The following is a 144,179-nucleotide window of genomic DNA, read 5'->3' on the forward strand; positions in this document are numbered from 1 at the left end:
CTTCCCCCACTCTCGCCTCCCTTCGCCCAACACTCTGACTTGACTTCATATCTTGATGATATATCTCTACAGCTACACCTTCTCTCCTCTGAACTACACAAGCTGAAAGCCCTATCAACAGATCTCGTCCCTAGGATTATTTCTCTTCTCTCTTCTACGAGCAGGCCTAGAGAGGCCTCTCGGACTACGGATCACATGGTCCAGACTTTAGGTCCCCACACGTCCGAATCAATCCCCCTAGTCAACACTAATGCCTGTTACATAGGAGATGAGGTCCAACCTTCGACCACTGATCCACATGACTCGCTCAACAGCTAACGGCTGTCACAGTGGATTTGAGTCCCACTTCGACCGTTGATCCAGATGTGATTCGAACAACCTTGTCCGAATCTAACCTTGACCCTCCGAGACAAATTCCATCCATTCCATCTAACCCGTGCAGAGAACCCCATCGCAATCTTAGTTGCAGTAACACTAACAACCTCCGTCAGAAGCGGTCGCTCCCCTCTCTCCCCTCGCTCCCTGGCTCCTGCTGGTATCGTAGCGCTTCATTTCAAACATTCCCTTGTGCTTTAATTTTGACTGCCCTCCGTCTTGATCATCTAAAATTGCTGCATTGCCTAATTATAGCGTAACGCTATTTAGCACAGCCCACATCGAGTTGTTCAGATTGTGTTTGCATATTGTAGCGCTTGTGTGCCAGCGTAACGCTTTTACAGGCTCGCATTGTGTTTCTCTGTTTTATCCGTGCCTGATTGTGCCTGCGCCTCTGCCCACCCCAGTCTCGTCCTGTTTCCTTTCGTTTTGCTGCCATCTTGTTGTTGTTGTGCCTTCCAGCCCGCCCCTCCACCCTGCTCCCGCCTCCCAGCTGACCCTCCCTCGCCCCTCCCCCTCCACTATCCACTTATGTCAGATGCATTTGCGTGCAGCGTTGACGCGCAGCGGTCGCGCCCCATGCGTGCCGAAGGTGCGCCAAAGGTAAGCCTGTCTACGCCTGTCCGCGCCTGGACCGCGCTCAGCGCCAGACCCCCTGGTCCTCGCAAAACCCACTCCACCCGCATAACGTATGACGCCACTACCCTCTTTGCCCTTAACCCCGGACGCACACCACAATGCTGCGAAGCTACCCCAGGACACACCCATGGACCATTCGCCTGCCACTCCTGCAAGTTCGCCTGCATCAGGACCCACACCAAATCCACCTCCTCCAAACACTGCTCCGACTCTAACCACCTGAAGTGCATCCTGCTGAACACCCGATCGGTCCACAGACACGCCACTGAACTCTGGGACCTACTCGACACTACATCGCCGGACGTCGCCTTCCTTACAGAAACCTGGATGAACGCCTCATCAGCGCCCACATCGCCATAGCCATCCCGGACGCTTACAAGATCATCCGAAAAGACCGCACCAACCAAACAGGAGGAGGCATCGCCATCGCCCATAAGAACACCATCCGCATCACGACCAGCTCCGACGATAACCTCGCAGCCGCCGAACACCTTCACTTCCAGATCCACACCGACCCCAGGACCACACTTAGAGGCACCCTCATCTACAGCCCACCAGGAACCCGCACACAATTCAACGAAGACATCACTGACTTCATCAGCCCACATGCCCTCACCTCCGAGAACTACATTCTATTGGGAGACCTCAACTTCCACCTGGAAAAGAAAAACGACAGCAACACCAACACCCTTCTGGACAACCTGGCCAATCTCGGACTCAGACAATTTGTTGGCACCCCCACCCACTTAGCCGGACACACGCTCGACCCTATCTTCACCTCCAGCAAACACATCGCCTTCGATCACACCACAGCTCTCCATTGGACGGACCACAGCTGCGTTCACTTCAGCTACAAAAAGACCACGACCCACATCCCCCCACAACCTATTCCTCGAAGAAACTGGAACAAAATCACCACTGACCAACTCTTCACATCGCTTAACCAAAACCCTCCTTCCATATCATCGGACCCAAACCACTCACACAATGGATCACCCACAGCGCTGACGAATTAGCACCCTTGAAAAACCACCAGATCAAACAAGGTAGCAAAAAGGCCCTCTGGTTCAACGATGACCATAAGAAATCCAAGAAGTTATGTCGTACCCTCGAGAAAACTTGGAGAAAAAACCCAACCACTAACAACCTGACCACCTTCAAGGACGCCACCCACAAACACCACCAATTGATCCGATCCACCAAGAAATCAGCATTCAAGGACCGACTCGACAACAACGCCCACAAAAGCAAGGAACTATTCAACATCGTCAAAGAATTTACCAACCCCACCGCCGGCACCAACGACATCACTCCCTCCCAAGATCTCTGCGACTCTTTATCCTCTTTTTTCCACAACAAAATCGCCGACATACATAACAGCTTTGAAAACCAGTCCGAAGAACAGTCCACTCCACCCACCTCCGAACCAAAACAGCACTCTCACAACCTTTGCGCCTGGAACCCAATCACTACTGAAGACACCATCCGCCTGATGAACTCCATCCACTCAGGTTCACCAACCGACCCATGCCCCCAACACATCTTCAACAAAGCAGACTCCATCATCGCACCCCATCTCCGCGATGTCATCAACTGCTCCTTCAACTCTGCTACCTTCCCAGAAAGCTGGAAACATGCCGAACTCAGCGCCCTTTTGAAGAAACCCACAGCAGATCCCTCTGAACTTAAGAACTACCGCCCCATCTCACTCCTCCCCTTCCCGGCCAAAGTCATTGAGAAAGCTGTCAATAGTCAGCTCGCCGCCTTCCTTGATTTCAACAATTCCCTCGACCCCTCACAGTCCAGCTTCCAAGCCAAACACAGCACCGAAACCGCCCTCATCGCTGCTACAGACGACATCCGAACGCTACTGGACAACGGAGAAACAGTTGCCCTCATCCTACTTGACCTCTCCGCCGCCTTCGACACAGTCTGTCATAACACCCTCATACAATGCCTCAGCAACGTCGGAATACAAGGAAAAGCTTTGGACTGGATCATCTCGTTCCTCGCCGGAAGAACACAGAGAGTCCGCCTCCCCCCATTCAAATCAGAGGCCACCGAAGTCATCTGCGGCGTACCACAGGGATCATCACTCAGTCCCACCCTCTTCAACGTTTACATGAGTCCCCTCACATCCATCGCACGACAACACAACCTCAACATCATCTCCTACGCAGACGACACCCAGCTGATCCTCTCCCTCACCAAAGACCCTAACACCGCCAAAACCAATCTACACGAAGGAATGAAAGAAGTAGCCGAATGGATGAAGAACAGCCGTTTAAAACTAAACTCAGACAAAACGGAAGTCCTCATCTTAGGATCATCCCCCTCTGCCTGGGACGACTCATGGTGGCCACCGGCCCTGGGTACAGCACCCTTCCCTACAGATCACGCACGTAACCTGGGTTTCATCCTAGACTCCTCCCTCTCGATGACCAGACAAGTCAACGCCGTCTCATCTTCATGCTTCAACATCCTACGCATGCTCAAAAAAATCTTCCGTTGGATCCCCACCGACACAAGAAAGACAGTCACCCACGCACTGGTCACTAGGCGACTAGATTATGGAAATACCCTTCACACCGGAACCACAGCCAAACTACAGAAAAAACTCCAACGCATCCAAAACGCCTCAGCCAGACTCATACTGGACATCCCCCGGCAAGCTCACATTTCCGGTCACCTGAAAGATCTCCACTGGCTTCCCGTCAACAAGAGAATAACGTTCTGTCTCCTCACCCACGCACACAAGGCCCTCCACGATAGGACCCGAATGCCTCAACAAACGACTGTCCTTCTACACACCCACCCGCCAACTACGTTCATCCAATCAAGCCCTCGCCGCAATTCCGCGCATCCATAGATCCACCATGGGAGGAAGATCCTTCTCCTACTTAGCGGCCAAAACCTGGAATTCTCTCCCCACTCACCGCCGCCTTACACAGAACCACCTCTCCTTCAGAAAGCAGCTAAAAACCTGGCTATTCGATAAGTAATGCACCCACCCTCCCTCAAGCACCTTGAGACCCTCTGGGTGAGTAGTGCGCTATACAAATCACTGAACTTGAACTTAAACTTATCTCCCAGTCGTCTCCCTCCCCAAATCAACCCCGTCTTAAATGTGTACTACTTAACTGCAGGTACGCCAGTAAACATGCCACCGATATCTTCGACCTCATCCAACACAACGATTTAGACATTATCATCCTTACTGAAACTTGGTTAAATTTAGCTTCCACTCCCATCTTAAACCTCCTAGTACCCCCCACTCATGATATAATTGGGCTTGACAGAGATCTGAAACTGGGTGGGGGACTAGCATGTATTCAGAGAAACACACTTTCAGTTTCTCAATCAGACTGCCTAAAGCGAACCTCTTGGGAATACTTCTGTCTCACTATATCAAATATGAACCTACCTGTCTGCAAACTTCACACCTTTTATCAACCCCCGGGCGACAATCTCCCTTTCACTGAGCAACTAATGGAAATCATCTCTAGTAATGTCGACTCAGCGGTATCACAAATCTTCCTTGGTGATTTCAACCTTCATTGATCTAACACCAACGACCTGCTGTATCCTGCATTAAATCTTTCTTAACTGATCAAGATCTTTCTCAGCACTGTATCCAACCTACTCATAACAAAGGAGAGACGTTAGACCTCATTATCTCAAAAGAGCAGTCTAACTCCATTGAGTCCACCAACCCCTGTGACTGGTCCGACCACCACTACATCCTCTTCTATATCAACAGGGAAGTATTGATGAGAAAGGTTCAACCTCTAAAATCTAAGATCTGGTAAAGGAACTTAAGAGCTATAATCTCTGACGATCTATCTGCCCACTGTAAATTTGCCATCTCTTCTCAAGCGGATATATTTGAGGTACAATCACTCACTGACGCCTACAACTCAACCATCTCCAACATCATGGAGAACATTGCTCCACTCCAACTAAAAAATGCCTCAACAAAAATATCCAAACCTTGGTATAATGAAAACCTAAACTCAGAATGCCGCAATCTTAGGGTATTTCAACGGTCATGGCGAGTCAATCCCTCCTCGGATCAACTAAAACTCCTTAGAGATGCCAGGAGCTGATACAACAAGCAAATCAAGAGTGATAAGGCGACCTACTTCAGACACCAATTGAATCAAGCTGCAAACCATCCCAAGAAACTCTCCAAACTGGTCAAACAACAATCTGTCGTTGGGTCTAACCAATCTGATCCTGGTGGCAACCTACCTTCCTGCGATGATCTTGCCGCTTTCTTCACTGAGAAATCTCGAACCATCTCCATTGACCTAGCCACTAAGAAGGCTTTACTTCCATCTCCTATTACTACCTCACCCATTGACTCCTCTTTAAACCGACCTCCACAAATCCCAAGAACAATGCATCATGGTGCACCTTTACCACCTTTAGCAAATATGATATCTTCAAGATTCTTCAGAATATCAACCCTTCTAACCACTTCAGAGACCCATTGCCCCCTTCTATTTTCAAAGAAATCAAGAATGCTCTTATCCCCACAAGGACTAGGATTGTTAATGCTTCCCTAGCACACGGCATGATTCCTGAATGCCTCAAAGCAGCTCAGGTAACACCCATACTAAAAAAAACTAACACTGACAAATCTCATCTCAATAACTTCCACCCTATTTCCAACATCCCCACCTTAGCGGAACTATTAGAAAAATGTGTACAATCTCAACTCTGTGCCCACATTGAGAACTACCAACTCCTAGACCAGCACCAATCAGGCTTTAGGAAGTGGCACAGAACTGAATCGGCTCTCACTCATGTTTTTGATGACATCTCAATTATGCTCGACCAAAATTAATCCAGCCTCCTGATCCTCCTCGACCTTTCCTCCACATTTGACACGGTTAATCATGACAACTTGCTATCTATCCTGCAAAATAGAATGGGTTTTTCTGATCTGGTGTTACTATGGTTCTCATCCTGCTTCAGCACAGAACTCAAAGAGTCAAGGCAAACCACTCTCTCTCCCAGCCCTCTCCCGTATTCATGGGGGTCCCCCATGGATCCGTTCTATCTCCTATCCTCGTCAATCTTTTCTTGGAACCACTTGCTCACTCCCTAAATTCCATGAACATTCTCTTCCACCTGTATGCGGATGACACACAATTATTTTTGAAAATCTCATATTTGGAAAACATCATCTCACTTAACACTATCTTAATGTTTACTCAAAACTAGTTAACGGAGAATCATCTACTGCTCAACACCTCAAAAACAGAATTGCTGCTCATCTCCCCCCTGAATCGCATCTCCAAGGTAGACCTCTGGCTGAGCCACCTCACCGCTTTCAACTGTACGCCTCTTCGTAGACGCTGCCAAATCTCTCGGTATCACTATGTAAAAGCAACTGAACATGAAAGGTCACATTATCAATGTTTGCAAAGGTGCCAACCATTGATGAGAACTCTAAGAAATATCAAATATTTCCTTCCCCAAAATGATTTCAAGCAAGTGGTTCAAGTGCTTGTCCTGCCGAGGCTAGACTACAACAAATAACACCACTGGGTTTGGGCTCCCAACATTAAGGCCAAGCCACTGACCAATATAGAACTGAACAACTGCCAATACTGTTACATCAGATACTTTTATGTTAACACCATCATATTGGAATTGAACACAACATGAGTCTAAGACTTATAATTCAGTCTGAATTAATCTTTTTGTTTTATTTCTATTTCTCAACACATTACTTTGATTTGATTTCACCAAATTTTCATTTTAAACATCTACATCACAAATACAAAAAATCTTACATTTAATAAAACAATCAGCTTATATATTCATAATCAATCCATACACACTGTCACTCACCCTGGTCAAACATTCCGACACATCACTCTCACAATCACAGCACCTAATATTTATTTACAAATCATTACTAGTTTCACTTTTTACAATCTTTACAAAAACCATAGCAATCAATTAAACAATTGTATTCTCTGGTTTCATAATTTGGAGCAATATTTTTTAATTTCACGTTCTTATGGCTCAACACAGAATGGTCCTACTTGCTGTGGAGTTCTCATCAGGACCCAAAGGCTCTTACAATGAGAGCCTGACTTTATATACCCGACGTTCAACATTCAAACACACCCATACACGCTCTTCAATTTCTCCAAATGATGCAGGAAACTTGTTTTATTTCCAATTTTCCTTTTCGACAAACAGTTAACGCGGATGCTCGGGCAAACCACTTTTAGGACGGATTGATTTGAACGGCGTCTCCTTCAATAGCGTTCCAATATGATGGTGTTAACATAAAAGTATCTGATGTAACAGTATTGGCAGTTGTTCAGTTCTATAGAGGCTAGACTACGGCAGTGCTACCCTACGTTCTGGATCCACCAAGGGCTGCACTCAACTCATCTGCTAGACTGGTTATGGATTCTAAGCGAAAAGATCATATATCACCAGTCCTTAAATCCCTCAATTGGCTGCCCTTCGAAGCATGAATTCAATTATAGATTGCTGTTGTCACTCACAAAGCCCTTCACCTAAATACTCCTACGTACCTTGCAGAAAAACATACTTTATCCTGTGGAGTGAGAGCCTCGAGAAGTGCCTCCACCCTCCTCCTGAAACATCCTATCCTTAAAAAAAGGAGAAGCTGCAAACAAGCTTCCTCCAGTGCACGCCCCTAAAATTTGGAACTCTCTCCCACTGGAAATTCGCTGAATCTCCTCATTGACAGCGTTCAAAGTGGAAGCCAAAAGATTCCTAATGAACAAATTCATACCCTAATAGGGTTAGTTGCACAGGCCCGTTGACATTTCTCCTGCTGACTTTGTTCTTATTTTGTTACAGCTCCCCCCTGAACATTGTGTTTCACCCTTGTTTACCCCCTACATTTGTTTTATTGTATTACCCTCCTATTTGTATTATATAATGTATTCTCTTTCTCTCCCGTACTCTTCTGGATATTGCCTCTGATATTTGTTGTCTTCCTCCCTTTATATTGTAAAGCGCTCTGTTATGCCTCTCGATCTTGTTTGCGCTATAAAAAACGTTATGAATGAATACAATAAAATACAAATAAAACCCAAAGTACCTACCCACCACCCTCACCAGGTATAGAAAACCTAATGAATCTTTACGAAACCAAAACATCAAACAGAAACCCCAACATTTCAAAATGCAGAATCATCATTGGGGGCTAGCATCGCATCAGAAACCAGCACCCATTATGGCAAGTGATGGCTAATGATGGATTCATGAAAATGAGGGTTACTTGTGAGGAGAAGCTGAAAATAGAGGTAAAGTGGGTTAATTACAGTATTATATTGCAGTTGAAGCATTCGATAAAACAGCATAAATAATTCAGATGTTATTGGAGCAGCACAGCCAGGATGGAAAAGGTCTGCGCTAGCCAAAACTTTAAGGTCTGGTGAGGAGCACTCCGGGGAGGTGCGAGCCAAAGAGTTTGAGCTCCATTGTTTACGGAAAACGATGACATCTGCGGGCTGTCAAAGAACCACAGGTCCTCATTTTTAATGGCAACTGTCTTCAGGAGGTGTTCCGTCCTCTCCAGTTTATGGGTCAGTAAGGATGTACTATCTTCCAAACCTGTGACGCGTTTTTCAGTGGCATCAGGGTGGGTGTCATGTCATTACAAGGGGTCTCCATGTGGTTGACCCAGGATACGAGGGTATCGAAGCATGCATCAATGGCGTGAAAGACAGCTTGCAGTTTCGCCATGATCTCTGCCCCACTCTAGGGGGGTCAGGAACCTAGTCGCCTCATGGTCGTCCACAACATCTGATGGGGGATCAGGTAACCCAGCCGATTTGGGATGATTAAAGGTGATCAAGCATTGTTTGGGGTCCCCCCGACACATGATGAGAAAGTTCTCATGTTGAGTATAAAACTATGGGAAAGTGGGCCAAATCGTGATTAAAGATTCTGCCAAGGTAAGGTATATTAGCATGCCGTGGGGAGAGAACACCCCTAGTTCCACTGGTAAAGGGATAGGGCCCTTAAGGCATCGTCGGTGGGCTGCGCCAATGATGAGGCATAAGTGAGAAATCACACTAGCTGCGGTGAGCAAAGAAGACCATGTAGGGGAACAGGTGAGTAGTATTCCTGTCCTCCAGCACCTCCCTCATTCAAGGAGCACAGCGGGCAGGTGCTTACAGGTGTGATGGTGCCGGCCCCTGGGGGGCAATGTAGGGATTGACGTTAGGCTGCAGGTAGCAGCATGGAGGGAAGTTGCCAGTAGATGCAAGTGTGGTCAGCCGGCTGCTGAGTAGTATTCCGCCTGTTGTAGCAAGTAGGGGCCAGTTTGTGTGCCACCTCTGCAGTCCCTGGTGAGCTGTGATGGATATGGGAAGGGTTTGCTGGCCATTTAGAGTTGAGTGGCTGGTCATAGCAGGTATGGGCGTGGGCCCGATGCGGCAGCAAAAGGTGGCCTGTGGAGGGGGCCCAGAGAGGCACCGCAGCCTTAGGCTCACCTACAACCCCTGTCTCCATAGGGCCTCTGAGGTGGTTGGGATATACCATCCCAAACCAGGAACAGGAGAGGTTAGAAGTCAGAGTGCCAGACATTGAAGGTTGGGGGGCCCAGCAAGCGTCCGCAGCCTCAGACTCACCCACGGCCCTTGTCACTGCAGGGGTTCTGAGGCAGACTAGGCCATGTCCTCCCACCAGGTGATTCAGTAGCCATAGGGGGGCTTTGGTGCTGTTTACTGTTTAGTTTTTACTGCTGCCATTAAGGAAGACTGTGTTTTCAGACACAAGGCATTTACCTAAAAACTTTCTCCAACGATGGGGGGTAGTTGCAGAGTTAAAGAATTGCACTTCTGCCCACCTGACGTTTGGGACATCCATTGTTATTATGAATATGTTTGCCTTTTCTTAAACATCCCCCTTTTGGCATACAGTATTTAACGTAATGTTACAACTGTTCTATAAATAAATTGGTTTGGGAATTATTTCTGTATAATGTCCTGACCCTAATGCTGTTTTGGAACTGCAAAAATACTTTGTACATTTTCTCTGAGACAAACCTGTTACGTGCCAACACAGCTCTCCAGAATGAGCCCATGATTCAATATTAAAACTGCTCTTTCCTGTTTAGGTACATATACATTTTAGCAATTACAATTTCTTAATTGTGATATTATGTGAATTGCAATTTTTAAATTGCAATTCCTAATGAATGAAACCCGTTGGGTTTCATTTAGGATTCCTAAGAGGGTCTCAATTGACCTACCTTATGAATATTAATGAGGTTGGTCACAATTTGGGACCCATTAAGAATTGCTGACTTTACAGGGATGTTGGCCTGCAGAAGTCAGCAGACAACCATGTCTGTGATTATTTTTAATAAAGCAATCTTTTTTTTGTTGAAATGAATCCTGTTTTCCTTAAACAAAAAAGGGATGCGTTTTGGAAGACAAAACATGTTCGCGTTTTTTTTTTTACACTAGGCTGTGGTCTATGGCACCACAGTCTGATCTTAAAAAAATTATTGTTTTAACATTCACAAAGGGGAAGGAGGTCACTTAGCACCCCTTCCCTTTTGCAAATGAGATGTTGGTAAAAAAGGAATGTTCAGCGACTGTAATTCGGTCGCTAAATATTCCTACATACCACTGCTATTCAGTAGTAGGAAAGGATGCCCTAAATGCACTTCTTCAAAATAATAAGGGGCTTATTACCAACAACTAGCGATAATTATCGCTATGTTGGTTTAGCGGCGATATTTTTATCGTCGAGCTGCGGCGATTTTTATCGCTTAGCTTACTTGCTATTATCAAGGTTTATCTCCTAAGCGATACAAATCGGCCGAAATGCATGAATATCGCTGTAAAGTCAGCGATATTCATGCATTACCGAGCAAATGCTCTTAGCCATGTTATCCACCTACCATTGGATAACATGGCTAAGAACTGCTCAGGGGCAGGTGTTAGCTTATGGTGATAATTGCGCTTAGCGCGAATATCTCCAAAAGTTGGTAATAGGAGATAGCGATGTTAACATCTTGGCACGCCCACTTTGCATGTCATTAGTGATAAATATCACTGACATGCAAAGCAGGGCCCAAGATGGTCGCTATCTCCTACTAGCTGTCGCTAACTGGTGTTAGCGACAGCTAGGTAATAGGGAGATAATTTTATCTCCGCTTTCTTGGCTTTTAAAGCCAAAAAAGCGGATATAAACCCCCTTGATAATATGCCCCTCAATTGCTAAACATAAAGTGCGATATGGTAACATATCAAAAAGCATCTTTGCGATCAGAAACGGCCCGATTACCGACTGTAAAATGCTTTTATGCATATGCCGCTCGATCACTTAACTTTGTGGAAGTTCATTCTCTGCTGCCTTCCCTATTTATTAATCCAGCTTCTCACAGGTCCCATTGTGGGTGGGCCTAGCAACGATCTCAGAAAGATTTGACAATGAGCTAAAACGCCTTTTGCTATCAGGACACACTTTCGTTATGAAAGACTGTGTTGTGGAGGAGGAGGATGCAGATGATTGGCAAGCAAGGTAGCCATGGGTCATTTAGGGGTCACTAGAGGTTGTAGTGGGGACCTCTCATCACCAGCTTCTGCCTCGTCCCTGGATTACCTGAATGTTGGCACTGGATGGAGATTCATTACACACTTCTGGCATTGTCAAGTTCAGTATGCAGAAAAGGGAGACTCGTCCAATATCGGTATATTGATTAGTGGAATTAAAAGTAGTGCGTTGACTGGGAATTTGTTAGACCTGCAAGTAACATATGAAGATCGAGGCTTGTTCGAAAAATTTAATTTGTAAGCAGTTCGTGACTTTCCCTGATACATAATAAATGCATCAACGTGGCTATTGCAAACGAAAATACATGATTGTGTAGTTCAAAATGAGTTATAAATGGTTCTGAAAATGTAAAATGAGCCCCAGATCTCAATTTGCAGCGTGCACTTTGCAAACCTGTATTGGCAGCTGAAGAATCATTACCGCCTCTAATGTCTTAACATAAATGCAAAATATTGCTTTGGCTATGATAATTAGTCCACTTACTTCGCTTTAAGACACCACTGTATACCTCAATCCCACTCTCCATAGAGTCTTCCTGCTGACGGAATTATCATACATATATTTTATGGTGATTTACTACTTTGCTGCTGATGCATGAAGAGTGGTTCGAGTTCCCTGCGTCTGAAACAAGTGAAAAGTTCTGTTTTCTCCTGGCTAATTATTACAGTCAGCTGGGGATTTAAGGAATTTGTTTCACAGCTCAGACTCACTATTACCCACTGACTGATTTTAGTTTCTTGTCGGAGTTGCACAGGGAACAGGAGACTGTGTCAAACCTTAACTGGGACAGGAAAGAAGTTAAAGTAAACAGCCATCAATTAGACATAGAGAAATGATTTGCCGTTCGAATAATACATGGCCTTCAATATTTTGAAAAACTCTGCATAGTGTTATGTTAGATTTCATTTACAGAGCGCAACAACCCCCGAAAGTCTCCTGACACTAGATAGAAATGAGTAAACAAAATGTCATTTATGTGGAGAAAAGGTGAGTTTTGAGTCTTTTCCTGAATATCAAATAGATATCAGATTTTTTGTTTTTTACAGAAATAGGGTTTGCCAGCATGAGTGGACTTATAAAAACCTGGAACAACCAGAAGATTGGCAGTGGAGGGCCACAATGACCTGATGGTTATATTTATGAAATCTAGAACTAAGAAAGTAAACGGCTAATGCTTTCAGTCATTTGTACTCCATTCAAAGAGCTTTAAAATAAATTATTACTGAATTCGTAACCAATGTAGCCTATGTATAGCAGGACTTGGCTGATGAGGACCAGTTGCAATAGTCATGCCCTCAGTCTATCAATATTTACAACAAGGGGTGGTGAGGGACAGAGTCTCTGAATTAAACAGAATACTCTCACCCAGTCAAGAGATCAGGGCTAGATCCAACACCGTTTTTTAGCTCACTGCACCATCCCAGTTTCAGAACAGGGTATACTCAGACATGAGTCCCTTTCTCACTGCTCCATCAGGATTCAAGCAAGCCGGGCCGAAGAGGCTGAAATGCCAGAAACCGGTCCCCGGTAGCTTGTCTCCTTTCTGGTAAAGAATTGGCTTGGTAGTTTAGTCTGCCCTGTTCCCATGATGCACTGGGCCAGGGACAGACTGATTTGCATATAGCCAGGTTCTGAGCTGGGATGGGGCAGTGAGATAAATAACGGTGATGGATCAAGCCCTGATCTTTGGACTGGGTAAGAGTGGTCTGCTCAATTCAGACACTCTGTTCATCACCACCCCCTTTTGTAAATCGATTTTGGCCACTATAGGCGTGGCAGGGTATACTCAGACATGAGTCCCTTTCTCACTGCTCCATCAGGATTCAAGCAAGCCGGGCCGAAGAGGCTGAACTGCCAGAAACCGGTCCCCGGTAGCTTGTCTCCTTTCTGGTAAAGAATTGGCTTGGTAGTTTAGTCTGCCCTGTTCCCATGATGCACTGGGCCAGGGACAGACTGATTTGCATATAGCCAGGTTCTGAGCTGGGATGGGGCAGTGAGATAAATAACGGTGATGGATCAAGCCCTGATCTTTGGACTGGGTAAGAGTGGTCTGCTCAATTCAGACACTCTGTTCATCACCACCCCCTTTTGTAAATCGATTTTGGCCACTATAGGTGTGGCAGGGTATACTCAGACATGAGTCCCTTTCTCACTGCTCCATCAGGATTCAAGCAAGCCGGGCCGAAGAGGCTGAAATGCCAGAAACCGGTCCCCGGTAGCTTGTCTCCTTTCTGGTAAAGAATTGGCTTGGTAGTTTAGTCTGCCCTGTTCCCATGATGCACTGGGCCAGGGACAGACTGATTTGCATATAGCCAGGTTCTGAGCTGGGATGGGGCAGTGAGATAAATAACGGTGATGGATCAAGCCCTGATCTTTGGACTGGGTAAGAGTGGTCTGCTCAATTCAGACACTCTGTTCATCACCACCCCCTTTTGTAAATCGATTTTGGCCACTATAGGTGTGGCAGGGTATACTCAGACATGAGTCCCTTTCTCACTGCTCCATCAGGATTCAAGCAAGCCGGGCCGAAGAGGCTGAAATGCCAGAAACCGGTCCCCGGTAGCTTGTCTCCTTTCTGGTAAAGAATTGGCTTGGTAGTTTAGTCTGCCCTGTTCCCATGATGCACTGGGCCAGGGACAGACTGATTTGCATATAGCCAGGTTCTGAGCTGGGATGGGGCAGTGAGATAAATAACGGTGATGGATCAAGCCCTGATCTTTGGACTGGGTAAGAGTGGTCTGCTCAATTCAGACACTCTGTTCATCACCACCCCCTTTTGTAAATCGATTTTGGCCACTATAGGCGTGGCAGGGTATACTCAGACATGAGTCCCTTTCTCACTGCTCCATCAGGATTCAAGCAAGCCGGGCCGAAGAGGCTGAAATGCCAGAAACCGGTCCCCGGTAGCTTGTCTCCTTTCTGGTAAAGAATTGGCTTGGTAGTTTAGTCTGCCCTGTTCCCATGATGCACTGGGCCAGGGACAGACTGATTTGCATATAGCCAGGTTCTGAGCTGGGATGGGGCAGTGAGATAAATAACGGTGATGGATCAAGCCCTGATCTTTGGACTGGGTAAGAGTGGTCTGCTCAATTCAGACACTCTGTTCATCACCACCCCCTTTTGTAACTCAGTCTATCAAGACAGTGGTTACAGGATGCCTAGCTTTTTCTGGCAGAAGTGGAAGAATAGACCTTAACGTGTGAAAGGTTTAAGCACAAGGAGAAGAAACAACTGCAAAATTATCAGAATAAAGTTTAGGATGGTCATCCAATTTCACTACTGTTGATTTAAACATTGTCTTAATTAGAACGAGGCCCAGAAATCAGACTGGGTGGAGACCAAACCAGTGAGGTATTGCCCAAAATAAGGTCTTCCGTTTTGGCAATGTTTATGCTCAATGTTCAAATAAATGATGGCATGCACAACAGTTTTTCTTCGATTTCGCCAAGGGATCAAATGCTCAAGGCAATGTTTTTGTGTGCAAGCTTGATGTGCTCTGTCCCAGAAGCGCGAGTCACATTCATGAAAATAATGGGTGCATCGCCATACACCAATCAAGCTGCACTGCATGTCCCGCAAATCAGCCAATACCTGCATAAACGAATCCAGGTAAATCGTGTTTTATCCACTTGTATTCTGTAACTTTCTGGAAATGTATCAAGTTCACAACAGAGGCAATGTATTTCCAAGCTGCAGATGCCAAAAGACACGCTCATGCAAGCTTTAACGATTAGACGATGGAACACCCAGTCAGTCAGTGGTGTCTTTCGGGTTGCACCTGTGGGGACTCAATTAGATTTAAAATGAGTGGTGTATCACAAGCACGTTTTGGGTTTATCTCACGAATGCCGATTGAAGTGCCGAACTTGGGGGCATATTATCAACAACTAGCGATATTTATCGGTAAATAGGCTTAGCAATTTTTTTTTATCGCCGTTGGATTTTATCACAGAGATAATGTGTTATTAGCAACGTTTATCTCCAAAGCGATAAAATATCCTGCGATAGCGGCGAAATGCGTGAATATCGCTGGAAATTCAGCGCTATTCAGACATTATCACTAATAGGGACTTAACCTGAATATCCACCTCCCATTGGATATACAGGCTAAGAAGTGGTCTGAGCAGGCGTTAGGATTTGGCGATATTCGGGCTTAGCGCGAATATTTTAATCGCTACACCTGTGTTGATAATAGGCCATAGCGATTTTAGCGACTGCTTTCAGTTGCTAACAGGTTGGGTATGCCCACTTTGCATGTCATTAGATATAAATATTGCTAAAATGCAAAGAGGGCCCCAAACCGCTCGCTATCACCTAAAAGCTGTCGCTCACTGATGTTAGCAACAGCTTGCTAATAGGGCGATGGAATTATCCCCGCTGTGCGGCCGAAAACGGCTGCAAAAGCGGTGATAATTTCATTTTACCTGCCTTGGTAATATGCCCCTTGGTGAGTAGATATGAATGCTTAAATTGTACATCTGTAGGAACAAGAGTAAACATTTTTGGTTTGCAAAAGGCTTTTGGCACAATACCTTTAGTGCAAAATTCACACAATAGATGGTTTCTTTTATTTTTTCAGTTTGATTTTTCAGCAGAATAGCACACACAATTTGGTGTAATTGTTGATATGCTTTGGTTACTATTTAGGCATTCAATTCATGGTGGTTTTGAATGAGGGTTGGACACACAAGTTAAAGTCCGCACGTTTATAACCAATTCATATATGATTACAGGTATGCTGTTTATGATTCTTTTGTTGATACTGATGAGATTACTCTTACATTCTAGTTAACCCTGAATAAGGGCTTTACAGTCCGAAATGCATTGTGTGGATTTTCATCTGGTTGCCCAGGACATATTGTAAATTTCCATTGTGCTAATCGATAAAGCTGCGGACGAGCATGTCTTTGGCATCTGAAGCTTGGAAATACATTGCCTCTGTTGTGAACTTGGAACAGTCCCAAAAAGTTATGGAATAAAAGTGGATTAAACACGGTTTACCTGGATTAGTTTATGCAGTTATTTGCTGATTTGCATGACCTGCAGTGCAGCCGATTGGTGTATGATTGACGATGTGCGCCATTATTTCATCCACTTTTTAGGTACTATTTGCAGCGTCTGGTTGTACAAATTTACAGCATTCATTTATATGACATTTTTTCTTTTAGCACATATTTTCATCATTTTTGACAGCTGTATGTTTGATTAACATTGGTTTTTCATCCTTATTTTACCTATTCACACCATAGCTGCACCAATTTCTAACTTCCATAGCAGGTACATGTTTTGTTTACTATACTTCTACCCCATTTACTTAATATCCTAACTTTATAATTACACCAGCAACAACACAATATATTGCCTTTATTAAAAATAAAAATAAACACCTACAAAGACTTTCAGTAACTTATATTGCACAACTATTGACCAAGCTACAACTTACGACAAAATAAATATTATTAATCACATAGGGGAAACCTAATGCATTTACCAATACTTGTTGACAATCCAGAGACAATTCAAAAGATTATCAGGTGGAGAGCTAGGCTAACTAAGATTAAAATCATCTGTGTATTGTATGCATAAATATAAAAAAGAACAACTGCATTTCTTAATTAACAGTGTCAAATGAAGAACATAACTATTAAAAACAAGAGTTGAAAGAACTGATTACTGTGGTAGTGAAAACTGTGCGTGAAGAAAAACTATTAAAAATGATCTTTTGGGACCTTCCACTTAGGAGGAAAGCAAACCACTCTAAGGTTGTGTTTTTGACACCAGAATATTTAAATCTAGCAATGAATATGTTATGGTCAACTGTGACAAAAACAGTTGTAGAGATCTATCAAAATTAGAAAGAGGTGACATTTCTATCAAGTGACTTTTTAAGGTCTTCTAACAGGGCTAACAAGGAAATTTCCATCCCGCGATTATCTTTGAAACCACTGAGAATCGTCTAGTTAGTAGATGGAAAGCATCCATTCAAAGGACATTTTTTGGGAAACACTTGACTCCAAAATTTTAACAGTGGCCGGGACAAGAGTGATGGGCTGAGTGAGCAGCTTGAAGGTCACTCTCTTTTTGACGGGGAGCCAATGGAGGTCTCGTAGGTGCTGGGTGATGTGGTCTTGTCGTGGGATGCAGAGGACGAGTCTGGCAGTGGTGTTCTGGATGGTCTGGAATTTGTGGAGTAGAGCATTGTTGATCTCTGTTTAGAGGGCCTTTACCTGGTCCAGTCTGCAGGTTATGAGTGCATGGGTGACAACCTGTCTGGATTCAGGGGGATCCATTTGAAGGTGTTGCGGAGGATGCTGTTGGTGTTGAAGCATGTGGAGGACACGGTGCTGATCTGTCAGGTCATGGTGAGGGAGGAGTCGAGTACGATGCTGAGATTGCGGGTGTAGTCTGTGGGTGTCGGGGTGTTGCCGAGGGCAGTGGGCAACCAGGTGTTGTCCCATGCGGAGGGGGTAGATCTTAGGATGATGACTTCTGTTTTCTCTGAGTTGAGCTACAAGCAGCTGCTGTTCATCCAGGTTGCAATGCCTTTCATCCTTCTGTGACGTCTTTCATTCCATTGATTCCTACCAACTAATATCTCAGTGATATCTTTGTTGTGCAGCCTTTATTTTGCTATCTCCATAAACCACCTTACTATGAAGTGCATAGACAGTTCCTGGTGCTGACCTGAACAAAGTTAGATTGCTGCCACAAATCAAGCTGCATGGAGAGTATGTCTGCATGAAAAGGTCATCCAGGCAATACACTCAAATATTCCATAGGTCATAACATTTCATTTTTCTGGTTGGTTTGGTCGAGAACCTGTGAAATGATCTCAAAATTAACACTCAAACAACAATTGCTGAGTGGCATACTCAATTTCTTTTTCATGCACTCACTAGAGAGCATGCACAAAGGCTAGAGACAAATAAATATATGTCTACTTTACCACTAAAGCTATTGTGATAGTCAGATCTGACATAGCAGGCTGCATTCTCGCAAACTGATGCATGTATCCAAAATCCCACTTAGTGCATTTATGCCACCAATAACAAGGTACTACTTTACTGTGGCATTTCTTTCTACGTTATGATGTATGTGGAATGTTGTCTGCTAAGAGATCTATGCTTGAGCACATCTGACTGCAGGTTTCATTAGTAGTCTGAGATGAGCAGCGATGACCTGCAGGCTGTGGCTGAGGTGCTCTGAATAAAGAAAGTTTACTTCATTGTCAGGGCCCCGATTTTTCATCATCACAATAATAATAATAACCTTGATGTTTATTTCTTTTTGGGACTGGGTATCTACAACTTTCCAAATGGTTTTGCAGCTGTTTTTTTTGCTCTAATTAAGGTGGTGTCCAAATAGTGACTTCATGAGACAAGAACAGGATTACATGAGCCTGTGTGAGGAACCACCCTTTGTGCCCTTTATGGATCCACTTTAATATGTACATACCTGGGCTCCCTAACTTGGACTATGCTTCTATAACAGGCTGTGCACTATATCTGGGATAGGGCCAGTCAGTTGAACAGTGATCTGAAGTCCGTCATAGAATCTAACTAAGTCACTGGACTTGGTAGCCCTAACAATGATGACCCTCCACTGGCTGCCCACTTGCTGAGTTGCATGATGTTATGTTATGTTATATTAATTTATTATGCGCACAGATACTCCAGCCAAGGAGCGTCCCGGCGCAGAGACAAGCTAGAACATAACACAGCAGAAAAAATAGAAAAGCATAAAAGCAGCTAAAACAGGAATGTTTTTATAGCCCTCCGGAAAGTCAAGAGGTCCTCCAGCAGGCGAATTTCAACAGGAAGGGAGTTCCATGCTGACGCAGCTTTTACACTAAACGAGCGGCCTCCCATGCGACTGAGCCTGAATCTGGGGACTACAGCAAGGGCCAATCCCTGGGAACGAAGGGTACGGGAGGGAACTTCAGGAAGACTTGAATTCTACCAACATCTTTTCGGTGACATCACAGGCTGTAGATGTAGTTGTACACAAGGAATGTCACAATTAATCTGCTCATCAGTGTCTCAAACCTACACAGTTTTGAACAATCCAGACATTGAGTGCCTAATTGTTAGAAACAAGGGTCTCTTGTTGACAGTGTTCTGCAACCTGTCCAAGTAGGGGACCCTATTCTAGTCAAGGTAAGGGGATTACAGAGCTAAAATAACCCCTGCTGACCCCCATGGTAACTTGGCACAAGCAGTCAGGCTTATCTCAGAGGCAATGTAAAAATCATTTGTACACACACAGTAACACAGTGAAAACACTGCAAAAGGACACCACACCAGTTTAGAAAAATACTCAATCTTTATCTGAATCACACAAGACTAAAACCACAAGAATCCAAGAAATATGTATGAAAGGTGTGTCAATGTAGACACATGTGAGTTACAATACAAAGCTATCAGAAACAACACAAATAATTCTTTTTTTATGTGTCAACAGGTCAGTCTCTTTAATCACTCAAGCAAGCCAGCCGACATGTGTTTTCGTCGCAATGGAAGGGTATTTCCTTGACTCCTCAGGGCTGGGAAAGATACAAAGGACAACAATGGTACATATGGCTTGATTCAAAAGACTTTGTTATACATTGCAACCAGTTTCATGTGGAAACTGTAATTAGTGGAGACCAAGAATGAGAAAGGACCGTTGATATTTTCTAGTGCAACATTCCCAGTGCACGGGTAATTTGTTTGGTTTAACTCGTGAAAAAGGTTTTGTGACGGAGATGAGACAGAGGGTAGAAAAAAGGGTGTAATTTAAGAAAGGAGAAATGTGTCGAAAAGGAAACAGAAAAAGTGACGCGGTCACGCAAGTTCTATAAAGATCTAGGTGAAGACGTCGGTGACAGACGATTCCAAAACATGCTGGTGCTTAGTGTGAGATAAAGCTAACTGTATTAAAAGGGTAACTATTGAAATAGTCATACCTGTGTGGGAATTAGGACACAAATGGGTATTTTGTAAGAGAGGGGAGATAATTCCGACCGGGCAGGGCTCGAGACTCTAGTATTCGAGTTCCAGTAGGGTGTTGACTGCAGGGGGGACGAGAAGAATGAAAAAGGAGCCAATATGAACTTAAAGTTAAAGTACCGAGGGTTTGTGGGGGTGTAACGCTATTTTTGGTAAAGGCGTCAGAGAGAGTGATGGGAAGAGAATAATCTCACCGGTTATGAGAAAATCCTTTTGTGAGATCCTAGATTTCCTATTGAGTTGTAGACACTCGAAGGATTACATCTGAGGTGAGCTGATAGTGGCTCATTACTGTGCCGACGCTATGAAAATAAAAAAAATCATTAGAGCGGGTTTTAGTTAGAGGAGATCCTGAACATGGTCTGCCCTTGATGGTGGAACATACTAAAATAAACGGATGGTCCAATTACCGGTTTGTGTGTTCAAAGAACGATGAGCCCCGCAGGATGTGTGTAAAGAACAAAGGGGGAGCAGATAACTCCTAGTTAGCAGGCAAACTGAAATAGAGAAATAAGGGCTCGGTGTGAAAACCGATACGGCTATAGAAGAATGGCACAAAATACTGCTAGTTAAACAAAAGCTAGTTTAAACAAAAGGGAGGTTGAGCGTCTTACTTGTTCTCCACTTGGCTAACACTACACAACCTTGGATTCTATAAGTGTGGTTTCTGTTCAGTATGTAGATGGGCCAAGCATGGTACTAAACAATTCCCCAGTGCGAATGGCGACAAGTACGATATCAAAACAAACCTTAACTGCACAACAAGATTTGTGATATACATTATTGAGTGCATGTGTGGCAAATTTTATGTGTGAAGCAGTGTGTGCCATGGACGTCAGCGACACGGGGCTCATTTAGCTGCACATAAGGTGCTGATAGTTGATGCGTGGATTTTCCTATTCTGTTACCAGATTCTTTATCCAAGGGCCCTTGATATTGATTTGGCACTACTCAGCAAGTCAGGACCATCAGCAGAAAAGCCTGCGCACTAGTAGGTGAAGTCTTTTATGACCCTGAGACTTTGTAACAGGAGGTAAGCATGCACAAGCCCTTGGAGAACCTTGGAAAGCAGGATGTAGAAAGCAAAGTCCAGTTATTTAACTCCCAGGACAGAAACAGCAAGCAGCAGGCCACCACAACAAAGCAACAATCAGAGCATCAGTCCCTCCTACAGCATCCAGCTCTTCTTCATGGTGGAATGTCCTCTTCGTCACGAAGTGGTCTGAAGTTATGGTGTCATAGCTCCAGTACATATTACAGTTTCAACCTTTGAAGTAGGCAAACGTCATAGTAAAGTCTTTTTTGTAGTGCACAAGACCCTACCTTTCCTTGACCTGGTTCCAGACACGCAACAGGGGGTGGAAACTGCTTTGTGTGAGGACAGGCATAGCCCTACTCAGGAATTAGTGACAACATCTCCTACCACTCTAGTTCAGGAAGACCCATCAGGATGGTGATGAACCATCAGGATGGGCAGGGCACACATCAGTTCCCTTTGTGTGACTGTATAGAGTGAATGCACAAACAGCCCAACTGTCACCCTCCCTCAGGCATGAATTCCACGGTCAGGCAGAGGCAAAGAAGGGTAAAGCAAGAAAATTCACCCTTTAAAAACCAACCTCACTAAAAGCATGTATTTATAAATTGTGAGGTCGACATGGTAGTTCAAACCTGCCCACACAGACACTGTATTGGCAGGTCTGAGACATGTTTGCCCTCTGGTAGCATTTGATTTACAGGCCCTGGCCACACACAGTGCATTAAACTAGGGACCTATCAGTAAATCAAATACGCAAATCATGGATAAACAATTACAGATACAAAATACACAGGAAGCTCTTGCACTTTAGCACTGGGCAGTGGTGGTAATTTGCCCAGAGTCCTAGAACTGTAGTGTAGTTCCTATATTCCCAATAGGCTCAGCGTATTGCAATAATATACACTATAGATTTGACATAGGACTGAGGTCAGTATGTCTCTATCGAGTATACTAAACTTAATTGTGTGTGCCAGCTAACTCAGAGGTCACTAGAAACTTTCTTGAGTAAACAAGAAGGGATTCGTTTCTGACAACCGCATAAACATGACAACTTTGTTTCCCCTAGAATTGAAACATATCTTCAGAGTCACGGAAACAATAGATAACAATTTCACTCAGTCAATCGTGCATGCTTCCTTTCTACAAAGTTGGCACAGAAATAGAGAGATGGGTGTTTCAATAAAAAGGTTTATTGAACAGTCTTCTTTCTCATGAAAGAGATATTAACTGCTACAATCATTAGACAAAATGCGAAGTATAATGCGTACAGCATAAACAATAAAATAAAATAATACTGTAATAGCCTTGTCTGTTGCTATGTCATATACAAATAAATACATAAATAACACAGGCTAAAATACTCAACTGGTGCTTCTAAAATATGCCTACCTCAGTGTACCTAACCTAAGTCTAATAAGAGTGAAGCAGTAGGTGTTTGTCTTTTAGCATAGGTTTAGTTTTGCCAAGAATTGCCAAAGGTTTCTCTAGGTTCTAATCAGCTCCATACATTAGAATGAGAGAGGTTGGTATCTCTGTCTCGGGACTCGATTTCCCAACACCCCGCAAGGGGAGCCGGAAGCCCTGGAGCTGGATTTCTCGGCAGCAGGATGACAGCTTCTTGGTCAGTGTGTCAGCTGGAGAGTTGGCTTCCTCCGGCACTTGCTGTAGCGAGCTGCGTCATGCAAGTAGGTAGTCGAACTACACTGAACCACACGGTGCTTTGCCATAGCAAGTGAAGGTATATTTATACATTGAAGGTGTTTAGGAATGCCAGCTTTGACCTAGCGTCGGGCATATGACCATCATGAATGAACCCCTAAGGAATAGATGTTCATGCATAATAAAGAGTTCTTGGAGAAATCAATATTCAAGCAAGGGGAAGTCCCTAACGGCTTAAGAGACTGGTTTTCCAAGAAATCGTTGTGACGTTGATGAATGGTTGGAAGTAGCCATGCCTGTGTTTGGGTAGCATGAACTATGCCTAAATAAGGAGTGGATATCTATGCCTATATAAGGGTAATGTGAAATATACCTATATAAGGGCTTGTATTGGGAAATACATATAGAATCTAAAAGAACACAACATCCACTCCACTTTCTTATGTATGACATTACTAAGCTTCTAAACACGTTAAACATATCTGACCATGAAGTGTCAAAAACCCACTAAAAATACACATAAATAATGAATTAGAATTGGTTGTACTAACTGAATGAATCGCGAAAACAAACATTTATGAAATGGCTCCTAAATACAGAAGAAAAAGGTGCCGAAACCATTACATATCAGATTTCATAAAACTGTTTGTATGTGGACAAGGTCATATATTGTCTCTGGAAGTACTCAAAGAAATCTTGTTCTCTATGACTAGTTCTACCATAGGCAGATTACTTGTGCCAAAGAATGAAAAATACTAATTTGGAAGAAAAAAAAATTAATCATTGAAAAAACAATTCAAAAGATAGTACCGTATTTTGAAAAATGAAAGTCAAATTTAAGAGTCTCTCAGAACACTGTGTGCCAAAATCAAGAGTCAGTGTTAGGGCTTGGAGAAAACATGAAACCTTCTATGTCTGTTGACAAAAAAGTCATCTACTATTGTAGGTAAAAGTTGGATTACCTCGTTTAAAAGATTAACCGCACATAGTGGTCGATTAGGATGGCGTCCATCCGCCACCCCCGAGGTGGAGGGACCGACCGCAGGGGCAGCAGCGTTCCCTCCGTAGCAATTAGGATGTGACCACTACCCTGGCGGTCACATCCCGTATATTTTACATTGCGACGGGTGCTGCTTTGAACAGCACCCGCCGCAATGTAAAATATGCATGTTTAACTTTGGCATGCACAACTTGACTGGCACCACGTGGTGCCTGTCAACTTGTGCATACAAAAGCAGGGGGGTACCATAGGTACCCCCATGTGCACCCCGACCCGCCCAACACCCTGGAGGCTTGCAATGGGTCCCCAAACACAAAAGACCACATGCTTTTCCACGGCAGAAAAGCCGCTGTGGAAAAGCATGCTTCGGCCTTCATCATAATATGGCTGGCAGTGTCTTGCAGACACCGCCACCATATTTGGGTACACACACAACGGATCAGCGGCGGACGGACTTGACGGCTGCCGCTGATCCCACCGCCATCTTAATGTGGCTGGTGGTGTTGTCGCAGTCCAAGGTGGTGAATCCGCTTCCTCCAGGCCCGGTGTAAGTTTATACCCTGACAAAGGAGAGAACCACTCAGTGTGTTTTCACAACTGAATTTCGCTCAGGATGGAATGGTCTAGAGTACCGCAATGCAACGCCCAAATTGGCCATAGCCTCTTTGTAAGCTTGAGAGCTAAATGCAAGACCCTGATCAGAATGTAGAGTTCTGACTGCGAATGTGCTGATAAAGACTGGCAATTCATTTATAACAGTTCGAGCGCCAGCTGAGCTCTGAGGCCACATCCAAAGGAACCATGTCTGCTTGTAGATAGTATAATTCTGTCTAACAATGGTGTCTGTACTGGACTGGCTACGCCTTAGTCACATATCTGGCGGCGTTCTGTGCTGCGATCTCTACTGCAGTCTATGCAGTCAATGACAAACATATGAATGTAAGCATTCACTCCAGGCCACCGGTATGTCTCCTTTACAGTTAATATTGTTTTAGAGATTCCTTGATGTTTCATACCCTCTCCCAAATGTGCTTTGTATATCAAAGCTACTCTACGTTTCCTGTTTGGAATTATCCTATCCCCCACTCCAGGGATTCAAGCAAAAGGAACTCTGTTTGCATCAAATATATATGAGTATTTGAGTGGAAACGTACAAGGTAACACTGCCCCGCTGCCTTTTCATGTAACACTGACAGCCAGCATTATTTCGCTGTCTATTTTCATTTTTGAACGAGTGATTGCAGCTATGGACGCCGTTTGCACAGCTGCCTTTGCGGCTTCATCAGCCAATGAATTCCCTTCAGTGTGAATGTCATCACGTTGATGACTCAGCGTGTGTATCACATGAGTGTTTCGTAGTCCTTCTCGTAAGTGAACTACTTGTTCCCAAAGCATTTTATGCTTGATTGTGCCATCTTTTGCATCTTTGAAACCATTTTGAAGCCAGTTTTGCAAGTATTCATTGAAAGATTGTACACAATAATACCAATCGCACACTATGAGTGTGGGGAATTTGCTCTCCGTATTCTCAAGTGCCATCTTGAATGCTTGTAGTTCAGCTCGCTGAGCTGTACAATCTCCAAAGGATTGAGTTTTAGTGACCATTGGTCTAAATTTTCCATCACGCAAACGACCTTCAACCATTGTGCATGCCGCACTATATGCTTGTTTATTCCCCCTTAGCGGGTTGAGCTGATCCTTCAGTATAAATTATACATTCATACTGGTCAAGAGGGAGAATTTCAGTAGGCAGAGGACATTCTAGTTTGTATTGTAGAAATGCTTGTGTTTTTAAATAAGGATCAAAAACGTATTCAACATCTGTTGCAGTAAGAGAATTAACCCTTTGTATCCATCTTGGATGTAAAGCTTTAGCATTAGGAATGCTTGCTTTTGTCACTGCTTCTAAGGCAGGTACAGGTGTCACGACCATAATGCGCTTTCCCTGTGCGAGAGCTCTTTCTTTTGCTACAGCAGTTTGAACGGCTGTCAGAATTTTTTCTGTAGAAGTGGTGAAGTAGAAGTGAATTTCATTTCTGCTTGTGTGTACAAGTGTGATTTGTATGCTATTGGTACTTTTTCACCTGGGTCAAAATTTAAGTATGTGAATCTGCATTTTCCTGGAATGATTCGGATCACTTAGTTGCGTATGTTTGCGCGAGTTTGCAAATGTTTAGTTGCCAACATGTCTGTTTGCAATGAACTCAAAATTTCTGTGTGTTCTTGTGTCCAATTTACTGTTTTAAAATCAGGTTTGATTAATTTGTAGGGAGGTTTAACCCTTTCTGCGTAATTTAGAATGTAAGTCCTTCCAAAATTCAGGAAACCTAGAATCAATTGTAAGTTTTTCAGCGTTTTTGGAGGCTGGAGCAGCGCACACTTTTCTAAAAAGTTGGCTGCCATGCTTTTGCCTTCACTTGATAATTCATAACCTAGGAAAAGGACGTTGAGGTGGGCAGTTGTTGATTTCATGAAATTGAATTTGTCACCCTCGGAGTCGAATCCAAGTATAATGGTGTTCACCCTGTTCAAGTGCCTATCCAAGTCATCGTCTGTCAGATAGATGTCATCGACATATGACAATGCCTCGTCATCATAAGTTTGTAGTAACTCTGTTACCCTTGCTGAGAATAACCCAGGACTATTCTTGAATTCCTGAGGGAGACAACAGAAGTGACGCTGTGTCCCCATTATTGAGAAAGCAGTCTATGACCTACTTTTTGGTAATATGTTTTGAAAGAAGAACCCATTTGAAAAATCTAATGTCGTTTTAAATTTTTTATGCACACTGTTATTCATTAAAGCGGTACTGTGTGCATTCTGCACTGCAAATGGTTTGCAACAAGAGTTTAGATGTCTGTAAACCAATACTAGATGAAATGTATTGTATTGTTTGGAGACAGGAAACAAAGTATTGTTCATTGATGAGGTGCATGTTTCAATCACCCCTTGGTATTCAAGTTGAACTAAGATCTCCCTGACCTGTTTTTTAGCTTTTTTTTTTGAAAAACCTTTATTTACAGTTGCAGTATTACATTTGCTGGCCTACAACCTCAGGGGCCGGCCGTCGCTAAAACAAGACTGTAGCATAATATACACTGATACACAGCTCTTCAGCCGACAACCCGGGGGTCCGGCAGCGATTCAGCATACTGTTTTGAAAGCATATGATATTGCACAGGATAAATTGAGGTTTTGCATTTTAAACATATATAAATTAACCAAAAACAAAAAAAACAAAAAAACAGCAAGGCAAAAAAGACTATACGGTGAGGTTCCTTCTCAAGAGGGGAAGAGCCATATCAAGAGAAATATACACGAATGTAAGTAGATGAAGCCATGGGAAGGGGGGGAAGGGGGACCGGAAGCAGGCTATCACAGCATCAACGAGAATTTACATGGTACAAGGAATGTCAGGCTATGGGGACTGCGACATTTCCGGGAGATCTACAAAGGGAGGAGTACAGATCTCTCCATGATATAGGTTCCACTGATTCCAAATTCTCCCCCACTTCTTGGCTCTATACACAGTTTTTTCTCTAAACATGCACCAGCCCATGTTTTCTTTCCAAGCTGAGACCATAGGTGCTCTTTGGGACCCCCAGAGTTGCGCTATGTCTCTCTTAGCCACCATATTCCCAAGGGTAGCCCATTTCATCTGTGCCACAGTATAATCGTTTGGCTCCCACACATTCAGTAAACAACGTCGGGCTTCAGGCAACAGCGAGACTCCCGTAACTTCCTTCATGAGAGCATGCACACGATTCCAAAATAACACCACATCAGGGCACTCCCATATGATATGGAGGAAGGTACCCATCCTACCACACCCACGCTTACGCAACCCGTCCACAGAATAACCCATACGCAGCAGCCGGGTACCTGTTATATAGATACGGTGTAGAATCTTCAATTGCACCAGCCGGAGACGGGCCGGAATCGCGACCTCTTTAGGAGAAGATATAGCAGCCTGCCAATCCTCATCATCCAGCTCCAGTCCATCCCCGGTCCAAGCCTCCCGAAGCTGCAGGAGTAGATCCGTTCGATCATTATTTATATATTATGGAAATAGTGCTATCCGGGACATGTCCGTCAAGCACCCTATTTTCAAGAGGAGAAGATTCCGGGATCAAAGTTCCGGCCGGGAAAACCGAACCAAGTGCGTGTCGGATCTGCATGTAACGGAAAAACTCCCTATCGCTCAGCGCATGTTCCTCAAAGGTCTTGATCCGATCTTTGACCCAAAGATCCCCAACCTTGCTGATGCCGATGAGGTCCCACTTCTCGAAGCCCTTAGTTGTCCACAAACTACCCAATTTTTCAGAGACGTATAGCGGAGTCTCTCGAGTCAATCTGTCCGACCACCCCATAGCTGCGTTCGCGCTACACCACACCCGCACCCCAACCCCGGTGGGTCCAGTTAAGCTCCTGCCAGTCGATTTGGAGTATAGCGCCCTGTTGTAGTTCCCTCCTGGGAGCAGCCATTTATCCATTTCGAATGCAGGGTTTGGCATAGGGCCGTACATGGCATGGTTGATTGCACTCAATTGGGATGCCCAGTAATAACGTTTGATGTCCGGCAACGCGATGCCCCCATCGTACCAGGGCAGTGTCAATTTCGCCAGGGCGATGCGAGGGCGCCCGCTCCATATCAGTTGCCTCTGTAGGCTCTCTATCTCGAGAAAATAGCTGGCAGGTACGAGATCGAGCGTATTTTGGAGGACATATAAAAATCGGGGCAGGGACATCATTTTGAATAAAGCTGCCCTCCCAACCAGGGATAACGGCAGGCCGCACCAAGCCGCTAGTCGGATTTAAGCCGGAGAAGCGCAGGCAGCAGGTTGCATTCATATCGAACCGCAGGGTCCAGCGATATGTAAATCCCCAAATATTTAAAGCCGGTTTGCGATATCTGTATCGGGCAGATACGCAGCAAAGGTGGTACCGCCCCCGTAAGCGAATAAACACTAGATTTAGCCCAGTTAATCACAAGGCCGGAGTTCTTACCGAATGAGCTAAGTACATCAAACAGTACCCCCAATGACATCTGAGGGGAAGTGTGGTACAAGAGGATATCGTCCGCATATAGTGATATGCGGTCTTCAAAGTCGGGGGCCCATCTAATGCCTTTGAGCGACGGTTCCCATCGCAGCCAAGCAGCTAGGGGTTCTAAGGCAAGCGCAAAGAGCAGTGGTGATAAAGGGCATCCCTGTCGCGTGCCCCCCCAGAGAATAAAGGATTCCGAGACCCTGCCATTAACAACAACCTGGGCCAGCGGATCCTCATAAAGGAGTTTGACCCAACCGATGAACCCTGGGCCAAAATCGAACTTCGCGAGAGCCACCCACAAGTCGAAGGCCATTGTGGCATCCAAGGAGACCAAGATGGCCGGCTCCCGTAACGACTCTGCTCTCGCGAGGACGCCATGAAGGCGACGCAGGTTCAGCGCGGTATTGCGATAAGGAATGAATCCGGACTGGTCCGGGTGTATCAGGTCACCAATCACCTTAATTAGCCGGTTTGCTAGCAGTTTCGCCAAGATCTTAGGTTCGGCATTCAAAAGTGATATCGGTCTGTAAGACGCACATAGGTCCCGGGGTTTCCCGTCTTTATGAATTACGACAATGGACGCAAGTCTCTGGTCTCGGGGAAGGGACCCGACATCTTGTGACTCCAGAAACATCTCATGAAGATACGGCGCCATTTCGTCCGGACACAGCTTATACAATTCAATGGGGATGCCGTACGGGCCTGTAGCTTTTCCCGAGTGGATGGAGCAAATAGCGAGGGCTATTTCATGGTTGGAAAATTCCGCCTCCATAAGCTCTCTGTCAGAATCATCAGACAAGCAAGGCAATGCGATATCCCTAAGCAATAAATGTGAATCCTCCTCCGGTCTGTCTGGGACTGGCGCATACACCGTTTGGAAATGATGTGCGAAACCCTCCACTATCTCCCCAGGATCAACCATACGCATTACATCCGCTCTCTATATAACAGGCACAACGCGGTTCAGTCTTTCCTTCTTGTCCAACCAGGCAATCAACTTTCCCGCTTTATCTCCCACATCATACAGTCGCCCCTGTTGCTCACGACTCAAGGCCTTGGCAGCGTCAGTCACCAGGGCTCTATAGTCAAACTGTTTAAGGTTTAAAGCATGCAGCTTATCCTGCGTGACCCCAGATTCCAACTCTACCTCCAAGGCAGTGATTTCAGCCTCCAGTCGTACAACCTCCTCATTCTTACTTTTCTTAGAACAGGCAATCAATGACAGAGTTTGACCCCGGATTACCGTTTTGAAGGCTTCCCATAGCGAAATGGAGGAGGACACCGATCCAACATTTTCAGCAAAATAATGATCAATGGACCTGACCATGCCCGCCCGGGTTTTAGGATTACGGAGATGCCAGGGATTAATCGGGGCCACTCGACCCCCGGCTCCCAGCTGAACATCAATAGAAAGCCATAGTGGGGAGTAGTCCGAAATACCCCTGGCCAGGTGTCTAACCTCTCTCACTGAGACGGTCTGCGCGGCCGCATAAGGACATAATGGAGCCTAGCAAGGCTCCCGTGTGCCCCCGAATGAAAAGTGTACTGTGCCTGTCCAGGGTGCGTCAGCCTCCAACAATCAACCAGACCCAGTGTATCCAGGAAGTTACCTAGCCAAGATTGCGACCTCGCAAGATCCCTAGGGGGGCTGCGATCCTCTCTCCCACAGACAACAGAGTTGAAATCTCCACCCACAAGCAAAATCCCTACCCACAAGCAAAATCCCTTCGGGGAACCCCAACACCACCTTCCCCAAATCAGCAAATGTTGTAGTTTGAAAACCTGGCGGAACATACACGGAGAGTATGGAAATTGTCTTCCCCTCCCATCTGACAATAATAGCGGCATACCGTCCCCTTTCATCTAGGATAGTATCATCCACTTCCAAGGGGAGGGAGTTCCTAACAAGGACACCAGCCCCCCTCGACCCAGTGGTGAACCCCGAGTGTGCGACTAGACGATAACCTCGCCTATTCATTGCGTGGCATGTGTTCCCTATCAAGTGCGTTTCCTGTAACAACACTATATCAGGGGAAAGACATTTAAAAAACTGTAGCACTATCCCCCGTTTTATCCTGTCTCCCAAGCCATTGACATTCCAACTTAGTACCCTCAACCCCCTACCCCCATCCCAGGAATGAAGGCGGATTCCCCCTAACAGCAAAAAGGACACGAAAGCCAAAATATGCAAAGATACATTGCCTCTAAAACAATGCAAAACAGAAAAAAGTTCCCCCCACACCCCCCAAGAAAACCCGGGAACACATTCCCCCACCCTGCACCCCTGCGATATTCCAAAAAACCACCCCAACTTGCAGTGTGCCTGTCGCCCTAACCTGAAACTAGTCTACAAAAAGAGAAAAAAACACCCCAGTAGGAGGAAGAGTCACGTCTTCCCTGCCGCCTCTGGGTATATGCCATTATATTTACAAACAGAAAAAGTCAACAAACCACTGCTGCAAAGTCCATGTACTGCACGCGCCGGTCATCACTCTCTCCTCTTGTTCCAATGGGCCACCATCTGCACCTCCAGATTGCTTCGTGTGGTCTCGATGCGTCGGTAGAGTATCCAGCCAGTCACTAACGACCTCAGGCCGATCAAAAAAGAGCGCTCGTTCATTGTATTCAATGCGTAGTCGGGCAGGGAAGAGCATAGCGTATTTCAAGCCCATGTCTCTCAATCTCCGTTTCACCCCCATAAATCCCATACTCTGCTTCTGTACAGATTGGGTGAAGTCTGGGTAGAAGCTGACAGTCACATTCTCGAATTTCGTGGGGCCATTGGCCCTCGATGCTTGTAGAATGGCGTCTCTATCCCTGAAATTGGAAATTCTGGCTATTATGGGCCGTGGCGGGACGCCTGGTTTGTGTTTCCCGCCTGGAACTCTGTGGGCATGCTCCACCGCAAAAAAGTTACTGAGGCCCTTAGGGGCGAGATGATTCAGTATCAGGTCCTCCACAAGGAGATCCGTCGTCAATTCAGTGGACTTCTCCGGAACCCCGATGATACGTACATTGTTGCGCCTCGATCGACTTTCGAAGTTATCCAGCCGGTGGGCAAAGAAATAATTCGAAGTTCTTAGATTACGAACCTCGGTTTGGAGGTCGGACATGTCGGTTGTAAGACTGGCGGTCTTGATATCCAGAGACTTGACCCGTTCATTGGTCTTCGCCAGATCAGTTCTGATCAAGTTGACATCAATGGCCATTGTGTCAAGCTTTAAGGCCAATGTCTCGTATTGCTGGCCCATGGATGTTTTCATGCTCGCAATGGTGCCCATTACGTCTCTTAAAGTCAACTCCTCCGTCACTGGGGAGCCATCTCCAAGCTCGTCTGAGGTTTTACCAATACCACTGGGGGATCCTTTAGGGCGAGTGTAGCGATCCATGATATTGGATTGAATGGCACCCCATCGGTGCGTGGTCTTGGTCATCCGTCTTTCACTTTCAGGCTTGTTCGCCATGTTGAGCGACGCGCCCCGAATGGGCCTTTGGGACCTGGTGTAAATGGCTCCTCGCGAATCAAACTGAGAAAAGTCAGAAGACGAGGTGCATCGTACAATCGTACAATCCAATTAGACCATGGGCCAACAAAGTCAGAGGGCAGCCGGTTTCAGTAAACAAGAACCAGAAAACGGAACCGAAGTACGTTAGGGGCATCAGTCGACTTCCACTAGCGGTTGTTGTTCAATTGCCTCCAGGTTATCTCGGGGACTCGAGTCCCGGGCTGCTCCTCGGTGTAGGCCTTCAACTGTCAGAGTAGAGTAAGTCTGGTTCACGGCATCCAAATCGATTCCTGAAAAAAGCTTTTATGTCAGCAGGGTCATGTTCGTAATAACCCGTCGTCTGTATCAGGATTCGTGGCAGGATATATGCGGGAGGCGGCGAGGGTCCCGGGAGCCCTTTGCTCACGTGACCATCTTGGATGCGTGCTTAGCTCCTCCTCCGTTTTTTAGTTTCTTGCTTAACTGGGTACTGTTTTTGTGCAGTTGGTTGATTTTTTAACTGGATTTAATGGTGAGGAGAATCCTCATCCCATCCTACATGCTTTTTGTATAATGCAGGAGCTTGGGCAACTGCTCATTTCCAGGCATAAGTATATTTTAAATGAATTGGAATACGATTAGAGAAGGCTGGCATTATGATGTCTTCGCCATGTGGGCACTCCCTGACAAATTCTGGTGGCCAGTCTTGTTCAGCTAGAAGAATGTCATAACCCTTAAAAAGTTGCTCCCAAAAGAGTCCTCTCACATTTCTTGGTATGGCTCTCTCCATCCGGAGTGTTAATTCAAATAACTTATGTAGAGGACTAACCCTGGTATCTGCAGTTTCAACTTGAATGAATATATTCAAGTCCACTGTCTTCAGAAGATCCTTCAGGTTCTGGTGAGCTATTGTGACTTCTGCCGCTCTGCCCAACATTGTCTGAGCCCTTTCTCCGGTCTTGAGTTGTGTCCTTAAGATCCTCGGCATGTCTGATTTTTAGACCTGCTACCTTTTTTTTCGGTGAATTGAGCTTTCTTGCTTTTCTGAAAGTGTTGATCATCTTTGGACTTCACATGTTCTGGCTTGTTTTCTGGCCATCCTCTTCTTTCGGATTTCTGTGACGAAGTCTGAAAGGTACGAGAGGAACGTGTATCAGTATCTTGATACCTATCAAGTTTTCTCACATCATCCTATTCCTGAGGTTATACCTCCTTTCAGAGGGCTCCTTTTGAGGAGACCTACCTCTAGAATGAGAACGCTTCTCTTTAGAAGTATGTTTGCTATTTTCCTACTTCTTTTTAAAAGAAGTAGAAGTGTTTTTAGTAAAGACCTTTTCAGGACTTTCAGACAGTTGCGGTTTCACTGGTTTCCCACCCAAACTGTCTCTGCCTAATTCTTCATAGGATTTTTCAATTATTCTGGCTAAATCTATGGTTGCTCAGTTACATCAAATTCCCTTAATTTTTGGTGGATCGCCACTGATAATATTATTGTCGAGACCTGTTTGAAATCTTTCAGTAGTTTCATACCTAAATTTAAAGCAGGCTCTGCCCCGTATTAGTTTTGAATCTGTTTCAGGACGTCTGGTATTACAGTCATGGATGTAACAGCATGCGTTTTCATGTATATAGCAGCAAAGACTGTACCCCAAGTGGTGCAGTCCTATAGATGTCGTGGGATCCCCATTGGTAAACAGATTGTTAAAATCCTGTGTTTAGGCTAGTATTAGGAAATACTGCTTCGATTTGAGTAATTTTTTGAGCATTCCAAAATGGAATTTGTTCACAATTTGCAGGTAATTTACCTATGACTGAGTGTAAAGTCTGTGGTGTAATTCTTACTGTATTCCCTTAGTGAGACTTTTGTTGGGAAATAACTTTTGTAGGTTGGACTGTGAGAGTCTGCATGACATATTGAACCAATTGTCTATAGATTTTGATTAACGCTTTTAGTTGAGCTAGTAAGTTTATATCTGACATTTTATTAATGCCAGGATGTGGTGTATAGCTGGCTAAAACCGTCCATGTTGCTCCTGGTCTACCTAGTGGACCGAGCCTGGTAATGTGATTTAAATGTTTTAGGGCGCCTTTAAACCAGAGCTTATGCTCCTGGTATGTGAGTGGAATTTCAATATCCGCTAAAGGAATGTATTCCTCCGCTGGATCCTCTTCTTTGTAGAAGTGAAACACATATGTAATTGATTTGCTTCAGGGAAGACTATCCATGAATAGAATACCTCTGTCTGGTGATAATCATGTGCCTCTATCACAAAAACTGCCCTACCACCTCTTGATGTTAGGCCATGTTGTATACGTTTTATAGTGATGGCTTTCCTTAAATTTAGAGGAATGGCTATAGCATCCTCGTCTGTTTCTTGGAAACCTGTAAAATTAAAAACTGCATCAGCTGGATCAGCCACAGCTCCACCGGTTTTGGTGTTGTTGCCCTTATTTGACATTGTTTAATAAAATATGCAGAGCAAGTTTTAAGGAAACAAAGATAATGTGCACAACATTTTGGAACACTGTATCCTTCAACTTTGAACAAACCAAAAAGCTAATACATAGGATGTTTTGTCCTACTCAGCTATGGCGGATATTATCCCTTTACCCACTCCAGACGTCTATTGGAGTATTACGGAAAAAAGAGGTCTCTGAGAAAAGCACCACTGAGTTACTCCAGTGTCTAGCGTTAAATTAGTGCCTTACATTGGGCGCCATGTAGTGTAGTTCCTATATTCCCAATAGGCACTGCACATTGGAATAATATACACTATAGAGTTGACATAGGACTGAGGTCACTATGTCTCTATCAAGTATACTTAATTGTGTGTGCTAGCTAACTCAGAGGTCACTAGAAACTTTCTTGAGTAAAGAAGAAGGGATTAGTTTCTGAAAAACGCATAAACATGACTACTTTGTTTCCCCTAGAATCGAAACACATCTTCAGAGTTGTGGAAACAATAGATAATTATTTCACTCAGTCAATCGTGCATGCTTCATTTCTACAGAGTTTGCACAGAAATAGACAGACGGGTGTTTCATTAAAAAGGTTTATTGAACAGTCTTCTTTCTCATACAAGAGATATGAACTGCTACAATCGTTAGGCAGAATGAGAAGTATAATGCGAACAGTGTAAACAGTAATATAAAATAATACTGTAATAGCATTGTCTATTGCTACGTCATATAAAAATACATACATAAATAACACAGGCTAAAATACTTAACTGGTGCTTCTAAAATACACCTACCCCAGTGTACCTAACTTATGTCTAGTGCGAGGGAAGAAGTGTTTGTCTTTTAGCATAGGTTTAGTTTTGCCAAGAATTGCCAAAGGTTTCTATAGGTTCTTATAATCTCCATACCTTAGAATGAGAGAAGTTGGTATCTCTGTATTGGGACTCAATTTCCCAACACCTCGCAAGGGGAGTCAGAAGCACTGGAGCTGGATGTCTCGGCAGGAGGATGACAGCTTCTTGGTCATTGCATCAGCTGGAGAGTTGGCTTCCTTCGGCACTTGCTGTAGCGAGCTGTGTCGTGCAAGTAGGTAGTCGAACTGCACCAAACCACACCGTGCTTTGCCATAGAAAGTGAAGGTATATTTATACTTCTAAGGTGTTTAGGAATGCCAGCTTTGACGTAAAGTCGGGCATATGATCGTCATGAATGAACCCCCTAAGATTAGATGTTCATGCATAATAATGAGTTCTTGGGGAAATCAATATTCAAGCAAGGGGAAGTCCTTGGGGCTTACGAGTCTGGTTTTCCAAGAAATCATTGTGACGTAGATGAATGGATGGAAATAGCCAAGCCTGTATTTGGGTACCATGGACTATGCCTAAATAAGGACTGGATATCTATGCCTATATAAGGACAATGTAAAATATACCTATATAAGGACATGAATCGGGAAATGCATACGGAATCTAAAATCGAACACAATAGAACCAGCAAGAACAAAGTCATAAAAGCACAGAATGAAGGCAAAAATGTTTGGGGATAACCCTGCAAGAAGGGCCAGGTCTAAAACTAATGATGCTGCGTCTTTTTTGGTGTGGTCAGGTCCAAATAAATACTTGGCACCAAGGTCTGTAGTCAGTGTGCATAAGACCATGAGTTATCTTATGCTCTATTATTTCCTCTGCTGCGCTCAGCTCTGAGGACTGTGGTAGACTACTGCCATATCACCGGGGGCAGGTCACAGTGGCCATGTTGCTCTCTACAATCCTTCCCCACTTTACTCAGATTTCTGTGGGTATATTCAGCACACAAAGTCATTCAGTCTTTCGCTAGGCTGGGGGTTTGGGTGCAGGTCATAGTGCTAGTTCTGGGGAACACTGTTTGGCTCCCCTTGGCTCATGTTGCCCTCTCACCTCATGACTGGGTTATCACGGTGGACATTATATGGTGATACCTCGCCTTCAGTTGCTGGCAAGTGAACCCATCTCCTAACGTTGTGTCCAGCTCTTTACAGCTCCCTTCTTCATCTTCTCCACTCCACTCCGGGCTTCTACTTTTTTTAACCATGATATCTTCATGGTCACTGTCTCCTCACCTTTATGAGCAGTCACCATTGTGCCTGATATGTTTGTTACCTTCCATGTTCCAGGCTCCTAGGGTGAGCAAAACTTCCATTCTGGACAGCTGTCTCTCAGGATTGCATAGTCCCGTGGTTCTAAATGGAGATGGCAGGTTCCCCGCTGCCGGCTTGCCTTTGTGTTCATCTTTGTCTCCTTGCTTGTGGGGTTGACGGGAATGATGTCCCGTTGACGCACTTTCAACTTTTCGAGCCCATGGCGCACAATTGGTTGTTCCAGGTACTCCCGTAGGAATTGGTTAATCTACTCTCTGGGTCAGGTTTTTGATGGATGGCAATCCTCAGCACCTTGTTCAAAGTTTGCATAAAACACTTGACATCGCAGCTGGCCTGCGGCCACTGAGGGGTAATACGTAGATGTTGTATGCTGAGACGTTGTAGGAGTCTTTGGAATTTAAGACCTTGTAATGGCAGACCGTTGTCCGTTCTAATCTCCTCTGGGAGACCAAACAAGACCAGGACCATCTCTCATGCAGGGCTAATGTTAGGAAATGCTGTTGACTCATCTAACTTCACAATAGGGTATTTTGAATAACTGTTTGTTATCACAAGGGTGGTGCACCCATCTGTGAAAAGGCCAAAGTCTAGGTAATCTTTCGTAGAGCTTCACTTTGTTCCTTCATGATGACTGGTGCCAGGTCCTCCAGACTGCTGGTTACTTGGCAGGCCTCACACTGTTGTACAATATCATTTACAGCTCAGTCAAGTCCGGGGAACCACACCATTGGTCACAGATGGCTTGTGTTCTTGGAAGCCTCTTGGTGTCCTCTGTGAGCTATCTCTATTATTTGGACTGTTAGCCCTGCTGGTATGATTATGCAACACACTCATACCTGTCTGAAGTGGAGCTTAGCTCATGCCTGACCTTCCAAAGTTGCCTCCTCCGCTCCTTGTCATGGCTTCCCCATTGGTTGGCGTCTTGCAAGAATGTGCTTCAGTCTCTCATTTATAACTTTGCTGTCACTTTTCCAAGTACTGCATCCTCATTGGTGCCCTGACTGATTTCCTAGAGTCTCAGTGCTCTTGGGCGTGCTTTCTTGCTTAAGATTCAGATGCATTCCTCAGTCCATCTTGCAACCTCCTCCCCTTGCTGTTCCTCGGAAACAGGTGTTGAGAGAGGAAATCAGATGTGTTTCAGAAACACTGCTGGTACACCACTTCAAACTGATACTGCTTGAGCTGTGTCTCCCACCATTCTAGCCTGGGAGGGGATGGGGTGCCATGCCCTTGAGTAGCGGTACCAGTGGCAGATGGTCTTTAACCACACGGAAAGGTTGCCTACTGAGGTACAGGTGGAAATGGCCACAAGCCCATTTGATACCTGTGGCTTCTCTTTCTATTTGGGTGTATCTGGTTTCCGATGGGGTGAGTTCTCTGCACTGCAAAAGTGAGCAGTGCCCACCATCACAGTTCCACCTCCTGGGTCAACACTGTCCCCAGCCCACTGAGCTGGCATCAACAAGGAGCTCTGTTCTACATTTGTGGTCAAAATAGTCCATTGTCTACTTGCTGAGGAGTGGGGTCTTGACATGTTAGAACAATTCGTCCTCCATGGGACCCAGGCCCACCAGGCATCAGCCTTCATCAGAGCTCTGAGAGGTTCTGCGATTGTTGCCAAGTTGGGGATGAAATGCCCGCAATATGTGGCCATTCACAGGAAACTGCAGACTTCGGTTGCATTGCAGGGGGCAGGTGCTTGATGGATTGCTTGTGATTTCTGGTGATCAACCTGGATGCCATCCTAAGTGAAGACATAGCCAAAGAAGCTGGAAAATTGTTCTCAATGAAGAGTGATGCTGTAATTGCACAGTCAGTGCAGGGTGGCTCTGAGTCAGCGGTGATGTACTTCAGCAGTTGTGGAGCACATCCATATGTCATCGCTGACATTCATCACCCCTGAAGGCTGGAGAGGACCTCCCAAATTGCATTTTAGAACACTTCAGCTGTGGATGAGATCTCAAAGTTCAGGCGCTTGTACCGCTGCAGCCTCAAGTGTGTTGAGAACATTGAAAAATACTTGCTGCTGTCATCGAAATTTAGTTGGTGGTAACCAGCATTCAGGTCGAGCTTTGAGAACCAATGGGCTCCGTTGAGGTCAACTTTGATGTCACCCATCATGGATGTAATGTTCCTCCCTGTTTATGACTTAATTGAGAGACGCATGTCTAAGCAAAGGCAGATCTTGCCTGGTTGCCTGGAATTGTCAGCAATGAATATCTGTGACACCCATGGGGTAGGTCCGGACACCTGCTTGATGACACCCATCTTCTCCAATTTCTAACACTTTGGCTCCACTAGTTGTCTCAGGTGTTACTGGATTCTCTGGTGTCTGATTGCCACTCGTCTGACCTTAGTGTCAATGTGCAGTTTTATCGGGTTGCCCAGAGGTACCTAAGCCCCTGAAATAGGCTGGGGAATTGGCGTAGGAGTTCACCTACTTGAAAAGCCTGTACATGCCGGGAGAAGGATAAAAGGCAAATGTCCTCTGCTGTGCGGCACCAGAGGAGAGTCTTACCTTCCCCTCGATGATGTTGAACTTCACCAGGAACTCTTAGTCATTTTCCTTTTGAGTGGCATGGGTGTGTGCCCCCAAAGGTATAGATCATGTTGTTGGATGGCGAGCACATTAGACTCAGGCAAAGGCGGCGGTATGAGTGGTAACATATCACCTTGATGGATGTCGCTGTGTTGATGAGGGCCCTGATGGTTGTACAAAATCAAAATGGAGAGCTAGGGAAAATTAGTACAGGGGTACATTCCTTCCCCCAAATCAATAGAAGACTTAAACAATGTGGATGGACCCACTATGTGTATGCAATTTAAATAACTGTGAGTAGTAAGAACATGGATCCATTAGGTGTTCTTAAAAGACCCCTTACACCAACCTAGTTGGTGTCATGCTTCATCATTGGGGTCCCCACCAGGCGGCCGAGTCCCTTCCGGTTGTGATACGATGCCTGACTACAGCGGAGCTGGTGTTGTGCATAAATGTGATGCGAGGTGAGGTATTTACAGTTAATTGTGAATAGGAAATGAAGATTAGTGCACAGCCATTTCTCTAAAGTTATTTATCCTATGGGATGTTTAAATGTTCTAATTATTGCTGGGTGCCACCTGGGTGACGTCTCTTGTACTGGGCGCCTATGAAATACTCAAAAATATGTGCTTCTAATAGTAATTAGCTGCATCCCCTGGTGCACTCCAAATTTCCTTGGTGTTTGTCAAGGATTCCTTTCCACAAATCTGCTCGAGTATTCTTAATATAGTTCAATTCTTTTGTTTATTTACAGGTTAATTTTTTCATATTTCTTTTGCAATTACTTTCATATTCATATGTTCATGTTTCAAATGCATTTCTTTGACATCATCACTTCGTATATCCAATGCATTTCGGGCATAACGTGCCCTTCATCAGGGATTATATGCTTGAAAATTAATAAAGAATATATTCACAAATACAGTACTATTTTGATTAACAAAATCAAAGAAAATCAGTATATAATTATTGTTGAAATCCATATGTGTGACCACACTCTGTGATACCTGTGTTTTAAATACCCGAAGTGTTCGGTGTCAAGTGCCGCCCAAAAATAAAGTGAAACACACGAAGTGAAATAACACTTAAATGTCAAAATTGCGGTCAAGTTCGCAAAATCGAAAATTGGGTAATACTGAAAAGAAAGAAAATATAATCATGAGCGTCCTCATGGTTGCAACGAATCAAAAAGTATCATGGACTCAAAACGGGCCCAAATATAAAACTTACTGCTTAAGACGCGAAGCGTCTCTCTTCCGTTATCATTTCCAAAGTGTCCGTGATAGTGGATTGTAGCTACACAAGGGGATGCAGCTAATTACTATTAGAAGCACATATTTTTGAGAATTTACAGTTAAAACATATCTCTGAGGATCCTTGCCTTTAATAGTGGCGACTCAGGATATGGTTAAAAATGAAAATATGTGTTGTGCAACTAATCTGGATTTATATACCGTAAGTTGCTGTATTTGTGGCGGTCTACATGTTTCAGCCCATAAAAATTGTTGTAAGGGCTTTCTTCAGGACCAAGAAGGTGGGTGAAAGTGAGTTCGCAAAAGGTGAATATGCCACATAAAAAACCTTGTGGTACCCACACAAGCGCTAAGGTATGTGATTTAAAAGTGTCTGTATACTCACTGACACTTGAAAAATACAATTAAAGGGGCTAAATGCAGGAGAATCTGGGGGGGAGGGTTGCTCTTCCAAGTAACTGATTTGGTAAAGGTGGTCCCTCTGCTGCAAACCTGTTGTGGTCCCTCACAGTCCCGGCTGGTGCTGGTGGTTGTGCCTGCCACATCAACTTCATAAATGGGTTTGGACCATTTGTGTCTCTTGAGGTGCCACATAAGATGAGGAAGAGGTCTTTGCTATCCAAGGGCAACTCGTCTAGAGGGTTGGTCGACCAAGTGTGCCATGGGCTGCACCAGGGTCAGTCAGTGAGAGTTGTCGGACAGCTTTTGTCTCCAGCTTCTGTCCTCTGTTACCACAGCTCTTCAGACATCCCTGGCAGACCTTCGCAAAATGGTTGTATTTGCCACAGTTGGAGCAAAGCTTGCCTTGAACTGGGCTGTGTTCTATGGGGTGTTTGCCCCTCCCACAGTTCTGGCACAGGGTGTAGGCTGTGAGTACTGTCACCTTTCTGCTGGTGGACGCTGCATCCACACCTTCGGCCTTGATGGTGGGTGGCCAGCTGCCACTGTACATGTGGGTCAGTGCCATGTCCATCTCAGAGCCAATCACCACTGACAGGTCATAGGATCCTGCCAGGGCGTGGATGTCTTTGATACTGATGTTGGGTTGTCTCAGGATCTATCCCTGTAGAGGTCTAGACTGACAACCCTGGATGATCAGGGCCTGGATCTCCTTGGGTTGTCTTCCGCCACACAAGAACTGGAGAGTTCATGGAGCCGAGCACAGAAGGTTGTGATGGACTCCCCTTCATGCTGGCAAGCTTAGCACATTTTAAAATGCTCAAAGTCGAAATCAGTGTTTGGCATCATTTAAGCCAGGTGGATGCTCAAATAATTTATAGATCTCGTCACCCTCAAAGTGAAGCAGGAGCGAACTCTTGATGGTGTCATCTGTTTCGCATGTGGCCTAGAAATAATTGTTCAGGTGGTCGACCCACATCTTAGCGTCACAATCGTGCTGTGTGCCATGGGTGTGAAGTATGTGCAATGTTGGTATCATCTGCCATGTTGATCACTCTTTTGGTGCAGCGGGAAAATGGGATGGCAGACTCTGTATCTCTGTGTCCTGGTGTGGCCCGATGACCTTCACCTGGTAATCTGTGGACAAACCAGGCCAGTAGGGCAGCATCATGGGATGTGGAGGTCCTATGCCACAGGCTAGCTTGGTAGGGATGCCACCCTTTTACACCCAGTGGCAGGTAGGAACAACCAGTGTTTTATGGGGTGAGACTGCTGTTGTGGCTCCCAGTGGGATGGTGGGACAGGCAACCACCCAGTGCTGTGCCTGCAGCGAGGCATGAAGTCTGGCACGCAATTCTGTTGGTGCTCGATATACAAGTGGGCCCTCCATAACGAGGTCCACTGCTGAGCAGGTGTCTTTTAGGAACACCTACAAAGTAGGCAGGCTCAAAACACAGAGAGAGAACGTCATGTGGACCACAGTCGACGCCCTGTTGACACCGTGCCAGGTGCACAAGGAGATGAAATGTTAAAACAGGTGAAAGGCTTGGAGCAGTATGGGCGGGGCCATTAGGGTAGCATACCTGGCAGCCTGGAGCACTGACACATGTGCGAGACGAGGCACAGGTGTCTGAGCAGGGCTGCAATGAGTATCCACAGCAGGTGCAAGGCCATGATGCATCTACGGTAAATGCAAGAGCCCACTCTTATCGCCAATGTGGTGAGGGCCAAATAAACACATTGCACACAGGTCTATAGCCGGTGTTGGCTCTTTTATTTATACCCTTTGCCGCACCCGGCCTTTAGGGTGGTGGGGTGGTGGTGCACCAGTTCCAGGTCACTGCAGTGGGTCATAGTGTCATGTAGTTTACAAAAATACATAGGATCTGCGCACTTGTTGACAACATAAACTAAGAGATTGGTGTCTAGACTGACTCTGGTCTCCCCACAGGATATGTCAGCCTATAGCCCAGCTAGCTCACAGTGCCACTAGAGGGCCCCGGACCATACCAAGGAGCAAATAGTTTCTGGCAACCATTGAACATGACAACCCTTGACACTTCAAGGCATCGTGGAAACAGTACAGTACTTTTTGCTGAGTCAATCGTGCTCACTTAGTCTCAGAGAGATATACAGAATAATCGTTGGGGACGTTTTCAATAAGCATTTATTGAACCAGCGTCATTCTAGATTAAAACATGTTTGCTACGACACTCAATAGACAGAAGCAAACGTAAATGATTACATGCATCAACAGAGTTATTAGAATGTAGAATTCTACCATGGTGCTAAAACAGTAAATATATGCTGGCGTAATGAAGCATACTCCCCCGATGCAGACCCTACCTAAGTGTACCTAAGTGTGCCTTGCATGCATGTGGGTATGAAGCCAAGAATCCCCTAGAAAAGAGCCAACCGCATTACCTGATGGGAGAGAATGAAGGACCAAACAAAAAGATCCAGTGTCGACCAAACAACACTGTGCCCTTTGTGGCATATTTTTGTTGTTTCAATTTCATACCCCCCAGGGTCAGAGGGGGTCTACCCACTGGCACCCAAAACAAGCATCCATAATCTATACTGATAAAAATATTATATCAACTTTGAGCATACCAAGGAATTCCGCACACCACATACTTTTTTAGAGAATGAAGGACCCCATCTTGGTCACGAGTTGGACACCCTGCAAGGGATGTCAAGCCACTGCGTGTTGAAGCTTCAGCGTGCAGGGACCTCTGTGTCTGTAGTCAGCGTAGAAACGTCACCTCCTCTACCTAGTGAAGGCGTGGTTCTTTTATACCAACAAGGTAGCCTCTGGGGTTCTACTACAATAGATATGTTGCAAGTACGATTATGTAGATGAGCATAAATCAATAATTGTAACTATGCAAAGTAGCCCTGACACCCTTGGATGAAGATAGCAAACTTTTATACAGAGTATGTTAATCCTGTTATGTATGCTGAGCAGGGGATTTTGCTACGAATCTTCATCATACATAATAAATGAGGCTAGTTTCAAGGAAACCAATGACATTTATTCAGCACATAACTGGGTAAAAGGTCAGTGCTAGAACCGTTTTGCAGCACAAGGTAGGACAAAGGTAGGTAAAAGGTCACTTTGCTACTTAGGCCTCGGTTAGGGAACATAAAAGTAGTGGCCGAGTGGCTCTCTACACTTGGGACCACGGTCTTCTAAGCAATATCAGGCCTTTCCATCACCTCTCTGACAAGGCTGAATCCGTCGTACTCTGATCGTCTGCCCTATATGGGGCCCCACGCACAACTACAGACTGCGATCTACATCGCCCGCATAGTGATACTCCACTGCAGGCACTCGACCTATCAGTCACTGACAAGCGCTGCCACTCACACCAGACATACACAGGCCGGCACCCTGCAAAAGCACCACTTGGATACCCTGCATGTTCACCGCGCTCCTGCACCATCCCTTGACTCAAACTCATTCTCCCCCTCAGGCAAGAGGTGTCGACAGATAAGTTTTGCTTAGACCTATTGGCTGTGACAACTTAAATGAATGTTTCCGGAAGTAAACTGTGGAAATCAGAGGGCCATAAAGAGCATACGATATGCTTACTATAAAGCTGAGCCTACAATCATTTTAAGGCTTTTAGAGAAACTGATTTATCCAACTAACACCGCAGAGTGCTTCTCTCTCACAAAAGCAATGATTCCGCTGTCCGAGTGAAAAGGAAATTGCTCTTCCAAGTCAGGTACTGAGCGGCAAGTCAATAAGAAATACATTTAAGGCCAGATCCACCCGAGACTCGCTTTCTTGGTTTAGTTGAACGCAGCAGGTTGACCTTTTGCATAGCACAGGCAGTTATTTTGGGAGAAATTCCCAATTGTGTTAACATACTGAAAACTATTTATTTTAAATGGACCAGGGCCTATCAGGGCTGTCTGTGTGCTAAGGCTGTGGGCTTGATTAATGAAAAACCATCAGAGAATCCTCGGAAAGTGAGGCAAAGCCATGTTTGAAGTGAAGGGTGTGAGAGATATTGGCAAAGGGAATGTTCGAAACTGTTATATGAAGTCTAATTTCGAAATTCATTACACCGGTCGATCCTTAACGCAACGCTGTAAGATCAGCTTTAACTTTGAGTTGAGGGTTCTAGTCCCATGCCACTATCGTGCAACAACATGAAAATAATTTAAAATATATATTTTATTATGTGTGATCTTCTGCAAACCACCATGCCGTTCCTAGGAAGGTACATACTGTGCAGTAGTATTTATTGGAACACATAATGTACTCGATAGCCTCTTCTTTTTCCAATATAACATTAAAAGGGTAATTAACAACTCTTACTAATCTCAAGATATTTTACAAATAAAAATAAAACAGAATGACTTCCTTCTCATACATATTTACTATAAGAGCATCGCACGCCCAAGCGTATCTTCCAGCATATGACAAAATATGTTATCTTCATAGCAATGATTAAATAGAGTGCCCGCCTTCCCGTAGAGGGGCTCAAACTATAAGCATCATGACTTGCACCACAATACACTATACAGGGATTATTCCAAAACATGGCAATAAATAAAATAGAACTAAACAATATACTCCTCGTCACCTGACACTAGCACACAAATCATGGCCATGTATTTCACATGTTTTCAACCCATGACAAAACAGGGTATGTTCAAACACAGCATATTCTCCAACATGTACATGCACAGAATACACATCCAACATCAAGTTTATTAATCAAAGCAACAGCAAAGAAAAGTCAACTGCAATCCATAGGTGAACCCTTACGACTTCACGATAAATAACACCATTTTTACGAGGTCCTCATCTTTTGTAATTCTTTAAGACATGGTGGGAGATACACGTTTATACAGACACATGTGAACTGTTTATAGTGAGTTCGAGGTGGAACTACAATATTCAGGCCCCTTCACCATGTTTTCTAGGAAGGTGAGACCAATTGGCGCACAACTAGTAAATTCAGTAGTTGTGAAGGATGCTGTACAAAGGTGCCTTTGAGCCAAAACATCAATGCAAATGCCTTGTCACTGAGCCTTAAGGCATAATAAAGGTTACACATTGTTTTCTTTTCTATATTGCAATCTCGCATGGTTCACACCTACTGAGTGTTGTCAATGTCATCTGTGTTTATGCATGGGCATTCTTCTTGCATACCTTTATATTCACCCTTTTTTGGAGAGTGTAACCCTCCCAGGACTTATATTCAGTATCCAAACAAGCAAAATGCCTTCAACTGACACCCTTCCTCATTCTAAAAAGATTTACTTCACAAAGCTTCTTGTGCACTTCTATCTCCAATGAGCTTCATTCCCCTTTGTAGCTTTTATTGTTTTGTTTTTAGCTTTTAGCCACAGTGCGTTGTATTTCTGCAGTTTCATCTGCCTAAGATCTCATGCTAAATAATTACTGGACTTGCTACCTGATTACACACAAGCCATCTTAGCTTTACACATGGACTAAGAAGTATTTTTCCAATCCGAAATCATTAGGTTGATATTTAAAAAAAGTATATTGCAAACTCATCTTGCAAGTTCTGAAACCAGGAGGTGACTTTACATTCTCAACACCTATAATCCAACTTCGAGCAGTTCTTTTCAGGACCAGTGTGTGCCAGGTCTAGAATGTGGGACACTGAGTCAATGCTCCCAATGTTTGATCATCTGCTGAGGTCAGCTTGATTTGGTATTTAAATCAGGCCTTTTATTTCAACGGTTTTGTTTATTTTTCTGAATTCTGGGAATAGTTGTGGTCTTTTGCATAGTTGATTCTGCTTTTCCTCACATTCTTCAATTTCTTTTGGCTCTTTTCCGCATCACTTTTCTTTGCTCTGTTTAAGCTTTCATAATGATCTCCAAGTGTGTACTACTGAACATATGATTCTGCCTCAACCAATATCTTTTTTCAGAGCCTTTCCTTGCTTGTAGTGCTCATGGCAATATTTTCTCTGAAAATAACATCCGGCCTCTTACAACTGTCCTACCCTCACCTCCCTCATATGGCACTTTTCGGAAGTCTGCACAAACAATTTTAACAGAAAGCAGAATCCCACACATTTTGTTGGTGATTCATGTTTGGTCGAATCTCTTAAATAATTTTAAAATGCGGTTTGGTTTGTGTTAGTGCAACGTTTGTTTTCATTTCCTAAAAACTGGATTAATTTATTTTGTGTAAAGGGGCCTACTACAGAATTAATTTTAAAACCCAAGGTCCTTTAATTTTGCTAAAATTATATGTACAATATATTTGGTTTCAGGGGCTTTTCTTAAGCCTTCTTCGCCATTTGTCTGTGTTATGTCATTCACATTTTCCTTCTGCCCACTACAGCCTACATTATGGGTAATGGATTATCCACTTCAGCCAATGGGTAGCTTCACTGTGAGTGACTGTATTTTTCCTCTTCACAAGGAGAACATCCATGTAAAAAGTAATCCCCTTAAGTTTCAGTGACTGCTAAGGAAATGTGTGATACTAATCAATTTTGTGAACCAGCTAAAGCTCACAGGCGATCAACCAATGTCATGGGTAAGTAAAATATTGAATGATTATCTGAGAGGTGCTCCAAAAAGGGAAGAAAGATTGGTTACCATTCAATCTTAGGTTAACCCTCCACAGAAGATTAATAATACATTCAAAATCCACCCGAGCACACTTGAGTCAAATAAAAAGTCTGTAAAGTATCAAATTAATCCAGTGGTTGTCAGACCAATGTCCCGATTTTATTCTGTCTATCCAGTTCTCAAATGAAAGTAGGTAACTTTTCTAGACACAGCTAGATCTTCAGTTCACAAAACAACAGCAGCCAGCACATGTTTCATTGTGCCATCTATTGCACAAAAGACTTCTTAAGGGCTGATATGAGCGATACAATAAATCAATACTATGAATTCAATAATCTTGTTATTATATTCAGTTTCCTTAATCTAATGTTCAATATGTAGTACAATCCAAAAAGGCTTGTCCAAATACTAAATTGTGCACGAAAAAATCATAAATGTGATAATTGAACACACTACTTTTCTGACTCTCATAAAAGGCACAAGTGTAAGGGATGAAAAAATCCACATGTCCTAAACCTGTAAGGAAAGCCATATTGCAGTACGCCGTTGGGAGAATTGGAACAATGGGACGCGGAACTCCGTGTAAGGCCACTAACTCGCGATTCCTGTTAGAGTGAATTACTAGTGTTGGACCAAGTACAGCATATCAGATTTACAATGTTTACTAACATAGATATTACATAACGTGCAAAGTTACTGAAATTGGGAATTTGGCTTTCCTTACAGGTTAAGGACATGTGGATTTTGCATCCCTTACAACTTGTGCCTTTTATGAGTGTCGGAAAAGTATTGTGTTGAATTATCACATTTATGATTTTCTTGTGCGCAATTTAGTATTTGGACAAGCATTTTTGTGTGCTCGGGTGGATTTTTAATGTACAGGAATGTGAGCTTTTTTGGAGAAAAAATACTTGGGTTTTAGCCAGTAGTTTTTTTTAAATTCATGAGGGCTGGCAGCTTCATTAACAATAAAGTCTTGCAAAAACCGTGTCAAAACAAAACAATCATTGACAAAGTCAAAATTCTTTTAGCAATGCCACACCTAATTAGCTTGGCCAATGCTTGTTTTACATTATTGTCTTATGAGAGGGTAGATGTTGGGCAAATCCAGGCGGGTCATTTACTCGAGTGTGATTGGATTATATTGTTTATTTCTCAAAACGTGAAGGGATGTGCCACGAAAAGATCGGTACTTTAATTGCTGTCACATGAAAGAACTTCTTAGAAAGATAGACAAAAACCTCTTGAATTGAGGTGATCGATGACAGTTAAGATTTAAGAGTTCAGGTGCATCTCTGCAAATCGGCGGGGAGGCGCCAGAATAGATGCGACACGCAATTCCCTCCCTCAATGCGACCAACCGTGGCGCAAGGATAGGGCGATGCATGTCGCATCCTGTGGCATAAGGGTGGCGCATTGCTGGAGTCGTGTCGCAAGCGCGACACAGCTCCAGCAATGCTCAAGGGCACCCCATGCCTAATATGCTGCGTCACTCCTGACGCCTGCTTCAAGCAGACACAGGGTTTTGACGTAGCATGGACATAAAAGTGACTCAGTGACATTTTGTAGATTTCACTGCGAGGCGTTCCTGCGACAGAATGCTCACCCTGCGCCGGAACGCCCACATGAAACCTAACGCAGGTTTCATGTTGTGCAGGGTTTTACAACGTGACGCATCTGCCTAGATACATCACGTTGTAAATAAGACGCAACGTGGCGCATGGTTTACGCCGTCGCTGCGTCACTGAAGTGAAGCTACAGCGGAGTAAATGTGGCGCATGAGGCTTGTAAATCTGCCCCCTCATTTGCAGTCCACGGACATGTCCTTCTCTCACATTATTTCTCTAAAAGCATCTCCTGTGCACCAAGGATACGTTATTTTTCTACCACCGGGGCTTGGCGCGTTGCTTTCAAGGAGAGTGACTGACACACATCCTCTTGATCTGAATCGGCCTAAAGTGAATCATTAGGGGCTGAGCACGAGGAGCTTTTGAGTCAAGGCCTCGGAATGTCACGGGTTATAAAACGGCCTGCCAAGGCCTACTTTATGGGTCAGTTAGTTCTTCCTTATTTGGTAGCATGTAAGAGAGCTGCAGCTCGCCACAGGGCTGAAAATCGGAAATTAAAAGTCTCCGAATCTTCTCCGCTGGCGAGCAGGCGTGGGCTGATTGTCAGTGCCGTCGTTTCATGGTCTGCTGGGCATCTTCGCCCTTTTTGTCTGGTCTGCCATGAGTGACCTGTATTAACTTTCTTCACTCTTCCTCAAGGTCTAAGCCATGATCATGCATCACTTTGTGCAGGGGTTTCAGGACACGCTGAGACGCATTTTGTTGAAAGTAGGTACTCTGCGATGCGATGCGGTTCAGTACCACATATATCTTCAGGATTCAAAGGTGACAGCTGCTTTTGGGTCTGGCTGCAGATAGTTTTAGCGATAACAGAGCACAAAAATATACAAAGGAAATGGCTTTACGTTAGTGCCCCTCATCCATCAGCCATTGTGTTTTTTTGGAATAACATTTTGGATTAGTCCACATAACTATTGCAGAGTTTTATATTTCGTCACCGAGTGGCAAAGGAGTTTGTGTTCATCATCACACCCGATCACCAGCTGGTTGTTCGGATTGTAAACAAGATAGAAGAGATCTAGTGCTGTGGTAAGCGGTTTTGGGCTGCCACTGAAAGTCCCGCCTCCAGCCCTGCATTCCTCTGCTCCCAGCCACAGGAGAGAGCCTCATGTCTATCAGAATGCTAGTGTTGTAGCAGGCTGCCTTTTAGAGACCTACCTCCAAACTCTTCTTCCCTCCTCATGCAGATTGCCTCAGAGACGTGAGCCACACACACTCATATCTATTTTTACTGAAAAAACAAAAGTTGAAGTGATATTTTAGTTAAGTGTTGATTAAAAACCAAAAAACACTGAAATTCATACATAATAGTTTGCTGGGCTAACTGTAACCTGTGCCACTGACATGCTCTGCCTTCGACCTTGGATGGGTTGTTGATTGGATGGGTGAGAGAAACCTGGGCAAGCAGCAACCACAATCCTTGTCAGGGTGAGGCACAATCCAACCCTAAATTAACCTGTGCTCAAACTTCTAGTAGCTTGACACAGAGTATTCAGGCTTTTTTAAAGGCAATGTGTAAAGTATTTGTGCAACACTTTAAACAGTAATAAAGTGAGAACACAACACAAAAATGATCTCAGACCAGATTAGAAAAATAGAGTATGTTTTAATAAATAAAACAAGACCAAAACAATAAAAATACAATTAGTTCAACTGGAGATATGCAATGTTTGAGATTTCAGTGAAAATACCTCTAAAAGGCACAAAGTGCCAGCTGTGGATATCTGGGTGTGCCAGACTGGGACAAAGTCACAAGTTCAGGTCAACCGCGATTTAGCATGGGCTGGCAACCAGAACTCAGTTATACCCGCTTAACAAATTACCTTAAATCCTGGTTTGTGAAGCATTGCAAGAGTCTGCATTGAAGATGCATCGTGCAGCCAAAGCGATGAGTTGGTTCTGAGATGCAGTAAGTCTGCTATGCGAGGTCCTGCTTCATCGCTGAGAATCCCATCAAAAGGGCTTGCGATGAAAAGTCCGGTGTTGAGGAAGCGTTGCGTAGTTAAGGTCATGCGTCAGTTCTGAAGAGCAGCGAGGCTGAGATGTAGAATCTGGCATCGTCACCAAGGTTACTGTCAATGAGGGATGTGAGGACCTGTGCCGTGGATGTGTTGTACAGTGGTGTTTATGATAAGGCTGTGGGCTGCAATGCCGTACAATGTGGGTCATTGCGAAGGGGAAGATACACAAAGTGGCAGTGATACATTGTTATGCTCAGGGTTGTGTCGCAAAGCAGAGAAGATGCGTCAGTTCTGCTGGAGCCACAGAGGCTGGCAGAGTACCTTAGGCACACTTCCAAGGGACCTGGACTGGAGTGGCACAGCTGGGCAGGGTAGACTTACAGATGTCAAGAGTCCAGGTGCTAGGGTCAATGTTGTTAGAGCCTTCTGGACCAGAGGTTCAAGTCAGGAAGCCAGCCAACCAGCCCTTGGAGTCACTCTGGTGATCTGGGTTCACCAGATGCAGGTCCAGTCCATCTCACCCAGGCAAGAGGGCAGCAGGTGCAACAGGTCAGCACAGCGGGGCAGCAGTCCTTTAGAGCAGCAGTCCAGCAGAGTCACAGTCCTTTCAACAGCACAGCAGTCTTTCTTCCTTGCAGAGTAGCCACAGGTCCAGAAGTGTACAGAACAGTTAGTGTCTGGGGTCCAATAGTTATACCTGGACCTTCCTTTGAAGTGAAAGAACCATCTAGAGGGTTCCCTTTGAAGTATTCAGACATACTGCCTTCCCTGACTTCAGACTAAGTACATGGCATATGCAGCCCTCTGTGTGGAGGCAAGACACAGCCTGTTCAAGTGCAAGCAAATACAAAGTCAGTAAGCAGGAGGGTTGAAGGCAGAATTTTAGGGAGAAAACCACTCCAATGATGCCAGGTCTAACAATCATTCATGATGTCAGATGACATCATTGATAACATCACTGATGACATCTCAGATGGCATGATTAAGAATTGATGATATCACTGATAATATCACTGTACCCAGGCACTGTACCCAAACCCCATTCCACGCACAGCTTTTGCCATCCAGATTTGTTTATTTACTTTTAAATTTGTTTGCAGTACCATAATACTCTTGTGGTCCTGCAGCTTAGGCACCTCCGGCGGTACTGCGAGATCATGCAAACTTCAATTGTTCAACTTGTGTCATCTTTTGGTACCATGACTCCTGCGGGAGTCCAGGGGTACTACATGAGGGCTATACTGATTCCTACAAGAGCACCAAGAGGGGGACATTATATTCAGTGGTATCCAGTCAATCAGAGTTGCTAAGTCCCCATTAAATATGCCAAGAAGAGTATAGCTAAACACCAAGAATCAAGATAACCCTATTTTTCAACCCCTTCATGATCAACTTGAGCACTTCTTTAAACACAAATTTCTCGAAAACGGCGAACAGATTTATACCAAATCACAAAAAATCCCCACACATTCTGAGTAAAGTTCTGACTTTCTGCCAATTTTGTTGTAATTCAGTCCAGGCATTTTTTGTGGATGTGGCCAGGCCCTGCGCCCAACCTCCTGTAAGTGATTAATATAAAAATGGTTCTGTCGGGGGAGAAACATGACTAATTCAGATTACTGTTATTGTAATAGAAAAGAAAAGAAAAACCCTGTATTAAACAACACAATTCTGGAACCTCGCAATTAATGAAAAACCTTGCAATTAATGAAAAAAGGCCCAGCATCTTATTCGTTGTTTTTTTGTATTTATCAGAATTGGATTCATTCAATAAATATTTCAAACAATTCATACAACGACTGTCAAAGTGAATATAAAGTGCAAAAATAGTGACAATGGTGAATAGTGGTCACATAGTGAAGTAATATGTGCAATGAAGAGTGAAAATCTATACAATAAATTTATATATATATATAAAATTCTCTTTTCTTTGTTAGAGGCCATGTACTGATGGGTGTCTAGAGATTCACAAAGTTTCTTTAAGTTTATGCGGAATCCTAGAGGTAACGGGCCTTTGCAGGATGTCGACATTTCGACCCTTCTGCGCCTATGTCTGAGGTCGCGGCAGGTCTTTATCAAGACAGGGATGTGTTGCACGACAGTCCAGAAGGTAACAGGTCGTAGTAAATCGCCTGTTAGGATGGGGCACACATTGGCCTTGTAATAGCCTCTTGCTAGCAGATGGCAACGAATCAAAGGAACTACGTGCCGGCGATACAATCCCTTCACTACTAGGAAGCGGATTACAAGGCCAATGTGTGCCCCATCCTAACAGGCAATTTACTACGACCTGGTAAACTCTGGACTGTCGTGGTCGAGAAGAAAGGCCCGCCGCCGGTGTGCGGACCCTGAGCTTGGACCACTGCGTGTAAGACACATAGGGAAGAAAGAGATTTGGCACCTTGCAGGGTGGTGCCCGATCGCTCCTAAGGCAGTTAAAAAGCAAGGCAGACAATCGGCAAGAAGTGCATCAACCCACTTGGGAATTATTTGGTGTTATTTTGGGGAACATGAACAGCACGCCCACTGGGGATGAACTATTGCGCACTACAACACCCATGAGGCTATGTACTTGGCCACGCCCACCATGGCAGGTGTTGACAATCGAGGTGTGTAATATAAACAGTGCTTCCTGCCCCTCTTTGTATCCACGCCACTGAAGAAGGGAAAATTAACTTCCTGAAACGCGTCTGGCGAACATTTTATTGATGTGACATGCTGCCTCTTTGCCTGCCTGCAAGCTGTCATTAAAACCTGAGAGCAAATTTAACTTTCTGCGGCCTCTTCAATTTGGGTTTCCTGTTCGCTGGATGTAATTCGGCCGGTCCCGGTCGAGAAGGAAGGCCCGCCGCCGGTGTGCGGACCCTGAGCTTGGACCACTGCATGCAAGACACATAAGGAAGAAAGAGATTTGGCACCTTGCAGGGTGGTGCCCGATCGCTCCTAAGGCAGTTAAAAAGCGAAGCAGACAATCGGCAAGAAGTGCATCGACCCACTTGGGAATTATTTGGTGTTATTTTGGGGAACATGAACAGCACGCCCACTGGGGATGAACTATTGCGCACTACAACACCCATGAGGCTATGTACTTGGCCACGCCCACCATGGCAGGTGTTGACAATCGAGGTGTGTAATATAACAGTGCTTCCTGCCCCTCTTTGTATCCACACCACTGAAGAAGGGAACATTAACTTCCTGAAATGCGTCTGGCGAACATTTTATTGATGTGACTTGCTGCCTCTTTGCCTGCCTGCAAGCTGTCATTAAAACCTGAGAGCAAATTTAACTTTCTGCGGCCTCTTCAATATGGGTTTCTTGTTCGATGGATGTAATTCGGCCGGTCACGGTCGAGAAGAAAGGCCCGCCGCCGGTGTGCGGACCCTGATCATGGACCACTGCGTGCAAGACACATAAGGAAGAAAGAGATTTGGCACCTTGCAGGGTGGTGCCCGATCGCTCCTAAGGCAGTTAAAAAGTGATGCAGACAATCGGCAAGAAGTGCATCGACCCACTTGGGAATTATTTGGTGATATTTTGGGGAACATAAACAGCACGCCCACTGGGGATGAACTATTGCGCACTACAACACCCATGAGGCTATGTACTTGGCCACGCCCACCATGGCAGGTGTTGACAATCGAGGTGTGTAGTATAAACAGTGCTTCCTGCCCCTCTTTGTATCCACGCCACTGAAGAAGGGAAAATTAACTTCCTGAAACGCGTCTGGCGAACATTTTATTGATGTGACTGGCTGCCTCTTTGCCTGCCTGCAAGCTGTCATTAAAACCTGAGAGCAAATTTAACTTTCTGCGGCCTCTTCAATTTCGGTTTCCTGTTCGATGTATATATATATATATATATATATATATATATATATATATATATATATATATATATATATATATATATATATATATATATATATATATATATATATATATATATATATATATATATATATATATATATATATATATATATATATATATATATGCAGAACTGTGGTTGTAAATAACATACAACTTTTAGACTAATTGTATTGATACAGTTGAAAAAAAAATAATAATAATTCAAAACCTCCCATTAGACATCACTTTCTCTCGTTTTCCAAATTGTCACAAATTGTATTAGGACTGTTAATATTTGAAAATCAATTGTCATAATGCATATATCTAACATGATATCATGTAGTATATATAAATGCATTTGTACAGGTAGTACTTGTAGGGAAAACAGACTTGTAGTTCACATTGCAGTATGTTTTCACTTTTTTTCATTTGTGTAGTTCAATTTATCACCTGAGCACAATTAATCAATGTATTTAAACACAGTTGTTTGAGCAGCAAGGTTATGTGAGCAAGGCTAAACGTTAGCCGAAACGCGTCATCCTGCCCGACATCTCGCACCAGTTATAATTAAATAAAGTCACTGCAGCCAGCAGTGTATGCTGATTTTGGAGTCCGTGTCTTTCTCCGTTGGTGATTACAAACGCCGGCGCGGTAATTTGATATATATATATATATATATATATATATATATATATATATATATATATATATATATATATGTGCCCGCCGGTCTCCCGTGCCAAGGGGGAGACCGGATAATGATGCCGGCTGGTGCGGGGCTCCCGTGTGCTGAGGAGCCCTGGGAAAAGAGGAGACGTCGTTGCGGAGCGCTCATTGGCTCTTCCTGCAGCCCTGCCTGCACAGGTGTGTGCTGTGATAATCACCTGTTAAAAACACATTAGGCAGGCTTGTGCGGGTCTGCGAGGCCGCTGAAGGTAAGTGTGCGAGAGAGCGTTGGCTTCCCTTTATTAAACCAAACTCGTTTATGCTTTAAACTCCTTTTGCTACTCTGTGCTTCACACTTTTTTCCATTCCTCAGGAGCCACATTGTATTGCTATTCGTTCTAACATATATTTTTTTCTCTCGGAGTTGTTTATCTTAAAGTGCCACAGTCGGTTGCATAATTGCCAATTTTTAAGGCCACGCAAAGGGAGTTTTCCACAAATGGGAGTACTTGTATTTTTCTAATTCCATCTTACTGGAGCTGGGTACGTTTCAGGAGAATAACATAGTGATCTGTGACTGGAATCTCGGAGTATCTGGTGAGCCCCGGTATGTAGGGCCTGTCTATCTGCACCTCTATGACTCTCTGTGACCGGCTGAGGTGTTCCTTCCCACACTCTGATCTCACTCTGGCCCCCCCACCGAAAAACATAAACATCATAAACTCTATTTTAATCGTAGTGTGTGGCAAGTTACTTAAGCAGCACGATCGTTGTTCTAAGTAGCGTGCTCATTTGGCAGGCTGCATACTGTGATAACAAAAAAAAAATCATGTGCTTCCTCTAGGCAGACATGAGGAGAAGAGATGTTTTCACTTCTCCTCCTTTTTCCTACTTTGAATCCATGCTGCATTAAACAGCACACATACATAGTAGAGAAAGCCTTAAAGCTTACTTTTTGTACTGCAAAAGATGCCTTCCAGTACAGAAACTATGCTTCAGAAGGTATAGACACCCTTCCACTATGGCGCGATGAGGGTCTGCAATGGGGCATGGCTGCATCTTAGATATGGCGCAGTTCTGATCTCTCTGGTTCATGAAACGCAGTGCAGCAACTTTACCTGCTGCCCTGCTTTGCATGGCTTCTATGTACACCTGAGCCACAGTGTATGGCCATATCTAATATGATTGGCCTGCTGCTACCACCTCCTGCACTGGCGCTTTGAAAGGCTTATTTACAAAGGTTTTGAATGTGGTGCAAAGTGACACAAGTAGAGCAATGCCTTGCTTTTATTAACTTACTATAATAAAATTGTGCAGGGCAACAGAAACTGCAAAATGCCATGCAAGCAGTCACACAACTCCTAGCATAAACTTCCCAAACAAGTGTGCACCGACTAGGGTAGGATTTGAACAGGAAGCATACAATTCCGATACACATTCCTCTGCCTGGACAAACTCAGAAGGATCTCACGCATTGGATGAGTGCTGTGCACTGCATTGAATTTTTTGGGGGGGATAATGGACATATTTCACCTTGGTTACATCTTCAAATGGGTGTTAGTATTTTTTGACGCAAAGCCCTGTCTGGCTAGCTTACTAAGTTGAGCTTTCATTAAAACTTTTCCAATGCAAAACTAGTTTTTGCGCTGGATAGTAAATACCACATGCCACTTTGACCCAGCACAAAGCCTTAGGAAATATGGGCCAGTTTCAACATTAATATTATATCCTATACCATATAAAAACATAGATGGCATAGTTGTGAGACTACATTCACTCTTGTGGAGGTTTCTTGGTGATAATAACAGATAACATGTTTATTATTACCCAACTCAATGGTATAGGAAACCCCTTTGGGGACAGAGGCAACTTTCAGCATAACACTTATTCCAATCCCTGCATTCTGGCAGGTTTTACCACCTCACAACAATCTAGTACTGTTTAGAATAAATGCAGGAATTGTCTCTATTGTGACTTTGCTTGCTTAATACAACCTCTGTCCTGCCAGTGCTTTGCAATCTCCATTTCCTCACACGCCCACTGATAATTGCTGGCGCCTTCTACCACACAGTTTGATGCGACTGATAAACCAAGGTATTATGTATTTGAGCTCAGGCGTGATATGTATATATATATGGCAGAGGTGCGCGCGAAATAAAACAGCTTCAGCACTAGCTTTGGGTCTGCATCCTTTCTTGCTGGGAAAGCGGATTTGGGAACGGAGTTCAGAAAATATATATATATATATATATATATATATATATATATATATTTTTTTTTTATATATATATATATTCACTGAAAAAAACATAGGTTTTAGGCCTTATATAGTTAGGAATTAGCATTTAAAAAACCTTTGAAATTCACTGAAAAAACCATAGGTTTTAGGCCATATATAGTTAGGAATTAGCATTTAAAAAACCTTTGAAATTCACTGAAAAAACCATAGGTTTTAGGCCTTATATAGTTAGGAATTAGCATTTAAAAAACCTTGAAAATTCACTGAAAAAACCATAGGTTTCAGGCCTTATATAGTTCGGAATTAACATATAAAAAACCATTGAAATTCTTCCTATATAGTTAGCTGGACATTTCATTGATATAAAACCAATGAAATTCCACATATAGTTAGTTGCACTAACTATATATTTCGCACATCCGCAATCCAATGCTGATGATGTCACATATTACATCATTCATGACATGGTCAGTGACATCACTGATGACATCACTAATGACCTGCTCTTCAGACACCCACTGACACCTCACGGATGTCACGCTCGCTCCTGTGACTCTCAGACCCTCTATCTCTTTCCCATTGATGGTCACCTTCTGTCCATATTTCTTAGTGCTAGGGGGCAGTAAGGTTTCCTGGACCATCTCTTGGTCTCCTAAAGAGACATGGGTCATCATCACTACTAATCCCTCCTCCCCACTGGAAATCAAATCCCCTCCCAAAGGTACAATTGCTAAACCCGGTGTCTGAGCACCAGTGGCTGCTGGGGGTTTCTTGGGGCACTTGGGGTCAATGTGACCCACCTCCCTACATGCATAACATGTCAGCTGAGCTTGGTTGTCCTGTCTGCCTTTAGGGGGCCAGGACCTCTTAGGCCTGGGGGGTTGGGACTCCTTCTCCTGGGAACTATTTTGGGGCCCTTTAGAGAACTCCTTTTGGTTACCCTTGTCCTCCCCACCCTTCTGCTGGGGACCCTGCCCACCTCTGGTTGTGGAACCCACCACCCCCTTGTGGACCCTGGTGCTAGTCCAGCGGTCCGCCTCCTTAGCAAGCTCACTGAGGTCGGTTAACTTGCTATCCAAAAGATGCTGGCGCAGCTCTCGAACACAGAGACTACTCAAGTGCTCCCAACTAATTAAGTGACACAACCCCACATAATCAGTTACCTTGCTGCCCTTTATCCAACCTTCCAGTGCACGCATGTACATACTCACACACTCCACCCAGGTACTGGAATAAAGTTTCTTGAAGTTTCTAAACTTCAAGCGGTACTGTTCTGGAGTAAGACCATACCAGAGGCATATGGCCTCCTCATAGTGGGGTAGGTTAGGGTACCTGCTGACTCTAAGGGTGCCAAGACATCCCTCCCAGAGGCTTAAAAATGCTTCCACAGGCCCGCCCCCAACTCTTCTCGGGCACTTCATTCATCTTCAAGGCAAGCTCATAAGATCTAAACCATGCATAGATATCCTCACCCTCTATTAATTCTGTACCAAATCCATGGGTATGTACACCTTACCCGCCTGCACTGGCTGTGCGCTGCCACCATTGGAACTGAACTCCACTTGTTTGGATTTGAGACCAGCTCCCTCAGACTCAACTCATGAGCCCACTGGAGTTTCTTTTCCTCCAAAGAGAGAGCGTTCCGGCTCTCCTCCACCTTCTTTTCAGTTTCAAGGCGTAACTTCCTCTCTTCTGCTTGAGCCTTGAGTTTAAAAAGCTCTAACTCATGGTCTCTGACCTATTGATTCTCCTCCAGCTCCTCTGGAGAAAAGCCTCTAATTAAATGGGTGCTGCCAGGCCTAGAAGCTGGCCTGCTCACTGCCAAATCCTGGGATATAAAAACCATCCCCATTTGTATCCTCTTCTCCAGTGACATCCTCTGTCTCAACTTGCTTGGCCTCACACCAGGCCCTTACGGTCTTCTGTAGCTCCTCCTTTTTAGACCTGTTCCTCATGGGACATCCACAATTTTTGCAGAATTGTTTCAACTGCTCCACCTTGTATGTGAGCAAATCCTGAATCTCAAATTCCAATTCCGCACTTTTTTCCTTTACTTTCTGAGACATGATGCTTGCAAGGGCTTCTCAAAAATTAGATAAAAAAACAGCGGCCCGGGCCGATGGCGGTGGATTTCTCGGGCTGTTCTTTGGGGACGCGGCAGTGAATCGTAGACCTGGCGATTCGGGCGCAGCAGACCTCCCCACAGGGTGCAGGTTGCAGGCAGGCTGCCACGACGTTACCAAGTCACTTGGGAGGATTACTCACGGGGGAGGCCCAGCGATCCCATGCCCAGCGTCATTTTGTGTGCCTATGAGGACACCGATCCTTCCACAAGGCAGGCAGTTAGTAATAAAGCACAGAGGGTGAATAAAAGACGTTTCTTACAGCGTCTTGGTTCTTCTTGGGAACTTTTTAACCCTATGTTCCAGGAACAGGAGGCCAGGTCTTCTCAGGCCATTGGAGAGTCTAAGCAGACACAGCACACAGCAAAGTCTTGGTTGCAAGCAGGTGGGGGGAGCACACAGCAAAGTCCCCTCATTCTCTCCTTTAGTTGAAGCAGCAAAACAGCAGGTCAGCCCCAGGGTACACAGCAAGGGAAGTCTTCCTTAGTTCCTCTAGCTGTTCTTCTTCCGGCAGAGGGTCCCCTTGATTGTAGAAGTTTGCTTTTCAAAGGGTCTCTATCCCACCTTTATACCCCTAAAGTCTATGTTCTTCATGTGTTGGAGTTCTGGACCCAGTTCAAACCAGTCCCGGGGGCACTCTGCCAGTGCACAACTTCTTCCTTTGAGACAGGGGGCCAGGGTCCTCAGATGCCCAGCACAAGGTGGAGCCAGTCCTTTGTGGAGGCAGGCACAGCCCAACTCAGCTTCAGGGATTTCCCCAACCACCTCTCTAAATGCAGATGGGCCTATTCAGCCTAGGACTACACACCCAGACTCCTGGAGCCAAGACACCTCACCATCCCCTGTCACTCCCCACATCCAGACAGTCAATCCACAACCAATCAGAGACACACAGGAAGGTTTGAACAGAGACAAATCAGCTTTCTAAAAGTGCCATTTCCAAACGCAGGATTTAAAACCCATCTTCACAAAAAGATGTTATTAAATTCTGAATTCAAGGGTACCAGACTCCATGTCTCCATCTTGGTCCTATCTTTCACCTGCACTGCACCCTGCGCTGGGGGTACCTTGGGCCTACTATAGGGGTGTCCTATGTGCACAAAAAGGGAAGGGTAGGGCAGGGCAAGTATGGGCACTTGCCAAGACTACATGGCAGTTCACAGACTGCACCCAGGCACTGCGGTGGGGGCCTGAGGCACCAATTGAGTGCTACTAATGTGGGTGGCACAATCAGTGCTGCAGGCCCAGTGGTAGCATTTGAATCACCAGCCCAGTGCACTTTACTAGGAACTTCTTGGTAATATAAATATGCCAATCATGGATAACTAATCACAATAACAATTAACACAGGGAGCACTTGCACTTTGACACTGGACAGCAGTGGCAAAGTGCCCAAAGCATCTAAACCAGCAAAAACGAAATCCAGCACAGCATCAAAAATACAGGAGCTAGAGGCAAAAATATAGGGGGAAACCACGCCAAATATGCCAGGTCTAACAATGTATACATGTGAAAATGTCTCGGTCCGCCTGTTTGCCTCGGTGGCATGGAAAACATGGGTGGAACTGATGTCAGCACGCAGACAAGGTCCTCTTATGGCTCCGATATCGTCATAGGGTGTCGCGAGCGGAGCCGTGCTATTTTGACCACCTCGTCGATGAGAGAGAGCTAGGAAAGAATTTCCATGGAATGCTGGTGCAGGGGATTCAATAAGTGTTCAAGCTAGTCCTTTTGGAGGAACTGTTTATGTTGCCACTCCAGAAACCGAAAACAGTGATCCAAGGGTAGAGGCCCTGCAGATGGCACACGAGGTGGGGTGCCCAGTCGTGTGCACCGGCGGGGCAGCGAAGTGACAGGCACCCTAACCCACAAAAAAGGTAACGAGGGCACTGAATAACACAGGATCTTCTCTTTGTATCTGGCAGGAACAACAAAGTTAAAATGCCCTAGTACAAAAATGTAGAATTAGTGCTACAATGGACTTCAAGAGGACCTGCGATGCCGCTTCTGCCTCCCGTATCCTGGAGGCGGCACGTGGGTCACACGGTACATTCATACTGCGGTGTGATGCACACTCGTTGACCTTTCATGGCACTGCTCCACACTTCAGTGAGGACGCTTTCCATTAGCTATGTTTTCTGATGACGTGTCGCGCCAGCCCCGTCCAACAACAGAACTCCTTTAGATCCAAACAGACTCTTCCACTCTCTCACTGGATGTGAAACCAGGCCACAGGGACACTTTCACAATACAACAGCCGGAAATGCACTTTTTGGTAAAGAAAACACATTCCTTCCCCCTAATTAATCAAATAAATGTCTCACTGAAGAACAGGGGCCAGCTTCGATCGGTAAACAGTCATTACAACGCCATTTTTACTTTGCGATACCATTACAACGCATGCATTACCACGCATGTGTTGAACACCACTGTGCAAACGCGCCCCTTAGCTCATTTTGAGAGGTAGTTTTAATCCCCCTGCCATATTATGTACTAAGGCCTTACAGAGGAGGTCATGCTAATCACAGGGTACCCCAACACATAGTGTTTCCTGTTATATGTAGGTGTTTTCACTGTATTCTAAGTGTCTTTTAGCATAGCACTGGCTCTAGGCCTGGTTAGTCAGAGTCAGTAACTACCAGTACCCGTTTAGAAATGTTGTGGGCACAGGATGATTTTGGAACAAAACCTCTTTCTGCTCCTTTGTTTTCTTCATCTTTGTGGACTTCTGTTGCTTCTTTCTGCATTTCTTTTGCCTCTTTCTGTGCGTTTTTTCTTCTTTCTTCACATGTCCTACCTCTGTAGGCATAGTTAGAAACTAGCATTTGAAACACCTTTGAAATTCACTGAAAAAAACATAGATTTCAGGCAGATTATAGTTAGAAATTAGCATTTAAAAAACCTTTGAAATTCACTGAAAAAACCATAAATTTAAGGCACTTTATAGTCAGAAATTAGTATTTAAAGAACCTTGGAAATTCACTAAAAAAACCATAGGTTTCAGGGGTGTTATAGTTAGCTGGACATTTCACTCGTACAAAACCATCACTGATGATATCTCAAATGACATCACTGATGACATCATCCATGTGATAAATTGATGAATCTTCTCACACCCTAATATAAACTTTGCTACTTTCCAAACTCCTCAAGTTTTCTAGCATTCCTTTTTGTTGCCTTAAGAATGTTCCATAATGCACTGTAGATATTAACACTATATTTTTAAAAACTGAAATAACTGAAAAAATTAGTCTTAGACAATTAGTCAAATTCTTTGAAATTAGTGTAAATAAGTAATAGTTAGTAGTGTATTTTGTATCTGTGGTCGTCTCTGTAGAGTAAGCTGTGGAGTACATACCAATTGTGGACATGGCAAACTAATGGCACTCAGACAAGAATCAAATAACGGGGAATGTGCAGTCGTGAGGCTTCCAACTGATATATTAAGTTATCGTTGGGGAACACATTTTGGCACATGGCTGATTTAAAAGGCACTCAGCCAAAAGATAGCAGTCTCACCATGTAGCCAATAATGTTGCAATGCAAATCGAGAGACATTGCCAAACATGATAGTTACACTATCATGTAACCCACGAGAGAAGCTCACAAACAATTACCAAACCACTATGGCAATTAACAACAGCCATGACTCTCGATGGGAATCACAGCTCACATAAACAGCGAATGACACAGATAGGCTATATCTAGCATATATAAAAACTACTAAGCCCACAATGCTCCTTAAAGGTAAAAGTGGTGACTCAGTATAAATGTGAGAAACTAATGATGGACTTGTGGTACTACCGTGACCAGGAACTGCAAAGTTCGAAACGCATAGGTGGAAGGGAGAATAACGGATCAATAAACTGTGTTTAAAAACATCCAAGAAGAGTACGGCGTATTTGTTAATCTCTGCTGTGACAAATTACTGCGAGGCTGTCCTTACCTCGCCGCCGGCACCGGCTGTTTTCTAATCTTCCCATGAAGGACATTTTGCTGTTTAGTGATATATATATATATATATATATAATTACCTGCTGGCGGTCGCCAGTAGGTAGTTATAGTTAGGATTTTTTTCAATGTTAAATCTCAAAATTCTATTTGGAATAACTTTGGCACCCGTTGACGAATCTGCTTGAAGATTTCCTCAGAATGGCCTCGTCGAGTTCCGGTCCTTCCCTGAAAGTTTGGGGGGGATTCGTCAAGCGGGGGCCGAGATACAATGGGGGTCCCAAAACGCGTTTTCCCCATGTTAATTTAAATAGGGCGGTCGATTTCACTTTTAGCTCGAACGGCTGAATGGATTTACACCAAACTTGGTAAAATTGTAGGGACTAGTAGCCCGATGTGCCTTTGCTATGTCTCAAGATATGTGCTCCAGTGGATTTTGAGTATTTTAGGTTAAAAAAAAATATATATCTATAGGCGCGCCCCGGTACGCGCACCGGGGAGCGCACCGGGCGCGCCACGCGACTTGCGCGCAGAAAGCTGATTGGCTCTTGGGTGTCTGTAAACATTCTAAACAGTCTGGAGTGGCCGCCATCTTGTGTCTCGGTAAAATCGAGACACAAGAGGTGGCAAAAACAAAGGGGGGAATTGACCATAAGGGGGCAGGGTAGACCCCCTCCTGACCCCCTAGGTTTAATGTGGGGGCTAAAATAGGGTCCCGCGGGGCATTTAAAAACAATATTTCTTTCGATTTGCGCAGGGGGAGCGCCCGGTACGCGCACCGGGAAGCACACCGGGGAGCGAAGTAAGGGGAAAATTCAGGACCATATTTATGAAGGCCTTGCGCTGCCAGTTTTGCGACGCCTGTGCGTCACTTTTTGTGACGCACCAGCGGTGTAAAGAAATGCGCATCGTTACGCTATATTTAAAAAGTGACGCATCTAGGTAGATGGGTCACTTTTTTAAACCCTGTGCCACATTATGTCAGGTATAATGTATGCAGAGGGGGCGCTCCCCCGCAAAAAGCTTGGTAATAGCGACGCAGTGAAATCTATGAGATTTCACTGCGTCACTTTTAGGATGCTGTTGCGTCAAAATCTTGCGCCTGCCTCACAGCAGGTGTAAGACTGACGCAAGACTTTTCACATGGTGCTTTCCCCATGTGAAAGGACGCATTACTGGAGTTGCGTCACTTTTGTGACGGACTCCAGTAATGCGTCACTTTTGTGTTTACAGATAAGTCAGAAAAACTGACGTATCTGTAACTCCTTGCGACATGATTCGTCATACATTAAATATGACACATCTGGAATGTCCTAAGAAGTGCGCACAGAAAAGTGACGCATCGCACCAGCGGTGTAAAAAAATGCGCCTCGTTACGCTATATTTAAAAAGTGACGCATCCAGGTAGATGGGTCACTTTTTGAAACCCTGCGCCACATTATACTTGCGTCAGGTATAATGTATGCAGAGGGGGCGTTCCCCCGCAAAAAGCTTGGTAATAGCGACGCAGTGAAATCTATGAGATTTCACTGCATCACTTTTAGGATGCTGTTGCGTCAAAATCTTGCGCCTGCCTCACAGCAGGTGTAAGACTGATGCAAGACTTTTCACATGGTGCTTTCCCCATGTGAAAGGACGCATTACTGGAGTTGCGTCACTTTTGTGACGCACTCCAGTAATGTGTCAATTTTGTGTTTACAGATACGTCAGAAATACTGACGTATCTGTAACTCCTTGCAAATTGATTAGTCATAAATTAAATATAACACATCTGGAATGTCATAAGGAGTGCGCCCAGAAAAGTGACGCATCGCTGTTTTCACGTAGCGATGCGTCACTTTTCAGAAATGAGGCCTCCAGTTTATTCACTGTGTCACCTCTACGACCCTTTCTTGCGTCAATACGTCCCTTTTGCATACATTACACCTGACGTAGGAATAATGTGGCACAGGGGTTTACAAAGTGATGTATTTACCTAGAAACGCCACTTTGTAAATATGAATAAATAAGGTGAATTTTTTTTGGACTGTTGTGTCACAAAAAGTGATGCTTTGGTGGCGTTAAATTGACGCATGGCTTCATAAATGAGGCCTTCTACCTTCAACTCCAGCAATGCATCTTTTCTTATCCTTCCACACTCCTGTTCCTTTTCAACATTTTCATTGAATATCAACATTCCCCATATTCACTCTTCTTCTCATAACTTCTTTCCTAACACTCACCTTCTTTCAGTCCTCCTACTTCACTTCCTTTTTCCTCTCATACCTTTCTGTTCTTTCTTACTCATTCTCCTTTCCATTATCAATGCACTCTATTTCACTTACTCTTTTTCATTTTTTTAAGAATATAGCTCTTTGATGAGAATTGGAGGTAGTTCTGAAAAGAACTTTTGGTTTTCTTCTTTTTTCTAAACAGGAACAAAAACAGGGAATGGAAACTGCTCAACAAGATCAAAGAAAACAAAAAAAATTAGGGGTGGGAAGGGCAGCGACGGTTCTCCAATGCTCGAACCATGAGCTGGACACTTTGCTCCCCATAGGTGAGGAGTTGATTGCAGTATCTGCATCTGAGGACACCATGGTTAAATGCAGGTTGAATGTTTGGCACCTGCTCCTGCGATTGCCCCCTCCCAAAAGAAGTTGCTCCTCCGGTGGATGTAGAGGCCCCATCACTGGGAACCTCTTGTGCCAGAGCCCTGACACTTTCCCGGGCAAAATTTTGGGGGTGCTTCCTCTCCACATGCCGGATCATTGTGAAGTTCCCAAAAGAGTACTTTTTCAAAGGGTTACCCCGTGACAGCTCTTCTTTGCAGATCCTGCACTGCACTTTTGGAGAATTTACCTTTTTTTGACCAGGTGGGATTTAAAAAAAATTCCAAATGAAATGTTCCTTAACTTTTCGTTGAGGAGGCTCTTCATTGATGAATTCTGGGTCATCCTCACTGCTGGATTGTCTGGCAGCCATTTTAAAACCAAGAAATATCCAGGAGCAAAAAGGCAGGTCTTGCAGTCACAAAAGTGAAAGAAGAAGTGAAGGAAATGGGTGGGGATTTCATTCTTGGAACAAAAACTGTTAGCAACCAATGAAAAGTGTTATTTTAAGGTCACATGACCCGACGCGCTTACGCTGCGCGCACCGGAGCGCTTCCGGGTGCGCACACGCGGCGCGAACGTAGGCGCTTCCGGGGCGCATACGTGGCGCGAACGTAGGCGCTTCCGGGGGCGTATACGCGGCGCGAACGTAGGCGCTTCCGAGGGCGCTTACGTTGCGCGCCGTAGTGACATCATCAAACGTTTACGGAAATGCATAATCATTTTCCTTATAAAAAAAACTGATTTTATTTGTATGGTATGAAATGTTTTGCATTATTATTAACTTTTCATTCATATTTTTTTTCACGAACGAAAGTAGCGCTCTGGGTGCGCTTTCCAGTGAGCTTACCGGTGAGCTTACCGGAGAGCTTACCGGAGCGCGCACCCAGAGCTTAAAAGAAAAAAATGATATAAAAAAAAAATCAAAAATGAATACTTACACAAAACAGCAAATTGTAAAAAAAAAAAAAAAGGTTAGAAACTCGATATAGAAAGGAATTAGCATTTAAAAAACTTTTGAAATTCACTAAAAACCATAGGTTTCACACCAGTTATAGTTAGGAATTAGCATTTAAAAAACCTATTAAATTCACTGAAAAAACCATAGGTTTTACACCAGTTACAGTTACCTGGAAATTTTACTGACATAAAACCATTGAAATTCCCACGTTATAGTTAGTTGGACTCACTATAACTTGCACGCCTGCAATGCACTGCTGATGACGTCACATATTACATCACTCATGACATGGTCAGTGACATCACAGTGCATGTTAGAGTTGGCATGTTTTACATATGTACTTACTTGGACATTACTTGGACATGTAGCACTGAGATATCCATTAACTCACCAACACACCCATGCACACAGTCAACCGCCCATATAGCTGTTTCCACCTGCACTCTTGAACTCATACACCTAGTGAATCAACTCCTAACACATCAATAAACAGAGTTTACACACCTCCCAGCCACCCAGCCACCCACACACACACTCAGTCTCCCATTCAAATACTTGGGCAACCAATCAATAACCCATATAGCCACTCATATAGCTACTGATCAACACATGCAGCAGCTTACACAACAACAGACATACTGATGCACACATTCAGACAGTTTAGTCACTAACCCATGCATTTAGTAAGACACATTTAATCACTCACTCATGTAGTCAGCCACGCACCTACTAAATCCTTCATCCAGACAATTATACATCCACTCATTCTTCAATATGTAAAACATATTTAAACTTTACAGAAACACACAGTCACTGGATGATGTCATCAGTGATGTCAAATGAGATGTCATCAGTGATGTCATCAGTGATGTCATTTGAGATGTCATCAGTGATGTCACTGACCATGTCATGAATGATGTAATATATGACATCATCAGCAGTGGAGTGCGGGAGCGCGAAATATAGTTAGTACAACTAACTATATAGGAGCAATTTCAATGGTTTTTTAAATGCTAATTCCTAACTATATAACTGAAACCTATGGTTTTTTAAGTGAATATATATATATATATATATATATATATATATATATATATATATATATATATATATATATATATATATATATATATATATATATATATATATATATACACTTTTTGCCTTTCTCTGACATGGTATTGGTGGTTTTAGGCCTCTGGGCACTTAAGCACTGTGGTCCACTGTAAAGTGTGTGCGCTCTCTGTGTTACATTTGTAAGGTTGGCCTGCCCTCCCATAGGCATAAATAGGGTATTCCCTGATCAGTGTGTGTCAGTGGTAATTCCTGTTATGAGAAGAGCAGTGTGGTCAAGTCTGGTATGTATGAAATTGTGTGAATAAATGCTGTGCAATGGTTTGCGCAGATTCATTGTGATTTTTTTAGAAATGCCACTTTTAGAAGTTGGCATTTCTGTGTGCTATGTCTGCCTGCCTAAAGTGAATTTACAGGGGTTGGAAGGTGTGTGTGTGGGTCCAGGGTGAGTCAGCTCTAGGCTGAATGGGACACCTGGGCTGGGAGTAGTGGGAGGAGTAATCCCCTGCCCCTGAATAGGCCTGTGCTCAGCCTACACTATGCTGGCTCCGCCCCCTGTGGTGCATCTGATCACTAGCCCCCACCTGACAAAGGGGAAGAAGAGCTTGCAAAACAAAGTGCTTCAATTCCCCCCTGAACCAGTTGCATCTGGTTCCCCCATACCCTGCACTAACAGGCGAAGAGAATCTGGGTATAAATATAGGGGCTTTGACCCCATGATAAATGTTCTGTACCTGTTCCTAAACCTACTCATGTGTGCTGCTGCTAGGGCCCAGGAGGACCTGCTAAGAGGGCTGCCTCCCTGGGCCCAGCATTGCCCCTTCATCTTCCAGGTCAGTGTGCAGCTAGCACCTCTTGGGCGCTCTATTTTTAATTTGCCCAACAGGAAAGATGAGCGCTGGGCTTTATTTTCCCCAGGAAGAGGAGGCTGGAGCGGCGCAGCACTGGGCTGCACGCTGCCCCTGAGGGCATCCCCAGCTTAGGGATTCCCCTGTGCTGCTGATATATGCTGTGGCCTACCCCAAGTTTGGATTTTTAATTGTCTATTTGTGAAGAGCGGGTGCCCACCATGCTCTCCTGTTATTTTAAAAAGTGGGTGCCCAACCTACATGGTCGGTTTATATTTATTTTTAAATGCGGGTGCCCACCCCGTGTTCTCCGCCTTTGCAGGAGCCTTTCCTTCATTCTACTTTTAAAGATCCCGCTGCAGCCTGAAACCGGAAGTCAGGCAATGTGGTGCCTGACGTGGGGCAGGACTTCCGCTTCCCCGAGGGAAGCCCCGCGCCCACGGGACAGCAGGAAGGAGTTCAACCGGAGCCTTGCAGGCTCCATGGTGAGGCCCGGGTATAGTGAAGAGAGGAGACCCCAGAGACCTGCTCATGCCTGAGCGGGCATCTGTGAGTGAGGGAGAGCCCCGCGGCCGACCGAAGAGGAGACAGGAGAAGACGCCCAAAGTCCTGGTGAGTGGGGGCTCCATGGGTGACTGGTTGGTGCCTACCGAGGCACGTTGTTGGTGCTTCCATGAGCGGACCTGCTGTTGTGGGCCTCTCCAACGTTGGGACCACGTTGGGGCATATTGCTGCTTCCTGTCCCCCGTGGCCATATTTTTGTTGGTGTCGCACAAGGCACAGGGCCAGTTCCTACTTTGGTGAGCGTACCCGCCGTTGCAGGCCGCTCCTATGAGGGGGCACCTTTGATTTAAGAGGGCCCAGATGGACCTGTGCCCCTACCTTTGGCCATTTGTCTACAGCTGCCCTGCTTGAGAGAGGGCAGCTGCAATGTTAGGGACTTTTTGATTTCAAAACCCCAGTGGGGGCCCGAGGGCACAGTGGTGCCAGGGCCCCTTTTCCTATTTACAGCTGCACCGCACCAGCGCGGGCAGCTGCAACGTTTTACGCACCTTTTGTTCTAAGGGCACATTGAGTGCCCAGGCCCATGTTCAGCTTCACAGCTGCCCAGCAAGTTGCAGGCAGCTGCAACGTTTAGGCCGTCATTCCTTTGGCGGCATTGTGTGAGATATGAGTGAGAGACACTTCTATGCCCCAGCACAGTTGCGCGCTTTTGAAGATTCTGCAGCATTGGCAGCAGCCCTGACATTTTGGACACAGGGCATTTGAGCCACTTTGGAAAGGCCAGTTGGCCAGGCCCTAATGTGATTTATGTGGTGCTAGGAAATGTGATTCATATACTAGAATTTACGCACCCTGAATTATGCCTCTAAATGTGGTTTTATGATTATGAGGTTTTACATTCTGTGTTTATTTTTGAGTTGTTCTCTACTGTGGTTTAGGTATGAGGTTATTTGGCTACTGTGGTTTATGCTAGTGAGATTCTTTTCTAACGTGTGTTATGCTTAGGAAGGTATTGTCCAATATGTTTAGGCTTATGAGGTTGGCGCATAATTTATTCCACGCCTAATGTGATACTGTGCATAATATGGTTTATGTTACAGGATGATGCTGAATACAGTGTTTGCCAGTAATTACTGGTTGTGTTCTATGTTTGTTATATATATATTATATGTTCTACATTTACTATCTTTACTAAGTGATGGTTCTGACAGTGGTCCAAGTGGCCCTGTCATGTGTATATAATCCCCTGTAAATAGTGCCCAGTGCCAGTTGGCACAGTGTATATTGTGTGATTACTATTCTAATGTGTTTTATGATAATAGAAAGGCTATTTTTGATATAACCTTGTGTGGAGTTCCTTTTGTGGTGTGCCTAGTATGTTGTTGCTGTGCACGTGTTGCGCAAACGTTTTACACATTGCCCCGGGGATAAGCCTGACTGCTCGTGCCAAGCTACCAAGGGGGTGATCGGGGGTTATCTTTGGCGTATAACTCCCTGGCCCTGACTAGAGTGGTGGTCTCTGCCTGGCTTTGGCGCAAGCCTTAGCCAACCAGAGATCCCATTTCTAACATTGGTTGTCAGCGGTGAGGATAGGACTTGCATTTGCGCAGTACCACAGCGACAACTGGTTACACTACGGGCTCTGCATTTAGATAGTCACATGTTTGGGTATTATTGTTTCTGAGTTTGTTTTAAGTCTCATTTCTTTTTGAATTGTGATTTCTTTCACTATGAGTTGGGGGTCCTGCCAAGGACCGAAACCAGAGAATCTGGAGGAGTTTTGTACTGCCCTTGTGCAGACTGCTATTTATGGGGTCGGCCTGCAGCTCAAGCTAAAGGAGTTTTGTACTGCCCCTGTACTGTCTGCTATTTCTAGCATTGACCTACAGTGGCAACTTAATTGGCATGGAGTAACTAACTTAGGAGGGTAGATTATCCCCTAAATGCAGTTGTAGTTTCTGAAATCCCCAGTAAGTGTGGGATTCAGTGGTGGCAGAAATATGTAGTCCAGTGCTGGAAGTCCCATTCCCAGTTCCCAGAGGATGGTACCTGGTTCCCGGTTAAGAGGGGGACAGGTTGAGATTCAGGGGCAGTAAGATGCTGTCTCACCAGTCTTGAGGGGGGGAGTGTGGATGAATGTTGTGGTGCACTGGATGTTTGGGTGATTGGTTAGCACGGTAAATGGTGTTAAAGGGCTGTTCAATCTGTTCTGTCAGAGAGAACCTGCCCCGTAATTATTTTCCGGAGTCACGCCAACATCCATTGGAGTGTGTAAATTCTTTGATTCTAGGGAGCTTGCATTGGGCAATGATACTAGAAGAATGGTGCAGGTGTCTTCCCACCCAGAGGTGTGGAAGTGGTTCAGAGTAGCCCTGCTTGGTAACCTTATAGTGAGGAGGTTGTAGGGACTCACATCTTGTCTCGCAGGAGAAGGAGTGAGATTGGGCTGTGTCCCAAAGTGCCCTTACCTCAGTCTCCAATACTGGATGGTTCTTAGAGGGAATACCAGGTAGGGAGCCTAATCTGTCCTGTTGGACCGTTCTTCGAGGGTATCTCCACTTGTTAGGTGAGCTGGGAGTGTCTGTAATCAGGCCTCCATCAGTTCCAGTGTCTGGCAGCGCCACTCCTAAGTGGAGGGTGCAGAAGTCCAGATTGAGGGGTGAGAGGGGGAAAAAGTCCCCAGTGGAAGAACCATTGGGTCAGGGGCAGCCTGAAGGGCTGAGCCACCAATGAGTGACCATGGTGACACCACTTCTGTCCTCGGGCATCTTCGCGCACTGTCAGTGAGACAGGAGGTCACCAGCTCTGCACCAGGTGGAATGTCACACGACACATTAGTTATGTGTCACCGTCGGGAGGGTATATGTACTCCCATGAAGTCCTAGTCTGCCGGGCAATCGTCTGACCAAAGGGTACCATCCCTGGATTGGGGAGCCAGGTTCAGGTGTTTCCTGTCCTGAACGGAAGGGCAACTGTAATCAATGTCCTGACCGGTTTTTGCATTCTAGGGGTACCTTTCTAGTTGGCATTTATAAATGACTATACATGAGAGCAAGTGAATGTGCGAGTGGGTGTATGGATCATTGTGTACTTGTATCAGTGATTGTATAAGAGAGTAAGTATGTGTTAGTATATGTTTGAATACGTAAGGTGTTGTGTGTGTATAACTGTATAGTTGAGGAAATGGAAGTGTGATTGATTCTGTGCATGACTGACTAGGTGTGTGAGTAACTCCATGGATGAGTGGCAGTGTGTGAGTGTCTGTATAGGTGTATGAGTGCATATGATAGTGTTGTATTGATGAGTGACTGTATGTATGAGTGATTCTATGGGTGAATGAGTGAATGTGTGTGTAGACCTAGGAATCAGTGAGTGTGTATGTAGTAACTGGTATTGGTGTGTCAATGGTTTCAAGAATGGTAGTCTGTATTTAACACTGGGTGTATCAAAGGTTATATTAGAGTGTGAGGAGGTGCATCGTATTATCACATGAATAATATCATCAGTGATGTGATCAGTGATGTCAAATGAGATGTCATCAGTGATGTCATCAGTGATGTCACTGACCATGTCATGAATGATGTAATATGTGACATCATCATCAGTGGATTGCGGGTGCGCGAAATATAGTTAGTACAACTAACTATATAGAAGCAATTTCAATGGATTTTTAAATGCTAGTTCCTAACTATATAAGGTCTGAAACCTATGGTTTTTTAAGTGAATTTACAAGGTTTTAAATGCTAATTCCTAACTATATAAGGCCAGAAACCTATGTTTTTTTAAGTGAATTTGCAAGGTTTTTTAAATGCTACTTCCTAACTATATAAGGCTTGAAACCTATTTTTTTTTCAGTGAATTTGCAAGACTTTAAAATGCTAATTCCTAACTATATCAGGTGTGAAACCTATATTTTTTTTCAATAAATTTCAAAGGTTTTGTAAATGCTAATTCTATTAGTGGATAACGTTTATATTTGTTATTATCCTTCTGGGACCACCTGAGCAGCCATCTTGTTTCTCAGGAGAAGTAAGGCACAAGAGAGCACAAAACAAGAGTGGAAAACACGAAAAGGGGGCAGGGTTGAGACCCCCTGACCCCCTAGCCCTTCTCAAGGGGTCCCAGAAGGATCACCAAGTGCAATTTTTTTTATTTATTTTTTAAATCGCGGGGTACGCGCACGGTACGCGTACCGCACGCGTACGGTGCACATACCCCGTGATTTATTTGAAGTTTTTTTTATTTTTTTGCCCTTGGGGCTCCTTTTTGACCCCCTGAGAAGGGCTAGAGGGTTGGGGGTCTCTACCCTGCCCCCTTTTCATGTTTTCCACTTTTGTTTTGGGCTCTCTTGTGCCTCAGTTCTCCTGAAAAACAAGATGGTGGCCAACACTTCCTGGTTTGGACAGTTTGGAATGTTGATAGTCGACTGCCAGCCAATCAGAAACTCGCTCGCGCACGTTAGGGTACGCGCACGTATGCGTATGGTGCGCGTTCGATGAGCGCATATAGATATATAATTTGCTCAAATTCAATTTTCTCAACAACTACTGGAGGGATTTTCACCAAATATAGAAAAAGCACCACTGCATACCTGCTCATACCATTTTGCCAAGTTTGGTGTAATTCCGTTCAGCCGTTCGGGCTGTTGTCGTGTCTAAAGGTCATATAGAAAATGCCATTTGAAAAATTTCAAATTCAATTTTCTCAAGAACTACTGGAGGGATTTTCACCAAACATAGCAAAGGCACATCTGCATACCAGGCCCTACCATTTTGCCAAGTTTGGTGTAATTCCATTCAGCCGTTCGGGCTGTAGCCGTGTCTAAAGGTCCCTATGGAAATTAACATGGGGAAAACACATTTTGGGACCCTCATTTCGGCCCCCGCTGGATGAATCCCCCCGAAACTTTCAGGGAAGGAGCGGAGCGGAGCTGGCCAAAATTCTGGAAAATTACACATATATTCTTCAATCAGCTCCAAAGTTATTCCCAAGGGAATGTTGAGCGCATATAGATATATAATTTGCTCAAATAAATTTTCTCAACAACGACTGGAGGGATTTTCACCAAATATAGAAAAGGCACTACTGCATACCTGTCCCTAAGGAGGAAGGAGCGGAGCGCAGCGAGGCAAATTTAAGGAAAATTACAGGCAGATCCCTCAATCGGTGCCAAAGTTATTCCCAATAGAATGTTTGGAATTTCCTATGGTAACTAGGTCCTAACTATATATACCTACTGGCGACCGCCAGTAGGTAATATATATATATAGATATTCCACAAATCGCCCTGAAGCATTAAAGGCGCACTTGACGATGTTCGACCATCCGGCCTGCAGATGCAGCCTGTTTTTAAATGCGCGTTTCTTTTTTCTTTTGCCGATGCGTTTCAGGGCATCAAGCCCCATCTTCCTGGGCATATTAAACAGCACACACGAGCCCTGCAGGTTCTTTATCCGGTTTTATTTAGCCATATCCACCCACCATGGGTGTATGGGTTTTACGCTATCCCTTGGGGCTTCATAGGACATGGTGTTCTTCCTGCAGGTAAGAAATCATCTTTTAGTAAGTTTGTGCGTTTGTTCACAACATTAATTGTCCAGCCTGGCCGCGGGGAGCTGCACCATCGCTAGCTGGATGACAAGTGTTTTCGCCAGCAAGTTGAGGCTGTAATCAAGAACTTTCAAGATTACTGGCACAGCGCTCTACATGCACTTTAGCCTGTCTGAACTTCTCACAACCTACTAAAGGTAACTAATATTTGCCAAATAGAACAAACTAATGAAAACTAATGAAGTTTGCACTTTTGACTTTGTTTCCCAGGAGGCATTAGAAGAACTGGTGAACAAAAGACACGCCCATGAGAGTAACGACGTACAAAATAAAGCAATATTGGATGCAAACTACAACTGATGTTTGTTGGCTGCCCCGAAGAGGAGGTAGTGAGACCTCGAAACGCGTTGGCCCAATTAATTAAGTGAAGAAGGGAGACAAGCTGCAAACATAGGCCGTATGGTCAGAGAACTGTTGAGTGTGCTCCCAAATGCTTCAGGGCGCTTTGTGTTGAAATATATATATATATATATATATATACATATATATATATATATATATTTGTGTGTGTGTATGTGCCTTGTGGCCCTTTCCTTGAGCCCCTAAAGGCCCTGAAGACCATCCCAGAACATAGCGGTTTCACTGCCCGCAGAGGCATGTGCAGGGAAGCCTGTGTTTGCTTTTGCTGGGTGGATCATTTTCAAAACTCCCACCAAGCCAGAGCAAACACCAAGGTTGTTCACAGTAGAAGGCAGCTTCAGATATGCTCAAGCCTGCTGGGAGCAGACTTTTTTTTTGTTTCCCTGCTCACTCTGAAGCAGTAGGGAAACAGATGAAAATGTTGCTCCTAAATTCAGGGAGCAGTATTATCAGCTGCTTCCTGTAGGTGAAACGTAGTGTCAGCTACCGCTGTAGGCGGGGAGTCAACCTGAGCCTTAGGGCTCTCCCCACAGAGCACAACAAATGTATGGAGGTGCCCTAGCTGGGCACCAGGGAACACACCTTTTGTTGTGCCAAGCCCATGGGAAATCGGCCTAGGGAGAAGGGGTGCATACTCCTATCCCCTTTCAAAATGGGGGCAGGACCTGGGGATGGGGTCCCCAGGGATGAAATTGGCCTGGGTAAGTGGGCCACATGCCCCACTCACCTTCAAAATGCTGACAGGCCAAAGGTGATAGGTTTCCTGGGGCTGAAATTGGCATGGGGAAGGGGCCTTGCATTCCCCCTTCATTCGAAATGTTATTGGGCCCCTGGGGCTGAGGTCTCTGGGGTCAAAATCCTTCCCTGGGAGGGGAGGTGGAAATAGACCTGGGGAGGGGGGTCACCGGTGCCTCTCTCCCCCAGGTTCCAGGGATATGGTCCTTTGGAGAAAATCAGACAAGGGATGAAGGACACCGAAACACCCACCCCGTTATTTAAAAGAGTGGCCCTAGGGAAGTGTTGCCTGTGCTTAACAAGGCTTATGGAGGTGGGCCACGCAACCCCACCCCATTATTTAAATAAGTGACCCCAGGGTAATACGGTTCCCAGTGCTGATAACACCACAGGAGGTGGCACCCCCCTTTAAAATGTACACGTCCCTGTGGGATGGGGTCCCCTGGGTGTAACAAGGCTAGGGAGGGGGGATAATGGCTCCTCTCCCAGGCCCTGCAGCCAACCCGCAGCTAGGTCATGCGTGGCGGGGTTGCATTTACGTAAGTATTACTTTACGTTAAAGAAATCCTTAAAATTCACTGACAAAAACAAAGGTTAAAGCAAAGTAATGGTAAGTAGTGATAATAAGATCTGCTTTCATTTGGAAAAAAAACGTAGAAATTCCCTGAAAAAAAACAAGATTAAAGTAATGTTATATTTAGGTGAATTTGTTAACAGCAACATTAACATTTTGAAGGTAAAAGAACAAGGATATTCCATTTATAGTTAGTAGCACTAACTGTAACTTTTGCCTACCATGCATTGCTTATAACCTCACATATGACATCCCCCTTGACATGTTCTATGACATTATTCATGACATCTTTTTTGACATCTCAAAATGATATTTTGTTGTATTTTCTTTTGATTATGATTGATAGTATGTTAAAGAAAGGAAATATAGAGGTTTGTGTAGAGATGTAGTTCCAACTACATTTGGGTATAAGTGCAATGTAACCACCATTTTAAACGGTCTGAATTTGTAGAGAATCATGTAATCATTAAGTAATATCTAATGTCAGTGATAAGGTAGTATAAGATTAGTTTCTTTAATTAAAGGTACATTTAGGACCTGATAGCTGGTGATGATTCAATATTGTAGGTGTGTGCTTGTACTGATCCTGTAATAAAGAGAGGCAATTTAAATCAGAGGTGGGGTGGGTGTTACATCTAGTAAAAGGTTGGTATTTATTTGTATCAGTTTCGAGTGTGTGAAAGTTGATATGGTTACTTTCCTTTGTGATTATGTTTGCATATGTGATAGAGGATGGGAATAGGAGACTCAAGAAGTATAGACAGGCATATTTTGAAGGTGGGAGACCTGGAACTCATGAATGTGGTTTGAAAACTGTTGTGGCTTGTCCTGGTTGTTGTAGATCCTCTTGATCCAGTGCTCCTAATGAAAAACTGTCTTACAAACACTACTCATCTCCACAATACTCACCATTAATCATGAATCACTACCAAGGCCCATAAACTAACGAGACAATTTTTGAGCGACTGAATCATGTGACCTAAATAATCAGATCTATTCACAAACTATTTACAAAATTATATACAACTGCAGTTTATCATTTCTTACCATGGTTTTTTTAATCATATGACATTTAATTAAGTCACTAAGGCGAATGGATCAACTAATGATAACTAGATCATGAATAAACAAGACCAGCTTGTCATTTGAAAAATCTAATTTTATTAGCTTTATTTATTCAAAGAAAGAGCATTTTTATTCAAAAATCATTATTTTATTAGCAAATTGAAAGCATCATTCAAAGGAAAAGCTTATTAGACTGACATTTTAAAAGGCAAATCAAACAACATGAATTAAAGCAAAATATAAGTTTCCATTCCCTAAATTCTATGGGGCAGATTTATGAGGCCCTTGCGCCACGTTTACTCCGCTGTTGCGTCACGCAAGGCGGCGTAAACATGGTCCATCCCTACGAGGCATTTACAACGTGACGCATCTATGGAGATGCATCACGGTGTAAGGCCCTGCGCCACATGAAATCTGCGTCAGGTTTCATGTAGGCGTTCCGGTGCAGGGGGGGGGCGTTCCGTCGCAGGAACGCCCCTGGAAAGTGACTCAGTGAAATCTACAAGATTTCACGGAGTCACTTTCTACGCCAATTCCTTACACCTGCTTGAAGCAGGCATAAGGGTGATGCACCATGCAATGTAGGGGTGGCCCCTGTGCATTGCAGGAGTCATGTCGCACTTGCGACATGACTCCAGCAATGCGCCGCCCGTACGCCGAAAGATGCGTCACGCATCTTCCCTGCCTTGCACCATGGTGCGCCGCATTGTAAATGCAGCGCACCATGGGTGGCGGAGCTATGGCGCACTGTGGCGCACATTAACTGGCGCATCCCTGGGGATGCGCCAGTTAACGTAAATCTGCCCCAAACTCCCTGTCTAAAAAGTCTCTTCACCTAAAGAAAATTCATTAGAGACTGCTGTCCTTACGTGCGCCAAAAAGTCCAACAGCACATCACGCCCTTCAGGAATCAGAAAACGAGGAGAGATTCCCTCCTCCCCGTGAGCCAGATTTTATACCTTTCTAACTAGCTAAAGTAACTAAATTCTGCATTTTTCTCCATTAATCCAAACTTTTCATTGACTGAGCCGTGTCAGCCCACCAACATGTTGTAATCATCTCCAGACCAAGAACGGGCTTTTCTTTAGCCCTATTGTCCTTTCGTGTCATTTTGCTTCCTCGAAAATGTTACCATGTTCGAGCTACAGTTCATGACTTCCTTGCCTTGGCAATCCTGCCACTTCCTTTCCTTTTACAAACTGCATGAGCACATTATGCACAACTTATTTAACAGTATTTTCTGACAAATTGTCAACGTGGTAAAACGTTCCACTTCTCGTGTGTGCAAGGCTCCTCTCTGGACAGGTTTAAAAAAACGCCATCTTTTGTAGGCCTAAAGGCCTCTCACGAAAACTAGTATTTAAACAAACAGAAAACAGTAATTAATTACAGGCCCATTTCTCTTCTACCTACCATCAGTAAAATAGCTGAAAAACATGTCAACCAGGTTCTCTCGTCCTTTATTGAATCCACGGATGGATTACACTCCACCCAGACAGGGTTCAGAGCAAAACAAGGAACAGAGACAGCTCTGGTGGCGGTAGTGGAGGCAGTTAGGGGCATTGTTGATGCAGGAGGATGTGCTGCGGTGGTCCTGTTGGACCTCAGCGCAGCCTTCGATACTGTAAACCACTCTCTCTTGCTGCATCGGCTGCGTCTCACAGGGGTCTCCGGAGTGGCCATCAAATGGCTCCATTCTTTTCTATCAGAAAGAAGCTTTTCCGTCTTTGAGGGAGAGGTGTCATCCAGCCAGCTGCAACTGAATCATGGCGTTCCCCAGGGATCTTCCCTCAGCCCCACTCTATTTAATATCTATATGAGACCTTTGGCTGAGGTGGTTCTTCCCTGGGGAATCCAACTTGTTACCTACGCCGATGACACGCAGCTGGTTGTATCCTTGGTGAGGAACGATGCCCTAAATCAGGGGATCAATAATCTGACCCCGTGTCTCACCAGGGTTCTGGAATGGATGACCTCCTCCTGTTTGAAGCTAAATGGGACTAAGACTGACATTATGCTTCTGGGCTACAAAGCCCCAATTAATTTGGACCCTTGGTGGCCTCACTGCCTGGGACCCCCCCCAGCACCCAAGACTCACATAAAAAGCCTGGGGATCTGGCTAGATTCCTCCCTTGGTTTTCACTATCAGGCTAAAAAGGTAGCTGCAACCTGCTACGGGCTGTTGAGAGTCTTAAAAAAAGTGCTAGACCTCCTGCCATTCGAAGCCAGACGATTGCTGGTCCAGTCGCTGATCTTGTCGCGGCTGGATTATGCAAACGCCGTCTATATGGGAGCTCCAGTCGGCACCATAAAAGTTCTGCAATCTGTGCAGAACTGTGCCGCTCGGCTGCTCATGAAAGTCCCCAAAAGATGCTCAGCGAAAGCCGCACTTCAACATCTCCACTGGCTACCCATCAAGGGAAGGATTACTTTCAAAACATTGTGCTTGGCGCATAAGTCCATCTATGGCGCTGGACCGCCGATTCTGGATCCCCTCTTCTGTCGCCATCGATCAGTGAGATCTCTGAGATCCAACCAGCGGAACTTGTTGGTAGTTCCCAGGATAAAGCTGGCGCGGATGGGTGGCCGCCGGCTCTCTGTGCATGCAGCGAAAGAATGGAACGCACTCCCAGATAACATCAGGCATGAGTCTAATCATCTCGCTTTCAGGAAGCGTTTAAAGACACACTTGTTTCAATAGTGTCTTCCTGATCCCTTGGTCTTACAGCGCTGGGATGCTCAAGAGTAGCCATGCGCTATAGAAGAAGGTATTCATTCATTCATTCAATTAGAGAATTGAGACCCATTCTGTTACCCACCCCCTTTGCTAAAAATTACTCTGTTAATTTATGTTACCTAGCTGAGCACAAAAAGCAGCATTTATATTAACCTTCTTCATTTAGGCCATAAGGATTCTCCACGAGCTTTTGCCACAGAAAAGACATAACATAACATAAGCACACAAAATAACACATGCCATTAATTAAACAGCCACATTTAATACTGACAAAGACAATAGACAAAGGGCCATATGTAGGTGGGAAAATACCTGTCGGTAACGGCCGATTTCGGCCGTTACCGACTGGTATTCGTAATTCCAGATGTAGGGGGCCTGAAAATTACCGATTCTGTATATTTACCGAATCGGTAATTTTACCGAATCGGTAAAGTACCGATTCGGTAAATGTACAGAATCGGAATTTTGGGATGTAGGTGGCACTGGAAACAGTGCCACAGGCCCTTAGAAATTCGTTATTTACCATGAAATACAATGGCATGGTAAATAACGAATTTCTGTGTACATGCACATCTGTGCATGTACACCTGTGCCATGTGGCACGCATACATGCCCTAAGGGCATGTATGTGTGTCACATTGCACACAAGCCAAAATCAGGGGTGCTACAGTGTGTCAAAGTGACACCCTGTCCCCCTTGACAAATCGGTAAAATTACCGAATCGGTATTTACCGATTCGGTAATTGCCATTGATTCCTATGGGCCTCAAGGCCCATAGGAATCAATGGCAATTACCGAATCGGTAAATACCGATTCGGTAATTACCGCATATTACCGATTCGGTAATATTTACAGAATAATTACCTACATGGCATTTACCGAATTGTAAATACCGAATCGGTAAAATTCGGTATTTACGATTCGGTAAATGCCATTTACCTACATATGGCCCAAAGTTAGTTTATTATTTTTCCACACACTTGCAATTGCAACAAAAAGCATAAAATTAAACCCACGTGTTTTTCTGTGTATATGCACTTTAAAACTAATGTTGATTAATAAATTTAACACATGCCATTAGTACTATTACATTTGTTATGGAAGTTTAACTTTGCGAGTATGAATAAAAACGTATTCAACAGCTCACTCCATCAACTCCTTCATCTGGTGATTTCGTAATCACCAAACTCCACCCAAAAATTTCAGCAAAATTTTAATCATACAAACATGTTTTGAACATTCACTGTATTAGTATTTCTAAACCTTTGATTCAGCAGTTTGTCTGCAACTCTCATATTGGGCTTTACGAAACTCTTCTAGTTCTATTTCCTTTTCTCGTTCTTTTCTAAGCTTATAAATCCTTTTCTTTTCCCTCACATATTTCTTTCTTTTGTGTATCATGCAACTAATTTTTAACAAAAGTGTCACTATGACTATAACTATTACAGGATAGAATATTTTACTAATTATTGTACTACCAATCTCAAGAAACCAGTTTCTGTTTGCTGCAAATCTTTTACTCAAACGTTCTGAAAAATTATCATCTTCTAAGCGTTCTATCTCAGAATGTAATTCAGTAATATTTCTGATAAACATCTCTATGTTCTGGCTCTTATCTGGAATATATGTACAGCAATGCTGGACATGTAAAATTCCACAAACTCCTCCCTCTTTTGCAAGCAGAATGTCTAGAGCAAGACGGTTCTGCATAACCATTGACCTCATAGCAATGAGCTCTGTATCAACTAATTGAAATCCACTTGCAGTATCTGTTGACAATCTGTCCGCAATTGTAGATACTTTTCTGATTTTATTTGCATTCAGGGTTATTCCCACCATAGGTATAATTGCACCAAATATATCTCCCAATATTTCTGAAAAACATTCCCTCCTGAACCTATTCAGGTGTTTGCCAATTTCAAATGAGCCTTCTGAATTTCTATCTATGTGAAAAATCTTTGGAAAAACTAAACCAATATAGCAAGTCCCATACCAGTAGTCTGGGAGCCTGAAGTAAGCTTTGTTCCCACAAACAAAATAAATTCCAGGAAAAATTGGATCTTTGCTTTCTTTAAATCCCCACCCTCCTAAGATACGATAGGTATCTTCACATTGACTAACACCCACAACATCGTTATCAAATTGAGTGTTATCTCTCCTTATGCACAGTTTTCCACTAACAGGTTTATCTATGTGTATAGCAACATTTTCATTTCTACCATTAAGCTTTTCATCCTCACTCTGCCAAAACTTGGATTTGGTTTGTTTCAGCATCTCATTTATTTTTATAAATCGCTCTTCTCTCTTCAACCATGTTTAAAAGAGACTTTTCTTCCGTTCTCAATTTGCATGTTAAATTGTTTCTAAAAGCGTACTCGTATGTGAGTTCATTAATCACTATAAAAAAATTCCCTCATCTGTTAAGCATGTTTCAGTTTATTTAAGCTATTGTCAATCTTTAAATTTGCAAAGATCTCATCATAATCAGAGTAATAATACTCCAGACGCCCAGTTTTATAAAACAAACTAGCTATTACACTACAAGTAATGCCATAAGTAAGAGGAAGCATATTATATGTCACCCCTTCCGAAACAGAAGCAGGTAGTTTCACACAGATGTAACAATCTTTCACATTCATTACCTTAACATATTCAGATAAAAGTTTAGAAAAGGTATTACTAGAAAAATCACCAACAGATCTATCTTGGTTGATCTCTGGTTTGTGCTCAATGACTCTATTAGTCTTACCTACTACAATATGAATACCTTGTTTAGCCTCAACTTTACTAGTCATATTAGCTTTGTACATTTCTTTGTCAATTCCAAAAGGAAAAATGACAGCTAAAATTAACCAAACCAAAATTATTAAAATCACACAAATAGAAGACATTTTGCAACATCTTCTTAAAATAGAGCATCTCGAATTGTTGTTAGAAGTAGGCATCTTTTACTTGAGACAAGAGCCTTTCAGAAAAAACAAAAACAAAAATTTTAAAATTTAAAAATAACTAAATATACTTCACTAAATATACACACCCCTTTATTAACTTTTTTTTTTTAATTAAAAAATCCTCTAACAGCTTTTCTTCGACCTTACGTCTTACATCAATGTGTTTTTCCAACTAACACAATTTCTTCGACCATGTGTCACCTAACACAATTTCCTCGACCTTATATCACCTACAACCTTTAACCTTATATGAAAACAAATTTAATCATTGTCACTTGTGTCATCTATATCTTCTTGGCTACTACTGCTCACTTCCACTACTGGTGGAATAATAATGTGCGTCCACTTAGGTGACTTATGTAGGAAGGTACATCCTGACTATGGTTGCCCCCAACTTTTTGCCCTGTGTTTTAGCTGGTTTTGGACATAGTCGACCTGGGACCCTGCCAATCAGGACCCCAGGCCTACTGCTCTCTCTTTAAAATGGATTCCATGTACCCTAGGTGCATTTCCAATTGGTACTGGGCCACCCTATCAGACCCTGTAACTCAGGGCATGGGTGTACCCAGGGCTGCCAGGGGCTGCAGCATGTATTATGCCACCCCTGGCTGGCCTCCTAAATTTGACACAACTGGCTGCATGACAGCTGGGGCAAAGTCGTGTAATCACCCTTTGCTGTAGGTGTAGTATACCTATACCTAACCCTAAAATGGACACACAGATTCCTATCAGTCACTCCTATGGCAGGCCTTGACAATCCTGAAGGCAGAGTGCTTGGAATCGTGTGAGATGGTGCTCTGGCATGAGCTGAGCCCATCTGCAGCTTACGGAACCAAGTCCTAATAGCTGTTCCATGATATCGCATACCATATACTCTTAAGTGCATTATAATCCTCGCGGTTAAATGCTAACTTTGGTATTGCTTTATCAAAACATGTCGAGTAAGGTGTCATACGAATTGGAATACTATCCCCTCGCCAATTCTGGCGACGGGGTTAGCATTCCACCCTTCTAGAGGGACACGACATGTATGTAACTGTGAACCCCGGTTAAAGTAAACTAAAGCCTCAGCTCCACAAAATGGATGCTGCCACCACAGACACGAGTCTGACCCCCTGCAGCTGGGAGCCCTTCCAGCGAGGGGAGCCTGGACAAAGGGTTTCCTGTCAGGGGCGGTGCTAGCACCGTCCCAGACATGGTTTTGTGTATCCTGGGTAGGCAGGGCTTTACAGGAAGGTGACTGCTGAGTGGCACCCCGGTGCTCACTACGCATAGGTCGGTCTGAACCAGTTCCAGGGCCACACCAGCCCCTGGCCTGGGGGAAGTCCGGCATGGCAGAGGGGTGTAACCACCCCCCTCCTAGTCCCACCCATAGGCAGGACCTAGTCACCGGGTCAGCCCCCTTTTTTAGTATAAAGATGGGAGCGGGCCCCCTGTTCAAATTAGATCATCTTTGGAATCAAGACACGACTTTCTTCGAAAGGACTTCACGATTTCTTCCTCAAGATTCTCCCTTGTGGCTAAGGAGTAGTCACCCTGCATCAAGCGGGCACCATCCTAAAGAACACTGCGGTCTGCTGCAAGTCCTTCATCACGAATCCGACGACCCAGCTCGACGAGACCCGCCTTCCCTGGCACCTCTGACCTCTACTCACCTCTACAGCAAAGCTGAGAACCGTGAGTGCGACGAGACCTCGAGGGACCGACGATCGCCAAGACTGCACAACATCTTTACTGCAAGCCCACCGTGTCCTCCACGAGTGAGTGCTTTGGGGTCCGAGAAGCCCCGACCCTGCGCAGCTCCAGCACCCAAGGTCAGCCTCCCTGCATCTCCACGATCTGCGTGGGGCCCTTCTGCTGTTTGCTGTGCACCGCGTTGTTTGGCTACTAGCCGGCTGGCTTGTGGCCTTCTGAACGACGCCCGACGACATCACTGCTGCTGATCTGGTTGCTCCAGACTGGCCCTTGCTTCCTTCTTGAAGAGAGGCACCCCGGACCCTCCTGGTCCACTCCAGACGCCATTTTAGGTCCACCGCGTGGGCTTGAATTTGCCAAGGCTTTGTTGCCCAATCCTGGGTCCAGCAACGCCGACAGCTTCTATCTTCGTGGGACAGCTCGATCCTCCTTCCTGGTCGCCGACAACGCCTCCTGGTCCGTGTGATCTCTGAGCACAGCGTCACCCACACGCCTTGTCGAGGTGGCTACCATCCGGTGCCCTCCTGGTGCCCACTGACTACTGGCTAGTAGTCTCGAACTTGGTCCCCTCTGCTTTCAGGTGTCATCTTCCATCGATCCAGGCTTGGATCCACCGAACTTTCTTCACTGGTCGCCTGCCAGCAACTTCTTCCTTCCAGGCTCCTGGTCCGTCAACGAGGATTCCCGACGTCTTTTGAGTCCTATGCAGCTGCAGCCCCTGGGCTAGGTAACTTCGGCATTTCGGTGCCCCAGCATAGCTTCACTATCCAAGGGTCAGAATCTACTTTCGTTTTCTCCCTACCAGGTCGGGTTCGCCCGAGAACACTAACTTTGCAATTCCTAGCTACCATAGACTTTGTCCCGCATCTCGCGTGAGAGTGCACACACTGCACCCGAGTCCCCTGGGTCTCCTAGAAGTAATCTAACGATTCTATAGTCAAGTCCTAGCGATTCCAAAGGCTATTAGTACTGTACTTACCTGCTAGTAATTTCGCATTCCACTTTTCAAGTATATGGTTTTCCGTGCCCCTCGGGCATTTGTATATACTGTGCTAACTTAAGTATTTTTGTAAGAGTTTTGGTTTGTGCTTAGTACCCTGTCCTCATAAAGAGTACAGGGCTGTTGTGATCTTTAATAAATAACTGTTTATTTTCATAACACTTGTGTGGTGTCCTTTCACTGGGTGTTCAAGGGGTACATGTGTGGTAAACAGCTGGCTTAACACGCCCTCTCGAGTCTTTAGCCTTAGACTGCTCGTATCCACGCTACTAGGATAGCTGGTCTATAAGGTTGACTTACAACCAATCATCAATAAGGGTTGCTGGACTGATACATAGTGTTCACTAGAATAGTGAGCACTGCATATCAGGCCACCTTCTCACAACTTATACTTTTGATTAAACTTTAACACTCTGTTTGCTCTGCTGCTGATCACTTCTATTTTCTTTCCTGCTAGATTTTTCTTTCTAAATCACTTTTCTAACTTGAAATTTCATTAATCTGTTCTTTTGATGTATTCACTAATTTGAATTTCAGGCCCTCATCTTCATTTGGCCAATTATCTCCTTTTCTTGAGGGTTTCTTCTTAGGCTCAGTTTGATCACACTCAACTCTCCAGGCTCTTTCTCTTGATCTTCTTACATTAGATTCATCATCACTTTCATCTGGTTCACTTTCTGTGATATCAGCTTTAGATTCAGGCACTTCTTTACTCGGCAGCTTCACTCTGTTAGGAACATCATCCTTATAGCTGGTACTTGGTAATTCGTCTTCTTCTTCTTCTTCGATTACTTCCAATCCACCAGTTTCAAGATTTTCGATCCTTCTGTCAGAGCTTTCATTCCGCTTTTCAATACTTTCCTGATCTTGATTCACTTCTTGATCAGACTCTTTTTCTGCTTCTTTTTCTAGCAGATCTTCATTTTCAGAGTCTACTATCACAATTTCTAGATCTTTTTCATTCAATGCTTCATTCACATTTGAGTCTTCCAGATGTCGACTTTCTTGTTGATCTTCAGGATCTGGATTTCTTTCAGGTTCTTCCTCAGAATCTGAATCAGTTGTTGTATCACCTTCTTCGTCAGGATTCTCAGGTGGTGGTACTCGAATGGTATGACTTGCATGTATCCACCTTTTCAAACCTCTACACTTTACTGCATTTGTTGTGCCAAGAATCACCTGTCTTGCCTTCTGCCACCTAGGTACCAGACAATTTCTCCTTCGATGAACTTTTGTCCTCACCCAATCTCCTGGCAAAAGATCATGAGCCTGTTCTTTTTCTTTTGTAAGTACTTCAGTTCCTACCTGATGGAACACAGAAGTCACTACGTCAGGAAGGTTTTTACAATAGTCCATAATTGCACTATCATTTATACTTAGTACTTTATCAACTGGAACAAATGCTTGTCTCATTACTCTGCCCATCAATATTTCATGTCAGCTTAAACCATTTTTTCCATCTGGAGTACTTCTCAAAGACATCAAAACAAGTGGAAGTGCATCAGTCCACTTCATTCCTGTAGCCAAACACATTTTCGCTTGCTCAACAACACCTGATGCTTCTGGTCTGTAAGCACAGTGTAGCTTTTGTTTAATACCGAGTGCTTCACAAATCATCTGTAACAATCTGTTTTCAAAATGTGTGCCACGATCAGTCTCGACGTCACTGAAAATCCATACCTAGGTATGATTTCTCTCAAAAGCAATTTTGCCACAGTAACTGAATCATTATGGCAAGTTGGGAACGCTTCCACCCATCTTGAAAACAGACAGATTATCACTAAGACATATCTTAATGTTATGTGGAGACATATCAATGAAATCCATCTGTAACCTGGTAAAAGGACCACCCTCCCGTCCTATGGTTCCCAAGCTTACAACTGTTTTTCTGTTCGGATTGATCTGTTGACAGATCAAACATCTTTGGCAAAATGATTCTGCGATTATCCTGAATTTTGGATTATACCATGTCTATCTAAACAACCTAATCAATGAATCTCTTCCTAAATGTCCTGGACCATGGTACATTCGGGCCATGTCAGCAATCATGCAGTTTGGCATTACTAGTCTGTCATCTTTGTAAACCCAAATTTCATCTTCTTCTCGCTGCCTGCAACCTGCTTTTAACCATGTGTTTTTTTCCTCATCATCTGCCTCATCTTGTAAATCTTTTACTCCTTGCCATGTCTCAACTACAGATTTTAGCATAAGTGAGTTCAAAACATGTTCATTGTCTTTTTCCCGATTAATTGACATATTATTCTTTGCGCAAAACTTTGAGATTTCATCAGCATATGCATTTCCCTTTGTCATATAGTCATTTCCCTTTTGGTGTGCTGTACATTTCACTACAGCATTTTCTCTGGCAACTGAATGCCATCAATCAGCCTTTTAATCAATTTTGCATTTCTGATTGGTGTTCCCGCAGAAGTTAAATAACCTCTTTGAGACCAGAGCTTGCCATAGTCATGGAATACGCCATACCCATATTGACTATCAGTCACTATGGTGATTTTCAACCCTGTTGCTCTTTCACATACACGAATCAAAGCAATCAATTCTGCTATTTGAGCTGAACAAATTCCTGTGAGACAAGAAGCTTCAACCACATCTGCAACTGTACAGACAGAGTATGCTGCACTCAGGATGCCTTCATCTGTTCTCAAACATGAACCATCAACAAAATAAACAAAATCTGATTCAGTCAGCGGAATATCTTTAATGTCCTGCCTAGGTTTGGTGCAATATTCTAAAACATCCAAGTATTCATGATCAATGTCATTATCATTTCTGATTTCTGTCACAGTACCATCAGGCAACAATGTGGAAGGATTTAAATTCACACATCTCGCAATAGATACGTTATCTGATCCCAGAATAATTTTTCATATTTTGTCAATCTGTTACTCATCAAATGTTGAGTTTTGCTTCTGGTAAGGAGAACCTCAACTGAATGGGGCACATATACTTTTACAGGAAACCCCATTACTATCCCTTCACTTTGTTCCAGACTCACACTTGTTGCAGCCACTGCTTTTAAGCAACCTGGTAATGCTTTTGCAACAGGATCAAGAACAGCTAAAAAATAGGCTATAGGGTTTCTCAGTTTCCCATGTCTTTGAATCAAAACTGATAATGCACATCCTTCCCTTTCACTGCAATACAGCTCAACAATTAGATTCATCAAAGACCCGTTTTGCGAGTCTTTAATAGCGATTCATAAGGAATCGCTATTAAGGACTTGCAAAACGTGATTCATGTAGGAATTGCAAAAAATGTTGCGATTCCTACATCTTCCTTATTTGCGATTAGCAAATTGCTAATCGCAAATAAGGAATAACGCCCCATTCATTCCTATGGGCCTAAAGGCCCATAAGAATGACTGGGGAGTATTCCGTATTTGCGAATAGCAATTAGCTAATCGCAAATAAGATAGCGATTTCAAGGGTGTCAGGGGTGTCCAAAGAACACACTGTAGCACCCCTGAAATGCAAATTTACACAGGTGTTGCGCACACACATGTCCAAAGGACATGTGTGTGTGTAACATGCAACAGAGAAAAATGCACTAAAGTGCTTTTTTCGAATTTTTCGCTATTTACCACAAAGTCAGACTTTGTGGTAAATAGCGACCAAATATTGCGAATCCGCAATTTCAAATTGGTTAATGAATTGCATTTAAGGAATCTCTAATAGAGATTCCTTAAATCCAATTCCTCGCAAATATGCGATTTCGCCAATAGCGATTTTTGCATTTGGGATGATGAATCCCAAATGCAAAAATTGCACTCGCAAAGGGCCAGATTCTCAGAATCTGGCCCTTTGCGAGCGCAATTCTAGCTTGATGAATCGGGCTGCAAATTCCTTCTCATAGTCTGGCATTCCCAATGCTGGAGCTACACACAAACTTCTTTTTAACTGCTCAAAAGCCTGTAACTCAGTTTCTGTTAAAATTATCGGGTCTTTTATGTCTGCTTTTGTCAGTCTCTGGAATGGTTTTGCAAGTACTGAAAATCTGCTAATCCATTGACGACAATAACCTACCATTCCTAGAAACATTCTGACCTGTCTCTGTGTTTTTGGAGGTTGCATTGCATGGATCATTCTTATTCTTTCAATTGTCACCTGTCTAATTCCTTTTGCAATCCTGTGCCCAAGATATTTTACTTCCTGTTTACAAAACTGTAATTTTGCAGGAGACACTTTATGTCCCTCATCTGCCAAATGATTCAAAAGAGTAATGGTATCTGTCACACAGTTGTCTCGTGTTTTTGCAGCAACAAGGAGATCATCAATGTATTGCACTAATGTTGATTTTCCAGGCAAATCTAGATTTTCCAAGGATTTCTTTAGCAACTGGTTAAAAATAGATGGACTTTCTGTATACCCTTGAGGGATACGACACCATGCTAGAATACGCTCTTGGAATCTGAACGCAAACATTTGTTGGCTTTCTGGATGCAATGGAACAGTAAAGAATGCATTACAAAGGTCTATAACTGTATACCATTGTGCATCATGCGGAATCTGATATAGAATTACCGCTGGGTTTGGTACGACTGGGCAACATGGCACAACTATTTGATTAACCTTTCTGAGGTCCTGAACAATTCTGAAAGTTCCGTTTGGATTTTTGATTCCCATAATTGATGAATTACATGAACTGCTCTCAATTTCTTTTAAAACACCTTGTTTTATGAATTTTCCAATTACAGGTATAACACCTTCAATAACTTCGGCTTTCATTTTATACTGAGGAATGTTTGGATAATTTGCTCCTTGTCTCACTGTTATTTTTACTGGGTAAACCCAGTTCGTCTCCAGATAAATCCCAAATTTTTGTATTGACTGTCTCTTTTAATTCTTCAGGTAAATCATTTTTGTTAAAAGCAGGAAATAATTTACTTTCTTCTGCTTCAACCATTAACATGGTTACTGTATAAAGACCATCCTCTTCTTCTGGAGTTTGAAGCTTAATACCATCAGGTGAGCAATATATTTTGCAATTCATTTTACAAAGGATGTCCCTTCCTAACAAGTTTACAGGACTGCTTTCACAGACTACAAATCTATGTTTGCTTTTAAATTTACCAATTTCAACTCTAACTAGTTCTGTTAAATCTGTTTTAATCTGTTGATTAGCTACGCCAACTACTTGGATGATGTCCCCTGAGAGAGGTAGGTTTTCTAGTTCCACTGATATAACAGTAGAACGGGTAAGACCTGTGTCCAATAGAAAAGTGATTTCTACATCATTCACTTTACCATTAACAAATGGACCAGACTGAGCTACCTCAAGAGTGGCTCCAAGCACACAATCTTCCTCCTCTCTCAGGCACCGTCATAAGTAATCCTCAGATTCACTTCCATCATTTTCTCTCAACCAATATTGTTGAGAAATATTCGACACATTCACTCTTGGCGATCTGTTTATCTGTTCACCTCCACAGAATCCTGTTTCTGTATTGTATCTCTGCACATTAACACAATTTGGAAGTGGCGGTTGTGCGAATCTGACTCTGCTGATTCACTACCTGTTGCTGTAGCTGTTGCTGCTGATTTTTCTCATTTAACTGTTGCTGTAGCTGTTGCTGCTGATTTATCTAATTCTGCATCTGTGGATTTAATGATGTATTTTTAAAATTTCTGGGCGGATTCTGACAAGCGCGGAGAATTGCGACGCGCGCTCTTAGGACCCGGCCTCTCCGGACCCCGCCCGCTCCTGGTCTCTGGTGGTTGGTCGGGCGGACGGCCCAATCGGCGTCCGGCCGACCCATTTCCGGTCCGGCGATATCGCGTGACCCGAGGGTTAGGGGGTGGAGACTCTGGGCTTATTTAGGGTCAACTCCCTGTGACTGGGGTCTCTGTTCCCGCTATCACTCCTTGATACCTGACTGCTTACGCCGGCACCTGGCCATTCTCGTGATCCGGGCCGGCTTTCCGAAACTCTAGAAGCAGAAGGCTTGAGCATCATTCGTGTAGCCAGGTAAGGGGTCGAGTGCCTCGGAGGCCCTCGTGGGCAGCCGTGAGTCACGGTGGGTGCTGGGAAGGGATAGGAGTGTTGCTACCTTACGGGGTTTACGGCTGTGTGTGTTGTTCCTCGGGGTGCGGGCTCCTGCCGGGCGGCATGAGCGGTGCTTAGGGGTGCGGGAGCAGGGAACGCGCTAGGTGTTATAGCAAGGTAGCACGAAGCGCGAGATAGTTAGCATGGCGCCCAAAAAGGGAGGACAAAAGCGGAAGGATTCCGACCCTTAATTGGCACAAATTATGAAAATACTGCTGAGGAAGTTGAGCAAGGAGGCTCCCGATAGCGGGGATGAGAGCAACTCTTCTCAGGAGGATCAGCCCGAGGTCGTAGAGCGGCCGCCCAGGGGGGTGCCACCAAAGGTCGCTGATCCTCCATTAAAGAAGAAACCCAAGGCACAGCCTAAAAGGAAAGGGGGAGCCAGGCAGGGGAAGGGTAGGCCTAGCCCTGTCAGGGGGAAACAGGATGAGGGATCAGTAGGTCCCGTCCCCACGCCTCCATTAGATGCAGAGCAGGTATACCCTTCTGTCCCCATTCTGAATGTACCCGCGCCAGTAGACCCAGTGGGTTCAGTGTTGTCCGAGATTAGGGAGGCGCTGAAGGCGTTGGCCCCGGGAGGCCCAGGACAAGTAGTCACGGTCCCCCCAGCCCCACTCCCACCGCAGCCGGTGGCTGCAGTGGCAGCTATGGGCGATCCGTTAGATAGCTTGCTGGCGTCGGTTTCCACATTCCACAACTATCAGCTCCGGAGAAAGTATTGGAGAGAGTGGGCGCTGGAGCGGCGGCACCGTGGGGGCCCCCTCTGGCCACAGAACAGGGCGCGTTGCAGGACATTCAGAGGCAGTTGGCCCTCGTAGTCGAGTCGCGCAAGGTGTTGCCTAGTGTTGCGATTGGAGCTCATCCCCCCGCGACAGCGATAGCTGTAACACCTACAGGAGGTAAGCCTGGTGACGCTACAGCAAGGAGCAGCGAAGTGGGGGTTAGTCAGGGGAAAGTGTTGTCCCAGTCAGGGATGTTAGCTACGCATGTGAGTGTGAAAATGCGAGAGAAGATTTGGAAGGGTGCCTACATAGACATATTCTTCCTTATCAGGCCAAAGAGAAGAGAGGAAGATTACAAAGACAGGGAGGGGAAAGAACACTCCTTCCGAGATCGGAGACCTAGGATTGAGGAGACGATTACCAATTGGTTGTGCAGCTTTCACGTTTATATGACAGTGTTGTTGGAAAGAAGGCCAGAGTTGGCGATTCCGCTGGTGTTTTATACCAATAAGATTGTGAAGGCTCATTCCACGCATGGTGGTTCAGCCTGTTTGACATATGATAGGGAGTTTCGCTGGGCGAAGGAGGAAAACCCCTCCATTTGTTGGGATCAGGTTGAGGTCAATGCCTGGTTGGAGAGCGTGAGCACTAGGGAACACCCGGCTAGGCAGCCCTTTCGGACTTCCCAGGGCGGGCCGGGCGAGAAGAAAGGTACATGCTGGGCATTCAATGGCAAAGGGTGCACATGGCCCCCCAGGCAGTGCAAGTTTGAACACGCATGCGCCTACTGCTGTCACCCGTCCCATCCCGAACCAAAGTGCAACAAGAAATCCAAGGAACGGGGGGGTAATGCCTCTAAGGATATCAAGCCACCCCAAGTCTAAACTGCGGACTCCTGTTGATATTGAGAAGCTGATCTTTTGGTTGGACAGGTATCCAGACAGGGCAGCTGCAAGGATGTTGTTCGAGGGTTTTTCCAGTGGTTTCCGTATCCCAGCATCGCATGTCCCCCCTATTACTCAGTGTAGGAACCAAGTTTCAGCAAGAACCCATCCCTCAGTAGTGGCCACAAAGGTGGAAAAAGAGTGGGCCTTAGGCCGAGTAGCGGGCCCGTTCCCGGCTCCTCCCTGGGAGAACTATGTGTGCTCCCCTCTGGGAGTAGTGCCCAAGTAGTGTAGCTGGTCTGATCATTTTACTATTAGTTTCTCTTTTTGTGTTGAGAAAGCTCTTCAATTTAAGCTGAAGGCCACCAGTTTGACTCGGAAATGGTCCTCGCTAGACATGTCTGCTTTCTTAAATCGGTTAAAGTCTACTCTGCCAGAGCAGAGCTCAGATGTAGAGATAGCCGAAGGTAGGCTTCAAGACTGGCTAAATTCGGCCATTAATGTTTGTGTTCCCCTCACTCGCTTTGATAACTCGCGTGGCGCGGATGCGCATAAATGGTTTACACCGGAGTTGAGGAAACTAAAACTTGAAGTGAGGCAGCAAGAGAGAACATGGCGCTCCAACTACTGTCCTCAAGCAAGGATCGCTTATTGTTCTACCCGAAAAGCCTACCAAAAAAACACTGCACACCCACAAAACTGCTTATTTCTCTTCTAAAATACTTAATGCCACCAACAAGTCGAAAGAAATTTTCAGGATTGTGACGGAGTTGTGTAATGATGAGAGAACTTCTCCCCCGGTTGTCCCCTCACAATTGCTCTGCAATTCGTTGAATGACTATTTTAATGATAAAATAGTGTTGATTAAGGACACTTTATCCAAACTTCCAGTTTGTGCCCCGATTGACGACACTTTTTTCAACCCTTTTACCCTGCACTCCTTTCCTTTAATTACTCACCAAACCCTTCAAGACTTACTCACTAGAGTTAAATCAGGATCTCCTCAGGATGCCTGCCCTCCCCAAGTTATGAGAGAAATTGGTCGGGCGCTCCCAAATAGCCTGATTCCATTGCTTAATAACTCCCTTGTGTCAGGAAGTGTCCCTAATAGTTTTAAACAGGCCTTACTGATCCCTCTGAAAAAGAAACCTGGCATTGACTCCTCTGACCTCTCTAATTATCGACCAATATCGTTACTGCCTTACCTATCCAAAATATTGGAGGCGCACGTAACTAACTGCCTATCAAGTTTTGTGGAGGTTTCCGGGTATTTACAACCCAACCAGGCAGGCTTCCGGCCTGGTCACTCCACTGAGGCAGTGATATTGGCCGTCCAGAATACTCTAAGGTCTAATGCAGACAGGGACTTACACCAGGCCTTGGTATTACTGGACCTGTCTGCGGCGTTCGACACGGTTGACTATACCATCTTGGTCAACCGTGTCGAACAGGCCGGTCTTCGAGACTCGGCCTTGGCCTGGCTCAAGTCCTTTATTTCTGGACGTACTCAATCGGTTCGACTAGGCTCCTTCACAGCCCCAAAAAAAGCCTCCTTCTGCGGGGTTCCTCAAGGATCTTCCTTGTCCCCTTTATTATTTAATTTGTAAATGCGCCCACTGTTATTTTCCCTACGAGAGTTCAAGGTCGATGTCTATAACTATGCAGACGACCTGCAGTTGGTTTTTGTGCTAAACTCCCACAATGCTGCTGAGGAATTTCGAGCCACCATGTCTTTCATCCAGAGGTGGATGTCCCTAAACCACCTTAAGTTAAATCCGGGAAAAACGGAGCTCATTCTACCTGGGAAGAGTGAGATCAGCTGGAGTCCTAGCTTCTGGCCATCGGACATGGGCTCGCCTCCAAAAAAATCCCGTACAGTGAAAAGCTTGGGAGTGACTCTTAGTGAGGATCTTACCTTGGTGAGCCAAGTCGGAACTGTGGTCTCCTCGGGCTTTTTTCAATTGAGGAAGATCAGAAAAATAGCACATCTTCTTACAGGCCTGGCCTTAATACAGACAGTCAGTGCTCTGGTCCTGTCCCATATCGATTTCTCCAATGGCCTCTACTTGGGGGCGCCTATTGGCCAACTTAAAAGACTGCAGTACCTGCAAAATCAAGCTGCGAGACTTATCTGTAAAATACCTAAGTGGGAATCGATTAGACATGGACTAGAGACTCTGCACTGGCTGTCTGTGGAACAGAGAGCCACTTTCAAGGTGGGTTGCATTGTGTTCAAGGCTCTGGAGGGTAAGGGCCCTATGTTCCTTAGATCACTACTGCGCAAATATACACCTTCGCGCAGTCTGAGATCAATCCACAAAGATCTACTTGAGGTCCCTCGTTTCAAAAAGAAACGTCAAGGGGGCAGCAGCTTTCAATTCTTAGCCTCCTCATTGTGGAATTCCCTCCCCTTGACTCTGCGACATAGCAAGGATCTCCTTGCTTTTAGGAAGGCATTTAAAACTCTTCTTTTTTCCCAGGCCTACTGTAAAAAATAATTGTTTTTCTTTTATGCACTGTTATGTTTGATTCTCTCACCAGCGCCAAGAAGCCCCAGGGCGTATGCGCGCTTAACAAATAATAAATAACATAACATAACATAACAAGAAGGAGCCGGGACAATTCAGAATGATCCATAACTTATCTGCACCGAAGGGTGCATCTGTAAACGATGCCATCGACCCAGCAGTGTGTTCAGTGACGTACTCGTCCTTCGATGCCGCGGTTCAGAAAGTGAGGGAGCTAGGCCATGGGGCGTTGTTAGCGAAAACCGACATTGAGTCAGCATTCCGCTTGTTACCGGTACACCCTGAGGACTACCATTTGCTAGGCTTTCAAGTCCAACAGCAATTTTATTACGACATATGTATGCCTATGAGTGGTGCGGTCTCCTGCAAGTACTTTGAGACCTTTAGCTCCTGCAATGGGTGTTTTCGCAAAAGTCAGGATGTACAGATGTGGTGCATTACTTAGATGATTTCATGGTGATGGGTCCCACATTGTCGGATGCCTGCGCTTTGGCCCTAAGTCAGCTGGTGGCTATGCTAAAGGATTTTGGAGTGCCGCTGGCACCAAGCAAGACAGTCGGCCCGACACGTGCATGTCCTTCCTGGGCATCGAGATTGACACAGTAGCGGGGGAATGTAGATTGCCAATGGATAAAGTGAAGGCCTTTTCCCTAGCCATTGAGGTAGCCTTGGCGTGTCCAAAGGTGACATTGCATCAGTTACAAGTTCTTGTGGGTCAGCTAAACTTTGCTTTGCGTATCATTCCCATGGGACGCCCTTTCTCGAGGTCTATAGCCAGAGTGATGGTGGGTCTTACCCAGAAGCATCACCAGGTGAGGTTAAAAGCAGGGGTTAAGGAGGACCTCAAGGTGTGGCAAGACTTCCTGGCAGATTTCAACGGGCGGGTAGTATGGCCCGCGCTGCCGGTGTCCAGTGTGGAGCTAGGATTATACACCGATTCCGCTGGAAGTGTTGGTTTTGGGGCAATCTTGGGCCCTGCCTGGTGTGGGGCGGTTTGGCCAGTAGAGTGGCACTTAGCAGGCTTGACTAAGAATTTAGCCTTTCTGGCGCTTTTTCCCATCTGGGTGGCAGTTACGGTTTGGGCGGAGCGCTTCAGGGACAGGGTTGTGACCTTCTGGTCGGATAACATGGCAGTGGTTCAGGTTATCAATCGGCAAGGGGCGACTTGCCCACATGTGCTGAGGTTGCTGAAGTTGTTGGTGTTGGCATGCTTGAAATTGAATTTGACCTTTAAGGCTGCGCATATACCTGGTGTTGATAACCATGCTGCTGACGCTTTGTCTTGTTCCGAGTTACAGGACTTCCGGAGGTTCCACCCGCAGGCGGAAGAGCGCATGACGACGTTCCCTACGTCACTGTGTGACCGCACCAAACATGCCTATCAGTCACAGTTTAATGTTTACAGATCATTTGTGGAACAAGCCGGAGAGGCTAGGATCTTCTCAACTGAAACAATGTATGCCTTCTTACAGGTTCTGCGGGATCAGGGCAATTCAGTGTCCTATGCTAGGGCCTCCTTGGCGGGGGAGCGGGACCATGGGGCTTCATTCTTGATCAGGAAGGCCTTAGCGGGTTGGGCCCGATTGGACGGGCCACGGCGGGACTGTCGTGGGCCTCTGGATCTCCCGACCTTGATTGATATTTTGGGGGTACTGCCTGCTATTTACCAGTCACCGTTCGAGGGAACCATTTTGGGGGTGGCATTCTGCCTAGCCTTTTACGGGGCCTTTCGCCTGGGTGAGATAGTTGAGGCCTCCAAGGCAGACCATTGGGGAGGGTTGCAGTTCAGGGATATCTCCCTTTCCTCGGGTGGCCTAGTACTGCGGTTGGGACGTTCCAAGACAGACCAAACAGGAAGGGGGGTCACCATCGGTTTGCTGCCAGCCCCAGGGATACCAGCCTGCCCCGTATCCCGTATGCAGGCGTACTTGACCCGACGCCCAGCAGGGGGGGGGGTCGTCTCTCTTCGTCCACGAAAACAGGGATTGCCTGTCTCAATACCAATTTAAAGCAGTATTCGGGTTGGCCTTGGGGAAACTGGGTCTGGGAGCGGTGGGCTATTCTTCTCATTCCTTTAGGATTGGCGCCGCAACTTTGGCGGCAGGGGCCGTCTCGCCCCCAACGTAGTGAAAGGTGTAGGTCGCTGGACCTCTGACTGCTATAAGCGATATGTGAGGCCTGAACTGTTGTAAAAACATATGTGTGCAGTGTCTAACGGCTTCATCTCTCTCCTTTCTGATTAGTATGCCCGCTTCCGTGGTATGGGTACTCGGGCACTCTTTCGTGCGTCGCGCGGCGGTGCGCTTGCAGCGAAGAGAGGTGGTGAAACCGGCCGCATTGGGCGAGACCGAATTCGTATGGCACGGCGTTGGAGGGATGCGTATCCGACACTTGAGGCGGATCGTCGAGGAGCTCAGGGCACGAGAGCACAAATCGCCGGATTGGATTATTCTACATTTGGGTGGCAATGACATGGTCGACAGAGGGCGCTTGGCTGTCAAGGAAGCCCTACTAGCATAGTTTGCCTGGCTGGGGCATGAGTTCCCATCGACAAAAATAGTCTGGTCTGGCATGATATCACGCAGGGCATGGGGCCCAGGAGTGCGTCCTAGATCTTTGAACGTCTCGGTGAGGCGATTAAACGGCGAACTAGCAAGGTTGTGCTCAGTGAAGGGCCGCTTGCGCTACCTCCAGCACCCGATGATTTCCGGCGAAGCAATGTACCACCAGGATGGGGTACATTTGTCGGACTATGGAACTGATACTTTTATCCGAGAACTTTGGTCATTTATTCTGAACGCAGGTGGGGAGGGTGTCAGACCTGTGGGCCTCGGCCACCCATGTGGCGGAGAAGAGACCTGAGATCAGTAAATAGTGGCTAAACAAGATGGATGGGAGCCCGCTTGCCGGGCTCCATAGGCCAGCTCTGAGGGGGGATATGGCAAGCTCTCCACTGGGAGGAAGTGACCACCGGCTGGGGAGGCTGGGGCGACAGAATTCGAGCCTCCCGGGTGACCCTGGGCAGCCTGGTGGTCGAGAGGTGGGCACCGGTAATGGCGGACAAGGATAGAAGGGCGAGACCCACCACTCTAAGGGGCAGGTGCACGGCACTTGGCGTAGGATACCAAGTTGCGAGATGCGAACCAGATGGTGTTCCTCCCTTAGGGTTGGGAAGGTGATGGAGCATGATATGCTCATAAATGTAGTTATGTTATAACTTGTGATTTTAGATATGCATGTTATTGCTTGTCATGTTTATACAATGTGGTGAATAAACATGGCCTTTTTAACCCCACCTGAATCTCTGGTGCTTTCAAATGTGGGGATCTTGCATGTCTAGGGTAGTTGGGCGGCGGGGGCATATCTGGAGGGTACGGGTCCTATTACATTCACGCTTCCAGTGTCCAATTTCGCCGCAATTAAAACATGGGAGTTTCTGTTTTAATTCTTCAATGTTACCCATTAATTTTGGCTTATTAAAATTACCCTTGATTCTGGTGAACCTTTTTGTTTTCTAAAGTTGCAATTTGTTGCTCAGCCACTTTTACCTGTGCCCACATTGCTTTTTCTTTTAGCTTCTTTTGTTTAGCATTTATCTCATCACTGCAGTATTTTGCCTTTCTCAGGATGTCATCAACTGTGAGTGATTGCCAACCAACTACTCCTGATCTAATCATCTCACTAATTTCAGGTCTCAAGCCATAAACAAATCTATATATAAAATGGCTCATATCCTTCTCACTCAGCTTCTCATAACCACTGTATTGTTTAAATACCAGCAATAGTCTTTCATAGAATGAATGTACTGATTCTTTTGGTTCCTGATTTGTTCTGTCAATTTTAACCCAATCTACTTCTTTTGGGGGAATCTTGTTTTTCAACCACACAATCACCTTATCATACAGATTTATAACATCAGGTGAAGGTACACCTATTACTTTATCTTGAGCAGGTTCTTCTTTGGGCAAATCTATAGAAATTTTACATTCTGTCCAAAGATCTGAAGGAACATCAATGTCAAAGAATTCATCAAGATCAATCCACAGAACTTTTGAAACCTTAACAAATCTCTCTACCTGACGATACCATTCCACAGGTTTTTCTCTCAGTCGGGGAAAATCATTTGTAAACAGCAAAATGTCCTGTCTCGTCCATGGAACATGAACATACCCTCCGCCAACTATTTCTCTCATAGGAAACTCAGTTGGTAATTCCCCTCTTACTCTATTGTCTTCCTCCCTTTTCTTTGTCCATTTTACTCTCCATTTGCTTAATTCACCTAATCTTTTTAGAAACACTATTAACTCTTTAATATGAATTATCCTTCCTGTGGTGTTCATGTTTTCAATATCTTTTTCAGAGAAGTCCACTCTGTAATGTTTCTGCAAATTTTTCTGTCTACTCAAATCTATTTCTAATTCAGCAGCCATTTCTTCTAACTGATCATACTTGGTTTTCGTTTTCCATTGTATACTTTTACAAATAAACAATAATTCATCATCCTGATATAGCTTTAAACTGTCAGGTCCAATTGTGCCAATAATCAATTCCTCTAAGTCCGCCTTCAATTTTGCAACATCAAGTAATTTAAATTCTAGGAGCTGTGGAGTCTGTGTTAAATTAATTTTATTAATGCTCTTTTCTGGAGTTCCAGAATCAGATCCTGCAGGAGTTGGAGTCTGACCATTTGAAAAACTTTGATTAAAAATCTGGCATCTTTTTCTCTCTGTGAATTTCTGTTAAATCTGAATAAAAATTTTCAGCCACTTTTTGAATTTCTGCATTTAATGGGACAGTCCGAGCTTAATGTCTAATGTCTAATTGTTTCTTTTTGATCAAAAACTGGAACAACAGGTCCAATTGTTACTGATACCATTACTGCTTCCATGCCTTTAGTTAACTGCTGTATAAATTCTTCCTTTGATCTTAAATATTCTGAAATATCTGGTATATTCTCTGGTCTTTCTGTTCTCTTTACATTTCTTGGGATTTCATTTCTCTGAACTGGAGTTTCAGCATAATTTCTAATTTCTCCTGATGTACTAGAATTAGTTCTTGTTTCTACTCTCTCAGGAAATTTTGCATTATTCTGATTTAATCTAAGTGAAGTCTCATCATTATTTTCTCTAGGAGGAGCACTTGGAGAAGTTCCTTGAGGAATTCTCGGGGTTTATAAGGTGGTGGTTTCGATTTTGTAATATAAATCTCTTCTAAAACTGAATCTTCTAATTTACTATCTTCACCAATATTATTTTTCTTTGCAGAACTCTTTTCACCTGTTTCCTCACTAAATCTTGCTGGGTACAAACCATTGCACATTTCTGCTTGTCTCCAATGACGCATTATATCTTCATGAGTTTCTCGATTAATGTCTAATCTAGTGCCTCTTGTTACACCTTTGTTTTCACGTTCTAATTCAAACATCTCATCTTCCCATTCAGCTAAAGCCTCAAATTGTGTAGGTCTAGGTTTTGGTACGAGAGTCCTAATTTTTTCTCTCAAGTTTTTCAACACCTTAATATTAAATGACCCATCTTCTGGCCATGCCAGTACACCATCATTTGCGGTATATTCCATCCAATTCTCCATCCAAAGGCAAGTATGATCACCATATTCACCTGACATATAAGCTGCGGGTGTTTTGTACTTATGAGGTGATCTTCCACCTCGCGTTTCAATTTTCTTGTCATTTTTGAAAATATTTTTTAATTTCTGAAACCATGAAGGCTTCTTCTTTTCTTTCATGTAATAATAATCCATGTTTTTAAACAATTTCGCTTAATTTAGAAAAGATCGTATTAATTTCCTTGCTATTCTGCTACTCTAGCCAATCTGTGCGCGAAACTCACCAACAAACCTATCAAATTAAGCCACGTCACTACTCTGTTCAACCCAATGGGATTACAGAATTTCAGAATAAGCCAATCAGGTACAAGTCTGCCTAGTCACATGAGCCAATCAGTGCGCGAATACTGTGACATATGCTAGCCAATCACAGCGCGAACCCTGTGACGTTTGCTGCCGCTGCAGCTTCACTGTCCTCGCTCTACTCTGACACTGACTTCTCCTTTACAAAATATTTTCACAGCGCCAATTTTTACAAAACTTTCAATGGAATTCGGTTAGTAACTTCACAAAAACAAACCATTTGTCTGTTTCGCTATAATAAAGAGATAGCTTTTTCAATCATTCAAGTATCCTTTCGTGTGAAATATACGACACTATTTTCACAGAATATTTAAATTTGTTGATAAAAACAAGTAGCCTTGTTCTACCCTTCTAGCACACACAATCATATGGAAAGAATTGCTAACCATTCATACATGATATTTTGGTAGGACTTTAACCTGCCAATAAAAATCCTCATTTGCCAGTAAGAATAGACGACGCTTCCTTACCCTTCACTCAAGCTTGGATAAATTCTATTATTCTTTTCACAGTGAGTTTTAAATACAGGACATGTGTCCCTATACTCAAAAGCTACAATTTCATAGACAATCCTTACTATACATTTTACCTAACACACCTAAAATCCCTAAAATTGTGCTGTACGTCCACAACACTAGTGATATATGACAATACCACTATTTTGAAACAGAACAAATGCACTGTGTAACTTCACTGTCACACTACAACTAGGAATTTTCACACTGCTGGAAAAAACCTTTCGAATACATATAACAACTGAACAAACTTAACAAGTTTTAGACATGTATCCTATGTAATTATCATTTAACATGTCAGTTACCATAGTAACCGTAACTCTGCTACCAAGTAATTAATCCAGCGCTCCTAATGAAAAACTGTCTCACAAACACTACTCATCTCCACAATACTCACCATTAATCATGAATCACTACCAAGGCCCATAAACTAATGAGACAATTTTTGAGCGACTGAATCATGTGACCTAATTAATCAGATCTATTCACAAACTATTTACAAAATTATATACAACTGCAGTTTATCATTTCTTACCATGGTTTTTTTTAATCATATGATATTTAATTAAGTCACTAAGGCGAATGGATCAACTATTGATAACTAGACCATGAATAAACAAGACCAGCTTGTCATTGCAAAAATCTAATTTTATTAGCTTTATTTATTCAAAGAGAGCATTTTTATTCAAAAATCATTATTTTATTAGCAAATTGAAAACATCATTCAAAGGAAAAGCTTATTAGACTGACATTTTAAAAGTCAAAACAAACAGCATGAATTAAAGTAAAATATAAGTTTCCATTCCCTAAATTCTATCTCCCTGTCTAAAAACTCTTTTCACCTAAAGAAAATTCATTAAAGACTGCAGTCCTTACGTGCGCCAAAGAGTCCAACAGCACGTCACGCCCTTCAGGAATCAGAAAACGAGGAGAGATTCCCTCCTCCCCGTGAGCCAGATTTTATACCTTTGTAACTAGCTAAAGTAACTAAATTCTGCATTTTTCTCCATAAATCCAAACTTTTCATTGGCTGAGCCGTGTCAGCCCACCAACATGTTGTAATCATCTCCAGACCAAGAACAGGCTTTTCTTTAGCCCTATTGTCCTTTTTTTTTTGCTTCCTCGAAAATGTTACCAAGTTCGAGCTACAGTTCATGACTTCCTTGCTTTGGCAATCCTGCCGCTTCCTGTCCTTGGACAAACTGCATGAGCACATTATGCACAACTTATTTAACAGTATTTTCTGACAAATTGTAAACGTGGTAAAACTTTCCACTTCTCGTGTGTGCAAGGCTCCTCTCTGGACAGGTTTCAAAAAACGCCGTCTTTTGTAGGCCTAAAGGTCTCTCACGAAAACTAGTATTTAAACAAACACAAAACAGTAATTAATTAGAGAATTGAGACCCATTCTTTTACCCACCCCCTTTGCTAAAAATTACCCCGTTAATTTATGTTACCTAGCTGAGCACAAAAAGCAGCATTTATATTAACCTTCTTCATTTAGGCCATAAGGATTCTCCACGAGCTTTTGCCACAGAAAAGACATAACGTAACATAAGCACACAAAATAGCACATGCCAATAATTAAACAGCCGCATTTAATACTGACAAAGACAAAAGACAAAGTTAGTTTATTATTCTTCCACGCAATTGCAACAAAAAGCATAAAATTAGTCCCACTTATTTTTCTGTGTATATGCATTTTAAAGCTAATGTTGATTAATAAATTCAACACATGCTATTAGTACTATTACATTTGTTATGGAAGTTTAACTTTGCGAGTATGAACAAAACCTTATTCAACAGCTCGCTCCATCACTCTCCATAGTTCCCAGGTCCTTGCTGCTCAGCCAGTGCATGTGTGCAAAGTCACAGTTTCTTGATGAGTGCCTGGATGGTGTGAATGTCAGTTGGTGAGTGTGGGATGAGCAGCAAGGATGCTGCTCCTGGTGGGAAGTTACCTTAAACCTGTAACCTGTAACTAAGTGTTATCTCCTTAAATAAACCTAAATCATATAACCTACAAAGGCTCCATCTTTATTTACAACACTGGTGATGATTCAGAAGCGGAGTTGGTTACTGAAGAAACTAAGAAGAAAAGAAATTGAAACCTGGAGTAAAGAGAAATGCCCTGGAAGCCCCACCAGTGTCTTTTACATCGGATAGCCTACAGTCACCAGAAGTGCTGGGTGCTTGATCTGTTTAAATAGGAGTGAACTAGCACCGTTGAATTTAAGTAGACTTGCAACATTTAATTGGAGTACATTTGAAGTGAACTGGCAGCGGTTAATTGGAAAGCACCAGTAATATGTAAATAGATACTGGTAGATTAAATTGATCCTCATGGAGATTCGAACCTCTCATGAAGTGTGGCAAACGAGTGCATCGAGGGGCTAGTCACCCTGAATTTCACAGTGGCAACTGGGCAGCACGCGTTTTGAGCACGAGACTGGTCAGCTGCAGGAGACTGGAGAGCCGCAGCATTATTTGGTTTATGGGGCTATTGCGACACATTGTCATCTGAAGCAGTAGTGTACCTCTGAAGGGTGGGAAGCACGTGTTCTTTCACTTTGGTAGTGCGCTTGTCTCCTTACCGTTGAAGTGAGAGGATTCAGTGCTGCATTTGAATTGGCATACGACACAGACTCCCACAGACAACGCATCTCTGCACTGAGATCCAGGTAGTTGACTTAAAGGCAATTTAAGAAGCCCATAGCGACAACAGGAACCACCCATCATTAATCAGGCAATCACTTCCTCTCAATAAGGCCAAGGAAGAGACTAACACGATAAACATCAAATCTCCCACAGTACTGCATTTAACAGGGACAGCAAACATGCCGCTTATGCCACCTTGGTCTAGAAACTAATTATCAAAAAAAGTGGTTTTAACACTCTCGAACCCAATCTGGAATAATCACATGAAGTACAACAACCAAGTTTGTACATAGTGCAACAGGTTAGAACGCAGGCAACAGGGCACTATCAAGTCCCCAGCTGAGGTCCACTTTTGGCTTAGGAAGTCTTTGGCAACCATAAGGAGCATTCTCCATTGGAAATCTAGGGGCAATCTCATACATCCCCCACCTGTGACAGATATCATTTGTCTTGATAAAGGTGGTTACTATAAGGAAAACCCACCGAAACGCGTCAACGCAATAATTGATATAATCCAAGTCTCCAACACCCAAGTTGAATTGCTGAAGTGATAGCGATATAATTCTGGTGCAATCGAAACAGAGCCAGGATATACAAATTGTATGCAATAATTTTATGTTGTACTTGTTCTGTCATTTTCTCAATTGTGCAGGCAGCAATTGGATGTATTGTTTTAATTGTATTTTAAGACTAGGGATTTAGATTAGTTAGCCCTATAACTGTGTCTTTTTAGACTTATTCAAAATAAATGAATTTTTAACTTTTTCTCTGTTTCGTTGTATGTTAACATGATGTTGTAAGGTTTGGCATAGCAACCTCTGCTTAATCTTTGTTCAAGGGAATGTATTTACTTTGGCTGCATTTGAATTAGCCATGAGGCTGCTGTTCAGCTGCTCATGACACCAGGAAGCGAGGACGTTCACCGAAGCTGCGAGGCTGACATGCAATGTTGTGGGCACTTCTAGCACGTGCAATCCATCCATTGAAGGCAACTACCTACACAGCAGCTGGAAGGCTGTAACGCACATTGCAGCATCTAAGGAGAAGCAGGACGTGTATTGCAACGTGCATTGGAACTTGGGCAAACGTGAGGAGAGCTGACTGGAATAGGCAGCGCTACACAGTGGAAGCTCCAGGAAGGGGATTTCGGAGTATGTAGGTATGTTAGACCTGGCATCATTTGGCCTGCTTCACCTGTCTTTTCGCTTTCTGACCTCCTTTTTGATGGTATGCTGTAAATCATTTTGGCTGGCTTGTTGTCTCTCCGCACTTTACCACTGCTGATCAGTACTAAAGTGTACGTTCGTCCTCTGTAAATTGAGTTATTGATTGGTATTTCCATGATTGATTCATATGATTTACTAGCAAGTCATTAGTATGGGGCACAGGTGTGCCCAGGGCCTATAAATCAAATGCTACTCATGCCTGCAGCACGGATTGTTCCACCCACAAAAGTGGCCTTTCAAATTGACTCAGACCTGCCACTGCAGTGTCTGTGCATGCTGTTTTCAACTTCCATGTCGACCTGGCAAGTGTACCCACTTGCCAAGCCTCACCCTTCCCTTTGATTACATATAAGTGACCCAAAGCTGGGTCCAAGCCATCCCCATGGGCAGGGTGCAGTGTACTTAAAATGTCCCATGCTCTCCACACCACTGGAATCAAGCTATCCTGCCTGAAGACGGCTGAAAGCCAGAAACCGGTCCTAGGATGCTTGATTCGGGTCCAGTACAGACATGGCTTGGCAGTTCGGGCTGGACTGTTCCCATGAGGTACAGGGTCAAGGCTGATTTGCATACGGCCATGTCTGAACTGGGGTGGTGTGGAATGCATAAAAACGATGGATTTAGGCCCAGATCACTGTCCTGGGGTGAATGTATGACATTGTTCTGCATTCTGTCTATCAACTGTAGTTTTTGTACTTAAAAGGTAGGACATGTGGTAGTGTGTTTTTAAATGTCCTGGTAGTGAAATTCTGTACATTATATTTTTTGCTATCGAAAGACTATCTCTTCACAAGGTTAAGATGGGGTCTGGCTGGAAACCCCTTTCCAGTGCATACTCCCGTTGGAAGATGATTTCGGGATGTCTGAACTTAAAAATACACCTTTTAGTAAAGATGTTTTTAAAATTGTTTGTTCGTAAATGCCACTTTTAGAAAGTAGGTATTTTCTCGCTTAACCATTCTGTGCCTGCCTGTTGAATCCACATCTGGTTTAGACTGACAGGGGCTGTTTGTGCATTCACTCCAGACATTCACACAAATGGATCTGAGTGTGCCATGCATATCCTGATGGGTCTTCCTGAGCTGGAGTGGAGGGAGGGATTGTCACTGACACCTGAATAGGGCTGTGTCTGCCTTTCACAATGTTGTCTCAACCCCCCCTGTAGTGTGGCTGGTCCAGGAAGGACATAACTGGTTCAAGAAAAACTTTTCCTTGAAGTTTGCCAACTTCAAAGACTGAAACTGGTATTTGTACTGGGGCTCAGACCCCACAACTTTAGAACTCTTTCGGACTAAAGAATCTATCAGGAAGGACTTCTACTTTGCTGGGTGCTTTACTTTGTTGGCCTGCTGCTTGCTGCTTCTGTCTTGGGCAGAGAAAGGACTGGACTGAATTCTGAGCAATTTATTGCCTGAGTTTCTCCACGGGCTTGAAGTAGAGCTTGCCTCCTGTTGGAAGTCAAATTTTATCCGCCAATGGCACTGGGAACTGTGTGTTTTGTGCTGCAACAGAAAAAAAAACACGTAGACGCTGTTGACGATGCTGCTGCCGGCTCCGTGTCCTGAAGGCACTGCCTGGAGCATCGCCCCACTTCACAATGCAACCCTGGTCTTACCGATGCCACCACACAATGCCGTCACCGAAGCCGCTGCTTGCATCATGACCTGATGGTACCGCACCATGCATCGCCCGACTTCACACTATTGCCTGGTCTCACCAAAGATGATGCTCCATGCCAACATTGACGCCGCTGCCTGCATCATGTCCTGTGGACATCGCTTATGACATACACAAAGCATTGCCCCATCCCACACTGTAGGCCTGGTCTACCATTGTTAGAGCCATCAACACCAGCCTCGTCAACCGATACCAATGCCACAGCTTGCACCCTAACCTGTGAGCACAGCATGCATCACCCCACTTTATGTCACAAACTTAGGTCTACCAATGAAAGCGCTTCAGCAATTATGACACTGCTGCCTGCACTTTGAACTCTGTACACCCAAAACCGGGCCACCCACTTTATACCACATCCCTGATCTTACCCAAGATGCTGGACATTGTCCCCAACCGCTGCCTGCACTGTGACCTGTGCACACCACATGTCACATCGTCCTACTTCGCATTGCAGCACCATTGCCGGCATTGCTGACTTCAACCTCACGGAGTTTGATCTGCAGCAAGGGACTTCAAAGGTCTGACAATTCCTGCACCGAACTCTTGAGCCGATGCCTACCGATGATGATGTTTCTTTGGAGCTCATCGCAAGGTCCACAATGCTGTGTATTTCCAAGGAACAGTTAGAGGGTATTCCAAACAACGTAGCTGGCCCAGGACCTCAGGGTCTGCCTGAACTGTTAGATTTGTTTGTTCACGATGTTGTGATAGCACTGGATGGAACTATTGACTTCAAGGAACTGTATTTTAAGCCTATTTTTGCAAAATAAATATCTTGAGTGCTAAATGTTGGATTTTTATCGTTTCACTTTTGCTTGATACAGATAAATATTGCCTACATTTCCAAAACTGGTGTTGTGTCATTTTGTAGAATTTCTGTGTGTTATGTTAAAATCCTCTACACATTGCTTCTGAGATAGCCTGACTGCTCATACCAAACTACCAAAGGGGTGAGCAGGGGTTATTATAGGTATGTAACTCCCATATCCAGACCAGAAGGAAGGGTCCCTACTTGGACAGGCCAACTAGACACCCCCATTTCTGTGGTAAATATAATTACCATGCAATTTTTCCGTATAATTAATGACAGGTAAAATAATAGCTCAATCAAATGAGAGGCAGAGTCCGTGGTATCTGAGTCATACGGGCTTTAATGGAATGGCTCGAGCCATGGAAATCAGATCCATCAATACAAGGGTTCAGGAGGGATATGCAATGATGGCAAAAAGATGTCAACGATTTATTAACAGTACATAATATATATAGTAAAACTGTACAATGGTGATGGATACAGTAGGCGTGACAAGTGAAAGGAGTAAGTTAAGAACACATGTGCGTAACGAAAGGACGCGTACAAGAGTTTGCACTGAGGCGTGTGCTGGAAACGTCACAGAAAAGTGTCATAAGTGGGTGGGTGCATAGAGGATTCTGCAGAGTCAGCAGAAACCTTTAACCTGGGTGCGCGCGCATTTAGTATGACGTGTGATTGACGTGTAACCAGGGAAAACTGGGGGCTCGACTTTTAGCACTAGTAGAGGAGACAGAAGTCTGGCATGTCAGATCGACCTGTTCCTATAACCTATCTAATATCTCATGTTTGGAGGATGTACGGTCTGGAGTGAAAGGTCTCTCGGGCAGAGGCTATTCTACACTGTATGCATATGTGTCTAAGTGTAATGCGCGGGGCCATGGGCCTACCATGGTAACGGGAGCAATGAATTACATGAAGGAGACAGGAAGGCTTGGCCCTTTGCTCTGCAGCCGGGAATATGTTTACCTATATCACTAGACTGGAATGTGTTTTCGAGGAGGCTGAACTGATAACTTGAAGGCAAAATACGGTTTTGGCAGGCAGGCCAGGTTGAGCCAGGCACCGCTTCGCTTGGCAGGAAGTAAGGCAGAGGTCAGGGATGCATCTCCTTGCTGCAGCTTTCAGAGGCAGAGACAGAAAATGGTTCGAAGACAGAAATCAGGGCCTAGCTCGGCAGAGCCAGGAAAACGTAAAAGTGTACCATGTAAAGACGTTGGCATGGCATGTTTAGAAACTGAATTATCGATCCATTCATGGTGGATCTGATAGAGGACATGTTAACGTTGGACGCAAATGCATTTGCGTCTTCATATTCGGGCATGGAGGGAAATTCCATGCACTTTAAGCACGTACATGGAGACGTTGGGGTACACGTTAGGGGACATACTTGACCATACAAATTTCAATTACCTCATTCCCTCCTTGTCCCCTACGTTCCCTTCAGGATATATCTATTTTCATGAGACCATCTATCTGTTCATATAACATCATCTGCTCATCTTTTCTCATACGGGAACTGGAACGTGAACTTGGATGTGGAACGCAGGCTGTGGCACACAAGCCGCAAATCGCTGGCCCACATTGTAGGCATAGACAACAACTGAATACTATGAGCAGTATGATTCCTAGGAATGACAGTAGCTTCCATCCCCAGGCTGATATTACACTCCAGAGCCAACCAGACCAAGTCCAGGTCCCTGGATTCTGGTGTAGCTGGTGAGCTATTTCGTGAAGCCTGGTTATAGCTTTGTATACTGATGGTGCGTTATTAGGAATAAACACACAACAACTGGATCCGATGACTCTACAAGCTCCGCCCCTATTGGCCAAGATGACGTCAAGGACAAGGCGGTTCTGAAGAACAACAAGTCTCATAGCAGACTGCTCCTCTGTTAAGTTACCTAGGGCAGAAGTAGTCTCATTCACTACTGCTTCAAGGATTCTGGTTAACTTGCGTATCAGTTTACTATTTGAGACAGTGCCTAGATAAGAGAAGAATCCTTTATTGAAGTCTGTGTATTGTTCCCATGTGGTTTCAGTCTGGTCGACAATTGGGAGATCTCTCTTCTGTCTAACAGGAGTGAGGCGGGAATTCCTGTGATAATCAGATGGGGCTAGAAAAACAGGTGGCAATAGGAATGCAATAAAACAAGTACCATCCCAGTCTAGAGGTAAACGTATATAGGCTGTCTGTCCACAAATGAAATAGGAATGTCGGGAAGCTTTGAAAGTAGACTTGCCCTTATCACTGAATTCGACCACAGTAGTACAATCACTGTGTCCTAGGTGTACCGAACCACTCTTTCTGACGCATAATTCACCTTTTACTGGTAAGACTGATATTGATGGCAAGTCTGGATTAGTCTCGGACTGTACATTTAGAATCATGAGGTTGAGTGTAAAATTACCTAATCCATACACTTCATTTTCTAGATCGGTCCCTGTCATTCGTGGAAGACCTTCCTCGTTTGGGAAACATGCTTTGTTCATAACTGTGTTCAGGTTTCCCCATATCCAATTGCCCTGGGAAACTCTGGAATCGGTGTCTAAAGAGGATATTAAACTAAACCATGCACCACAGGAACCATTATGTGTAAACGGATAAGGAAAGAGGGGCAGAGCTCCCTTGTAGTTCTGATAGGGAGGGAGTCGGCCACATATCCAACAATTAGTGGCATTGCTGGTCTGGTGAGAATGGTGTAACATACGGATGAATGTATTGTTGCGCAGCGCAAGTCGATAAGATAGTTCATGCGGGGGTAGTTCACTAAATGTGTGTTCTGCAGTGTCATTAGAAAAAGAATGTGCAATGGGAAAAAAGATATGTAACACCCAACTGATGCATATTATCGTAAGACTCAGAAAAAACATAATAAGTAATGTTAGAATGCAATGACTTCGGAGACTTTTACAATACTTTCGTTTCTTGATCTCCTGTCTATCTCTCTCTCTATTGGGGTCTATCTTATACATGTCAGGAACCTGTCTAACCGCTTCACCCGAGGGGGACTTAAACAATTAAACTGTCTGACTTACTAGACCTCAATTTTGGCTGTCCATTATCTGAATACACGACACGGGGAAAACCGTACAGTGGGAAAAATTCACGGACCAACTGCCTGGCAGTGGTTACGGCAGTGTAATCTGGGACTGGATATGCTTCTGTCCATCTGGATAGGGCACATACAACTACGAGGACATACTTGAATCCTCGACATCTGTCCATCTGGATATAATCCAACTGGAGGACTTCAAATGGATGGTCGGGAGGATGAAATCCACCTCGTTCCACGGGAATACCTTTGCCTGGATTGAACTGACAACAGATCATGCAGGTACGCACTTTCTGTTTTGCTGCTGCTCGTAAGTGCTTGTTGAACCAGAGGTTCTGTAAACTGTCTAACATGGCTTTTTCTCCTAAATGTGCTGGACTATGTGCTGTGTTAATGATAACTTGAACCATAAAGTCGGGGAGAAACCAACGTCGTTTTTCCCTCCGTCATCCATCCCTGTTCTGTCTTGACCCCTCCTTGTTCAGTCCATTTCTTGATTTCGTCTGGAGTAGCATGTGTCTGTATATCGATTACATCTTGTGTGGGGTCCCTAACGGTCATACAATGTGTCAGTGAAGTCACGTCAGTCTTTGTCATATCAGTCGTATGAGTATGAGTCTGAGCTGTATGTTTCGCTGTCCGATCTGCCAGGTCGTTACCCTGGGAAATAGTGTCTGTGACTTTAGTATGTGCTTTGCACTTCATGATGGCTATGGCTGTAGGCAAATGTATTGCTTCTAACAAAGCTTGAATGAGAGGACCATACTGGATCTTGGCTCCGTGAGAGGTCAAGAAACCTCTCTCTTGCCAGAGAACACCGAAGTCGTGTACGACTCCAAATGCATAACGTGAATCTGTGTATATGTTTACTTTAAGATTCTTGGCTCGTATACAGGCTTGGGTCAGAGCAATGAGCTCTGCTGCTTGAGCTGACAGGGTGTCAATGCGATGTGTTTCTATGACTTCAGTTCCAGTGGTCACTGCATATGCGGCCACTAACTCTCCTGTGCTTGTTCTCATACATGAACCATCCACATAAAGTGTCAGGTCTGGATCGGGTAATGCAACATCTGTCAAGTCTTGTCTGGGTTTCGTGATCGTGTTAATGATTTCTACACAGTCATGTGGAGTAGGGTCTGTTGTGCCTGACAGTAAAAGTGTAGCAGGATTTAGTGTATTGCAGCGCCTGATCTCTATGTGTGGTTGAAACAATGTCAATTCATAACCCGTCAGTCGTGGTATAGTTAAATGCTGAGTCTGTGTCCTGTTTAAGAGAACTTCTACGGAGTGTGGAACCTGTACTGTCAATTGATGTCCTAATACTATGGAATCACTTTGTCTTATTGCTAGAGCTGTTGCTGCAACTGATTTTAAACACGCAGGCAAAGCCTGGGCTACTGGATCTAATATACTCGAAAAATAGGCACACGGTCTGTGTTTGTCTGCCTGAACCTGAGTGAGAACCGATAACGCTGTGCCATCGCGTTCTGTAATAAAAAGTGTAAAAGGTTTGCTGTAACATGGTGTTGCTAAAACAGGTGCTTGACATAAGGCTTTCTTTAATTCGTAAAAAGCTTGTGTATGTTCCTGAGTCCAAGGGAGGACAGTCGAAGACGCTGCCACCTGTGTTGTCAACTGTATGAGTGGCTTAGCTAGATATGCATATTGAGGAATCCATTGTCTGCAGTATGAAGTGAGTCCAATAAAGGCTCGCACTTCCTTTTGTGTCTTGGATTGCGGAAGATGTGCAATTAACTGGATACGATCAGGTGTTAGCTGCCTACCCCACTTGGACAGCAAGTGCCCAAGGTATACCACTTGCTGGGCACAGAATTGCAGCTTCGTAGGGGACACCTTGTGTCCCTTGTCTGCCAGAAAATATAGGACTGTCAGAGATGCTTGTTCACATTCTTGTTCACTTCGGGCGGTGATCAATAGATCATCGACGTACTGGAGTAGGGCAGTGTTAGCAGGCATGTGAATACTGTCAAGTTGTCGTTTCAATGCTTGGCTATAGATGCTAGGGCTTTCTGTGAATCCTTGAGGGGCGCGTGCAAATTTGAAGCTACGGCCATTTAGACAGAATCCGAAAAGGTACTGGCTTTCCGGATCAATGGGGACACTAAAGAAGGCGTTCTTGAGATCGATTACAGTAAAGAACGCTGCTTCCGAATCAATAGCTGTCAATAGAGACGAAATGTCTGGACCACTGGGTATTGTGGCACGATACATTTATTTAACTCTCGAAGATCGATCACCAATCGATAGACTGGTGGAGCATTCGGATCAGTTCGTTTAAGAATCGGAATGATAGGGGAATTACAAACATTTGAGTCGGTTTCTACAACCACTCCTTGTGCAATGAGCTCGTCAATGATTTTCAGTAAAGCCACTACAGCATCAGGTGGTAACTTGTATTGTCGGATTCGGGGTAGTACAACTCCTGGCTTGAGTGTAACACGGTATGGTGTAATGTGCATACAACCTACATCGGTTGGGCCTTGTGCCCACAAATGTGCAGGAACACTCTGTAACTTGGGATCAAAATCTCTCAACACATAATGACCCTTAAAGTCACGTAGGAACAATCTCACTCCTTCCGGAGAACAACAAATTACAGCTCCTAGAGCTTTCAGCGTTTTAATACCAAGCAAGTTTTCTGGACATGATTTCGTAAGTAACAAATCTGTAGTACGGGACAATGGACCAACAGCAAGGGGAACTGGTTTCGATACTTCATTAACAATAGGTTTTCCTGAAAATCCAAGGGAAATATTCTCTGAGCCTGAGAGGGGAGCCCCTGGAACCTCGTCATGACTAATGGTAGTTCTGCTTGCCCCTGTGTCAATCAAAAATTTTCTATCCTTTCCTTATACCTGACTATGTACATAAGGACCCTCTTGATCCACAGGAACCTCAATAAGAGGCAAGCCAACCTCCCTCTCTAGGCTGTTTCATGTATACTGCTGATAATCGGGGTAATCGGACTGTGCATACTGGTACATCTGCTGTGTGACATGTTGTGTTGCAGCAATGGGTTGGGGCTGTGGTATCGCTACGGTCTGTTGTGGAATCTGCATAGGCTGCACACTCTGCGGAATATGTTGCTGGACCTGATCTTGTCTCGGTGGACGCGGTCTTTCTTTCGTTTTACCTGTAGCTATATTATGCTTCAAAACTGTACATTCATTTATATAGTGACCTGGCTGTTTACAATAGTTGCAGGTCCCTTTAACAGGAGCTGTCGAATTATTGGACTGTGTCGTACCCCTTTTCTGATCATCCGCTGGGACTGATTGAGCCACTAGAACTTTCATTTTTGTGTCTTTTATACGTCTTTGTTCATGATCATGTTCCTCTCTAATTCTGTTCTGGTGGTACTGTAACATCTGTAACATTTGGGAAGGCGTATTTGCTTGCCATGTACTTTCAACTTTCAATACACGGTTCTTAACCTGGGGTAAAGAATTCTCGACTAATTTGGTTGCAAAAAGGTGCGGATATGACTCGCTACTTGTTTTCAGGCCACTATTAATAATAAAACATTTCTCGAATCTGGAATAAAAATCACTAGTGTCTTCGTCTTGTTTCTGTTTGCAGGCTGAGATTGCATCCCAGTTCTCTTTTTTAACTGTCAATAATCTAGGCAAAACTTGTACTAATAATCCTGGTAATGCTTTAGTTTTGTCCCCAAGACCTAAACCTGGGGTACGTCCCTTTTCTTCATTCTCTAATTCAGTCCAATTAATCTTCTTATCTCCCACCTCCCATTCTTTCTCTTTCAGTTTCTCGTAAATACCGGCTGGTAACAGTACTTTTAACATTTTCATAATATCGGGATATGTGTGATCTCCCATCAATAACATGTCCTTTAATTCACGGTGGAAACCAGCAGGGTCTTTATCGCGACAAGGTACTATTTTCTTCATTTCCAATAATTCCATTTTACTTAAGGGTGTATATACGAATACGCGTTGAAGCGCACCCCCTGGAGTTGCTTGGACGGGATGGACTTCTCGTAAGGGATTCTGTCTGTCTAGATGGTATTCCTGTCTTACTGGTGGCGGGACAGAAACAAAATGAGGAGTCAGGAAAGTTCTGTATTTGTGACGTTGTTCTAAAATCACCTTAATCAAATCGGTACCTAGGCCTCTCCATCTTCTCAGGAGTAAGTCTTGCAACACATTATACAATGAACCTGGATCAGATTGCTGATTTTCATATAGTGTAATGAGATGTTGAATCATGTATATACCAGCTAATCGCTGTTCGTCTGAGGAAAGGTTCAAAAACGTTTGTGCTACTGAATCGTCATTATATACGCTGCTATTATCGGCCCACTGTACTGCGGACCGTGCTAGTTCCTGATCACGTAAGGTGTTAAGTCCATGATAACCTATTCTTTCTTTCAGTATATTATCAGTCTGTTGAAATATATGTTCAAGAGAACACTGTTCTGGAATGGGAGAAAGGAAACGTTTCTTGTTTTCTAGACGAATGGGTCTGTCAAAAGGTCTGTCAATGGAATACTGTTTAGGAAGTTTCGCTCTACCTACGTACGCTATCATCTCTTGATTCTCTACTGGACTCTCTGGTTCTTCCTCCTCTGAGGAATCATTTTTGTCTGACTCGGCTGTCCTATCAGCCTTCTGTCGGATATGTATTGCTACTATTTCTTTACAGATCTTTCTGGACATGGCATCTATACAAGTCTGTTTATCATGTTTACAATCTGCAATATTCTGACTCCATTTCGTCAGTACATCCATCTCTTCTTGAACAACACCTGGCCGATCTTGTTCCCTTATCAAACAATTAATCAAGAATCGTAATATTAACCCTTGTGTCTCAGCTTTCTGATGTGCCATTGCCTCACGAATACATTCTGGTCTCTCTCCTGTTTGAATAAAATGGTATATATTGTCGAGATGGTTTGTCATTTCTGGTAATGTCATCAAATAATCTGTAACACGTCGTAGACGTAACGAGGCTAACATCATGTCCCCTTTCTTGCCAGGTACGGGATCATATCTACAATCTGTAATATACTGTCTAAGCTTTTCAGATGGAATCGCTTTCGGAGTACGCTGTGTTGCTAATTCTCTGATTGTCATTCGCTGTACTTGTGGCGGGGTGTGGGGACGGCCACCTACGGCACCTCCTGAAGCGGAAGCATGGGCATAACCTGACTGTGTTGTAGCTGTAGAGGTCATGGCAGGTAGAAGAGGTACATGTGATAAGGGTGGACTCTGGGTTGCAGTTGTCCCAAAAGGATTATGAGGACCAATAGTAGGGGGAACAGTAGCAGGGGGGCCTGTAGTAGTAACAACAGCAGTAGGGGAAGTGACAACATGCACGGGAAGTTGGTGACGTGGTGGAGTCGTGGCTTGAACAGTCGGGGCAGGCTGTTGTGCATTATTAACGGGTGGTACGGGCACATTGGTATATGCTGGAGCTACGCCATCTAAATAGGAAGAAAGGAATATGTCTGCTGCGGTCTGTCGGAGCTTAGTCGGAATCAATGGTGGCGGTAGATTACTTGGCATTTCCGGAGTGGCCTTAGATAGGCCTTTGGTCAGAAGAGGATACATGCCATTCATAAGTGCATTTCGTTGTCGATCTATTTGTTCTGTCTTAACTCGTTCACCTTCTTCGATTAGTACTTTTTCTCGGTCTTTTTCTGAATCCTCCCTATGTTTTTCGGCTTTTCTGAATTCTTTCTCTGTTTTTCTATGCGATTCTTTACGCCACAATTCTATGGCATCTTTCTGTGATTGTCTGGCTTTCTTTTTCCATAATGCTTCTTCTACTCTCATGAGTCTAAGTACAGTATGGCATCTAAGCCATGCTTATGGTACATAAAATATCCTGGAGTGTCCCTAGGTGGGACGGGAACTGCTTCCTCAAGTATCCCTTTCCTAGTTCCTATCTGACGTAATTTTGAGAACAGAGGCATGATTACCTCTACCTGAACGCAAACACGATAAACACAGTAATAAAATGTAAACAGTCATTCATACCACGACATTAAACACATTGAAACATTTCGAACAGATACTGTCTAGTACATGTAAAACAAAACCCTGGAAACCTCGAGAGATAATGCTGGGAGACTAGAATACAGAATCACTGAACTACTGAATTACTAGATGCACTGCTAAACAGTACAGATGCACTGCTAAAACAGTACAGACCGGATCTGTGTACCCAAACCCGTCTTGACCGGACACAAATTAATGCACCCGTCTAGATGGGTCCCCAGCAACGGTACTCACCGGGAAGCAAAAACGGAAGGCCTCGGAAACTCGACTGGACTCGACTGGACTGGACTGCTACGACGTCTGGTTACTAGTACGCACTACGCATTCGCCTCGACGCTTCGGAACAGGTGGGCCTCTGGACACCTCGGACACTGCTCTCTCGGCTGGGCTCTGGTCGGGATCCTCCGCACTCCTCACCGCCTCGTCTGGATGCTGAACCGCAGTCTCCGTCACCTCCGTGGGCCTGAGGGAGATACAGGAAATCCTGCAGATGCGCATAGAAGTCCGTCACGGCTGTGGTAGGGGGCAAGGCCTGCGACGCATCGCCGGCGCGTGGGGTGGGGGAGAGGTCCCTATTCGGGCGCCAAATTATGTGGTAAATATAATTACCATGCAATTTTTCCGTATAATTAATGACAGGTAAAATAATAGCTCTATCAAATGAGAGGCAGAGTCCGTGGTATCTGAGTCATACGGGCTTTAATGGAATGGCTCGAGCCATGGAAATCAGATCCATCAATACAAGGGTTCAGGAGGGATATGTAATGATGGCAAAAAGATGTCAACGATTTATTAACAGTACATAATATATATAGTAAAACTGTACAATGGTGATGGATACAGTAGGCGTGACAAGTGAAAGGAATAAGATAAGAACACATGTGCGTAACGAAAAGGCGTGTACAAGGGTGTGCACGGAGGCGTGTGCTGGAAACGTCACAGAAAAGTGTCAAAGGTGGGTGGGTGCATAGAGGATTCTGCAGAGTCAGCAGAAACCTTTAACCTGGGTGCGCGCGCATTTAGTATGACGTGTGATTGACGTGTAACCAGGGAAAACTGGGGGCTTGACTTTTAGCACTAGTAGAGGAGACAGAAGTCTGGCATGTCAGATTGACCTGTTCCTATAACCTATCTAATATCTCATGTTTGGAGGATGTAGTGTCTGGAGTGAAAGGTCTCTCGGGCAGAGGCTATTCTATACTGTATGCATATGTGTCTAAGTGTAATGCGCGGGGCCATGGGCCTACCATGGTAACGAGAGCAATGAATTACATGAAGGAGACAGGAAGGCTTGGCCCTTTGCTCTGCAGCCGGGAATATGTTTACCTATATCACTAGACTGGAATCTGTTTTCGAGGAGGCTGAACTGATAACTTGAAGGCAAAATCCGGTTTTGGCAGGCAGGCCAGGTTGAGCCAGGCACCGCTTCGCTTGGCAGGAAGTAAGGCAGAGGTCAGGGATGCATCTCCTTGCTGCAGCTTTCAGAGGCAGAGACAGAAAATGGTTCGAAGACAAAAATCAGGGCCTAGCTCGGCAGAGCCAGGAAAACGTAAAAGTGTACCATGTAAAGACGTTGGCATGGCATGTTTAGAAACTGAATTATCGATCCATTCATGGTGGATCTGATAGATGACATGTTAACGTTGGACGCAAATGCATTTGCGTCTTCATATTCGGTCATGGAGGGAAATTACATGCACTTTAAGCACGTACATGGAGACGGGGTACACGTTAGGGGACATACTTGACCATAAAAATTTCAATTACCTCATTTCCAACAACGAAGAAAACTGTAATGCGAGGCAGAAGAGTGAACCAGATACTGACAGCTGTACTCAGGCATTTGTCAGAATGCTCAATCATCATCAGCAGCAATTAGACTTGATGCAACCTGAGGCAGCTTGAAGCACAGAGCTGTGCAATGTTGTTCACCATTCTGATCTGCTTATTCGGGTGAAAGGCCATTCACCGGCATGGAGGATCTGAGTATTTCCCAGAGAATAATTTAACTTTAGATATAGTGTCATGTGCATTTTACTTCATAGGATACATTGCTTGGGTGTATTTTTCAAGGCTGCCATACAGATTTTAAAGATGTGGTTATGAATGGTATTTGTCAGAGTAGAATGTTGTGTTGTAACTTAGTAATAATACTCGGAGAAGAGTCCAAGCTCTATGATTGTGCTTGATTTTGAGTAAATTCCCCTGGTGCAGAAGGTGAGTAAGTGTAGTCTTGTTTTTAAGTTGAGGTGATCTTCTCTCAGGAGTTAAGGGGATGGTGTTGGCTCTAAATGAGCATTGAGCCTGGTGTATTTCCCATTGCAAGGGTTGGAAGACACCCATTGTTATTTTCACTAGACACCCTGTATGTGGGGATGAGTGAGGGTTGACAGACATGCATTGTTAATTTCACAAGATGCTCTGTGAGTGGGGATGAGTGAGGGTTGAAAGACGCCCATTTATATTTTCACAAGATGCCCTGTGTTCTGGAGTGTAGTCTTCTTTTCAAGGAGTTAAGGGTGTGTTGTAGTATCCTTCCTAAGGGGTCAAGGGCGTGTTTTAGGGGCATGTGTGTTGCACACTGATCTGTTAAGAATGATGTGTTGTAGGAGCAAGTGTATTGCACCCTGATGTTGGGAAATGTCCTTATTTATGGTTAAGCGCGTGCTATCTGCGCTAGGGGTACATTCAATTTAGTCGTTCATGTTTTATGAGTTTATTATTCATACAACTGATTGATTGTTTCTTCCATCTTTTTTCCATTTGATTTCATGTTTAAAGCTAATGAATATTTATGGGATTGGTTTATTATTTATGTATATTTTCTATTGTTTCTTTAAGGGGAAGATGTGTTGTGACTTGTCATGGTAGCTATGCATCCTCTCCATAGTTCCAAGTTCCCTTTTGCTCAGCTAGTGTGTGTGAGGTCACAGTCGTTGATGAGTGACTGGTTGGTGTGAATGTTAGTTGGTGAGAGTGGGCATCAAGGATGCCACTCCTGGTGGGGCTTACCTTGTACTTGTAACTATGTGGTATCTTCTTAAATAAACCTACATCATATAACCTATAATACATCCATCTTTATTTCTAACAAAAACATGAAAGAAAAACATGAGCACAATGGGATAAGGGGTTAGCAGGTGAAATGTGACCATAACAGTACCACCCCTCAGCTATCAAAGTAGCCAGCAATCAGTTGGCAAGGAGACGCCTTTAGAGTCCCTTCAATGGCACTCTGGGTCAACACTCTTGATAGACTCAAGTAGGGACACTGAAGACTGCAGATGAGATTATGCACACCATCTCTGGGGCTTGAAAAACAAGTGCCCTTAATGTTTCTATTTCACAATATCTTGTTCAAGGATATTGACCTCCACATATTTAGAGATCACAATATAGCATACATCTATTAGTTCCAAATCAAAAGTTATCACTTATAACCCCATGTTAGTTAATTGGAGAGATAGGCATTAAAATAGTGAAAACTAACTTTTGGAGTTTTTCACTACCAGGGCATGCAAAATGTAAACCCACATGTCCTACTTTTTAAATACAAGGCAACCTGCCCATAGAGCCTTTAAGGCCTACCTTAGTGGTGATGTATGTATTAAAAATGAAGGTTTTGGCCCGTCAAAAGGTTTATTTTGCCAAGTTGAAATGGCAGTTTAAAACTGCACTACAGGCTGCAGTGGCAGTATTGACACATGTTTTAAAAGGCTACTTCAGTGGATGACACTATTAGTGCCGCAGGCCAATAGTAGCATTTAATTTACATGTCCTGACCACATGTAGTACCATTTACTAGGGATATATAAGCAAATTAAATGTGCCAACTAGGTGTAAGCTAATTTTACCATAGTAGAAGGATAGAGCAAGTGTGCAGAGTCTTAAAACCAGCTAAAACAAATTCAGCAAAACATTAAGAGTGAAGGCAAAATCTTTGGGGGAATATTATGCCAAAGATGTTTTTTTACGGAGTTTTATGTGGCGCGAACTTGACCCAAATCGGGTATCAGAGCGCTTTACATAGCACCAGTTGCGTTACATGAGGAGACATTATTTTTTTTTGTTTTTTGTTAGGCACTGGGAAACGAAGTGATTTGCCCAGAATCACCGAATGTTCAGCGTCATTGCTGAGACTCACACCCATTTCCCCAGATTCGAGGTCGACCTCCCTGGGCACTAGGATGGAAAAACAGACTACGAGCTCCTCTGCTCCGGGTAGATACTACAGCTGGGGGCCTACTGTTAAATCATAGGTAGCTCTACAGCCTGGCCTTTCACTTATCATAATTGGTCCTCTATTTGTGCATTCTGCATGAGGCTCGTGGAGGGTATATATATAGCACCACCTTCTGAATTGCCTGACTCTACTACTCCCTGCTTACCTCACTGCCTCTGATCATGCAATGGCCGAAAACCCAATCCTAACTTACTCAGTCATGGCTTCGAAGGAGGCCCATAAACTCATAGGTACACCACTATTATTACATCACAAGGCACTGCTCTTGCATAATGAGGCCTTTTGCATAGCTGTGAAACTGGGCATCTTGCTATGGTAAGTGTTATAAATGGGATTTCTGGTTGACTAGGGCAAGCGCCTAAGCCAGGAAGAAACCACCACTCTAGTGAGGGCAAGGGAGTTACACGCTGAAGATAACCCCTGCTCACCCCCTTGGTAACTTTGCACGAGCAGTCAGGCTTATCCCAGAGGCAATGTGTAAGGCGTTTGTGCAACACACACACAGCAGCGACACACTAGGCACACCACAAAAGGAACTCCACACAAGGTTATATGGAAAATTGCCTTTGTATTAGCATAAAAACACATTAGAACATATTCAAATATTTACACTGTGCCACCTGGCCCTATGTATGACTTTACAGGGGATTATATGCATTGAAGGGCCATTCAGGTGACTGTCATATCACCACTCACAGGTAGTGAAAACAACCAGTAACCACTGGCTTTAGGGCACTAGCATAAACACATTAGGCATACATCCTAGTCAGCAGTGCACCGCAGTAACACTAACAAGGTGTCCACATCACCTTAGGGCCTTACGCCACCACCAGAACACAAGGTGATCCCAGGTCTCTGGCTCCAGCTTTCTGGAACTCCCTCCCTGTTTCCCTTCGCAGATCACCTTCTTACCTTCAGTTTCGGAAGGATCACAAAACCTTCCTATTTACGCAAGCTTACACTGCTTAACCTCTCCCAGCTGCTGCCGTCCACTGAATCACTCATAGCGCCATGAAACCGCTGGGTAAAAGTGCGCTGAATAAATGTTTTTAAATTCAAATTCAACTGGCCTTCCTCGGGGGCCCTTCTTGGGCTTCCCCACAATGCCCTCTGTCTGCAAAGTCAGGGCTCTATTTGCATGTGGCTGCATATTAGCCACCAGGCTGCTGATGCAAATGGGGGCAAGGGTGCAACTCACCTGTGTCTCTCAGTGACACATGAATACCCCCCACGTTGCAGCTGCTGCGATCTGGTGGTGCAGCTGTGTAAATTGTACCAGGCAACAACAGTGCCTTGTGAGCCCCACTCACCGGGATTCCTCTGTGGCAAGTGGTGCAAGCCGGCACCAACAGTGTACTTCGGGAGCCCCCCTCACTGGGGATCCTCTTGCAGGGAAAACAGCAAGCACCCGCAGGCACCAACAGTGCTCCCCTCCAGGCCCCACTCTCTTGTGGCAAATGTGCGTAGTAAAATTAATGTGGTCACCTAGGGAGTCCGTGAGGCTCTGTCTCCCAATGCAGGCATACAGGAAAGAAATGTTGGTGCTACCTTAGTGCCCCAAGTGAACTTTGCCAATAGCCCTGGACACACAACTTTGGAGGCAATGAGCGAAGTATACGCTCCTGTCAGTACACCTCTGGCAGCCCCCAGCTGGTGGGAGGTAGCAAGGCTCCACCGCCTCCTCGTTGCAGTTGGCCCAATCCACAACTAGGCCCGGCATTTGCCTGGAGTCTGGTTTCCGATTCTCCCTCTCAAGGGAATTCCGCCCACAGTCTGGCGTCTGCTGCCTGACTTCCTTACAGTACGGAAATACTGAGCGAAGTGTCAGTCGGGCTCAAAGCCTTGGTTATCTTCCTGGTGTGCTCTCCTTGGCAAAGACAGGCGCCAAAGGGGGAATCATGCAGATGGGACAGAGTTGCACGCACTGTCACATCTCCAGTGCATTCATGCCCCACCACCACACAGGGACACCAAGTTAGCCCCACAGCACTCGTTAAGGGCAACTTTGGAGCCCCCTCCTCGAGCTTGGGACAAGTAATCCAGAAAGGCGCGGATCACACACTTTGAATGTGTGCCCCAGCGCTGAGGGGCACAACTGTGGAAAAGATGCTCCTCATGCTCCAGGTTCTCAGGCCACCAAGGGCAGCAGGATCGCTAGGTGTGCTCATCCAGGGGCCACAAAGATCGAATAGTGCCCACCATGCGCGGTATGTAGACGGCTGGGGCAGGCAGGCCAGCAGGATGTATGACGTTACAACGCATACATTTACAACGCATACCATTACAATCCATTTTTTACAATGCAACATCCATTACAACAACTTTTTAAAACTACCTTTACAACGCATTCCATTACAGCGCATACTACCTTTACAACGCATACCATTATATTGCATGTATGGTAAGTATTGGATAGTGTAAGGGTAAAAATTACTATTCTAACTTCAGGGGGGTGCAATATTAGGGTAAGTGTTGGATAGTGTGGGGTAAAAATTAAATTACTATTCTAACTCCAGGGGGTTCAACAGTAGTGTAAGTGTTAGATAGTGTAGGGGTAAAAATTACTATTCTAACTCCAGGGGGTGCAACAGTAGGGTAAGTATTGGATAGTGTAAGGGTACTATGCGTTGTGATGGTATGCGTTGTAATGGTATGCGTTGTAATGACTGCGTTGTAATGACATGCGTTGTAGTGGTATGAGTTGTAGTGTAATGCTTTGTAATGGTTGTGTTGTAATGGCATGCGATGTAATGGATGTTGCGTTGTAAAATTTTCGTTGTAATGGTAGTGCGTTGTAAAAGTTGCGTTGTAAAGGTTGTTTCCCAGCCAGCACGAGGGGACCTCCTCTGGCCGGTGTAGTGGTCCCCCCGGTAGTACCTCCTTCCAGCAGCCTGCCGGACGCAGGTTCGCCAGTAAACACCAAGCAGTACAACAGCAGCACCTTTCATGGGGTCACAGCCCCAATACTTATACCAGTAATGTTCTTTGTTCTGCCCTGGCACAGGGCATGGGGACCGCGTTCAAACCAGTTCTGGGGTTCACTTAACAAGTTCACCACAGTCCCCATTGTCAGGGTAGGCTCTGGCCCTGGACACACCAGAGTGGGGTAGAGCCAGCATTGTGTGAGGCAGGCCCTGTCCTATTCAGGCCCAAATGCAGATGGGCCTATTCAGCCTAGCGCTGACTCACCAGCCCCTCTGGAGCCACTGCACCTCCCCAGCCCCTGTCACTCCAGAGCCAGACATGCAATATACATCAGGCAGGCACAAAGAGACATAGCACACATAAATGTCCACTTCTAACAGTGGCATTTATAAAATAGTGATAATAAATCTGTTCACACCATTATGCAGCATTTATTACCACTATTCTAAACATACCAAACTTGATCACGCTACTCCTCTCATATCAGGAATTACCACTTAATCACTCATCAGGGAATCCCCAATCCATTCCTATGAAAGGGCAGCCTCACAGTAGTGAGAAACCAAAATGGCTATTTGTCACTACCAGGACATGCCACACAGTTAAGGTACATGTTCTACCTTTTACCTACAATGCACCCTGCCCATAAGGCTAGCTAGGGCCTATCTTAGGGGAAACTGATATGTAGTAAAAGGGGAGTCACAGACGTGGCACCCACTTTATGTGCCACATCACAGCGGTAGTAAACTACACGCGCAGGCCCTGCAATGGCAGAGGCCTGAGAAAGGTTTGAAAGGCTACTTTAGTGGGTGGAGCAAGCAGCGGTGCGTTTAATTTACTGGCCCCGGTATATGAGATACCACTTTACTGGGGACTGATAGGTAAATTAAATACTCCAAACAGGTGTAGACCAATCTTACCATGTTTTACCATAGAGAGCACATACACTTCACTGGACAACAGTGACAAAATGCCCAGAGTCCTAAATACACCAACACCAGGTCAGAATAAATACCAGGAGGAAGGCAAAAAGTTCAGGGATGACCCTGCAAAAGGGGTCAAGTTCAACAGGAAGAGGTTGAAGAGAGAGGTTCATATACTTAACAACTAGGGCCCTTAACTCTTTCTTAGCTTTGCAACTTGAATTTGGGCTCCAGAACGCAGATCATTGGTGGTACAGTCAATTAGCCCACTGCCTTCTGGAAGCCTCAGGGTCACTACCACTGTTCTGTGTTACCTTCAAACTCGGGCTAATTTCAAGGGGTGGTCTGTGGATTATATTTAGGTGCTCCTCAAAGTCCTACACTCGGCCCCTTCGTTCACCGCGACTAGAAGTGGGTGGTTGTTGGACTTGGCCCTTTTGGCAGGTTCACCCTGAAACGTTTTTTGCATCTGTAACCTCGTGTTGGTGATTTTAGGTCTCTGCGCACTTTAGCACTGTGGCCCAGTGTAAAGTGCGTGCGGTCTCTGAGTGTGTGTATTGAGATGGGCCTGCCCTCCTATAGGAATGCATTGGGGACATATGTGTCCATGGTAATTCCTGATACGAAAGGAGTGCTTGGGCGAGTTTAGTATGTGCGAACTTGTGAGAATAAATGCTGCGCAATGGTTTGCACAGATTTATTGTGACTAGTGGAGAAGTGCCACTTTTAGAAGTTGGCATTTCTGTGTGCAGTGTGTCTGCCTGCCTGATGTGAATTGCATGTCTGGCTTGTGAGTGACAGGTGCTGGATGTTGTAGCTGGCTCCAGGATCCAGGATGGACCTGCCCGGTGGTGAATAGGGAGATCTGTATGTAGATGGGAGGGAGTAGTTGCACCTGGGACCTGAATAGGCCTGTGCCTTCTCGCCACAATGCTGGCTCCACCCCCTGTGGTGTGTCTGATGTCCCTGGCCTGTATAGTGAAAGGGAGAGAGGAGAGCTGAACAAAACAAAGTGCTCAACAGCTCCCCTGAACCAGTTCTTCTGCCCTACACTGTTAGAACAAAGGATTTAGCGGTATAAATATAGGGGCTGTGACCCCATGAAGTTGTTCAGTTCTTGGAGTGTGTTGATCCTGCTGGGGGCGTGCTGCTGGGGCCCTGGGGTGGCTGCCATGTGGGCTTGCCTCTCTGGGCCCTGCTTTACCCCTTGATGCTTCCAAGACTCATCCTTTCTTTTGCGGCAGGTCCTTTGTTCCTAGCGCCTTGTGAGCGCTAAGTGGTATCTTCGTATTTTACTCAAGGAGGAGCGCAAGGGCCCTGCAGTGCTGGGCTGATCGACGTGATGGGGGAATCCCGGAATGAGGGATTCTCCCGACATGCCCCAAGTGGCGGGTGCCCACCCTCTTAATTTTAGTTAATTATGGGTGCCCACCCCATATGGCCGCTTATCTCTGTATTTTTGATGTCAGGAGCTCACCCTACTGTGTCCTTTAATTCTCGAGGGAGCCTACCACTCTTGCAGCTGAGAAGTAAATCACTGCAGTGACACCGAGAAAGAGAATTCCGGGGAAAGCGGACGTCAGGCAGCACCCTGCCGGTCGTGGGGGGAACTTTCGCCTTCCGAGGGAAGCTCGCGCCCACGGGACTGCAGAGAGATTGAAGTGGCAGCTATGAGGATACCCGGGCTCCCCTGTCTAAGGGACAGCCCTGTGTGCTGCCGAGGTCGAGGAGTATTGTGGAGGAGGCCCGAGGCACATTGCCGGTGCCTGCCCCCCGCCGCCTGTGAGGAGTACGGCCCCCAGGAGAGGGACCTGGCGATGAGGAGTCACAATGCAGAGAGAAAGCCTCCCCTGTTCAGAAACCAGTGAGTGAGGCTCCATGTGCACTCCGGTAGTGCTGGTGGAGGCACAGTGACGGTGCCTGAGACTGAGTAGCCCCGGCAGGGGAGCGGGCCGCTCCCCTGCCGCTGGCATGAATGTTCCCTTCCCGTAGAGCCCAGAGGGGCCCATGCTCTTGTAGTTCGAGGGTCCAGTGCTAGTCCCCCGAGCGGTCCCGCAGTTCGGGGCTGCCCCTCACTTTGAGGCAGTTTTGTTTTGGGCACAAGGGAGCCCTAGAGGGGCCCGAGCCATGTTTGGTTTTTAGTTGCCCCAGCTACCCGTGGGCAACTGCAACGATGTGAGGCCAGTGTTATTTACACATGGCCTCCGGGATAAGCCTGAGTGCTTGTGCCAACCTACCAAGAGGGTGAGCAGGAGTTATCTTTGACTTGTAACTCCCTTGCCCTGACTAGAGCGGTGGTTTATGCCTAGATTTGGCGCAAGCCCTAGCCAACCAGAAATCCAATTTCTAACATTGGTAAACACTGCTGAACAAAGACAATTCTCCAGAAGACTGGGTTACACTACTTCTTGATCGGCATAGATTCAAGACTTAATTTTTCTATTCAAAATATTAAATGACTGGTACTGGTCTCTTTGGAAGTTGAAGAGGGTTAAGCTGTTGCCTCATGACCTTTGTTGGAAATACAATACTGGTAATTGCAACCTGTGTCATATCCTTTGGCCCTGCATGGCCCTGACTGACTACAGGTCGGATGTATGGGCACTTTTACATCATTACATTCCCCTCTTGATACACTACCCTACTCAACTCGTCACGATCCATAATGTTTCTGGCCTTCCATATCTGACTTCCCACCCACACCAGTGGCTAGTGACCACTTAAGGTGGCTATGCATCTTTCACCACTAGGGACAGATGTCCAGGAGCAGACCCCTTACAAGCTTAACAGCACAGTAGACAGTTCCGACAGCGTCTGGGGACACTTAATGGCACTCGAAAATATGACCACCTGATTCACCTCACTCATTTGATCTGCTAGCCCGAGCACACACTTGAAACTTCTTGGTGCAGCCACTCTAGTATCATTGGCTGTTGCATCTGTGGAGGTGCTCATGGATAAGTCTCTGGGAGGAATCACTATTATAAGTAACACATTCTCAAATGTTTTGAAAACCAAAGCAGGATGTGTCAGGGGTGTAGTGTATGATATTACATTGACAATAAATGCTATAGCTATCAAACATAAAGTCAGGTCAGTTCCTCTTAGTGTAAGGGATGATTTAAAAACTCTTGTTGATGAATTTGTAGTGTAGAATGAAGCAAATAACACACACCCAGTGGAGCAGAACAACTCAAAGGGTTTATTTGTAAAGTTGAGAGCTGTCCAAAGTCAATGCCCAAAAAGAGCACACAGAAGCCTCAGGAAATCCTGCTATCCAGATCGATCATCTAGTTGGAAGCACACATGGACAACTGCAGAAGCCAGGGCAACAGAACCATTAGACATAAACATCATAAGTAAAGAAGAGTACTTAAAGAAACATGCATAATGGCACGGTCACATGTATGTGTCATAAACAAACCCCAATACAATAGCCATTCTCTCCCATGTACGGCCCACCGGGCCCTGTGGGCCAGTGTCTGTCTCGATCCACCCCTCCACAACTAGGAACTGATTCCTTATCGTACTCACTGAATCTCATTATTCCCAGCATGCATTTACTCCTAACGTCCACCCTCCTTTCTTTCAGCACACTCACAATTTCTCCCCCTCCTCCCCCACATAGAAGATACGGTTGTATTGTGTGAATCATGATTATTGCATTGTTTATTTAGTGCACTGGTCGCTGTATCCTGTTTGATTCTGTATTCCCTTTCCCAGCAAAAAAAGCAAAGGTTGCTAAAAAAAAGTCGATCTTGGTAAATTATTGGCATGGTGTTTGTGTACATATGGACCACATAATACTCACTGGTGCTCATCCTGTTTCTGAACACTTCCATACTTTGGAAGAGTAGGGTACACATGCACAATCAGCTAACACATTGAGTCGTTTGTCACACTATTTAGTTAAGCTTATAAATTTCCAGATTTTTCAGGTTGGTCTTCTACATTAGAAGCTTCTGTTCTGGTCAGCGTCATCGAAAGAATAAAACGCAGAACACCATAAGGACACCTCGACCCGGGAATGCAGCACTGCTCCGTGCTTAATTTGTGCAGGTGCTTTCAGATGCTCAGCACCGGCACATAATTGCCAGCACCGGGGCTTATGACTGTCTGCCACATGGTAGTGGTGTCAGGCAATTTAGGTACAAGCACAACTTCTGTTTATTATTTCAATTTAAATTTCCAATTATTAGTATTTGCCTCCAAAGCCATTTTTATAGCTTTGGGGACCTGTAATAGTATGAATTGTCACACTTTTAAGAGTGTGATGATTAGTAGAGTGTTGGTGCTGTCATTGGCAGTGTTGCCAGGGGCAACAGATGGTGCAAGCTCTAGTGTCCTCCTGTCGAGGGCCCCGGCACTACATTTTTTACAAATTAAGCACTGATCATTACATGACATCACAGACTACACTGAACCTTTTAAATCTCCGGGAGCACACACACACACTTTCACAGTGAATTTGCACTCAATTTAAAATGTATTGAATAATCACATTTAAACAGAAGATAATTACTTGGCCTAACAACAGTATTGTAGACTTGTATGAGCCGGAGCCCCTGCTGCACGGGAGGAGAGGGAGACCAGCCTTAAGTAATTAAACCGCGCAATAATTAATTCACCCACATGAATTATAAAGGAAACTAATGCTATCTCTGGCTTGTTGGAGATGTCTGGCGGACTGAATATTCAGAGACTAAACTGAAGAGAGTACATTTGGTGCTGTACCAGGTGCCAGTCCAAGGGGAGCAAAACAATGACTGAGAATCATCTAGAATCAGATGGACTGAGAGACAAGCCAAAGACATGCTGTGGCTGAACGAAAAAGGTAACGCTTCTATACAAGCAAGGGGGCTTATTTACAAGCCCCTTGTGCCGCCTGTGTGTCATTTTTAATCTATACTACTATTATAAAGGGAAAACTTGCCAATCTACACACCCGATACATCTATGAAAATGTCAGGGTGTGTAGATGGACATAGGCTATATAAATTTTTAAAAAAGTAAATTAAAAAAATTAATTTTGTAAACAAAGTAGTCCCCTGAAATTAGCGCCGGCCAGGACCTCGCGCTGGCCGCTACGCGATGTGCGTGATGACGAAGGAGGAGGGCGGTGCAGTGACGAGCGGCTGTGCAGTGAGGAGCGGCGGCACAGGTAAGTAAAGAGAAAGTGAGACTGTGTGATGCAAATGTCGGAGCGCGAGTGAGTCGGGGCGGGAGGGGGGCGCGAGTCAGTCGGGCGGGAGGGAGGCGCGAGTGAGTCGGGGCAGGAGGGGGGCGTGAGTGAGTCGGGGCGGGAGGGGGGCGCAAGTGAGTCGGGGCAGGAGGGAGTTGGTGCGGGAGGGGGTCGGGCGGGAGAGGGTGTACTGCCCCCGGCCCCTTTCTGCCCCAGGCAACGCTGGGGCGGGCTGCTAGTTTAGGATAAAGTGACGCACTGGGGGGCATTTTATCAATAGAAATGCGATAAATATCACAAAGTGCATAGCGCTTTTTTTTTTTATCGGGTCTATCATTGGAATTTTTCACCCTGTTAGCACGTTATTAACAATGCGTATCACTGAGGCAATAAAAAATACCGCAAAAGCGGCGAAATGCGGGAATATTGCCGGAAATCCAGGGATAAAACTGCATTGATAGGGAAATCCTTATTAATAGGGAGATGTGGACTTAGCCTTACAATCCACCTCCCGTTATACATATAGGCAAGTCTCAAATTTTGCAGACGTTAGACACCGGCGATAACCATGGTTAGCGCGTCTTTTTAAAACGCTATGTGTGTCTGGGACAGCCTTGTAAATATTGCGAAGCGCCGTTAGCGATATTTTACAATGAAGTTTTACGAGGCACGCCTTTTGCTTCTCATTAGCGATGCGAGGCGAGGAGGAAAGAAACCGGGCGCTAAGGCAAGGAAACACGTGCTAGCGTGTACTCGTTATTAAAGCGATAAAATTATCGCCGCTTTCGCCCAAAAACAGACACTAAAGCGGCAATAATGTTATCGCCAGCCCTTGATAATATGCCCCTGTGGCTGCAAGAGGGATTGCAAATAAGCCCCAAGGTTTGGGAGAAGTAGAGGCAAGAACAATAAATGAACGCAAATGAAAAATACTTTTGGTGTAAGTGACAAAAATACATAATGTAGTCACTAGTAAAATGCCTGATTTAAGGCTGGGTACAATATCACATTTACAATTAAACCATCTGTGTAAATTCATGTTTGCTCCTCTTATTCTAACTACTATGGGCTCTGATTCACCAGTGAACTGTAAAAGCACAGGCAGAGATTTATATACCTGCCTGAACAAACTGCAATTTTGAGTTCACAGCATTAATGAAGCATATCTGGAAAGATGCAACAGGCACAGATTTTCATTCGTACTACTTACTGGGATTGTCATGATGATTCCTGCTGGTTCCTGTTCTCGTTGTGCAGAATTCCACATAGCATGTGGAGAAGTGCAATTTTGATCCCATCTGAGATGTCTTAGGAGTGCATCATATTCATGCCTAGTCAGCACTCAAATATATTCTGTCTCATTAAATGAAGAGGAGTATTGCATATTTTAAGTATTCCACATGATATACTCGTGTACAGAACGTGATTAATAAAGGTTTATGTGACACTTACATATTAATGTGACAGGATCATTTAATATAAATGTATCCCATTGTGAGGTTATTAAGTTTAAATGCGTGTAAACTAATGTTTAAGCATTTATATGTGTAATGAGAATTTATCTCAGGCAAGTGCATTTAGAATGACATCTTCATAATTCTTTACAATTTATACATGTATTTATTGAGCTGCTTTGTGTGTGTAGAAATGTGCACATATTCTGTAACCCTATGCACTACTGAAATTGGCTATAGTAAGTTTAGAGAAGCAGTTTGGTCCATGCTCCCGTTTAGAGTTTAACGTGTAATTTGTATTTAACCTTCAATGTAGAGTTTCCACTGTAGGTACGGAGAGAGAAAGTCTCATTAGTTAGCATGGGAGGGTTTTGTTTTCTTTAGCTAGCAAGGTATGAGAAGACGAGGTTGGCAAGGAAAAGCACGATAATGAGCAAGGAGGCGAGTTCTAATCTGAGAGGAATGACCAAGGACACATGAAGTTGCAACTTATCAATATGGGAAGGCTGGTAAAAGTATTTGGTTGTACTCCAGCTATGGAAATTCCCGGCAAAGATCCTGTGGTATTGTCTACTCTGACATCAATTGGTATTTTATGCTGGATGAAGTGAGAGACAGGAGAGTCATCTTAGGTTTTCACAGGGAGCAGACCTATGCTTCTGCTTGTGTGGCTACTTGACCCATGGTTGGAGTGCCTTCTATTGAAGACTCCAATAGCTGACACCTTTCTGATTTCATGCCTACCGAATGCTTCTTAGTTTAGGGTTGCCCTTTTAAGATAATTTAGGGATAGATAGCTAGCTCATGCTTATTAAGGAGAATCATCAGATGAAATTTAATCCTCAATTATTTTTCCTGATCGTATGCATCATCATCATAGAGCTAGTCGTCTGTTTGGTATTATACAGAGTAAATCTCTTCAGTAGATTTGGTCCTATCTTGGTCTTTCAGGGAGTCTGTGTGGAAGCTATACAGCTGTAGAGGAGGACCTTGCAACCACCCAGTACATGAGGATGGGGGCTTGTGCAGCACTTATGAAGTCAATTTCTGGGAGAAATGATTTCTCTTTCCTTCACACCCTCCTCCTTGGCTACATGACCAGATGGATTGACCATGGATAAAGCTAGAGTTGAATTGTTCCTTGAAACATACTGAAAAAAAACAAAAAATCACTTCATGACTGCATCTTTCACTTAAATCTGCTCCTACCAAGGAAAATATTTTTTGGCCTTGACAATCTCTCCAGTTACCTATCATTTTTAAAGACATTCGACTCATTTTATTTCTGTCCCTCATCACCACTCGTTGCTTCTCTAACTGTTATATCTGTATCTATCAAGATATGGGACATCCCAGCCCTCTGCCTGCGATTGTGCACAATCTGCATCCTAGCGCGAACTCAGGCACCCTTGCACCATGGTGCAAAGGTGCCTGTGTTACAGGCAGGATTGTGGCCATGTCACGAATGATGCAATATGTGACATCATCAGCAGTGCATTGCAGGCATGCGAGTTAAAGTTAGCAGAACTAACTATAACAATGGAATTTCTATGGCTTTGTACGAGTGAAATAGCCAGCTAACTATAAGCCCCCTGAAACCTATGGTTTTTTCTGTGAATTTCTAAGGATTTTTAAATGCCAATTTCAAACTATAACATCTCTGATACCTATGTTTTTTTCAGTGAATTTCAAAGGTTTTTTAAATGCTCATTTTCAAGTGTGATAGTAGTTATACCTATTTTTTTGTACTGATTTGCTACAGTTTGTTAACTGTTTATTTATAAATATTTTATTCATTAAATAACATGATATATTTTTCTGAAAATTGTAAAAACAAAATATAAAAATTCAAACTCAAATATTGATTAATTTTTTGTTTTCATTTTTTATTTTAATATATTTATATTATTTTCTTTAAAAAAATGTTTTTCCCAATTTTTTTCAGAGTCACCCACTCAATGCGTACACATTACGGTGGGTGCACGGATTCTAGTTGCCATTTTAAAAAAGTAATGAAGGATCCACGTACGGTGTGCGTCTGCTGGGTGTTTTTCAGTTACATTATATACATTTCATATTACGAGATGTGTGCGATTGGTGTGCAACCATTCCACTCCTGCGCATTCACAACATATACACATTACGGTACGAGACGCTTGCGCGGTGGCGGGTCCCGCGTGACTTCATTTACGTGCTGGGGCGCGCTGGGTGCACGACTACCGCAAAAAAAAAATTATGTTCTAAAATGATATGTATGTGTCTCTAATGTACATATTAGGGCAAGTGGTTATCTAAGATATTCATAAAAATAAAATATTTGTACTTATGATAAACGTATATTATTTTTAAATATATTTTCGCGAAGTCGGGTGCATGCATCATGAGCACATAGAACCATGTCAGAAGAGCTGCTGTAGAGCCAGAGAAATCAGGTCAGCAGAGCCGTTGTAGAGCCAGAGAACCAGGTCAGCAGAGCTGCTCTAGAGGGCGAGAATCAGGTCAGCAGAGCTGCTGTAGAGCCAGAGAAACCAGGTCAGCAGAGCCTCTTTAGAGGGAAGGAACCAGGTCAGAAGAACTGCTTCAGAGCAAGAGAACCAGGTCAGCAGATCTGCCCTGGAGGCAAAGAACCAAGTCAGCAGAACTGCTCTAGAGCCAGAGAACCAGGTCAGCAGAGCTGCTTTAGAGCCATAGAACCAGGTCAGCAGATCTGCCCTGGAGGCAAAGAACCAAGTCAGCAGAACTGCTTTAGAGCCAGAGAACCAGGTCAGCAGAGCTGCTTTAGAGCCAGCGAACCAGGTCAGCAGAGCTGCTTTAGAACCAGACAAACAGGTGAGCAGATCTGCTTTAAAACCTTAGAACCAGGTCAGCAGAGCTGCCTTAGAGCCAGAGAACCAGGTCAGCAGAGCTGCTCTAGAGGCAGAGAACCAGGCCAGCAGAGCTGCTTTAGAGGGAGAGAACCAGGTCAGAATAGCTGCTCTAGAGCCAGACAAACCAAGTCCGCAGAGCTGCTTTGGAGGGAGAGAACCAGGTCAGCAGAGCTGCTTTAGATTTAGAGAACCAGGTCAGCAGAGCTGCTTTAGTGCCATAGAACCAGGTCAGCAGAGCTTTTTTAGAGCCGGAGAACCAAGTCAGCAGAGCTGCTGTAGAGCCAGAGAAACCAGATCAGTAGAGCTGCTTTTGTAGTGTAGTTCCTATTTTCCCAATAGGCTCTGCGCATTGAAAAAACATAAACAATAGTTTAGACGTAGGACTGAGGTTGACTAGGTCTCTATTGCATGTGTTAGACTTAATTCAGGTCTGCCAGCTAGCTCAGAGGTCACTAGAAACTTTCTCGAATGAACAGGGAGGAGTGAACTTCCCTGACTATACAAGAAGGGATTCAGCTTCTGACAACCGCATAAACATGACAACTTTGCTCCCCCAGAATAAGGAGTATATCTCCAGAGTTGTGTGAAAACAATAGATAGCTATTTCACTCAGTCAATCGTGCATACTTAGTTTCACCAGAGTGCAGAGAAATAGAGAGACGGGCGTTTTCAATAAAAGGTGTTTTTTATTGAGCAGTCTTCTTTCTCATGCAAGAGAAATGAATTGCCACAATTGCAATACTTGTTATAAAGTAAAGTGCGTACAGTAAAAGGAGTATTACAAAATAATACTGTAAAAGCATTGATATTGTTTCTGAGCCATATGATACTTAAAAGGTATAAAATATATACAGTTACATACAATGATAAAAGTTTGACTAAACGTACTCAACTGGTGCTTCTAAATACGCCTACCCCCGATGTACCTAACCTAAGCCTAGTACATGGAAGGAGTAAAGGAGTTTTTAAGCTAAGTTAGTTTTGCCAAGAATCTCACTCAAAAATTCTCTAAGGATCTAATCTGCTCCGTTCCTTGGTTTTAGAATGAAGGAGGTCTTGTATCTCGCTCTCAGGACTCGATCTCCCAGTAACCCGCAAGGGCGACTGGAAACACTGGAGCTGGATTTTCTCTGCAGGAGAAAAAGACAGCTTCTTTCTCAGTGCATCAAATGGGAGGGACGGCTTCCTTCGGCACTCGCATCAGCTGGGCTTCGTATAAGTAGATAGCCGCTCTGCTCCACACCACCGTGTGTTGCTTAAGGCAAACGCTGGTATATTTATACCTGGAAGGTGCCGTGGTTGACGTAAGGTTGGACATAAGACGCCAATAAAAGATGTCACTAAGAACTGTCCATTCTTTCAGTGCCCGCAGGAGTTCTAGGACAAATCAAAACAAAAGCATGGGGAATTCCCAGGTTGCTGGAAGTTTGGTTTGTTGAAAGAACTGGTTGTGCTTTCTAGGAGTCTAAGGAAGTAGCCTTGCCGCATTTGGTTTGCATTGGCTATTAATAAATATGGATTTGATTCTTATGCCTTTATAAGGGTATGATTTGCTATAACCACATAAGGGCATAAATCGGGATTATTTAATTAGGGTCCTAGATATGATCACAACACCCACTCCATGTATAATGTCCATCATTACTAAGCATGGGCTGAAAATTCATTCCGCTCGCCGAATTTGCGGATTTTCTGCGATTTCGCGATCCGCGAATCTTGCGAAATCGCGCTAAAATCCGTGAATCAGCGGGGACGAATTTTCAGCCAAGAACTTACAGGGTCACAGCAGCAGGTGCAAGAGTTGAAGCTAATTTTTTGTAACCTTTTACAAAAGGGTTACAAAGAAATTAACTTCAACTTGGGCACCTGCTGCTGTAATTCTGTAACTGCTTCCTGGCGCCTCGTTGCCTACTTGCAACTATTCTCTGACCCTGCTCTGACCCTTGATGCAGGGTCAGAGAATAGTTACAAGTAGGCAATGAGGTGCCTGTCACGAAAATTAAACCTCAACAGGAAGCACTGACAGATATAAAAACAAGCATTTGCATTGCAATAGGTCTCGCATTAGGAAAGTTTGAGCTATTGGTCTTGTAAATGACAATTTTTTTCATTTATGTGTTGGTTTTGAAAATAGCTAAATTAATAGCTTTGTCATTTACAATGCCAATAGTTATAACTTTCGCAAATGTGACACCTATAGCATTTGTAATGTAACATGTTTTGTATTTACGTGACTTAGATGTATTGATATTACAAATTACAATGGCTTTTAATTTTTTTAAATATTTAATACTAAACTAAAAGTGATTTTAATTTATAATGGCAATAGCTTAAACTTTTGTAAATAACTTTTGTGAAGATTATGTTCAGTGTATTTTATTGTGACGAAAATCCAAGAACAGAAGTGAAATATTAACATCTTTTTGTGACATTTGTAATAAAGCTTGAAACATTGAGAGAACATATTTGAACCAGTTGTTGTTGAATGGTTGCACAGATTGATGCTGGGGTGGCGCTGAGTGATGCTGTGGTGGTGCTGAGTGATGCTGAGTGGTGCTGTGGTGCTGTGGTGGTGCTGAGTGATACTGGGATGGTACTGAGTGATGCTGGGGTGGTGCTGAGTTGTGATGTGGTGGTGCTGAGTGATGCTGTGGTGGTGCTGAGTGATGCTGTGGTGGTGCTGAGTGATGCTGTGGTAGTGCTGAGTGGTGCTGCTGAGTGGTGCTGTGGTGGTGCTGAGTGATAATGTGGTGGTGCTGAGTGATGCTGTGGTGGTGCTGAGTGATGCTGTGGTGGTGCTCAGTGGTGCTGTGTTGGTGCCGAGTGGTGCTGTGGTGGTGCTGAGTGATGCTGTGGTGGTGCTGAGTGATGTTGTGGTGGCACTGAGTGGTGCTGTGGTGCTGCTGAGTGATGCTGTGGTGGTGCTGAGTGATGCTGTGGTGGTGCTGAGTGGTGCTGGGGTGGTGCTGAGTGGTGCTGTGGTGGTGCTGAGTGATGCTGTGGTGGCACTGAGTGGTGCTGTGGTGCTGCTGAGTGATGCTGTGGTGGTGCTGAGTGATGCTGTGGTGGTGCTGAGTGATGCTGTGGTGGTGCTGAGTGGTGCTGTGGTGGTGCTGAGTGATGCTGTGGTGAACCAGTTGTTGGTGAATGGTTGCGCAGATTGATGCTGGTGTGGCGCTGAGTGGTGCTGTGGTGGTGCTGAGTGGTGCTGTGGTAATGCTGAGTGGTGCTGTGGTGGTGCTAAGTGATACTGGGATGGTACTGAGTGATGCTGGGGTGATGCTGATTGATGCTGTGGTGGTGCTGAGTGATGCTGTGGTGTTGCTGAGTGGTGCTGTGGTGGTGCTGAGTGATAATGTGGTGGCACTGAGTGATGCTGTGGTGATGATGAGTGGTGCTGTGGTAGTGCTGAGTGGTGCTGTGGTGGTGCTGAGTGATGCTGTGGTGGTGCTGACTGATGCTGTGGTGGTGCTGAGTGGTGCTGTGGTGGTGCTGAGTGATAATGTGGTGGTGCTGAGTGATGCTGTGGTGGTGCTGAGTGATGCTGTGGTGGCACTGAGTGATGCTGTGGTTGTGCTGAGTGATGCTGTGCTGGTGCTGAGTGGTACTGTGGTGGTGCTGAGTGATAATGTGGGGGTGCTGAGTGATAATGTGGTGGTGCTGAGTGATGCTGGGGTAGCGAAGAGTGATGATGTGGTGATGCAGAGGGTAGAAAGGCACAAAAAGCTGTCTAACAAAGGGCAGAAAAACAAGGGAAAAACGAGTCTAACAGAGGGCAGAAGGGCACAAAAAAACAGTCTAACAGAGGACAGAAGGGCAGAAAAACAAGGGAAAAACGAGTCTAACAGAGGGCAGAAGGGCACAAAAAACGAGTCTAACAGGGGGCAGAAAGGCACAAAAACGAGTCTAACAGAGGGCAGAAGGGCACAAAAAACGAGTCTAACAGAGGGCAGAAGGGCACAAAAACAAGGGAATAACAGCGGGCAGAAGGGTACAAAAAATGAGTCTAACAGAGGGCAGAAGGGCACAAAAAACGAGTCTAACAGGGGGCAGAATGAATCCCGCCCTGCGTGTTTGTCCACGAAGATGCCACCTTTTTGTGCAATACCTCTACTCAACTGGAGTACTTTCTACTGTCTAATCAGTAAGTGCTTCCTCGTTGGCTGAATCTATAGGGGCAGATTTACAATAACTGGCGCATCCCCGCAGCTCCGCCACCCATGGTGCGCCGTATTTACAATGCGGCACACCATGTGGCAAAAACGGCACAGATGCGTCACGCATCTGTACCGTAAAAGCAGCGCATTGCTGGAGCTGCGTCGCAAGCGCGATGCAGCTCCAGCAATGCTCTGGGGGCCCTTTCTCCCCAATGCTGCGTCAAGCCTTGCGCCTGCTTCAAGCAGGCGCAGGGATTTGACGCAGCATTGGCCTAAAAGTGACTCAGTGAAATCTTGTAGATTTCACTCAGCCACTTTTGGGAGGCGTTCCTGCGCAGGAACGCCCTCCCCTGCGCCGGAACGCCTCCTGATGGTGCAGGGCTTTACAACGTGACGCATCTCTCAGATGCGTCACCTTGTTAATACCTAGCACCATGGCGCATCTTTTGTGCTGCCACAGCGTCACAAAAGTGATGCTACTGCGGCGCAAAAGAGGCACAAGTGGCTTGTAAATCTGCCCCATAGTAGTTTTAACTACACTGTAGCTGCGTAAAGGGCCAGAAGATGTGTCTCCAGTGATCATGTGTGCCTGTGCCTGTGTTACAGGCACACATGGTCACTGGAGACACATCTTCTGGCCCTTTACGCAGCTGCAGTCTAGTAAAAGCATTATACATTTACCCAATGAGGTAGCACTTACTGGATTACCAATAGAAAGTACTCCAGGGCAAAACGATCGTGATTTTGCGGGAAAATTTGCGAATTCGCTGATTTTTTTTGCGATTTCGCCCATGCTTAAAACTTACACTTTTGATTAAGTTCACAATTTTGAGTAAGTTTATTACATTTTGTTATTCACAAACTCAGAGTGTAAGTTGCTACTAAATAAAAAGACAGTAATATGTCCAGAACAACATATGGTCAACCTCTGGTACTGGAACACTAGAATATAATGGCTGTAGGAAATTGATATAAAACTCATAGGAATTAATGTTATATTAAATAAAATTATTTAAAATACTTAATAATATAAATACACATACATTAATGTTTAAGAATAGTACACATTTATTATTGAAATAGAACATATTTTAATAGCCTATTTTGAATATATGAAACAATGTAACAATGAGGAATAATAAAAATAATTTAATTAATTGTATGTAGTTCTAGACCTCACTTTTAATAATTATTAATGCACATGAACAAATAGTGTTTCCTTAGCTGGGAATTTATTTTTAAATTTAAACTTCAGAAAAACATCTTTAACTTCATTTGGTCTATTATCATTATTTAAAGTTTGAATTCAAAATTAGTTTAATAGTGCTAGGTCATGTTTTAGTTTGTTCTACATTTAAAATAAATGTATTAAATTAAGTTATATTACAATTGTATATCTATAATTTAATATTTGTTTCTGAGTTAAATACGTTTTTAAAATTTTTTCCTATACTTTACCATTCAGAGATCTCTGTCCCAACTGCAGAGTTTCCCCATGGTAAAGTTCAGAGAAAATTAAAAAAACATTATTTAACTCAATAATAAATATTAAATATACTAATATGTTGGGGATTTTAGCCCCTTTATCACCATCAAATCTCCCAATTTTCAGTTATTATTTGTGCACCTTCTCCCCTTCTTATATCTGACCTCCATAATTATTGTTGACTTGTCTTGAAGGGGAAGGTGACAGCCTCAGCATTTGCTGTGTGTGTTATTGGACTGCCAGCTTAGATTTCCTTCTTGCCAAACGAAACAGATCTTGCAAGATCTTTTGGATCACATTCCTTATTAGTGTTTGCTTACGTAGTTTATTGACGTGAACCATTCTGAAACCTTAGCAGCAGTGAGTATTGCCCACATTTTACATATCTTCCCTCTTGCCAGAAGTATAAGAGAGAACAACAATCTTTTCTGAGAGGGTAAAAGGGATTTTGATGTCTTGTGAAAATATTGCTTACATCATCCAAAAGTGCCTGAACCCTGGATAATCAGCAAACAAATGGCCATTATTGGTATCTTGTGCATCGCATCATCTTTCACAAATGTTGCTAATTGATTAGGATATTTTAAATTCAAAGGATAAAAAGGTGATTTTTTCTTATGTAAAGGAAATTCAGAGATACTTGCCATAATTTTCTTAAGTCCAGCATCAGCAAGTTTTCTTTTCATAAGTTGTTTGGGTCCATCTGTTTGCTATCCTCAATGTTAACTACCTAACTAAATATACCAGATTGCAATATATTCCTTAGTATCCAGTGTTTGTGTACTGGTTCATTGTACGCCCAATTCTTTTATCCAGCCCACTTTTGCAAGCTCCAACAAAAATGGAGCTGAAGATAAGGAGAGCTTACCTTCATTTTTCCAGTATTAAATCTCACTTGAGGTTTCAGTTCTATATATCAAACATATTGATGTTACCGGGTAATACCATACTGGTGCTAAATCTTATGTTAAGCAGATTTGTACAATGCACTATCACCTGAAAGTTATCCTGGCACTGACCAGTTGTAAGCCTAGGCAAACTTCAAGCCGTGTGGGAGTACTCAAAAAAGCAGGCTGCAACTTCTTGAGCAATTCAAAATGTGATGAAGAGGCCCTCATGTGTCGGGGCAGGTCATTCTAAACTTTAGGAAAAATGTAGTAGAAGGCTGGATGTAGTGGAAGTTTGGTTTTCTGTACACGTGGGATGTGTGCAAGTAAGAATCAGGATGAGCGGAGGTGTATGGAAGGTTTATGAAAACCGACACAATTGTTGAGGTATGCTGGGCCAGTGTTATGTAGTGCCGTGAAAGTGTGGGTAAGGAGTATGAATTGTGCTCATTTGTGTATGGGGAGTCAGTAGTGCTCCTTCAGGTGTGGTGTGATGTGAGTGCGGCAAAGGAGTTTGAGAGTGATTCTGTCTGCTGTGTTAAGAATGGTCTGCAGCCTTTTGGTGAGTTTTCCTCTTTGTCACAACATAGAAAGTGTTTTTGTACTCCAGCTTGCTTGTTTCTAGGGCATGTGTGATGTTTTATCGGGAGCTTATTGGGAGC

This window comes from Lissotriton vulgaris, chromosome 5 (assembly GCF_964263255.1).
Source record: "Lissotriton vulgaris chromosome 5, aLisVul1.2, whole genome shotgun sequence".
NCBI lineage: Eukaryota > Metazoa > Chordata > Amphibia > Caudata > Salamandridae > Lissotriton > Lissotriton vulgaris.